At 42.3% G+C, this 121,896-nt stretch overlaps 4 protein-coding genes across 8 annotated transcripts; 1 reads left to right on the top strand and 3 right to left on the bottom strand.

Annotated features, from left to right (window-relative positions):
* Positions 1-3,629: 3,629 nt before the first annotated feature.
* On the bottom strand, positions 3,630-25,790 carry tnfaip8l3 (tumor necrosis factor, alpha-induced protein 8-like 3). The gene is made up of 3 exons (XM_068731056.1): positions 25,722-25,790; positions 24,069-24,203; positions 3,630-4,781 (listed from the first exon to the last, which is right to left on the bottom strand). The coding sequence occupies exons 2-3, from the start codon at positions 24,112-24,114 to the stop codon at positions 4,219-4,221; spliced, it is 609 nt and encodes a 202-aa protein (XP_068587157.1). The 5' UTR covers positions 24,115-24,203; positions 25,722-25,790; the 3' UTR covers positions 3,630-4,218.
* A 1,361-nt stretch (positions 25,791-27,151) lies between these two features.
* Positions 27,152-35,477, bottom strand: cyp19a1a (cytochrome P450, family 19, subfamily A, polypeptide 1a). Its single transcript, XM_068730205.1, has 10 exons — positions 35,282-35,477; positions 35,009-35,159; positions 34,755-34,909; positions 34,478-34,642; positions 34,247-34,361; positions 34,045-34,156; positions 33,713-33,875; positions 33,358-33,599; positions 32,599-32,834; positions 27,152-27,277 (listed from the first exon to the last, which is right to left on the bottom strand). The coding sequence occupies exons 1-10, from the start codon at positions 35,475-35,477 to the stop codon at positions 27,244-27,246; spliced, it is 1,569 nt and encodes a 522-aa protein (XP_068586306.1). The 3' UTR covers positions 27,152-27,243.
* A 3,568-nt stretch (positions 35,478-39,045) lies between these two features.
* On the top strand, positions 39,046-43,679 carry gldn (gliomedin). Its single transcript, XM_068730204.1, has 10 exons — positions 39,046-39,800; positions 40,365-40,416; positions 40,592-40,609; positions 40,746-40,844; positions 41,342-41,434; positions 41,633-41,740; positions 42,097-42,180; positions 42,263-42,388; positions 42,486-42,633; positions 42,711-43,679. The coding sequence occupies exons 1-10, from the start codon at positions 39,258-39,260 to the stop codon at positions 43,174-43,176; spliced, it is 1,737 nt and encodes a 578-aa protein (XP_068586305.1). The 5' UTR covers positions 39,046-39,257; the 3' UTR covers positions 43,177-43,679.
* A 93-nt stretch (positions 43,680-43,772) lies between these two features.
* Positions 43,773-84,682, bottom strand: dmxl2 (Dmx-like 2). 5 transcript variants are annotated; one of them, XM_068730203.1, is made up of 56 exons: positions 84,303-84,682; positions 77,921-78,046; positions 77,592-77,663; positions 77,386-77,464; positions 77,045-77,183; positions 74,463-74,529; positions 74,134-74,306; positions 73,387-73,567; positions 73,080-73,260; positions 72,421-72,639; positions 72,037-72,308; positions 71,080-71,343; positions 70,690-70,919; positions 70,339-70,544; positions 69,865-69,986; positions 69,211-69,300; positions 68,965-69,073; positions 68,759-68,878; positions 68,375-68,602; positions 67,890-68,176; positions 67,089-67,261; positions 66,337-66,988; positions 65,849-66,175; positions 65,640-65,759; positions 65,317-65,452; positions 64,093-64,203; positions 63,770-63,939; positions 63,377-63,474; positions 63,093-63,258; positions 62,326-62,590; positions 62,037-62,221; positions 61,487-61,867; positions 60,688-60,870; positions 60,254-60,550; positions 59,958-60,149; positions 59,752-59,828; positions 59,257-59,387; positions 58,473-58,718; positions 57,995-58,177; positions 57,603-57,686; positions 56,072-56,259; positions 55,803-55,936; positions 55,634-55,719; positions 55,308-55,509; positions 54,422-54,539; positions 52,699-52,764; positions 51,623-51,709; positions 51,226-51,347; positions 50,315-50,453; positions 48,982-49,042; positions 47,945-48,072; positions 47,752-47,829; positions 47,545-47,636; positions 47,411-47,463; positions 46,786-47,003; positions 43,773-45,857 (listed from the first exon to the last, which is right to left on the bottom strand). In XM_068730203.1, the coding sequence occupies exons 1-56, from the start codon at positions 84,387-84,389 to the stop codon at positions 45,648-45,650; spliced, it is 9,411 nt and encodes a 3,136-aa protein (XP_068586304.1). In that variant the 5' UTR covers positions 84,390-84,682; the 3' UTR covers positions 43,773-45,647. The 5 variants fall into 5 exon arrangements, with proteins under 5 accessions (XP_068586304.1, XP_068586300.1, XP_068586301.1 ...); XM_068730199.1 differs by lacking the exons at positions 57,603-57,686; positions 57,995-58,177 and having other exon boundaries at positions 70,339-70,547; XM_068730200.1 differs by lacking the exons at positions 57,603-57,686; positions 57,995-58,177.
* Between the last annotated feature and the right edge of the window lie 37,214 nt (positions 84,683-121,896).

Below are 121,896 nucleotides of genomic sequence, written 5' to 3'. Positions count from 1 at the left end.
ACTTTTGGGAAGGTCTAAACAGAGGATGTCTTCAGAGAACAAGGCAGCAATGAAAGGACATGAATTTCCTTTTCATATCGGACTCAAGGGAAAATTGTTTGTAGGACTTCAAAGACCGAAGCGGTGACTTTTTGGAGTGGAGAAGCTTTTGCTTTGTCATCTATTTGCAGAGTTTTTCAAACGCTATGCAGACGACGATTTATTTGTTCAGTGTTTTCCAAGAAATCCTGTTATTTGGAACAAACAGTCCTTATATATTCAGATTGCTATCTGTGGTCACCAGGTTTGTGTAAATAGGTCCCATTTGAATTGTGTTCTTTGTTCCATTGGAAGAGCAGTTTTGACTGAGATAAACGACCGTATAATAAAATCTATTCGATAAACCTCGATATTATATAATTTATAATTGGTTATATTTTTTTTGTGAAGTTACTGGCGTATTAATCTAGAGGTCTAAGCTTTCCTCTGAAACACAGTGAGATCAAAGAGAAGAGAAGAGTCAGAAAAGGGGAGTGAGGCTCAAACGTACAAAACAAGCACAAATCTTAACCATCATCTTATATGTTTTCATGCACTTTGGTTTAATGAAACCTAGTTATGGTTAAAATTACTCTCCACATCTGTCACACAGGTTTGTAATTATAAATATTTCCAGTTTTAGTATTAGTAGGTGTACTATTTATTTGCACCAACCTCAGGCAGGTTACAGTGAATGGGCCAGTATTTCTGTGTTCCTCAAGGTAATTTAGAAAGGTCACATGTCCTACTGTGGGGATCAAACATGTGACCTGCCAGCAGTGTTATCAACAATCGCGCCTCTCTTTCACCAGCTGACATTAAGTGATGATGCTGATCCTTTCTCGTCCTCTGATCCTTTTGGTCTCTGCATTTCCTCAAGCCTTTCCGTGGGTTTTCTGTGTGTCTATCTACGTGTCTATCTATGTGTCTATCTATGTGTCTATCTACGTGTCTCTATCTATGTGTCTATCTATGTGTCTATCTACGTGTCTCTATCTATGTGTCTATCTATGTGTCTATCTACGTGTCTCTATCTACGTGTCTCCCTGTGTCTCTATCTACGTGTCTCTATCTACGTGTCTCCCTGTGTGTCTGTCTACATGTCTCCCTGTGTGTCAGTCTACATGTCTCCCTGTGTGTCTGTCTACATGTCTCCCTGTGTGTCTATCTACATGTCTCCCTGTGTGTGTCTATGTGTCTCCCTGTGTGTCTATCTACATGTCTCCCTGTGTGTGTCTATGTGTCTCCCTGTGTGTCTATCTACATGTCTCCCTGTGTGTGTCTATGTGTCTCCCTGTGTGTCTATCTACATGTCTCCCTGTGTGTGTCTACGTGTTTCCCTGTGTGTCTGTCTACATGTCTCCTTGTGTGTCTATCTGCGTGTCTCCCTGTGTGTCTATCTACATGTCTCCCTGTGTGTGTCTACGTGTCTCCCTGTGTTTTTTGTCTCTGAGTTTAAACTAATTGTCCATGCCACAGGACAGCTGCAATCGACCCGCCAACCCTGCGGTTACCAGAGGACCTTCTCTACTCACTGGGCCACGGTCGCCCTAGGTTGCTCCTCTAAAGGACTTAAAATGTATCATTCTTGATTCTACTTTGTACTCTTTTAAAAAAGACTGCATTATGTTTGATGTAACAAAAAAAGTTAGCTAAATTGAGATCCAGAATTACAGAGTTTGAATGTAAAAGTACACATTAATATAAAACTAATATGATTTACCTTAAAATTACAAAGAAAATCGTTAAATTGTTAGTATGGACATACGCCTTTATATAATGAGCTAGATATTTAACTACAGGTAGTTGGGTTGTTAATTTACAGATAATGCCTGTAATTTTACAGAGTTTTGTATATAATTTTCGGAGTTATTTTCCATAAAATTAGGATTTTTTTTTTTACAGTGTGTGCTAAAATGAATCTCTACATGTTTGCCTGTCTGCCGTCCTGGATTCGCCTCCTGCCTGCTCACTCTCAGCCGTCAAACCCAGCCACTCCTTCCTGTCATTTCAGCCTCTAGACCAGCCCCAAGAACGTTCACCCTCTGCCTGTAGTCCACCTAACATTGTCTCCATTCTGAAAATGAGTTTGCAATAACATTTTTAACCTGCATTCAGAGTCTTTTGTGCTGCGTTCTGGGTTCACTCAATACTGATTGACCAACAGGTGGTTTTAGTCCAGCGATGCTCCTCTATGTTGAGGAGATACGTGTGTTTTTCCTTTTGTTTGTGGTCTTGTTTCATTGCACTTCTGACAAGAAGTTTGAGTTTAACATCTTTATAGTAAGAACACATTTAATGTAGAAGAATTCCACGGATTTTACACATGAAAGGTCATTGAGTCGTGAGTACCCAGCCTGTGAAGACAGTTGTGTTATGTCATCATTAGGGGTCATTTTTTTCAAGTCTGAGAAAATGACCCCTAATTATGTCTCAAGTTATTTTTACTTGGGCTTTGGAGACAGTGTTACAAACTTGGGGCATTGGGAATGAAAGATGTGGATTTACCAGGCAGTGGGGTTTAAGGAAAATATGCATTGTGGGAATTGTATCTAACATTTTCAGAGCTTTAAAAAAAATAGATAGATAGATATCAATTGAATGCTGACTCTCTTTTGACCATTCTTTTTAAATCTTTAAGAATAAGGTGTAGTTAGAGTTAAAAGAAAAGTTCAACACTTTGGAAAGAGAGCTAGTTGAGATTAACCGACCAAAACCACATACGTGACTGATTGCTACTACTTAATTCACTTGTGTTGAGTTTGCCTGGAGGCTTTTGGATGGACGATAAAGAGACAACCCAGAACAACATCAAAAGATAAATATGCATGCGTCGCCTTCTCTTCTTGTAACAGCTCTCTAGTCAGAACTTATCTCCTTTATGAATTATGTGTTTGACACATTTTATCTCTCAAGCTGGATATTTTGTCCAACGACAGCAGGAGACATAAAGAACAAAGGCCAACAGAAGTAAATGAAGTACATTTATACATCTCTCTTGGTGTCCAATAACATTTAAATGTATAGAATAACTAGATAACTAACTTGAAGTGTGAGTTTAAATGGAGGCTTAAATTGTGGGTGGTCTGTCTGTTTTGTGTTTCCACGAGGAGACAGAGACATAAAACTGGACTTCTCCTGTTCTGGCTGCCAAAGTAATTCAACTGGAGTCACACCAAGCCACCAGTAATATGTTTTCCTGGACCGGAGAGCAGAATAGACCAGAGGGCATCTAATGAACCAGAAATGACAAATCAGTGATTTTCCTGCTCATTTCAAAATGATCGTTTGAAAATGTATGCCTGGCGTGCGTGTGGGTGAAATGGACGGGAAAGTAGTAGCTTAATGCACCATTTGTGGTTTATCTTCCAGAGCTGATCCACCCGTGCATTTTCTGTCATGGCGGCTGTTTCCGTAAAAAAAAAAAAAAAAAAGGGCAGCAAAACCTTTAGTTATTTTAGTTTTAGTAAATTTGAAGCATTATTCTGAAAGTAACTGGCCAGCAGGCAAATCATTGTTTTCCTTCACACGTTGCCAAATAAATGAGTCATGAGAGAAAATTATCATCATGACTGCCAACACAAAGTTTTGTTGTCAGAAGAACGGCAAAATAATGTTTACAAGAAATCTTTAATAAAAGACAAGTGTTACACCCTTGTAGAGAAGATTGACACAGATACATAATACACACACCATTGGTCTTATGTACAAACACATAATTCAAGCAAATCCCATACAAGCACATGTGCACACACACACACACACACACACACACACACACACACACACACACACACACACACACACACACACACACACACAAAGAGAGAGAGAGAGACTGATACTACTGATTATCTTCCATATCCAACTATACCTAATGTATGTTTTTTGGCCATTGGTACAGTACACTTTTGCACACAAAGAGGGTGACTGGTAATGCTATAAAGCATACAACATGACACAGGCTGTCCCAGTGTGCAGCAATGATCCGCTGAGTGGAAAGACAGTCTAAAAAAAAAAAAAAAATCCTCTCAAATGAACCAAAGTAGCAGGATGTTACAGCCAGCTTCATGGAAATGCGTGAAGAAGAAACAGGAAGACGAGAGCGAAAAGAAGGAGGAGGATGTGAGCGGTCGGGGGGGGGGGGCAGGAGACCAGCAGGAGAGAGAGCTAGAGGTGAAGGAGGTCAGGTGTGTAAGGTTAAAGCGTTCCTTCGTCCAGCAGTTTGTTGATGCCATTGCAGATCTTCCTCAGGGAGAGTCTGTACTCCTCTCTGTCCCCGTACAGCTCGGCCAGGAACTCCCCGTGGGCAAAATGGTTGAAAACATGGTCGATGCGTGCGTGCGAGCGCGCCGTCAGGTGCTGCTCGACCAAGTTGTGAAGCATGTCCCTGCACTCCAGCAGGAGCTCTGACAGAATATTCCTGTCAAAGGTGTACTCCACTTCGTAGAACGACACCGCCGTCATGGCCGCCTGGTTCATCTTCTTCTTGAAGCGCTCCACCGTGTCAAGCTCGTCGGGGCTGAACTGGTGGTTGCGGTACAAGATGCCGATCTTCAGGGCGATCTTGATGACGTCCTTTATGATCTTGTGGGCCTCCTTCTTGCTCTTGGTGAACTCCCGGCTTGTCTTGTAGAGCTCGTCCAAAATCTCGCTGCTGGTGTCGTCCGTCAGCATGTTGGCCACCACCATGGTCGCCATCTTGCTCAGGATCTTCTTCTGGGCCTGCAGGGCCAGGGAGCGGGAGTTAAAGCTCTCCTGTCCTGAAGGGAGAGAAAAGAAGTTTGGGGTTAGTCCTAAAAGTCAGAGATCCCCACTCCAACGTAACCTTTTTAAAGAAACAGCTGGACGGAAATAACAAAACAGTAAAATAATGATCCTGCTGAAGTAGCTTGTCATGCACTGATTGTTTTGGACAGTTGGTGGCAGCAGAACAAGCTGGAAACACAACACTGACATATTATCACCTCATGAAGTTGTTATGGTAAAGCAGAATTGTTGCCTTTCACATATCAAGCAGAAACTGAGCAAGATTAGCATTCATTTGAAGTCTTGTTTGTTTCCTATGAATATTAATCTAAAACTCATTCAACTTTTTGCTCTGTTTTGGTTTCCACCAACTCCTGAGGAAAACATGTAGCTCTTTAGCAGCTAAACGCTCCACTTTGTTCACCAGCTTGTCGCTAATTGGGTCCATTTATTGCCGATGCAAAACAAAACTTGAATTCTGACTGAAAGCATGTTTGTAAATCTGGTACTTTTGAAAGAACATTAGGTAAATTAACAGATTGAGACACGTCGTGTGATGTGGCTTTAAGAGAAACTGAATCGATAAAGTCAGGTTTTTGTTTTAGAAATACAGAAAACCAGCAGTGTTACTCAAATCACGGCCTGCAGGGTTGCTGTGTGGCCCTCCAGTCATTTTATAAGTCACAATGAAAATAAATTGATTCACGAAAGGTTTGTTTTGTACTTTTAATAAGGTGCCAATAAAAAAACATAAAGTCCATCAAATTAATTTGAAAATAAATCATTTCAAAAAAAGAAGATGATTGCAAAAATATTTCCCAGGCAAAGAAAGTTGAGTATCCCTGAGTACTGGAAAAAGATAAGAGCACTTTTGCAGTAGATCTTGGTACATGTTATTAATATAGTCTTTAACCACCACTCTAAAACTTCAGTATGTTTACATGTAACAGCTGACTTCCATCTGGACAAACAGGAAACTCTGTTGACCCATTGTAATACAAATATGGGTCCTTCCCTTCTCTTGTTTTCATTTACATTACTTGTCCTTGCATAAAGTATCTGTAAAAGAAGAAGTCCGGTCTTATGTACAGATTTATTCAGAAGATTCAGAAGACACTGACTTTTCCCTGTCTTCATTACACAACTTGCTGTTGTGTAACAAAATAATTGGTAGCGGTATTTAATGTGATCTCAGTGAATATGAAAGCACAGCACTGGCGTAAACGGCTCTTGGATGATTCAGGTTTTTCTTGGCATGAACAAAGACTCATCCTCGAATCTTTTCCAAACCTGGATATAAAGAACTGCAGCTAACTTAAAGTTTATTTGTCAAAAAAACTAAATTGTACTTTGATTTGAAAGAAGTTACAGAAGTCTGCAGAACACAGTCTGAACAAGAGAGAGCTGAAGAGTTGATGAAGCCACATTCAGCGCGGGGCGGCGTCCTTACTGGAGCTGCCAGTGGTGCGGTCGGCTGACTATGGGAGGAATGATTATCTGCTCTGGATAACATCAAACAGCTGCAACACCGATAAAAACCTCTTTGCGTACTGTCTCTCCTCAGACTGGTCACAGTTTTATGCCGTGTCCCACTGCAGCCGTGATTTATCATAGAGGAGAACATCAAAGGCTGCCTGTGTCATCATGCAGCGATCCCAGCAGCTTAACATGTGTCTGTGTGAATGTGAGGAGTGGGAGGACGGAGAGGGGTTTTATTTAGGTGCCACCCAGCTACGAATTACACACCAGATAACTCCCATTATGATTAAAGCCCAGGAAAGAGGCCTCGCTTTTGTCCCCGTGTTCCCCAGCCACTGTCAGCCTCGTCCTCCTCCACATGTATGTCCAGAAAGAAAGAGAGAGCTTGTTCCCTGTTGGTATTGTTCCAGCCAACGTTGACTTAGGATTAGTTAGTTTATTGTATTGATTTTAATACTTTTCGACGTATAAATATGCGTTTGGAAATATGTACAGTGTTACGTCAAGCCATTTTAATTGAATTGAGATAGAGACACACACAGAGAGAGAGAGAGACAGACAGAGACAGGCAGAGAGACAGAGACGGGGTTAGAGAGATAGAGAGAGATAGAGACACAGTTAGAGAGAGAGAGAGGGAGACAGACAGAGAGAGATAGAGATAGAGAGAGACAGAGTTAGAGAGAGAAAGACAGAGAGACAGAGACAGAAACAGAGCTAGAGAGAGAGAGAGAGAGAGAGAGAGAGAGAGAGAGAGACAGAGACACAGTTAGAGAGAGAGAGAGGGAGACAGACAGAGAGAGATAGAGATAGAGAGAGACAGAGTTAGAGAGAGAAAGACAGAGAGACAGAGACAGAAACAGAGCTAGAGAGAGAGAGAGAGAGAGAGAGAGAGAGAGAGAGAGAGAGAGAGAGAGACAGAGACACAGTTAGAGAGAGAGAGAGGGAGACAGACAGAGAGAGATAGAGATAGAGAGAGACAGAGTTAGAGAGAGAAAGACAGAGAGACAGAGACAGAAACAGAGCTAGAGAGAGAGAGAGAGAGAGAGAGAGAGAGAGAGACAGAGACAGGCAGAGAGACAGAGACGGGGTTAGAGAGATAGAGAGAGACAGAGACACAGTTAGAGAGCGAGAGAGAGACAGAGTGGACGGGGGCGTCAGTGAGTTCAGCACAGAACAGCAGATGAGCCCAAATTCAAGGACACCTGCTTTGTTGTCATTATAATTTGATCAAAACAGACAGCATGCAGAATTCCCATCATCACCTCATCTTCTGCGTGTGTGTCTATATACCGTATGTGTGTTATTTAAACACACACACACACACACACACACACACACACACACACACACACACACACACACACACACACACACAAGACGTTGAACGCTCCACAACAATTAGGAGAAATCCTATCCGTGGCATTTCATGTGCGATTGTACAGAAGTGACATTTCATGTGTTGGTCTGAAGCTAAATGACATTTCACGTACATATAATATGCCCACTTTGACATTTACAACTAATGAGGCCAATGTCTTTGTCTACAGTCATTACAAATACATAATATTTGATGTACTGCTCCTTTGTGCCGCTTCATGAGAGTGGGGGTGTGACAAAGAAGAGTCAGTATGAAGATTTCAAACCTACAGAAAAAAAGTTTCATCAAAGTCTTTGTTTTACGAGGAAAACAAGTTAAAAAGCAAAATAAAACTGAAGACACTCCTGAAGGAACAAACGGCATCATTTATTTTTTTCAAAATTGTATTTGATGTGTTTTCAAGGGTTTGTTTTTTTTCTGGTGACCTGGCGATAAGAAGTCTTCTCTTCTTCTAGCTCGGTTTTGGTCTCAACCAACCAATATCTGTCTCTTAAGCTACTAAATGCTTCACTTTATTCGCTAGCTAGTTGTCTGTCTGCCTTTTGGTTCTGGGCAGGGAGCTAAATGTAGGGTTCATCCAAGATTTTTCCTGTGAAAACAGCTGCTTGCAGCGGATGGAAACTGAGACTGAACCAAAACCTTATGTTGAGGCCACAAAATCCCAAAATATAAACAACAAGGTGAAAGATGCTGACACTTTTTGTGGAGCTTAAAGAAATTGCAAAGTTAGAGGATGTGTTTCTCACAATGAGTGACTCCTCTCATATTTCTCGTAGTCATTTGATCCATTGGTGATATGATAATATTGATATGTGTAGCTTAAAGTGAATTAGAATGACTGATGAGAAATTAATCAAAAAGTACATGTACAGTAAACCAGGAGTGGACTGTTTGTACATTACACTCCGTGCTTTTTCATGTGGAAGGGTACATTTTGCATTTAAGAAGGATGTGATAATATAATGTGACCACAATATACAGCACTAAGAATAGTCGTCAATGACTCCATACAAATCCTATATAATGGTTTGTGTCCACTCCCCGCAGGCCGCTGTCCACAGACTGCTTTTAAAATACCAAATGTAAATGACCTCAGGTGTCAAATAGATAACATGCATGCAGGCGTCACATCGGCAATGCGGTGGTTTCCATGATATTTGAATGGCAACAGCGGGACATATAACTGTGGCTCTCATTAGGCAGATCTGTGCCTCTCATCAACAGGCCCTCTTTGTCACTGTTATTTCCTGTTTCTCTGAAGCAGCTCTTTGTTCCAGCGAGCCTCTGATATTCACAAACCCAACTGGATAGATTTCTGAAACCCTGGCACACTCATAAAGGTGACAGCTTGCTCCATAAAGCCGGCCTTGTCAGACCAATGGTCGTTCAGACTATTTGGATTTGGTGAATTTCTCTTCTGCGCAACTTAGTAACCAAGATCTGTGATGCTCAATGCAGAGATCAGTTCAACTTATAACTTAAATGAGTGCTGCATGAGAGGAAGTGATTGGATCTTTTCTGTTTTTTGGCGCAGAGCTAAAAGTAGACTAATTATTCTCCCGTCACCCCCCGACACACAGCCTGGAGCCTGTTTATGAGGACCAGCAGGTGGCCATCGACTCAGTTGTCTTGACCCTGTCTCAAGTTTGTTTGCACATCCCTGAGTGGTGAAGAATGTAAGCAAAAATGAATACGTGTGTGTGTACCGTGAAGAATGGACACGAGGCTGCTTGAGGTGTGAGTCAGAGTGCTGGGGGAGGCGGTGGGTGATTCAGAGTCTGGCTGGAGATTTTAGCACATACAGAAAGTGAGGCTAGATGATTATAAAGAGTGCACATGGAGACGCTGAGACGTCCACTCACATACAGTATAGCCTGTCACCCAGAAAGCTGAGATGAGTGACATGCATGAGCCAGAGTGTCAGAACGAGTTTGAGAACAGCCCTATACTGTCAGCTGAGAGACGGTCAGAAAACTGTCTCCCCTTGTTGCTTATCTCTCTCCTGCTCTCACAACTCTCTCTCCTGCCTGCTCATTATTTTCTCACTTGTCCTGATGTGTTCAATTTTCACCAAATAACGCAAGTATTCTGTGCAGCATGTGAGAAGGAGTTACTGAAAACGAACCGGGAGCAGGAGTTGTCCACAGATGCGGGGCCAGAGCGCCTTTGGGGAGTTGGTAAAGTTTGCTTTTAACATCAGGATTAGTAAGGTGCTCGCTGCTCTCTGACCGTGGCTGTTGACTAGACAGCCTGCCTTTGTTTCGCCTGATGTTTTTAGAGCGCTGAGTCAACAGTTTCTGCTGCGCTGCATCAGAACATACATACAGTGTGGAACATGGAGACCGGCCAAACCTGCCCTGCTGTAGGTGGTACCCTGCAAAAAAAAGAGTCCATATGGGCAGATTTATGTTCATTTCAGTCAGACACTTATGTCAATGAAGAGGCCATTCACAGCAAATGGCTCAACAGTACAGCCCCCAACATCGTGTTTGGGCTTAAAATAAGTCTGTAAACTGAATAGAATACATAAACACATCACGAACGATACTTCACAACAACGACACAAACATAGGTCTCCTTGTTGAAAGTCCTGTGTGAGAGAATCCCCATCCAACGCGATCTCAAAGAAATACATGAAATGAACAGGACCACAGAAGCAATACCAATGGAATGTCAATTACGATCATTTGTCGTATCCATGCATTCACGTGAATACAGATGCAACGCTCAAAGCTAATGAAGTAGTATCAACAGAGGGAGCGACTAATTATGGCGAGCGGGAGAGGAGGGAGTACGGGTCAAACAAACACAGGACTTTCAAACAGGAGACCGATGTCCGTGGTGCTAAGTGTTGTTAAGTTTTGTTTTTAAAAGACATGTTTTACGTCTTTATCATAAGCCCAACCACGGTGAGATCCTGTTGGACTAGAAACAGGGAGGCAGCTAGCCTAGCTCTGTCTGAAGGTAAAAATAAGAAGCTATCTTTGGAGGTTAAGTAACTGACGCTGGACACTTAGCGATAAAACACAACACTAAATGAAGTTACTTGCTAATCTGGACATTTTCAGCAGCGTGCTGGGCAGCTGGGCTGCGAGACGGTGTCCTGAGGCTCGCGTTGGTCTCGTTCCAGAGAAACCAGAGGAATGAGTCGCCGCCAGGACCAGCAGCTCCCACTGACGAGGCCCGACTGGCCTTTACTGAGTCAACGCTTGAGGCACTTGTGGGCTTATCAGCTAGAACGCTGCGGAACACACCCGTCTGACTGAGGCATGTGAAGTGTTGTGTGTGAATATGTGTGTTGTGTGTCTTTCAGTGGCTGTTTTTTTGTGTTCTGTTTCATGTCGCAACAGCAGAGAAACAACTTTAAAATGAATAGAATACAGTCAGTCATCATCACAATTTAGGTTAGATTCCCGGGCTGGACAGCACTTCTGTGTGGATTTAGCATGTTCTCCCCGTGTCAGCGTGGGTTCTCATGCAGCTCAGGTTAATTGATTAATCTAAATTGCTGAGCGTGAATTGTTGTCTGTCTCTATGTGTCTGCCCTACGATAGTTTGCCGATCTGTGAGTTAAAAAAAAGTTAGTTAGCGAGTTAATTGGTTAATTACAGAAATCTGTACATAAGAGTTCTTTATGAACAGATTTTTTTTTATAAAAAATATAATATATATAATATGTTATACGTATGTATAATATAATATAACAGCATGAACATATCTGCACCTATAGTTATTGGAAAATCTAAATGAAACTTCTAAAACAAGAAACTGAAATTGAAACAAAATGAATTAACCCTCAGACCCTTCAGAGCAGGAAACACAATGCTCGATCAGTGCTTCCCTGTTTGGGGTTGCTAACAAAGAGGTTGCTAATGACAACATGCTCCTGTTTCGTATTGGACAAAACCAGGTCACACTCCCTGCAGGTGCATGGGTGTTGGTTTTTTTTTGCCAGATAGACACAAAAACATATGTTCACCACACCTGCTCGTGCTCACACAAACAGGTGTTCATACACAGTCATTCTATTAATGTTGGATATTAGCACACGATGAACACATGGCGTTTGATAAGAGAAAAGGACTGTTACTGTTTCCTCGAAACATTATTACAGCCAAACATTAAATGTTGCTGAGAGACGACTTGGCTCAGAGATGCAGAAAGGTAAGAGAGGTTTGGAGTGTTTTTGGTGAGTGACAAACAAAAAATCTTTTGTGCGTAAAGTTTCCTTGTATCGCCGCTGTGCTTTACTGCCCATGTGCAAGCTATTACTTTAATGTATGTTATAACTGAATGGCCAATACATGCCTCTCTGAAATGAACGGTTGCCAGGCCATTGGCTGCACCCTGTAAATGCTAAAATGGCAATACCTTTCCTTTTCAGATGTTTTCTTTTATAAGTGGAACAGCAGTCCACTTCTAATCCCCTTTCGCCTCATACTGTATGTACTGGCCTTCTGCAGTAGTCGCATGCAGTCATATTTCACATACAGGAGACAGACTTTAAAATGCCAGCTTGTGTGCTCACACTCTGCCAAAAAGTCCTGGAGAAGCCCTCCGTAATAAAATGTGTCATCCATCAACACCGGACTGCCATTTCACAGAGCACAACCACAACACGAAGAATGTATCAATAGAAAGAAAATGTCAGGGAAAAGAGATGCTGGAGACACAAACAAGGGTGACAGCTTGACTTCCTCTTCTTTTGCCTTGGCCTACTTGCTTTCTTTTTGCTTTTCCAATGAGGAGTCGCTGCAGTCTCTCTCTGGCTGCATTTACACCGCTTGAGGAAAACAATGGAGCAGGTCATTCAGCAGAAGTAAAGAGGTTTTAATAGCCTGCAGGGTTGGTGTTAAGCAAGCCTGAGAGGCCAGTGGACTGGAGTGGGGAAGAGAGGGAGTGTGTTGTGCCAGCTGGTGCCAGAGCTCGACCAGCGGTGGTGGAAGATATATTTAGATATTTTTTTCTAAAAGTTAACGCAACGAACTTTCATTTTGTGTTGATTTTGGCGGTCCCTGTGGACAAAAGTGGTATAGTTTCAGAGCACCAGACTCTTTAGAGCACCGGATTCCTTTTAGAAAACCTCTAATTTGACTACAGCAGGGGTCTAACAGTCTGCGCTGCTCAGTCCTGGTTCTGGTTCTGGTTCTCCCATGCCTCTCTTCCCTCTAGCGGGCCCACAATACCGCCTGCATGGGTCTTCAGCAGCAGGGTGTTGGCTCTAAGTGGGGTCTGGCGAAGCAGCGAGGAGAGCATCAACATCAAAGTATTAGCAACAAAAAGTACTAACAAAACTGTCAGATTAATGAAATGTAGTAAAATGCACAGAATTTATACTCCTTGTAGTGGAGTAGAAGTATAAAGTAGCTTAAAATGGAAAGACTTAAGTACAAGTACAAATTGTATGTATGTGGAAAGTACTAGAGTAAATGTACTTAGTTACTTTCCACAACTCTAGACTAGTGGATCTAAAGATGAGATGTATTTATTCTACAGTGCCATTCTCTGGGCTGCAGACTTTGTGTTGGTCAGTTTACTTCCCCACACAAACAAACACACAGACATACACAGACACACACACACGCACACACACACACACACACACACACGCACACACACACACACACACACACACACACACACACACACACAGACAGATATTAAAAAGAGTGTGTAAAGTTACATCACGGCCTTCATACACGAGAGAAAAGCTGCTGAAGTATTCAGGCAGTTTAGTCTTTTCATGTCAATCCTCCACTTACTCTTACCGGCAAAGTCTCCATTCTGGTGGTATTTTTTTACTCCCACTGCTCTATTTAAAAGATGACTCAAACACACCACCCCTGCTCACTGTCTGTTGTAACGCATGTGTGTGTGTGTGTGTGTGTGTGTGTGTGTTTTTGTATTAGATTCAGCTTTAAGGGATAGATACAAGGAATTGGATTTTTTTGCTCAAGATGTATTTATACATAAATAGAAATAACAGCTAGGAACAAAGACAACTAAGCTGGACAAATATAGGTAAATAATATAGGAAAAAAATATAGGCAAAGAATAAATATACTATATAAATATATGCACCAAGTAATTACCGACATGAGAATTAAAATAAAACAAGTCAAGTGTACAACTCATGTGTTCTGTAAGCTGCAAACAAGACAAATAGTACAAAGAAACAAATACTGAATGTCTACACATGGACTGTATGATTATGTGTGTGCATGTTTACATGTCTAGATGCTGTATATACTGCGTGTATGATTTATATTGACTGTGAAAATTCTAATCTATAACGGTAGTAGTGGATATTTAAGAGGGCTCTAGAGGTAAGTAACTGTGGATGATAAAGATTGAGAAAGACACTGTTTCCACTGAGAGAAAGAGAGTGGGACGCAGTGCATTAATGTGCATTATTCATGACATGTAAAATCTGACTCTGAGCCAGTTTTCAAAGGGCACTCTTGTGCTGCAAGAGGTCAGTCACCGTACTTTAACAGCTGCTCAGGATGTAGAGGAGCATTCACACCTTTCGGGTTAACAACTAACTCCCTTTTAAAACCTTAATGACTTTCATTTATGTGAAGTAGCCACAGAGTATAAAGTTCATTTCCTTTTGTAGATGTGGATAATTTAGTGTTTCTTTCTGACTGGAACTGGAATGCACAGATTACAGCTAACTCGTGCTTTACTGGAAGAAAGTGTGATAGCAGGAAATACAGATTTTTCCTCTTCACAGATCCCAGAGGCTTGTAAAAGGCGGCTAACATTTTGTAGAATATATGACAAATGGATGTTATGATTTTTTTTTTTGTGCTGTTAATGGTTTTCGCAGGTGTTACCTGCATCAGCTTGAACCTAGTTTTTATTTGTCCCCAATGGGGAACGTGGCTGAGGTGAGGCAGAAAAGAAGCCGCATCGTCTCAGAAAAACATATGAGAAACATAAAGTTACAGGAAATATATACAAGTGCAAAACCATCTAAGAAAGCAAACACATGGATGTGTAAGATCCAGGTTAAAGCCTTGACCTATGAGGAAGCCTCACCGCGAGCGCAGGAATTGAACACAACATTATACTTGACCTAATAAATGCTGATACATGAGCTAATATTAGCTCATAGCAGATATATTGGTATTTATTTATTTTTATTTTTATTTTTTTTATTTATTATATTTTTGTCAAAACTGTTTAAGTTACAAAATATCGGCTGATATCAGATCTTTTAAAAGCTCCCACATATTGGCCTCCATTTAAAAGAGCTAGTTATACACGTGTTAATTGTCATGTTGTATTAATGTTATATTGCATGTTGTGATGACACGATCTGGCAATGGTCCCACTTCACACAGGTCAGGTGTGAAGAGTTGTCAAAGTAGGATTTGCACTTCCCTCTCTCTGTTTAAAAGAAAACCACAGCAGGCTTTCCACACAATCTTCCACTGGGACAGTTCACAACAGCTACACACACATTTGCCTTCAGGTGTGTTTTACGAAGAGATAGTCTGCTAGGTGTGGAGGTTAACAGTGAAATTGACGGTGTAGCAGAAAAACTAAATCAAGTTGGCAACTGACTGCAGGTGCTCCGTGTACACAGGCTGAGTCCTTACCGCAGAGGCTGTGGTTTGAATCATAATTTCAATTAAATTTGATTTGTGTTGCCCAATATCACAAATCACAAATTTGCCTTAGGGGGCTTTACAATCTCTCCAACATACAACATCCACTGTCCTCACGTCAGATATGGAAAAACTCCCCAATGCAATAGATGTCATGAACATAATACAATTACAACATAACTTTCCTGTCGATTATCTGTCGATCCAAGAAAGGCAAAAGCCCAAAAGAAAGATGGATTTATTTGAATGGAGCAGTCAAAACAAAGCCAGTCTAAATAAAGGTGGAATACGCTGACTCAGCCAGTTGGGTGTATTGGTCAGAATATATGGCAATGGGCAGCTAAATAAGGTGTGACTCGATCATTACCGGCAAATGCATAATGGATGAAAATCACATACGCAAACCTGTTGGGAGTGTTTTTCAATAAAAGCGAGTTGATGTACGTTAATTTGACTGTAATGAGGAAGTCTGATATACACTACGAGACTGAACCTACAAGTGTGTTTATCCTGGGACTGGTCTAAGTGTCTCCAGTGTGACTAACAGTCCGGGGAAAAGCACTTAAGAGCCACTCTGAGGGACACAAGAACAGCCTTGTTTAATGCTCCATCCCACATCTCTCTGTCTCTTGGGTTTAATGGCCATGTCCCTGTGGAGCTGGACCAGTGAGATGAGGCGAAATGAAGCAGTGGCAGGAAATGTCTGATTCATTAATGTGCCGCTGGCTTGATCGCCTGTCACACGGATTGGGGGGGGGGGGGTGATGATGAGAGAGACAGATATCAGTGATTTGACCTCCACCTTTAGCTGTGTGCTTGGCTTTCTTCAAAGTCGCTCCTCGCTATGAAGACCGGAGGAGCCGCCGGTGCGCAGAGGATGAGAAGTGGTATCCAGGACATCCTGTCAGGGCCCTGTGAGATCCCTGGCCTTTGATCTCTCCTCTGCTGTAAAGCTAATGTCTTCACCAGCTGCGGTTCGATGACGTCTGCCATTGTTTAGCTAGTAAAGAGCCAGGCCACAGTGAGCTGGTTAGCCGGGCATGGGAACTAGCTGGAGGCTGTCTCCCCTCTCTGCTTCCCTCCTCAGGGAGCTTCTCTGGAAAACTACTCCAACGATCCTTAGCTTTTCAGGGGGGCGTGAATAAATACATGTCCACTGGTCATTTCTCAATGTGACACAACATGTACAGCCCTACACTGCCAGTGTTAGTAAGGTAAGTCTCTGGAACTGTCTTGGCTCACAGGAAGTGATGCTTTTTACATTTTTGTCAGAGACAAAAGCAGTTTGTTCTGAAGACACTGAAGGGACCACGGGGACTGCAAACAAAGACAACTACAGCCGACCTTCACTGTGTAAATGTGAGACAGCACAAAAGAAATGAGATTGCTTGTTTAATGCAGCCGAGCACAAAAAAAAAATCCTGTAGATAACCACCTCAAAAAACAAATTTGATTCATAGAACACTCTATTTATAGAAAGTCGGGTACAAATGTGTGGGTGTGTGTGTTTTTGTGTGAGCCATAATGATAGACTGTGAGACTGAGGCCTAATAAAAAACAGAGGAGGATAAAATATTCAGGCTTTCCTTACTTTATCTGGCCAGGAAACCAGACAGAAGGTTCCCTTGACTCTTTCCATCTGAAATATAGAAACTAAGCTATTTACAGAGAAAGGAGGAAGGCAAGAGAAAGAAGGGAGGGAGAGGGGAGGGGGCAATATGTACATTTTCATTTCACACCATTCAGTCACTACTAATAGAAGTGAGCAGGAAAATGTAGAAAATGAGAGGAAGTAGGATATGTTTGCTTGAAAAAGGCACCGGAGAAGAAAACAAAAATAAACATACCATCACAGCCATTCTGAAAGCCTGCAAATGTGTCTAAACCCAGCGTGGAGGAGTGAAAGAAAGAAGGACGGAGGAGGTGTTAAAGAAAGAGAGGTGAAATCATATGTCCATATTATGATTGTCAACATGCCTTTACGTCAGACACACACAACATCAAAAAAACATCTTCTCAGCCTCAATTCGCTTTAAATCATCTGCAGCTGTATGAAGAAGCGGATGTGGCGTCAGTCTTTGTCTTACATTCATGAAGTCTCGCGTCTCTTTTTTGTTTATCTCTTCCTCTCTCTCTGTTCATTTCTCATCAGATCTACACTGAGCCGAGCGTGAGTGGCAAGGAAGTAAGTGTTTTCCGGCTCTGGGTGAGTCGATCCTCTCATAGACCCCAGCCAAGTCTCAGCATGCCGTGGCATCGTTTACAAAGAGACACACACACACACACGTGCACGCACACACACACACACACACAACACACATGCACAATCACCCAGGTCTTGCCAGCTTTCCCCATAACTTTGGCCTCCTGGTTTGTTTACCAGTTCACCCACTATAACGGAGTAAAAGTGAGGCACTGGGAAAGCTTCAAATCACTAGAGGCCCATGTCTGCCGTTGCCCTTATATAGAGCTGAAGCCCCGCCCCCTGCCCTAGCTACCCTCTCTCACGCTTGCATCCACAACTCAGTGCTTTTTCTGTCCTTATCCTTTTTCCTCACCTGTCTCAGTGTCAGGTCACTAAATATTTCAACTGCCCAATTTTTTTGTCTGCCACTTCTTAAAGTTAGGCAGAACCTAGAATTGTAAACACAGAGTCAGTGGAACCAGACAGTAGAAAGGTAGAATGTATCATGATCGCTGACTTTTTTATAACTTAAAAAAATATATGCGTAACACTACGTAAGCACAAAAGTATGAAAGCACAAAGAAGCTCGGATTACAGCACACACAGAGGGACGCCACTACGCCACTTAACCTTCACACAGGAAAAAGCTGCTCAGAATTTTCAATTTTGCACCTTTAAGAAAGACAAAATAACAATTTTGTTGGCAGACTACAACTACAGTTCTCATGATAGCGTTTTAATGCTTCCGGGGTGACGTTTCACGGAAAAAAACAGAGGTGGAAGAAGTTTTCGAATCCTCAAGTAACGTACAAGTACATCATATTTGTATCTAAGTACGGAACTTGAGTGAATGTACTTGGTGTTTTATTTCGAAATTCGAATTTTAGCCAGTACAGAAGACATCTTTTTAAGAATACAGACGAGATAAACTTTCAGTGAGAAAACAACATGCAGTTATAAATGTTAGGGGAGCAAAGGTTAGCCAGGAGAAGGGGCGGGGCTTCAGATGTCCATGCTGCCTCAATTAAAAGGTTGCTCTCGCTTTGATTGAAGTAATAAAATTGGATACACTTTGAGCTTTGGCCTTGAAGGCCCTCACTGTGCATGACACGCTTTAGTGTAAAGCCAAAGTGCTGCTGCTCTCTTGGCTGCCAACCCACCACTAACTAATGACCAGGAAATAACTGTGGTTCAGACACACACTCACATCAACACACACACACACACACACACACACACACACACACACACACACACACACACACACACACACACACACACACACACATTTGTAGATTTGTTTGTGACTTTTAGTGACTGCATTCCTTCTTTCAACCTAACCCTCTGCCCTACCAGCCGAAGCTGAATCCTTCCATGGGTTAGTTCAAATCATTCAAGCCTTAAAGGATAACGCAGTGTGGAAGTATAGTTGTTTCTCCCTGTTGCCATTATTGCCCATGAAATGTCTAAACCCACAGATTTTATTATCACATTTGCTACCTCTGTCTGTTCTGCTGCCTTCTACTCCCAGAGGCAAACTGCTTTAAATGTACTCTAAAAGCAGCTTATTGTGATGTACTGCTACACTAACTGTTGAGATATACTGTGCATGGGTATTACATCTTTTCCTACCATTATCTCCTAATGCTATGTATAATCAGCACAGTTACTTCAGTTGTGCCAAAGTGTAAAAAGCTTTGTGTGTAATTGCCTCCCACTCTGCCTCGTTTTCTGTTGCCTGTTTGCTGCCTTAATAGTTACGTGGGAGAGGAAGAGTCTCCATTTAACTCAATATAATCTGCATGTTGAGGTAAACAACAAATAAGCAAATAACCTTCCTCAAAATGTCCTGCCAATAACAGTGAATAGTGAACAAGTGAAGAAATTATACAGATACAAGTTCCTGCAACAACAGACTGCATATAAGAAGTGGGCATAGTCACTGTGGAGTCACTCCGTGGTTATTGGACTGTCGTTTAGAAGCCTCGAGATTGCCATCTTGGTTTTTTGGCCGTCGTCATCTTATTTTTCTGCAACAGGGCGTGACATGAGAGAGGGGAGCTAAGTACAACCTCACACCGACCTGTTAGGCGACCTGTTGAAATGAATTTATTAATGCTGTGGTAGCGATCTGTCAATCACAGGGTCGCCACGCCCAAAAGCATACCCGGCTTATATGGTCTATTTTACTCTAAATGGGACCATAATTAACTTTGTGACACTCATGCCTGCCTGCATCACAGCTCCTATATGCACCAAAGATCTAGATACCTGTAGCGGCTCACTGCTCCACCGACGCCACTCCAGCCTTCCCTTAATACACACGGGCCTCCCTCAAATAGCTCGCCTCTCACACCAGGCGCCAGCAGTGACTGTTTGCTTTGCTTCGACCGGCCCTTCAGTGAAGCCACAGCCTTCTCCTCCTCCTGAGTGTGTGTCTATGAGGCCTTGTCAAAATGCCTCAGCAGTCTAATTTCATGTTTCAGTAATGGCTCCGCCGGGGGAAACAATTCTCTCTCTCCAAATGCCCCACAAACACTATGAAATGCCACAGTATTATTGAGTAAATGCATGCATGTGCATAAGGGAAAATGCCCACCGGTAAAAGACCTGGGAGTTGCAGGGAATTTTAGGGTTGGTCTTTCGCTGCCTCCAGAGGAAATAAAAAAAAACAACTTTCTCCTGAGTCGTCTTTTCCACTTACGGCTTCACTCCTGTTTTCTTTTCTTTTTTTTCTCAGTTCATGTTACAATTTTCCAGAACCAGCTCCCGGTGTTTCGAGTGAGTGTGTGTATGTGTGTGTGTGTTGAGGGCCGGGTTGCAGTAAGCACTCTCCATCTGTGGGCCAGATTAAAGGCGGAGGGGAAAAAAGAAAAAAAAAATCAGGGATGCATGTGTTTGGAGACCAAGGGAATGAGCGAGAAGAGTGCGGGCAATTTTTCAGTGTGTGTGTGTGTGTGTGTGTGTGTGTGTGTGTGTGTTACAGTGTACGCAGGGCTGGCCCACTCTGCCTGTCTCTCATGTGCAAAGCATGTGGCCCGTCTGCCAACATGGCAATCATGAGGCAGAAGCTCTCTGATTGCTGGGTGCTAATGCAGCACTGATCTTTGAAGTGTTTGTGGAAGTGTGGATTAGTGACATTCAACACGACCAATACCGTTATAGTGTTTGTTAGTATGTGACTGTGTGAATGCTGATGGGGATCACCTGGCAGAGGATTCAATTTCAACTTTGTCATCAAACATCTGCAGCTTTTCTTTTTTTGTTTACACAAACCACAGCAACAGCCCTCATGCCCTTATGCATCCCACAGCTGTTATTACAACAGCCAAACAGCTTCTCTTCTCAACAACTCTGCTTTCTGTAGAGAATTTAAAGTAAACACAAATGGCTGGAAATATCTCTTGGGACGGCAGATTGGGTGTTAGAGTGATTTGCATCGCCATGATGATTCAGCCAAAAGTCGACCGTGGGCTGAATATTCAGCAACATAATGTGAGAATAGTGTGATAACTAAAAACATTCAATCCAGAATCCAGAATTGTTTAGTTAAATGCAAATGTCTCTGTTGTGCGCCCATTGTGCGATGCGGACAACAGTCCTCCAGCAGAACAGGTGTGTTGACAGCCAGACACCCTTTGACTCATAACAAGGTGTGGTCATCTCCACTGCAGCGCAGGAAGGAAGGACAGGACTGCTGGATGAATCAGTTTGTGGGTATTGGTATGGTCAGTGGATGCTCATTGCATGACTGTAGAATTATGGGAAATCTGTGAGCCTTTGTGTGTGTGTGTGTGTGTGTGTGTGTGTGTGTGTGTGTGTGTTTTAAGGTCTAAAGAGTATTTCTAGAGTAGCTACAGCTGAGCTCTGCATGTGGCTTACCTTTGTGCTTCAACACAACAAAAGGTACAGAGAACAACAAAGACAGAACAACACAATGAAGAAAACAGATGATTGCTCTGTCTCTCCCCAGAGTCCACATCCTGACTCTCAAAAGTGAATTATAATGCACAAGTCCCCCCTGAAACAATGATTCTTTTGTGATTTTTTTTCTTTCAGCAGGCTCATCAGCGTCAAGGGTCTGGTGTTGGCCTATAATAATCCAAGTGCAAGGACCTTTTTTTTGTACAACAACCTACATTAACCTGAGAGAAATCCCCTTAGGAAGAGGAACAGATAACAACTTTCCCACCAACAGAACCTGTTTAACACGCTGCTCTTTGCTTCCCAGACGCACTCAGTGTTGTTGCTTTATCTAACTCCATATGAAGAGTTTAAGTGGATTTTACTCATCAACGCTGTTCGTATCTATACCTATGAAAATGAATAATTCCTATTTATAACCCATGTAATCAATTTGTATGTAATCAATGTAATGGTAAACCAGAACAGAGCGACAAAGTCCTCATAGGGAACGTGTCCTTATTTCACACGTAACATACCGTAATCTTTACCTAAACACTGCAAGCACACTGGTCGCTCGTGTTACTCCACATCTTTCTATCTATTTCAGTTACCTAGCAACAATATTCTCATAATTTAAATCACTCGAGTGCCAACCATTATATATATTCTTGACTTCCCATGTTGAAAACACAACCTCACAAGTTTCACTTGGAGGCAGCGTAACCTGCGGCTGAATGGACCAAGGTCAGGCGTGTTCTCTGGGGCATTGTGGGAAATGGAGAACTGAAAAAAAATACTTGATAGGTTGTGGGAACGTTGGCTTTGCCGAATATCACTAAAGACAGCGTCTGAAGCTGACTTCAAGGGAACATTTCAGGGACATGTCAGTCTCACTCTCTACACTAAAAGCCACCAACAGCTCGAGGGCAAAAGAGAAGGCCGCCTGAAACAAATTACCCTCAATATTTACACAGACATTTTGCGCCAGAATACATTTTAAAGGCATAGATCAATCGCGCATCCCTCATCCACGTATGCATAAGGGTCTAATAAGGGTCATGTTTGTGTACAGAAACACTTTCAAAATAATCCTGTTTTCAAAATACATTTGCTCAGGTTTCACTGGGACATTTGACCTTATAAAGTGAGCCATACCAGTTTAAAAAAAAAAAAAACTGCAGCACAGCCACAAAACACGAGGCATTTTGAGTATGAGTCAGTTTCTTTCTTTCTGTCGACCGGAAAAGAATGTCATTCTGCTTTTGCTCCCATGTCACCTCTCCCTTTCAACATGCGTAATATTGCTTTTAGTCCAAAAAGACTACGATAATTAAATCCTACTGTATTACATAGACTCACTTTAGCGGATCACAGCATCTTTAGGAGAAAAACGACCATGAAAGTGAAATGGATAAAGCTTCTGTTTTAACTTTGAACGGTCTGCGTAAAATCAGCGGACGATACAGATATGTCATCAGCTACTTTCTGGCTCTCATATTAAGGTTCCTCTCTCTTTGCAGACAGACACACCGACAATGAGCCAGATGGACAGACAGATGGTCGGAGTTCAACAGAGCATCATCAACATACAAAGCTCTTCGTCGTCAAATAAAGAGGCAAACAGCCACGCCGTCATCAAAATCATCACACCATCGCTAACAGGGGCAACAACATGCCCTGAATTATACGTCCTTTACTATAGCAGATCTGCTATTTAAAGCCTCAATCTGATTCCTTACAAGGTATACATAAAAAAAAAGCAAAGAGAAAAAGTATTTCCCTGTTCCTGCATACTGCTTGGCGTTATGAAAACCTGCTGGAGACACATTTGATTCTTGATCTTTGAACTCATCTCTAGAAGGCAGATTCATTTCCTGGCTTGAACAGCCACCCACTCACTTGGAATGGTTTAAAAAATCAAGACACTAAACTTCAAAGATAAATACATCTTTGCTGTGCTTTCCTTCACTCTGACACCATGAAACAACTTCCAGGAAACCGCAAATCTAAACATTTTGATTCTCCCTGCTGGTGATGAGATGCACCACAGAGAAGAAGAAGAAGAAGAAGAAGAAGAAGAAGAAGAAGAAGAAGAAGAAGAAGAAGAAGAAGAAGAACAAGAAGAAGAAGAAGAATAACAAGAACAAGAAGAACAAGAAGAACAAGAAGAAGAAGAAGAAGAATAACAAGAACAAGAAGAACAAGAATAACAAGAAGAAGGGTCCGAGAGGCTGTGCTCTCTCTGTAGCTGGATGTGTTGATGAGCAGACTGGCTGCACGTGTTGGAGCTTGCCTGTTCCTGGTGGTGACTGAGCCGGCTTTCATCCACACCCTCAACGAGGCTCGGGCCAGTCACCAGCGTCACACCAGAGCTCACAGGCGGCTTGACATTGATGCATCTCAGCAACGAGCAACAGATAATGGATTTAAGTGACTCTTAAAAGTTGAAAATTGTGTTTGATTCTTGAATTTTGGGAGGCATTAAAGAAGTATTCAGATGTGTAGACAAAGTGATCAGTGTAAGGATGGCTGCATTGTGAGAGGTAGTACAGAGTTCCTGGTGACAAAATGTGTGTATGTTGAGGGTCCAGTACCTGATAAAAAAATGCTGAAAAAACCATGCAGGAAGAACTCACTGACCCTCTGGATAAACTCATGCAGTACTATGTAAAAGTCTGGTTACCACAACATATGAGTCAACTGATGTTATAGCTGCAGTAGAGGTTTCGAGGCTTACCTGGAGACAGGTCTCCGTCACTCTGCTCTCCGGAGTCTGAATCCATTTTCCCCTGCAGGACACTGGGAGGCTGCAGAAGCTCTCTGATTCCTCTTTCTACTTGTTCCCTTCCCTCTCAAGGGATTCTTCTGATTTCTTTACCCAGAGAGAGAAAAAAAAAAGACTTAAAAAAAAATGCAATTTCTGGTTGTTGGTTTTTTTGCTTTCTTCTCCTGGTGAGTTAAACTCCCCCTCCCAGCCTGGATCACTGCAGCTGTGAGAGGAATGCTTTTGGCTTGATTTGCTGAGCTGTCCTCCTTTTTCTTTTTGCTCTCCTCTCTACTTCTGACTCCCTCAGTTTCCCTCTTTCCTTCTCCTTCTCATCTACTTTCCCTGTGTCTGATGCTCCCTCCCCTCTCTCACTCTCGATCCGTCCCCCTCTCGGTTTCTCCCTCCCTTGTTCCTGCCACTTGGTCCCTCCTCCTCCTCCTCCTCCTCCTCTCAATCGCTGCTGTCACACTCAGCCTCTTCACGCTTTCTCCACTCAAACTCTTTCTCTACCTCTTTCTGTATGCTGTAAGTGCCGTCTCTTCCTCTCTCTCTCTGCCTCTCTCCCTCCCTCTCTCTGTCTCTGGGTAAGAGTGCTGCCTGTGTTTGAGCAGAGCAATGGGAGAGACTCATTCATGGCAACTTGAAATTCATCTCCAGCAGGAAAAATCCCATGAACCCCTTGTTACTGGCTGTTATAAAATCAGTCACTTACTGTCTGTGGCGGTCAAGTCAGGCCAGGTTACTGTTTTACTTTCTACAGTAATCACTGGATGGAGCTGACATGTTTTGGGGTCATTTAAATGGGATAGGAAAGTATTTTTTCAGCTATTTTAGATGATTTAGAGAGACAAATCCAACCTGGTTATATATATTTAGGGTATATATTCAACCTAAATATATATATATTTAGATTGCTGTTCTTTCCCACGCAAATATATTTGTTTCCATTCATTGCAGAGACTTGCTACTAGTTTTTAATAGATGTGGATGCTCCAGCATTTCATATTCGGTCGACAAACAGCAACGTTTAGTTCTTCTGATTACTTAGCTTATGAGTTTTCAGAACATTTGCTGCTTTTAAAGGCAATTCCTTTCAACACATATATAACTTGATTGACTTTACGAGACTGGACATTTATCAGATTTAAGTCTTAAGAATGGAAGACAATGGTTAGAGGCCCAATCTAGAAACGTTTCTTCTTTCCATCGTAAATTATTCACAATGAGCATACAGAACTGAAAAGAGAGGAAATATTGGAGCTACAGTACAGTACATTCATAGGTTGGCCAGAGACACGACTTCAAATTAAGACAAACAAAGCGCACACAAAGTGTCTCTAGGTATTTCTAGCACAGCTGCATTTGATATTAAGCAATCAATGTCAGGTTTTGGCAACTCAAACGACAACAGATTCTTTGTTGACTCACCATTTTACACATTCAACAACCACGCAGAGAGGTATTTATTGTAGGAGACGATATAACAGTTTCTCCACCCACCAAAGAGCAGCGAGGCGCTTGTGTTTTGAGTTAATGTTTCACTGGAACTCTCACTAGTAAAAAACTCTCTCTCTCTCTCTCTCTCTCTCTCTGTCTCTCTCTCTCTTTATCAACTTGAATTACCTTTTGCCTGCAGTCTGTTGGACAGCATTAAGCTGTAGTGTGGGGGCAGGTGGGCGTGCAGTCGGTGGTCCAACAACAGTTCCAGGCGACACCATCCCAGGTGTGGAGCTGACTGTTGCACAGCTTGAACACTGGGCACCAGATGGCATTAGCCTGCCTGCCCACTGCCCGAGGCTCACTTATCTTTGACACTGTGCATATTCACATGTGTACTCTCTTCTGCAATATTGCAGTGACAAAATGGATATGCCCGTAATCACACAACAAGCTGAGCTGCTTTGATTGTAGCAGTAAAAGACGTTTATTTCCCATACCGTGCATGAAAGTGAATCAAAAGTTACGAGAACTCAAATATGATTTTAAAACTGAATATTGTTCTTGAGCGCAGGGCAATGCATGTAAGCCTTTGAGTTTTGTCTGAGCCTCAGTAATTCAGTTACTGACATAATCACCATCATCAGGGTCTCAATAAATGTGCCCTTTGTGATGTGATGTTTAGTTTGTGCGTCATTTGCTTGTATAACTACAAGTTACTGTCAAATCTACTGTGTACCGCTGCGTGATAGGACAAAAAGCAACCACACTACACTAATAGGAGACAATGACCACTGCTCCAAGAAGTCACATCCAGCAGCACAATGTAAAAATACTCAAAATCATACATAAAGTATAGGTACATAAGTATTATCAGTAAAATACTTCAACATCAAAAGTAGTAGTTGTTAGCCAGAATGGCCCCAGTTAGCGTGTTATAATAACAATAATAACAATAGTATTAACAACAATAATACAATAATAATACTTATAATTATTATATAATAATAAGAAGAACATGAATATGAATATGAAATGACAGTGGGAAGAAACAGAGTTCCATTTAGTTTAATCTATTACATATTCAATAAACGTATTAGTCTCCTTTTCCAGTAAGTATGAATACTAAATAGATGGTGGAATAAAAATATAGTATTTCCCTCTGAAATGGTCCGTGCACGAAGTAGAAGTGTAGAAGTAGTAGAAAGTAGTAACATGCAGTGTGGTATGGCTGTACTTTTATTAGTAGAGCCTGGGGGAGGAGACAAAGTTCTTTGTTTGCAATGTAATGTTATAGTTGATAAGTTATAAGTTATTTAATGTCAAATGTTTCAGCACAGCATTTCTATTGTTGGTGTCTTAACTCGGTGTGGGCTGAGCGCGTACTAAACAACTCAACTATAAAGTAGTAAAAGTCAAGAAGAAGTATAAAAGTAATAGAAGTGTAGAAGTAGAATCAAATGTAAAAATAATGTCTTTTAATTGTAAAGTAAAGCCTTTTGTAATGGACATTTGGAAATGTTTTTAATTCCAGTCAAACACAAACTGTTACGAACAGACAAATGGATGGGCAGAGAAAAGAGCAACAACAGCACAGATGTAAAGACTCACATCTGTGCAAAGGCTTAGCGGCCTCGAACCCAAACATTTAGGCTGGCTTATGTTGAAAGCAGAAAAGGAGGACTAAAAGAAGAAGAAGCACTTCCTGTCACGATGAGAGCCTCCGCTCCCCTCTGATGTTCAATGAGAAACAAATGAGCTGACTTTGCAAAGCGGGCTGTGAAGTGAGAGTTTCCCTGTGATCCAGTGCCTTTAATGGCACAGAGCCCTCCAGTCTGGGCTTCTTCGGCCTGATGAGGGAGATTCACTTCCTGTTTCCATTATCATGATTCGATTATTATGACTATTGGAAGCTCTGAAAACATGCAGTTTATATGAGCGTAAACAGAAAACATTAAAACTAGCAAATGTCCCGCAGCATCACGGAAAACAGCGACTCCGCTACCTGTAGGAGGTATCGACGATGTACCGAGAGATGAGCGCATTGCTGGTAGATGTTTCCATGGCAACCAAGGCTCTCTTTTGATGAAGCAGTAATCCAGCCGGGGACTGAAACAGAGAGACAATATGGCCACTGGCATTTGAGAATTTTAGCACAACATAGTGTGTGTGTGTGTGTGTGTGTGCAGTAAACAGCATGTAATCAATCAGATTGTCAATCAGAGCACGGAACAGGACAGTCTAAACTTTTTGCTGCGAGGCTCTTACGTCTCGGTTATTTTAAAAGCTGTCTGGCATCTTGGCTCAATAAATCTGTCATGGAGGAATAGAAATAAATGGAACGAGAAGGAAAATGTACGTCATGTGACGAACAAAAAGCCACAAATAAAGAACCGTGGACTTTCTCAAGAGGAGGAACAGATTGGATATGTCGAAGAAGTTCATCAGATTCTGCGAGGCAAGCTGTTATGATACTGTAAAACCGTGCAGTGACGTCCCTTGCTGGTCCAATTAAAATGCAGTTCTGTTTTGTAGATTTGCAATATTAAAATTTGCAATATTTTAAAACTTTCAAAGACACTGGCATGATGAAACTGAACTCGCTGTGACAGACACACAGGAGATCTTTCTGCCAGAAGCAGGCAATGCTGACACAGTTTGAAACCACAAGTATTATTCAATTCCCTTTTTAAAATATTTCCGAAACTGACACACACACACACACACACACACACACACACACAGACACAGACACAGACACATGCACACACACCACAGTCCCCAGTGGTAGACTTGAAGTGAAAGTTACCACAGATCTATGTAGCAGATGCCCGACATCCCACAATTTGGAGGCCGAGGAATCATATTAACCCTGAATGTAGCCTAATCTGTATCCTGGAGCTCTGCTAAATGTCTCCACTATGCAGCTGAAGCTGCCTGAATTTTCTTTTTTTTCTTCAAATTAATACATTTAAATAACTGCAAAACTAAAGACGTTCTCTACAGCCTTTGTGTTTAGTGCCAATTAGCATGCTAACACGCTAAACTAAGATGGTGAACATGGTAAAGATTGTACCTGCTAAACATCCACCTGTTAGCATGCTAGCATTAGCATGTAGATAGATAGCTAGATAGATAGATAGAAAGAAAATAGATAGCTAGACAGACAGACAGACAGACAGATAGATATTGATGGTGATTGAAATCGACAGTATTTGGCCGGTACATGAGGAAGTGATAATTAAGGCATCTTTTCACCCTGAAGCTACTGTACACTAGTAAGTGTTAACAAATGTGACAGATGTTATTGGAAGTGTCACTTTCAAACTCAAACTGATACATGGTGCTTCTTCTATGAACTTGAACCACCACTTGTTTGGCTCTCAACAGTATCAAGCTTAAGAGATGATGAAGATCATTCTGAAGATGATTGTTTTTCCTGGTAAATTTACAAGATGCATCTGACAGTCAGAGCCGTGTGCATGAGATGATTTGCATCCTGATGGAACGAGACTGAGGTTAATGAGAACATATAGTGATTAATTCGCTTTATCCCAGGACACCTGCAAGGAACAGCCTGTGACACACACACACACACACACACACACACACACACACACACACAGATGACATTTAAAAATATGACCAAGCTTCTCAATACAGTGTGCACACACACCCACACACGCTCTCTCTTATAGTTCACACACACACATACAGCAGGTAAACTTTAATGAGTAATATAATAAAATGGTGTGTTACTGTTGCAGATGTTGGTTAGCATACCAAGCACTTACCAAGCACTTACCACACTGTGTGTGTGTGTGTGTGTGTGTGTGTGTGTGTGTGTGTGTGTGTGTGTCTGACATATTCTCCTCATCTCACTGTAATCAGCACACGCAGCTCCCAGGAGATGTTTCACTCTCTTGCATCACTGACAGCTGATGGTTGACATCTCTGGAGGAACAGTTGAATAAACTTATCTACAGTACATGTATATTTTCTCCTATAGTTTCTTCCTCCATCTCTGTTTCTCTTCACACAATCAAACTAACACGTTTGCATGTGTGAGTGTTGCTGGTGTTCAGAGAGTGGAACCAAAACAAATTGAAACATCTGTCTGTGAAATGTATTGCCGCGTTTGCCCAGAGGCAGAGCAATTGAACACAATTAATAAATCGGTTGCTTTATTTAGGCTGGGGCGCATTTAGATAGTCGTGTTATGTCTTATAGCGCCCTCTCCTGATAAATATGTGCAAATACAAAAAGAAAAGAAAATGAGAGCGATGGATGCAGTTTACTTTTAATGTACACAATTCTTTTCAGAATCAGAATCAGATTTATTTGCCCGGTCAGGAAATTTGGCTTTGTGTTTTTCATCTCTTTTAATGTACTTACACAGAATAACAGCCAAGAACAAGGACAACAAACAAAGAAAGACAAAGAAAGAGTAGTGAAGAAAAGAAAAGGTTTTCATAAATAGGCCTATATATAAAGAGCATCAATGACCAACAATAGAATAAAACATAAAACATCTAAATACAAGTCAAGTATTCTGTACAGTGCAAAAAAGAGAAATTAATACTTAACATGGTATATATGGACTGGATGATTATTTGCAGTATGTGCATGTAAAGATGTCTGTATACTATATGTACAGCGTGTATGATTTATATTGTGCATATATATGTATATATTTATACAATTGTTGTATAACCATGTTCCTCTGTTTGTCCTGTCTGTCTCAACAGGACAGTAGTTTGGGGGAGGCAGTAAGAATAACCTGATCACATGACGCTTGATCTACATCATTCCAGTTATTGTAAACCACAGATGACCAATCACAGACAAGACCCCAAACATCTATATACTAGTTTAGTGTTTAGTTTAACGCTAGTTCCTGTGGCAAGCTCAGCTGCCACGACTTGTCACTGTTTTGGGAAAAGGTGCAAAGGTCCATAATTCTTTAATTTAAAAGATTCAGAGAACTAAATAATAAAATAATGTTGAGGTTCACAATACAGCACTGTTGCTGCCCCGTTTGATCTTGAATCACCCAGAGAACCTGATATGTAGAGGGCAGAAAGGAGCACCGACAGCTAGTGAAAAGTGTCCGTGCTCAAGTAAGAAGTCACTTTACGCCAAAGAGTAAAATGTACAAATGGTACTGCGTTCTGGAAAGTACCGGCCCACTTCAAGCTATGTCAGTGATTCACATTTAGAAAGAAAAGATGTTAAAGTAGTTTACAACTGTCTGTTAATTATTAAATGACAGCTAAATAATTACCAGTGAATAATGTTTACTATAAAAATATTCATACACCTGTTAGGTATGATGGTCACCTGTTTGTCATTATTGTTTATCTGGTCTTCCTCCACATAGAGGAGCTTGACTTTGGTGAGAAGAAGGAGTGTGTCATAGAGGGCTTTCGCTGTGGGTATGTCAGTAGCCATGGCTACCTGTGAATCAGCAGTTCTCTTCACGGTGGCTCCAAACGCCATCGGCAGGCCCTTTCCCGTGACCAGCTTCCAGGAAACTCCAGTTTACGGCGGTAAATCCCATCTGGAAAGGAATGGTGCTCAAGAGACAGAAGTTCTTCTTTCCTCTATATTGCATGGTCGGCCCATCGCTGATGAAGAAGAGCTTTTGGATCCTCGGATTGTTCTCCTTCAGGAACTGAAGAACTGGTTCAAGCTGAGCCCAAATGGCAGCAGGATCATGCTTCATGGAAGGTGACAAGGCACAGCATGTCAGTGTGCAATCTGTGGCGTACACAACAGCATTGTACAGTGTAGTCTGCCTGTGGGATGCTCCAAAATGGACTTGCTGCACCTCCTTTGCATGTTTGCACTGACATTTTTCTGCACAGTCAATGTGAAGAATAGCTTCGTCTTCTTTCAGAGATCTGTGCAGGAATAGTAGCTGTGTGTACTGGTGATGGATGTTGAGGCTTTCATTTCTCTCTCAAAATTTCAGATAGAAATCAGCATTATCTACACGTTTACCATTTAGTCCACACAACACATTTATTTCAAAATGATGGGATTGAACTACTCACCATTCCATTTTGTCACTACCGAAACTTTACCATATGTTTCGGTAGTGACTGTTTCGGTAGTGACAATTCTAGCTAACTTTGAGCATAACTAAAGAATGCTAGCAAATGGTTGGCTAGCATACCCGTCGCGTAAAACCCCAAAAAGTTTACTTAATTGAAGAGAATATGTGTTCGGTAGTGACAACTCTAAAGGTTACACACCAATTTTCAGACTTTGGAACACATTTATATCAAAAGTATGGGATTTAGCTACTTACCATTCAGTCGTGAGGAACCAGGGATGCAGGTTCGCTGCCTGCTCAAAAATCAGGGGTGTGGCTAAAAACCAGGCTCAGCCAATGGACTAAAACTCTTGTGTTTCGGTAGTGACATGAAAACTGGGGACATGATTTTTTGGGGATAGTTTTTTAATTTTAAAATTAAACCCACAATAAATCTAAATTTTACAACTTCTGTTTGAACTTAATCATAAAGATCTTTGAAATTACACCATTGAACAAAATTTAAAAAGTGTTATTTACAGAAATTGAAATTTAGATGTCAGGGTTAGGGACAGCTACTTCCCAATAGAAAGTACCCGATAAATGATGATTTTGTATATATTTAGCTTATCACTATCTAATTTAATGCCTTGGGTTTAAATAGACCATAACATATTCTTAGTAAATATTTATGTCTGAATACTTAATTGTTTTGTTAAATAGTTTTTCTTGTTGGGGGACCACACTTTGAATGAATTCGGTAGAATGCCCCATATATAAAAAAAACATTAAAAAAAGACAACATCACATAATAATGGCACAATAATTTACATTTACTTCAGTATTAGCATAGATCACAACATACATAAAAATTCAAGTAGAAATACAATTTTGAATACATACCATATATATATACCAAATATATAGCATAGCTCTGTACAGTCATAATATAAATGTTATGGAGATCATATTTAAATGTGTGGGTACAACTAAAGGTCCGAGTCTCAGAGTGTTTTCCAGCTTCCTCTCTGTCTGGGTAAGAATCTCATGCTGAGGTGTTCGGCCTCCTGCTGATGCTCAACAGGCTGCTGGGAGAGGTTGTTGGTCTGTGGGAGGCAGTCCAGGGTCAAGCCCTCATGGGGGCAAACAGAGTACTGGGAGAGCAGCGTCACCAGGATGGATTTCATCATCACCATGGCGATGTGCTTGCCAACACAGGCGCGAGGGCCCGAACCGAACGGCTGGAAGTACCGGCGGGGAGCCTGAAGGAGGACAGATGAGCGAGGCAGTTAAAACACCTGAACGCTTGGTTTCCAATCAAAGTATATGTCAATAACATACATATTTATGACCTAAAGAAGAAAACAACCTTTAGAATTATTCATAAAAAGTTTGACTCTTGAAACCCATTGGGACTTTGGGTGTGGATGCGGTTTGATCTGATTTATCTGACAGTGGTAATACAAACAAACAAGCCGCAAATGTTGTCAGATTCTGATTCTGATTGGTGCACAGAAGTACGGGACATAAGAATTTTCCTCCCACCTCAAACCACTGAAATAAGAAAAGAAGAAAAAAGAAATGCATAAATCAAAAATATTAAATATCCAAAACAAATTTAAACTTGGGCAGATAATTGTCTGTACATATTGCTCATAATAATAAGCTGAATGGCAAAACAGGCTTTCAGGGTCTTTAAGATATGATTTATTCACTTAAAGTTATCTTATCTGACTGTTTTGACTCCCAGAGTTGCAAATAAAACCTCAACTTGGCCCTACTTACATTTTTCTCAAAGTTTTCCAGACTGAATTCATTGGGTTTGACGAAAAACTCGGTCCTGTGCATGCGGCCGGTGTTCAGGATGATATTTGTGCCCTTCGGTACCCTGTAGCCTTCTATGACGTCGTCAGCCAGGGCTCGGCGCATGGTGAAGTCCACCACAGGGTGGAAGCGCAAGCCTTCGTTGATGAAGCTCTCCAGCACCTGTAGCCTCTGAAGGTCTCCGTTCTGGAGCGGTCTCTCACCTGTAGGGAAACAACGGAAGCGAGATGTCGTCACGCTTAAACGCATACTACATCTAGCACTGGCAGACGGCTCCCAATCCCTACAATATTTAACCAGTCTCCCAGCTCCTTACCCACAACAGTGTCTATCTCATGGAGCAGCTTAAACTCCACATCTGGATTCTGTTTGAGGAGCAGCAGCATGAAGAAGAGGCTGATGGACAGCGTGTCTGGTGCTGCGATCACCATCTCCAACACACACTGCTTCACGTTCTCCGCAGACAGTTCGCCATGGTTCTGAACAAACACAAGGACATGTCAATACTTTACCCCAAACATTTCCCCATTGCAGGACTTCTGACATATAGGTTGGTGGAAGTGCTGAATGTTTGACAAAAGGGAGGTAGACTTTCCTTTTTAAATGGAAAAACACTAAATGGCAACGAATCAATTTTTTCAGACTGACCTGTGCAAATATGAGCTCTGCGGTGAAGTTGATGTTGTCCAGTTTATCCGCCTGCTCCACATCTCTCCTCTTCTGCTCCACGAGGCTCTCTATGGTGTCTTGCAGCTCCTGGCTGTGAAACGACAGACGTAAAACAATATGAAAAATGAAGTCAAACGAAGAAGCGCGCTCAAATGAATTACAGAGTGACGGAGTGACTCACGCTGCTGCCTTGTGCCTTTGGTGAATCCAGTCAAATTTGAAGTAAACATCTGGTTTGATCAGCACGGTCTGCCACGTGTCAAAATATTTCTGAATCTTCAGCAGCAGCTCTTTTTCTGGACACAAAGGAATCAAAAACACTCAATCTTAACTGACCCAGGTCGAGAAATTTCTGAATTTTGTTAACTTGCATGATAACATTAATCAGTGAGATGAATGAATGCCTACTGACCGTTGACAGGGACGCCCAGAAAGAGTCTGTTGGAGATGTCGACCACGGTGCAGCGCAGTAAACTGAGAACATCCACATGACCCAAACCGTCCAGGTTGTCCAGGTGAGTCTGCGTGGAGGAGACGCTAACCTCCACCGTCTGCTGCAAGCCCGGACCTGTCAGGGCTGATACGGAAAATCAAAGATTCTGTGACTGAGGTTAAATCAAATATTTTGCATCTGGAATCACTGTACCAATCAGTTAGTCTGCAGGGCTGATTAAAGGTTAGAACAATACCTTTGGTGTAGTAGGTGCGTATCTTTTTCCACAGAGTCACGTTGTTGTTAAATATGATGCCTCTCTCATTCATGCCGATACAGCTGAGTCCTTGCTTGCTCCCAAACCGTGAAGTATAATGTCCATTCTTCAGTACATGGTGCACCGCTGATGACCTACAAAAATAAAAATAAAACAGAAACAGATTGTCAGTTTACACTCGGATTGATTGTGAGGAAACTTTATTCATCAGCATAAACAGAGATAAAACCAACCTGCTGATTATGATTGTCTCCTCTCCGTTGATCCAGACTCTGACAATGTCTCCGTACTTGTTGTTGTAGTAGTTGCTGGCTGTGCCTATACCAGTCCAGATGAATCTCACATATGACAGAAGTGGGCCCAAGCCCAGACAGAAACAAGGACCTATAAATGACAATATCTGCATTTTCAGCTTATATGAAACTCAGTGATGAGTTTGCAAAAGTAACAGAATTGGCACCAGCACATAGAAAATAAATTGCAAAGTGTCAAACCATTGAACCTACCTGGTACAGCTTTCTTGTCTGTGTGGTTCCATGCAGCCAGCAGCAGACAGACAAGTAGGATTAAGGTTCTGGTTGCCACAGAGATGCCCGGCGATCCCACCGCGGTGGCGTTCGGGGACATGGAGACCAGGTCTGCCACTATGGCGTCCAAACCTACAGGAGTCATCGTCCGTTCACAGGCAGAGATCAGATCCATAAAAAGGCTGGTTTACATAAAACAAGTGCGACTGCACAAATCCAACGTTTGGCCCGAGTGATGAGAACTGCTTCAATAATCTTAGGCTTCCTCTTTATATGCAGTCTGAGCTGGTTACGAGCCAGGTCAGGGTAATGCAAAAGCCACAACAGTGGAGGAAAATTGTAAACAATACACTCGTATCCTTGAGGCGTTGGATTTGTGCCTGTGTCCTTGAGCGAACGGGACGCGGTTTGGTGGGTACATGTTGTGGAGTCCAATCCAGCGGGTTCATGGGTCGTATTTGACATTTTGGTGATAAGAAACAAGTTTTGGTCCCCCTTTGAAGATCAAAAGAATCTGACTGGAGATCCTACAAAACAGCCCCTGGCCTGAGATCAAGTGAGAATCTGTGTTATTGTTGATGTTATTATTACAGCTTTATCTGTTTTGCAAAAATGTAATTATCTGCTTTTTAGATAAACGTACATACTTCAGTTTTCTTTCATTTCTTCTATAAAAGGAAGAAGGAGAATATTTTTATATTCAGTGATGTTTTAAAGCCTATATACTGGAGCTTTTCATTATAGTCCCTTCAATTTACAGTATTTGTGATTGCTCTCAGATTCCTCCATCAGACCACCAGTAGATGGAGAAGCAGAGCTGTGAGGCATCAAACCGGCTCTTTAGATTCACTGCAACATGATGAAGTTATGAAAACAAAATCTATACACTGACTATTATGAGATGACCATGATCAGAACACTAGTTATGTAGGGGGGGGACTTAAAACTCAGTTGATTTTTCTATAATTAAAGGCAGTTATTATATTATTTTAGACCAAAGACCATTAAATATGACTTTTTTTTGGCTCAGATTTATGCTATTAGTATTTTTTTAAATATTATCTAATGTGCTGACACCACTACATATTATCTTTATTATGACTATTATTTGTGTAGAACTCATCTGTGCCTTTCTTAACATATCTTATACTGTCAACACAACATGTTTGAACTTATACAATTTAATGTATTAAAGAGACTAGATGACGTGTTTTTAAAAAAGACATTTAAAGAATACTTTATATATATATATATATATATATATATATATATATATATATATATATATATATATATATATATATATATTATATATGCAGTTTATTAAAAGTCTTCATTTACTAAATTTTTTTTATTGCTTTCTATGAACTATGAACTCTGTGAACCATGTTTACAAACCTCTATTTCATTTTCAGCAAGTGGCGGTGTATTTTATTTTATTTCATTTCGCAATTTGTAACCAAAGCCAAATTCTGTTTGGCTTCTGCCTTTGTTCCATGTTCTCATTCTGTATAAAGGACTCTGTGAATTCACTCACCGCCCACATTCAAGTCCAAGAATGCGAATCGTTCAAATGACCGACTGTGTGCTCAGGCCCTGCCTCGATAACGATGGCCTGTATGATGGCTTGGACCTAGATTGTTCTGCATGATTAAGCAGAGGCAACCCCATGTTTCTCCCGAAAACAGAAGTTAATGTAACCTTGTCTCTGTGCTCTGTGTTGTGGTCAAGCACATCTTTGTCTCCACCACATGTGTAGGGAGTTGTTCAGAAGTGAACAAACGAGATTGACAGAAAGATGAAGGAAAGTGGTTAAATGTCACAACATGTATGATGTCTGAATGTAATTATTCCTCTTTGAGGTACGACAAAAGCGTGTGGATGTGAACTCAGACTATTAGCTTTGTAGCACGTGACCTGTCTGAACACCAGTGAAGAACTGATCTCACGATTCAGATTTAAAGGGGCATTGCAAAGTTGAAGATGAACCACCTGTCTCTCAAGACACTGGTGTTCAATATAAACGTTCAAGCTTTACTCATTGTCTTTCTTTGATTTTTTTTTTAATGTGCCACTTTACTGATTTAATATAAATTAATCTGTTCTATTATTCACAGTGATAAAAGTGTTAAGAAAAAACAAAAAAAGATTCCAAGTTTCTTGGACGGAGAAAAGAGGTGGGTGGGAGGATAAAGCTTGAAGGAAGACACGTCTGTCCTTGGCCTACATCAGCGGGACGGACATGGACCTCTCAGCCTGCTGCTAAGAAGAGAGATAAGGCCGCCTCATCCAGCAGCTGCTCCTCAGGAAGGAGGAGACACAACCACAAAAGATCAATGAGAGGCAGAATCTGTGGGCATGCCGACATATTTACACCTCAGGGTTCTTTTAAATAGAACCACACTTTATCTCAATCATTTCATTACAGTGTTCGAATATAAAATATTCATGATGCAGATATCCATGCAAGAAGCGGTTGTGTTCCTCTTCCTTTTTGTTCCCAGTCTCAACTAACTGGTCGAGCACGGGCTGCCGTGAACAAGAGGCAACAAAGGAACAACCTCAGTTCTCTTAAGATTGTGTGTGCGTGCACGTCTACACATCTGCTGGAGCGATACAAGCTGTCCAACAACTGGCTGTCAGTGACCTACAGCCTCAGGCAGGAGTTTACACGCTACAGACCCGGTCAGCTCAGGACCTGAATCTAACAGTAATGTTGCATGTCTACTCTCTCTCTCTTCCTGTGTGTGTGTGTGTGTGTGTGTGTGCGCGTGTGCGTGTAACATAAGGCATAATATGGCTGCAAAATCAAGTAGGTCAGCTATATATCTGGCACTGCTCCGTGTCAGCAGACAGGCATATTAACTGACATATTATTACAAACTGTCATTACTGAGGTGATTACAGAAAAGTTACGCTTACACTGAAGTCAAAAGAGGCAGAACCAGCTCCCTTTCACAGTGAAGAGTCCTTCAAATGCCTAGAGTGGATTCCCCCCCCCCCCCCCCCCCCCCCCCCCCCTCAGTGAAATGTCACTTTTCTGGCCGAGTTCAAAGCAATGGAAATGGGTCATTGTTGCAGTTGGTGGATGGAAGCTGTGAGGATGTGACAAGGACCATCGCCGGGGGAGAAATGAAGGGAGGATACAGGAGTCGGGGAGGAGAGGACATGAGCCAACTCAATGGAAACTATAATGATGTTAATGCAGTTTGAAGTCCATTTTTTTTTTCATTCCATTTGATTGGTTCTGGTGTAATAATAATACTATTATTAATAATAATAATAATAATAATAATGTGTAAATGTATGTAAACATAAATGACCAGTCAGTTTGTCTGGTGTAATGCATGCTTTCATGTGTTATGTATGTGAGTGCTTTTGTGCGTATATGCACGTGTGTGTGTGTGTGTGTGTGTGTGTGTGTGTGTGTGTGTGTGTGTGTGTGTGTGTGTGTATGATGTCAGTCTGCCCACGGCGCTGCAGTAGAATGGGTTGTCCTGAATATAAATCAGGTGACTGAACAGGCGGGGGTTTCTTCCCAGACAAGCCCAGAAGATTGTGTAATGCCTACTCCTACTTACTGGTTTGCATGTACACACACACACACACACACACACACACACACACACACACACACACACACACACACACACACACACACACACACACACACACACACACACAACCCCTTCTCCACTTGGCGAACAACACAACAAGCACTTTACCAGTCTGCCCTCAGATAGATCACCCGGTTGCACACTGAAGCTGACTGGACTCTATTTTGGAGCTTTCAAATAATCTGGACAGGACCTTGAATTTCAGCAAAGGACTTCCTTCCTGTTGGATTGGTTTGGCTTTAGTTGGATTTGATTTTTGGTGGCAGGACCTTTTTCTGTCCTGTTTGACTCTTGTTCTTTTACATTCACTGCTGTGCTGGAATTTCATCTCGCTGTGAATGCTGAAGTTGGCGGGCGACCCTCAGAAAACAGGAGGTGAAGTGGTAACCATGTGGATCCCGACCCCCAGCATGACTCTCCCTCAGCGTTTGGTGCTCTATGGGACGTGTGTTGTGGCGTTGATGAACTCTGTGGGCCTTCTGGTGCTCTTGATCCAGCAGAATCAGCAACGCGCCTTGCTGGAGCAGACGGGGGCAAAGCTGACGGAGGTAGAGCAGAGCTCGGTGGTGGAGTTCCTCCAGGAGGTGCCGAGAGGAGCGGCGGGGCTGAGGGCGAGTGCTGGGGAACACCAGCAAAACCAGTATCAGTACCAGTACTCCAGGAACAAGAGAAGTGAAGCGCTGGAGAAGGAGATACAGCAGGAGATGCACCAGGAGGAGGGACAGGAGGTCCATCCGCAGGAGGCCAGCCAGGAGGTGGGAGAGGAAGCGGAGAAAAAGATGAAGAATGAGATGAAGCACAAGCACCGACACGGCCAGAGTCACCACAAAGCACATGTGCAGGATGACATGATGATGATGATGACTTACTCCATGGTCCCGGTGAGATGAGATACCTGCTGGTGGATATTTATATGACGGAGAAGGAGTGAGAGAGAGCAGGAAAATAGATTTATAAATAAACAGTAACATTATTTTGTCATTGCTGACTAAATGCTGCATCACCAAAATGGGTCCCGGGCCCTGAGACCATCAGGGAGTCCTAAGGTTCCAAGTCCAGCTTGTGGCAATTTGATTAATTGCTAATTTGCATACGCTGTACGCACCACTCTCAAACAATAGGGGCCTTAAGTCTACACCTGCATTACTACGTAATCTCAAGTACATTATTAAGATCCTTACTGTACCTGAGTGTTTCATGCCTTTAAGCCTTCATGCTCCTACTCCAGTACATTTCAGAGACAACATTTGTTTGACAGCTATAGTTACTAGTTACTTTGCAGATCGAGACGCTACATAGAAGACAGTTTATGAAATATGACAGCATTTCAAGTAGCAGGACCAACTATAACAATACAATGATTCTTAATATACTGTAGTTGGTTAATCTGTTGCTTACATTTATTAATTGACAATATTTGAATCACATTTTCTCTTTCTCTTCAGATCAAATTGTTGATCGACATTTGCAACAGCACCAAAGGAGTCTGTATTGCTGGTATGTGTTACTCATACACTTTGAACTATTTTGGACTCATGTCCAAAATATCACCTTTTTTTTTGTCACAGTTCACAAAATGCACAATATAAGCAGAGTTCAAACAAGGATAAACACAACCACCCAATTCATGACCCTTTTTATTCTCTAACATCTCAAAAACCTTCTGTTGCAGGACCACCAGGACCGCCTGGTAAGTGAATTCTTCATTCTGGATCCAAATTTATAATCCATACTGTCTGTCTCCTTTGTGGTGAAGTGACCCGTATTCCTGCTGAATATGTTTTCCATTCATACCCATGGTGAGGACTGTTTTTGTGTTACCGTAGGCTTGCCCGGTGTGGACGGTCTTCCCGGCCACAATGGGACTGATGGCATCCCCGGACTGAATGGACTGCCCGGGGCTGATGGGAAAAGAGGAAAGAAAGGTAAGGAATAATTGAGACTCTATTCTGTTTTGACTCACCATCCATTTTTGTCAATGCCTCGAGCAACGCTGGCCATTTTAGTGAAGAACTACGGGTACAATGCAGCAGTCAAAGGGTTGAGTATAACCTGGGGTTAAAGTTACCAAAATACCAAGCCACTTAAAATCATGTACACACACACACACACACACACACACACACACACACACTCAGTTTCCTGATCCGTCCATGTGTCATAATGACATCAGATTTGATTCACAGACTTTTCTCTCACATTCTCAGCTAATATTATTCATCTCTGTGGATTTGGGCCTCCGCTAATTGAACCGGAAAACTCCTACCCAGTATTCTCCCACTTCATTTCACTGTTCTCCTCCACAGCGGATGGCACGGCTCTAGGAAGACAATGGAATTATTCATGGTTTTAACAATAGGGCAAAGTGTTTTGAGTTCATGAATGTAATTTTGGAGCTATTTTGCACGATTTCCTCCGTCAGGTGAGAAAGGAGATCCGGGTGAAAAAGGAGAGCGAGGAGAGGCTGGTCTGCCCGGAGAGAAGGGACAACCGTCCAATGACGTCATCATTGAGGGCAAGTCGAGCTTTACACTCATGGCTTTGTGTCAGTTGAACCATTTTGCATCCCTAACTTTTGAATAAAAATGTACAGATTTGCAAAAATATCTTTCAAAATGAAAGAAAAATAAAAGACCTGGGACACCACTCAGAATTCATCTACTTTTCTTTTACATGCAGAGGGTTTAGATGTCGTCCTCTTCTCTTTGTACAGGTCCTTCTGGCCCTCCAGGTCCTCCTGGGCCCCCAGGACCTCCTGGCCCTCAGGGGCCTCCCAGAACTAGGCACCACAGAGCCAACCTTCAGGCTGCTCATACCCTGGGTAGGAGGCCTCTGTTGAGTTCATTCTTGACCTTGGAACTAGTTAATCTCACCGTGTATTCGTTGTTCTGGAGCTTTTGAACGCATCACACAATCTACCAGTTTGCCAATTTGTCAAACAAGTGTGTTTCTTTTTTTGACTTCTCATCCAAGTCCTGAAAGTGCTCTAAATTGAAATTTTTTTTTAATCTGAACGTCTAACTACATATCCATAAAAACTGTGTGGCTCCACCTGGTGTGAGATGATCAAAAGCTCCAGAACAGCTAATAAATGCTCCTTGTGGTGAGAGTGTTGTGTCAAGCACACACCCTATGTGAACACTGTTAGTGATGTAACATACATTTTTTTTCCAACAGGGCTCTTACACGCAATTCCAAATGATGAAACCTCATCTGCAAAGGAGGCTGTGAAACTCCACGAGAATCCTGCTAAGAATAACGGTGCGTGTTCAGAGACGTGTGTACAGTGTGTGTGTCAGAGATGTAAGTGTCTGAGCTCCGTGTCATTTTGTTTCCCCTTTAGAGTGCCTGATTAAGTCTCTGATCAACCCCAGGAATGTGACGAAGATGGAGAGCACATTCGGCACGTGGATGAAAGACACCGCTCGGCTGAACGATGAGAGAATTTGGGTGGCGGAACACTTTTCTGGTAATGTTGGATGTTGGACTACAAGAGCTGTAACAAGCTCTTCATTACCGTTTTTTTTAGCAGTTAACGGTGAACATTTTTGCTCGCTCTTCCCCAGGTCGTGTGGTGAAGGAGTATCAAAGCATTGCCTCGTTCCACAACAGCAGCAGCGACTTGGATGTTAGAAAGTTCTACCAAGGCTGCGGCCACATGGTTCACAACGGTTCCCTCTATTATCACATCGCCGGTACTTCCAGCATTGCCAGGTGAGCCTGAAAGACGGCGTGAAGCCGAGTTGGATTGTTTCCATTCCCTCCGTTTAACAACTCTTGTTTGTTCACAGATTTGACTTCCTCACCAAGAGGCTTCACACTCTCACCATAGACAACGCTCTGCACCACAACCTGGCCTACCTGCTCCACAACTCCAAAACCTACTTCAAACTGGCGGTAGACGAGAACGGCTTATGGCTGATCTTCGCCTCCAGTGAGGATGAGAGCATCACGGTGGCCCAGCTGGACCAGAAAACCTTCTCCGTCACCTCCTACATAAACACCACCTACCCCCGCACCAAGGCCGGCAACGCCTTCATCGCCTGCGGGGTCCTGTACGTCACCGACACCAAGGACGCCAGAGTCACTTTTGCTTTCGACCTGCTGAAGGGGAAGCCGGTCAACGTGACCTTTGACCTGAGGTCTCCAGGTGGCGTGCTGGCGATGCTCTCCTACAGCCCGAAGGACAGACACCTGTATGTGTGGGACCACGGCTACGTCAGGCTCTACGTGGTCCACTTCACCTCCGACGAGTGACGGACGTAACGTCTGATCATGGCAGGCAACATGCAGACATGACTGTTAAATGGTGAGAACTGGTGCTGACCAGTGGGCTACCAACTATTCAATCCATCTTTGGGAACTGGTCATATTTAGAATTTCAAGAGAAATATACACTTCAGTCTCAGCTTTATCTTCCTGTAGAGCCTTCCCGTCAGATATCGGTTGCTAAAGATCAGTATCCCCGAAGGAGTGTTTGGTCAATAATTATTGTCACATTGTTAAAATTAAATACTGCTGTATTTATATCCTATTGTACATGTGAGATTTTGGAGTTACTAACAGAGTGTAAACTTTTTTTTATCATTTTGTATCCAACGGTTCATAATTTATACATATTGAACTTCTAAACTTTACGTTTGTGGCCGTCTGTGTTGTAAGTTGTTACATTATTTAGTGTATTTGCATGACATTATCTTTTATGTATTTTCATATTGACGCATACGTTGTCCCCCTCTGATATTCTGTACATATAGACAGTCCACCTGTCGTCGTAATGAAGCAGCATGGTCCCTGCTGGCCGCTCATTCCTTCTCGACAGAGAATTACAAAAAACAACAGCGCCAAATCAGCCTGATGAAATAAAAAGAATTTATTGACTTTACAAAGGTAAAACTCTGACCATGACCTGTTCTCTCACACACCTCCAGGCTCAAGTGCCCTAGTAAGCGTCTACCCATGATATTGGCTTCTTTTGCATTATTTCATGCACACACACATACACACACACCAGACACCAGTAGGACCATTGTAAAACACTTAAGCTACATACAGTACACATAGTGGGCCGAAAGTGGGAGAGAAACACAAATCTCTTTAATAAATACCATACACACACACTTAACAAAAGATACAACTAATCCAGCTGGTATGATACAAACCAAAAATAAAGAAATGCTTTCATGTTTGTACAAGCTGTTGTGGTATTTCATATATATATATTTATATATAATTTATATATTAAAACTATTTCAAACGTTGTACTACTAGGCCAAATAAAGCCAGACATTCATTTGTATACAACAGTTTCTTCTTCGATATCCTATTTATTTGAAATAAACTTTTAGTGTCTCCAGAATTTGAGTGCAAATATCTATTTCTTGTGGATGAAACGGTAAAAACAACTAGCGAGGTAACACATACACACACACACACACACACACACACACTTACATACAGTAGACTGTGTTGCACATCTCCCAGTCGGATACAGTAAAACCCCTCACATTCCTAAAATAAAAGGCAATAAGTTAAATAGGAATGGTCAACCAAAAATAAAACACAAACATGTAAATAATTTAAATAATACAATTAAATTAATTTAAAAACAAATTCAAGAACATCGTTGTGCAAAACCAGAAGTGAACCTTTGTGTTTCTGCTCTGAATGGGGGGGGGGGGGGGGGGGGGTTGGTGGGCATTCAGGTTTGGACCAGACGGATGGAAACATTGAAATCACAGTCACAGGAGTAAAACACATCATCTTCCAAACAGGAATGTTCTAGCAGGGGAGTCGGCCGCACAAACAGGCATTTGAGGGCAGGTGGGCGTACAGATGGCAGACACAGCAGAGTGAACACACACACACACACACACACACACACACACACACACACACACACACACACACACACACACACACACACACACACACACACACACACACACACACACACACACACACACACACACACACACTTGAGGGGACCGAACCGAGCCGGATCAAGCCCAAACCAGGAGAGGGCCAGAGTGAGTGACGGGCAGCCAGTGAAGGGGGGTAAGGGGGGTGGGGGGGGGGGGAGCAACGCAGCATCAACTCCTCCGTAAGGTCTGAGAAAAGCTGGGCAAAAAGTCAGGGGGGGTGGGGTGGGGGGGCAAAACCATTGAAACAAAATGCAGATTCCAACAACTCGATTCACACCGGAAACCACTGACTTAATAACAAACCACAGTGCTGGTTACAGTAGATGCTAAGAGATTTCAGCTGTGGGCACAAAATGACGACAGTTACACACTTTTAAAATTTTTGCTTGAGCACTTTTACAGAGCACTATCAATAGACCTGTGATTGCACCGCGGAACGAGAACAGGACATGCATAGCTTCCCTATGGACGCACTCTAAGAGTAGAGATTCTTCAATAAAATTACAATAAATATAGCTTTAAAATCAAGTATGATACCTTTTGCTTGTGACTTTGCCTTCAACCTTTAGGGGAAAAAGAAAAAAAATGTTTGCAGCTCCGTTTTTTCCCCATTGTGGATTTGATTTACATCAACAGTAAACCCATGAACACCGCACACTCTGAAAGGTGCCAAAAAGCCTGGTGCGCTTTTTGACTAACTCTTCCCCCATCAATTATACTATTAATTCCTAGCAAGTGTAAGCTTTTTGTGTTTTTTCCTTTCTGTCTCTTTCCTCTTTGGAGCCTCAGAAGTGGAAGTAGGCGTTACAGGATGTCGACCAAGCTGCTGGGGATATTATAGCGGTCCGGGAGGACCCTCATCTTCAGGGTGCCGTCCGCTCCGCAGGTGAAGATGCGGTTCCCGGGCCGCGTTTCCACCTGCATGACACCGGCACCGATGTTGCGGAAGATGGACTGCTTGGCATGCTCGGTGCTAAAAGAGTGCATGAGCCCGTGGCCGGTTAACTTCCACACCTGGAGACAGGACGGAACAGGTGTTAAGTTTCTATTTTTCAAACCAGCATACTGTTCTTTATCATTATTTTATTATGCAAAGCCACTGCGATTGTCAAGTGCTAAATTCAATGAGCATTAGGAGGCCAGGAGAAGGCTTACCCTGTGTCTAGGCGGCAAGTGTATCAGACGCTTTTTAAAAAAAAGAAATATATGCGTAAACGCAATGTTGATGGCCAATAAAACACTACTACAACTTCCTACATTGTTAGGCTTTTATCATTAATTCATCATTTGAATTATTAAAAAGCGTCTTGAAAGGTGGTATAGCCTACTTTCTTTAGACGTTCGCCGTCAGGTTATTATCAATGAATCATACGCACCAGTGTTGATGGAAAAATAGATCAAAAACAGTCACATTTCACAGGAAAAGGTCACACCGAAGAAGCAAAGGAGCAGCCAAGCTTTCTGCTGACGATTTGAAATTTGCAGACAAGACGGAACCGGTAAAGACAGTTGCTTCAGTGTCGCGTTCACGCTGTTGTTGGGGCGAGCTCAGCACTGACGTGGCGATTGCGATCTGGACATGGGGTAAGCCCTCCCAAAATGCTTAAAGGTATTTTGGTGGAAAATATGTTGCCACTTGTTTTTATCAATAATGGCAAACTTGCAGCAAAAGCCCAATCAAAACACTCTAAAACCAGTAGCTATTGTATCAGAAACACCAGAAATAACATTTCATTTGGTTAAAGCGCATTGGTGAATCAGTCTGCATTCATCTAGAAACGAATATGATGGATTAAAAGCAGGTCTGAGAGAGGATTTTCAGATTGTATCAAGTAGGCCTGAACCTAGAATAACCCATTAATCCTCAGAGCACAATCAAAGTATGGCTGTGAATGTGTTATGGCAGGTCAGTGAGCGAGTGAGTGACGGAGCAACGCGTCACCTTCATGTTGCCCTCTGCAGAGCCAGTGACGAAGAAGTCCTCGAAGGCATCCAGTGCGAGGGCCTTGATGGCTGAGTCGTGGGCCTGGAAAGTGTGGAGCAGCTGCCTCTGGCGGATGTCAAACACGCACACAAAGCCCTTCCTGCCTCCGGTGATGAGCAGCTGCTGTTTGGAAGCGTACTGCAGCACAGTGGCCCCGTTCTCGTGGCAGGGGAACGCTGAAGGGGTGGGCGGGAAGAAAGGAGGAATTAGATCACAACTCGATGTACAGGGAAAAATCATTAAACGCCGCTCGTTTGACGCGTTTGGGACTTCTTTTTAGTTGATTAATATTATTCTGTTATTCTATTCACTGTGTATATAGTGTGCATATAGTGTGCATTTTTTATATAACATCTTTACTCTATTATAATTGTATATATTGTGTATTGTGACATGTGTATTTTTCTTCTTTTTTTTTATATATAATATTAAGATTTTTATACCTGTGACCTATTGCTGCTCTGGAACCTATTGCTGCTTGTAACAAAATAATTTCCCCTCGTGGGATCAATAAAGTTAGTATCTATCTATCTATCTATCTATCTATCTATCTATCTATCTATCTATCTATCTATCTTCTTACCGTGGACCATGGTATTGCTTGGTGAAACCAGAGTGTCCCACAGGCAAACATTTCTGGAGACAAAGTCAACGATAAAGGATAACATTAGAGAGTGGATACCAGCAGAGAACGATTCGTGTTGGTTTGATGCTGACCTGTTATCATTGGACTGTCCGGCTGTGGCGATGAGGCTGGAGGAGGTGATGAAGGCGAAATCACCGCAGGTCTTAGTGTGGCACTGCCAACTCTGTAGGACAACGAACAGAACATTAGCAATTTTAATGATTCATAGTTCATTGTTTAGTTTTGTCTAAAGGTGTGTGTGTGTGTGTGGTGATGAAGGAGGTGGGAGGAGACCTCACCAGGTAGGGTTTGGGGTTGGATGATGTCTGGTTGACTTGCCAGAGACTGAGGAAGCCCTCTCCATCAGCAACTCCACACTGTAGGAAGAGCACAGAGCAATCAGAACAATCACACCAAATAGACAAAAAGTTGCTGTGTGTGTGTGTGTGTGTGTGTGTGTGTGTGTGTGTGTGTGTGTGTGTGTGTACGTACCTTATTGCCCTGGGAGTTGAAATAGAGCCGGGTGACTCTAGCATTGCCTGCTTGTCTGAAGCAAATGAGCTGTTGAGGTCTGTTCCATTCAAACATTCTCACACTGCCGTCCTGAGCCCCTGTCATGTCTGATGCATGCACACACACACACACACACACACACACACACACACACACACACACACACACACACACACACACACACACACACACACACACACACACACACACACACACACACACACACACACAGAAGAGAGGGACAAAGACAGGGAGAGAGATGGAGGCAGACAGAAGGGGGAGAGAGATAAAAAGTAAGGAAGTTAGAAGTTAATCAAAATGGTTTACGTGTGTGGTGGAGTAAGACCGTTGGTGCTATATACTGACCATAACCCCCTAACCTTTCTCCACTCACTCCAAAACCAAAACCAAAGCCTTATGCGTTGGTGTCTTTTCCTTCAGCCATATCATTTAGATATACGTCATGTAAAAGGCACGGAAAATACAGTGGCTGATGCCATGTCCCGAGCTGTAACTGCTAAAGTTAACTTGTGTTCTTTTACTCCCTGCAGTGTCTCTCTCTGTCTGCTCTGGTTTTCTCGCCTCTTAAATTGCTTCTCAGGTACCAAAGCTGCAGAGGGGAGGATACTGGATGGTCATGTTTGAGATTGCCTGCAGTGAGGACCCCAATCTTAAGGGAGGGGGTGTGTGACGACCCTCCCACTCTGCTGGCTGTGGTCCTGCTGTGTGATGGTTTCCTGGTGGGAGGAGCTGGGACAGTCACCTGCTGATACCAGCCCATCTGATTGGAGCCTCCAGGAAGGCATAAAAGACAGAACTTCTGGGAGTCTCTCTCTCTCTCTCTCTCTCTCTCTCTCTCTCTCAGCAGGGCCTGCTGCACCAGCCTCATCCTTGTTTCATTATGCTGAAGTTGTGGAGCTTAAATAAACTGTTTTGGGTTAGATATCTGTGTGTGGCCTCCCTTTTTGTTGCCAGCCTTGAGCCAGGTGGTAACACTCCGTTGTGTAAACACTTACAATACTGATATATGGGATGGGATGTCATTCTCTTCACATTGTTTAGATTCCTCTTCATAATCTGAAAAAAACAACAATAAAAAGATAAAGTTATATTATGTAACGGATAATGTTACATAAACCAGACGATAACTTTGAGTTTTTTAGGTTGAAAAAACCCCCCAAAACCTTCATGATTGTTCTGTTCAGTTTGTTAATAAATGCTAACTGATGATTTTGGTAAATTAAAATGCCAATAAGACAGAGGTTTGTCTTGTTTTAAAAGAAAAACAAGAACACGGGCGAAAAAACAAAACTACAGGACCATAAACATCTGAATATTAATATGCTAAATTAAACTCAACATCAATTAAACTTTGACTGATTTTCACACTATTTCACAGACATAGAGAGCCTGTTCACAGCGTTTATGCCAGCATGAACTTACTTAATTATTTGATTACTTAAATCAATATTCCTGTTATCCCGACCATATTTTTAACATTAAGTTGTTATTACACTGTATATTTATCAGGAGTGTTGGACGATGTCTTACTGAGGTGGTTCTTTACTGCTGAGCAATACAACGCTACAGACTCAAAGGCCATTAAATAGCTGGGATCCTAAATAACCAGGCCCCACCACACACTTAAGAAAGCCTCTTCGGTGATCCACTGAACCTGCATGACACACTCTGTCCCGTCTTGCTTTGTGTATCACACACTACTACCGACATTTATCAACATGGCTGGGACATGGAGAACCCTGGCTGCGTGTAAGAGTGACGCAAATCTGTACCTTGGGTTACCGGCTGTGAGAGCTGCTGCTATCTGTGTTTATGTACGTCCATCTCCGCCATACAAACACACACACACACACACACACACACACACACACACACACACACACACACACACACACACACACACACACACACACACACACACACACACGCACACACACCTCTCTGTATCAGCCTCCATAGACTCAGCAGGCCAGCTGTTTAGTCGGCTCAGTTTGGCTCGATATTGATAAGAGTTAAAAATACAAACCTCTCCTGAAAATGTGCAGGGGGCCACAGGCTGCAGAACTAAATCCAAATAGTCAAGTGCCTTTTAAATTCTAAATCAGAAGTTTTTCTCATGGTTAAATTTGCATTAATAGGAGCTGAAGCTTTACTTATGCATCTAATGCATGTTATGAACAGAAAGACTGCAGAGTTCTTTGAGGTCGACAGGCTTCAAAACAGAGCTTAGTTTCCCCCTGCTGGCTATCACAGAGAACTGCACACCCATCACTGCCCAGTTTCGGCTGCGTTTGTGTATATCTGTGTTCCAAGTGCATAAACTCGTACCACACTGGCTCCCATGCTGGTCTGCCCACTGCCGAGCCACGGCATGGATGCAGAGACCGGTATCTGTGGTGGTGCAAAGGGGGCGGAGCTAGCCTGGGCAATGTTGGTATGAGAAGAACGATGGTCTACGTCGTCAGAGCTGCAAAACGAAACACAACCATTACCCATCACTGAGAATGCTTTGTAGAGATGTTGAAAACACGTACGACGCACAAAGACTCAGTCACATACAAAACATTTCAGTCACCAAGTTACTGACAGGGTGTCTGCAGGGGTTCAGCAAGTTAAATTCACGACTTTTAAAGATCTTTTTAATACCACATAGATGCAATTTAATACCTAATTTACAATCATATTGGCCAAATTATTAAAGTATGATGGAAAACCAGAAGGGACAATGTGGCCTAGAATTAATCTTCACTGAATCACATTTTTCCATTACTTCTTGGCAGCATAGAAAAGTAATTCCCAGTGATATAATCAGTTAAATTAATGTGACTTTGATCCAAAAAAGCAGCAGAAACTGCAAAGATGGATTAATCAATCAAAAATGATTAATTCACTTAAATTAAGTTCAGTTTTTGCAGGTACCCATTGTTAAAGTGCATCTGCCGATACCAAGTACTATCCGATAATTATATGTATTTAATAGGCTATAGTTCTGCAGATACCGATTTATTTAAATATATGGATCGGCCTCAACACTGACTCTTAGGATCGGTTCGGTTATTATTGGTGTTTTTCTTTTGGTTTTCAATGTTTGGAAGCAGAACACGCTACATTTTTGATGTTTAACTTAAAGCATCATGACAAATATTGATCCGTAAATAAATGCTAACTAACTAATTATGATTGAAATCGTTTCTTTGAGGACAGACAAATGCCACCTACGATTCTGCCCTGAATCTCACCTGCGGGACTCCTTATCAAAGTCGTCCCCTATCCAGGTGTAGGGCTGGACAGCCACCAGAGTAGACACGTCCACTTCCTGGACATCATGAGTGGAGGCTAATACGATCTCGTTGGAGTTAGACTGGAAAAAGGGGGGAAGCCAGGAAGAGAGGGACAGGGAGAGAGGAAACGACAAGATTAAAATGTGGGCTTGGCAGTCAGTAACTATGTGTATTTGTACATTCAGAGGAAGGTTCCTGGAAAGGATTATGTGATCTGGTTCTGTCTCAGAACCTTGTCTCTATCTACCCTTTACTTAGTGCAAAATGACATTGTTCTTTCCAGGAAATGCAATAATTAGGAAATTATAGACTCATAAAATAAAGTCCTTCACAATATTTTTCATCACATCCTTACCTTATTGATGGCAAATGCCATGATTATATCAGACTCCTTATGAATGATTTTAGCCTTTCCTCCAGGGTAGCCCAGATCTGCCTCCACCTGGAAAAGAAAAGCGAAACATCAAGGTTCAAACGTTAAAGCTACAGTAGCGGGCTTCAGGGCCAACGATTAAAAAAAAATCTAAAACAAAAAAATAGTTTAGAAGCCTAATCTTCATAAATACTGTTTATGTTAACAACATTTCCTTCTATGCCAAAACTCGCTCCAAAAAAAAATCCCACTTCACGTGTAGATGGTGCAATTCAACTTTCATAGGTGGAGAGGAGTAATCACATGTGAAGGTACACAATCAAATATTGACAATTCTAACTATTGATTTTGGGATTTCTTGGTGACAACACCCTCCATGATTAGCAAGCCTTTCACAGCTCTGACAGTGAGCATGCAAGTTAGTACATCTATTACATGTGCCAACTCTATTAAGAGGAGATTTCTTTTTTTTTTTTTTTCGCTTTTGGGGCCAGCAGAATCAGTCCAGCTAGAGAGGAGAAAGGAGTGAGAAACACAGGGAGACGTGTTATCGGTAGGGATCGGATGTGAGGTTATGTGAGCGGATGCCACAGGTGTCCCAGTGAGACGGAAAGATAAGACGTTAGATCTAAGCCTGAAAGCCTGATTTTATGCCAGAAATATTGCCAGAGCAGTCGCTATCAGGCCAAGCTGACGAGGAGACATGAAAAGTAATAATTTGGGTTGTATGAGGTGGCGAGGTGTCTCGAGTATGGCAGTACATTGCTTAGCTTCATGCAGGTATCTGTTTCTCCAAACTGGCGGCGTAGTCAACCGCCATCTACTGTGGAGGTAATACACCGAGTATGGATAAGTATCTCATACAACTCCACTAAAAAGATCTAACGATCGCTTCGAGAGCTTCCCCCAGTTTGCTACTTCAAACCACCTCATGTACACCGGGTGCATTCGGTGCACAGGATTTCTTTTTTTATGCTCCTTTAAGCTTGGCTTTCCAGTGACTCTTCCAAACAGACAGACAGAGCCGGGGCCTCGGCTGGTACAGTAAATGATACTACCTTATATGGACCGCTAGCTCCTGCTATGCAGTTTGGGTTTATACGGTCCATGTGGTTCTCTACAGACTTCACAACACACACAAAGGCAATATAGACACAGAACACACCAACACGGCACGACACAAAACACATGCACAAACACACAAAAATAAAACATGAAATGAAAAGAAAATGTAAAAAGGGTTGACAAGATCTTCGATGTATACTTGGTGATAAAATGCAAACAACTCTAAACACAGTCGGCCTCATGAGCATGGAGCTACAGTCGTGAAGCAGGATGAATGAAGATATGAAGTATGGATCTGAGCACCACAGTTGAATTTGAAGTTATCTGGTTACGCCAGTAAGCAAATTAAAAGTTGTAATAATAAGAAACTAAGCATCTGGGACCAACAATCCCTGGGACTTTTGTCTGATTTTGGACTGGCAGCTACAGTAGCAGTCTGTCATGAAAGTACATAATAATGAATAGTTCCAGACATGGCAGAGGGCAGCGAGTTGTCCCGTACGTGATTTAAGACGTCTAAGGAGGCAAAGCAATGATAATGACTACAACAGAAAAATCAACACCACAGATAAATGCTCAGTGAGCACTTCTCTGTGTATTACAACAAAGTGATGGATTTAGATACATGGGTAGGACCTGGGTATCACAGCACAGTCAGACAGTCATCTATTGAGCAAAGTGTTTAAGGCCTCTGATAAAGACAGAAAAACAAAGCACTGGAACTCACAGATAAAGGGTCTTTTTTTGTTTGTTTATAACTGAAATGCACACAATAAGCAAGAACATACCCTTTATCAGTGAGTGCTGGTGCTTTGTTTCTTCTGTCCTTGCCACTGCTGTGCACCCGACACTGTTCATGATTTGGAGCTGTGCTTGCTGCCACTTTCTGTTATTTATCTGATAAACGCCTCCATAAATCATCCTCTCCAATCTTAGGTGACTTGGAAAGCAAAAAGGCTATGTGGGAAGTGTGTACATTCTGTTTTCCATGCATACGGGGCAACCCTCTGCACACATGCTGTGCAAAAATAAAATATAATAAGAGTGAAATTAAAATATATACTGAATTGGCCCATATATATATACAGTATATTATGTCCGTGGCTAAAAAAATAGCCCCCTTTATCACCTGTAACATTTAAATTCAAACAGGAAATGTACATTCTTGTTTAGGTATTTCAATAAATAACACCTTTAATAATACACATCACTTTGTTCTATGTTTTTATACTTTTCATAGAAGCAGGAATATTTTCTCTGACTGCTTTTTTCAGGCTTCTGTTGTCTTCTAACATCCTGACACTCCATTTCTTGGCTGCGTGTTAGTGGTTTGATGACCGTTACGAGTCTCATCAATCACTATCATCATGGTTGTCATGTGGTTATTATGGGCCGCTTTTCTTAACACAGTGACAGTGTCTCTTAATCTGCTGATCCTTGCACTTTAGAGTGTAGTGACCCGAGCCAGTCAAAACGGTCTGTAATTTACAGATCACTTTTAAACCTCTCTTAGCTAAATGTGAGACAAAGGAGAATATAGTATCATATTTGGGCCAATACAATTCAAACATTGTGGTGTAAATACGAACAAACATGATTTAAATAAGTAATAATAATTAATTAAGTTAAATAAAACAATTGTGGGTCTAATTATCATAGCTAATGAACACTGAAATTAAGAAAAAACTATTTCTATGCATGTGGGCTGCTGCTGACCTCACTCTGCTTCCTTTTCTTGGTAAAGATGTAACGGATCAAAGTCTCCTGAAGAACTTCCTGTTTGACCAGGAAATGCCAAAGACGTCGGGCTGGAAAGGACTGATGGTTCTTTGTCCTGAGAGAAGAATGTATGGAGAAAAATAAGTTGGTCACATAGGAGTGCATCCACTAACGGGGTCTTATGTTCAACACCATGATATAGGATATGATCTGCTACGACATGAGTGACTGAAATTTGTTCTGTGTTGTGTGAAACGCATAATAAGCAATATTGATATAGAAAGGGAAAATAAAGACAAAATGGTTTGATTATTATATAGTTTCTCTGTATTTTTAATTGTATTTTCTCTGTATTATCAAATATTTAAATATGTAATTTAAACTATGTGGACTTTTGTGGGCTGTAGTGGACTTAAATACATTTTGACAGCAGGTCGGTATACCAATATGAAATGAAACATTTAAAAAATAAAATACATACGTAATTAATTAAACATATAATATATGTTGCCAGACATTGCATTTCTTTTTTAGTTTTTTAATTAAAAAACGTATCTGGAGATTTGTTGCTGTTGGCGCTTGTCAAGAGAAGACTCGTATTTCTCAAAGTAAAACATTTGCTAGAGTGAAATATTCTTTTAGGAGCAGTGCACTTTAGAAAAGGTCTGTTGGGCTCCTGAGCTATGACTTCAGTTTGTGTTAGTGTCAGCATTGCAGTAGTAGTATGTCTTCCATTTGTTGTCAATTACTCTTAAGTAGTGTTGAGTCGTTAAGGGTTAATGTTCAGCCTGATCAATTCTGAAGTAAAAAAAAAAAATGGAGAAGTTGTTGTAAAAAGTGTGTGAGAGTGTCTCTACATTTTTGCATATGATTCAAAACTCACTTGAAGGGTGTGTTGTCTGGCTCCAGCATGGCCTTGTGTCTGAGTATGGCTGGGCCACCTCCTGCGCTGAGGTCAGTGGGGTAAGTGTTGATGTAGTTGGGAGGCGGGCCGTCAAACTTGTTCATTCTCTCCAGCAGAAGCTGCTCCCAGTTCTCTAAAGTCTTCAGCACAGCGTTGCTGAGAGGGGAGACGACTGGCAGGTCTGTGACACAAACACATGTACAGTAAATACTGTGTACAGGCAGCAGCACCAGTGAAAAGTTTATTCATATATATTCAAACAAATGATTTTCAGTGTACTAAAACTCTGTGAGGTGAGTGTGTACCTGCGAAGTCAAGGCCAGTGATAGGGAGGAAGTTCTTGACGTTGTGATGAGCCAGTTTCACCATCACCAGGCGGATCAGAGCCCAACTACGCACCACACACAGACAGACATTAATCTCTGAAACAAAGACATCGACTTAGAAACACAAACAAGCGAGGGTGAGCCCTACCTGTAGGAGTTGGGGTCAGAGTGCTCCGTTATCTGTGTGTCAGAAAGGAAGGCGTCGTCGTCATCTTCATCGTCCTCTGCGCCGCTCTCGTCTGAGTCACACAGAGCGTTGCTGTCTGACAGCGGCAGGAAGGGCTGAGAGGGAGGAAATAAGGATGGAGGAGAAAAAAAGCAAAGGAATAAGGCAGATAGAGAGAGATAACTTTATAAATGACCTGAAGACACAGATCTCATTAGTCGATTCAACATGTGTGGAATTGAATGCCTTACTTTGGCCACGAAGTAGTCCCACATGCTCAGCTCTGGGGGAATGAACTTCTCCCTGTATGCGGGTCTCTCTGTGGGCACAGGAGGCGGGGTGGCTGGCGTCTCCTTCACAGGGCGTCCAGGAACGAGCATCCTCATGTTGAACCTGCGTCTGTATCGGTCCACATCCTCCGCTGGGGGCTGAGGGGGCGCTAATGGGGGGGAGGGGGGGAGAACAACGAAGAGATGGTTATCTTTCAAACACAATGAACTCTGATAAGGTCAGTTTGCAGCAGACTGCAGTGTGCTGCAGTTTTGTATGAAGGACGAGGATGGAATCACATTAAAGCCAAAAGAAGGTCAAGAAATAGATAGGGAAAAAGGGAATTGCACCCACACCCTACAAGAATCCTACATCCTTGATGAAGCTGAATTATAAACTTTGAACATTAACCGTAATCCTGCATGAAATTTGGTTCCCATCTACAAAATATCTTTGAGTTCTAAGACCTTGATGACTCATAGCACACAAAAGAAGATCAATACACTTGGAAAAGAGACACAAATGCGCACACACACACACACACACACACACACACACACACACACACACACACACACACACACACACACACACACACACACACAAACGTTTAGGATGGAAGCACTGGGCAAGACACACTAGGCTGTGCACAAACCTGCACCATTATCCTGGGTGACTATCTCTGGCATTGCACCAGACAAAACAAGACAAGACACAAACCAGAGTAGACAGTGCAGTTAGACACACGGATACTACACAGACCATTACATAACTTAATCAGTGTATATTTGATGTAGCGCGTGGCACAGAGTACACACAGAAAACACATCAAACAACGACGGCAAACTTAGTAGAGCAGTCATGTGCTAAGCGTTTTCTTGTATCCACAGCAGTTGAGGGAGGCAAACACGATGAGATTGGTGACTGCAACATGTTCATTTTTGTTTTTGAATGAGCGTTAAATCGGAACATGATCAATGTGTAACATGTGTGTATGGTTGTGTTGTTGAGACATGCATGTGATTTTGCAGGGGCACTCCAAAGGGCAGAGTTTTAACATTTGGCGTAGTGAGTCCTATAAACCCGGCTGGCATTTAAGATCCCCCTAACCAGCTCTTCAAAAGGGCTGTTGGCTTTGCTGAGAGCTATCTCAGACTCTACGGGGATATTGAGTCTAAATGCCAGCCCGTATCTTCCTCCCCCGCAAACACAATGTGAGCACAGATTACTTTGGCCTAATGAATATGAATGAACAGTCAAGTTCAGTCATCAGACTTAAACAGATAGAGCTACTCAGGAAATGGCTCAATTTCTACAAATCTAAAAAGAAGTCGGATGCAGACAAACACACAAGAGCTATCTATGATGTACTACAAACTACTGATATACAGTAACTCTGGTCCATTCACATTATTTCTTAAACAGCTACAAAAGGGACAAAACAGGACTAGACGTGGAGCTCCAGCTCTACAGTCGTTTTTTTTCATTGTCTAACGAGCTCTCAAGGTGTACCTGGTTTAGTCTCAGATTCAGATTTAGTCTGAGAGCGCTGCTCAGCCTTGGCCTCTGAACACTCCTTGCTAGGCCCAGCTGTTGCTTCGGTGGCACAATAGGAATGACACAATGAGATGAGCATAGAGGACGTCACAACATGTACATGCAATGCAGTACACACACACGTACACACTCTCACACACACACTTGGCTTATCATAACACTGAACACAGATGACAATGTCTTCATAGCACTAGTGAGCTTTGTTGTTTGTTATGGGCATTCAGTAGCTGAGCGCGCGAGAGAGAGAGAGGGGAAAGTCAAGCATCTGCAACAATGCAAACCTGTACAGTTACCATGCACTGCAATCCTGCAAACCAGCACTGCAATCCACCAGCCCAGTTACTCACAGCCGGTCTTAGTTGCTGGTGCCACAGTGCCCAACCCCTCTCCCCTTGAAACGGGAGGAGGGGGTTGTTTGGGGCACTGGGTTTCTGTGGGGATGCGAGTGGGGTTTGGGGTGAGGCTGCTCTGCTCAGGTCTTCCTGCCTCTTGAGAGTCCTCTGGCCTGGCTGCCTCAAAATCAGCTGGCACTGGGACACAGGGCAGAGGGCACACTCACACAAGACACCACACAGCAGCAGCAGCATCTTAGGAGCATCAACTGGACAGGACTAAGTGGTATGTCTATGTCAATATGTAGACAGGCCTGAGGGATGGAAGCATTGCCTCAGACCAGAGTTAAGTCAGGATGTGGAAAGAGGACAACGACAAGAAGAGAGTATAGGGACAGGGATAGATTATGAAGACGAAAGACAACAATGACGGTGACGATAGAGATAAAAGGTATTAGTAATGAACAAAATAGTAACAAACTAATAATCCTACCTGGTGGGGCCTCAAGCCTCTTTGGCTTAATAATGAGTTTGGCCCCTCCCCCAAAGACAGCGGCCCACATGCGGTTGTTGAGGGGGTGTGCTGCCAGGCGGAAGAGTTCATTGCTGCTGTGGGTGCCCAGGCCGTGAATGAGCAGCGCAAGATAAACAGCCATGACCCCTTCACACAGCAGCACGTTGAGCCTCGGCTGGTCCTCCTCTCGGGCAGACGTCAACAGAGAAATCAGGGACGACACACCTGCGGAGAGAGGACACACACGCACACACCACATGGCATTTGCGTGAAAAGATTAACCTGTAAAAAATAAACACAAAAAAACCCTTCCACAGCAGGATAAAACACTATCTCTGCACAATGCAGAACCCATTTATGAAACATTTGCATGATGGCGTGATCAGTCTGTCTTTCTATTTCCTTCCCAGAGGCCATGAAGCTCCTATTATAGAACACCATCTGCCTCTCTGCATAAACACAGACTGCCGGCTTTGCTCTGCTCTTCCTCTCCCGCTGCTTTTCATATTCTCTCTGAATGCTGTCTTTGATGCTCACACATATGCCGTCTATGCATTCTGCGAGGATTCTGGAATATGATCTAACTTCGCTTCAGTCTCATTAAAACAATTTTTGAGAGTATTAAAACGTTAATGAAGAGCAATCCCCTGATAGCAAAGTTGTCCTTTTAGAAAAGAAAAAGAAAAATCGTTCTAATTTTCTGCCTTTAAGACTCTAACTCAATCGGAACCCCAGGTGGTTGGTAAAGCAAGGACTTTGTTACCTGGCCACTGTGCGGGAGCGGAGTTGGGAGTTACATGTTCTTCAATGCTTTCTGTGCGAAGCCGCTTTCTCTCACTGAGCAGCAGGCCCTGGTACACCATCCCTGTAAACTGGTTGGCCTCTGTCTGGCTGCTGCAAAGCCAACAACAGAGAGGTAACCATACAAGACATGTACAGTATGTTCAACATTTTGGGAATCGTGGTCACTGGCTGTCTTTCCTACAATGAAATAAGAAGATACATTTCAATATATTGATTGTGTCTCCTGTCTGACCTAAAGTCAGTGTGTGGTTAGCTAAGCTGACTATCAAGAGCAAATTACCCAACATGTTTATCGACTAATCTAGTTTACAATGATGCTGTTTTGGAGGGAAAAAACAAGCAATGAGAGTGAAACAAACACTCCTACAGCACCTATTGCTCTGCAAAGACTTTGTTTTCTTTCTTGAAGACAAATCCAAATCTTGCAGAGACCGTTGGGTCAAGGCACAGTTACCTGTAGCTGTGGCTGTCACACAGTGCTTGATAGACGCAAGCAGACAGAGATGCTGCTAGTGTGTGCAGAGCATTCACCTGAGAGTGGAAGACAGACACATTTAACTTATTAAACATCAAAATGTACGACTGCAGATGACTGAAATAGGCTGCTGCACACTCTATATTAAATCCATATAAAGTCTGGATTCTTATTTGAGTTCTGACCCGATCATCCAAGATTTCAGGATGCGGCGTGGTCTCCATGAGGGTGACGGTGTGGAGGATGTCGTGAATGTGGTTGCTGAGGTGGAGAACTGGATTGGCTATGACCGTCTTGGTGGTGGCAATGCACGCTGATAGCAGAGGCAGCGTAGTGGGCAGAGGCAGAGGAGACTGCAGCTGCTTAACCGTGGTCTCCTACGGAGTGACAAAGGAAGATGTACGAGTGCTTTTGCTGAAAAGAGGATTGTTTCGCATTAATCCAGCGGAAAGTCTGTGTGTTTATGAGTGTCTATGTGTACCTGCTGGCTCTCCTGCAGAAGGAACAGAAGCTCCATGCGAACAGAGGTGACTCCTCCTCCTTTGGCTCCATGGAGGCTGCAGTAGGACAGAAACACCCTCAGCAGGGCCTGGTTCTTCCTCAGCCACGCCTTGCGCCTCTCAGAGTGCTGCTGCTTGGCCTGAAGACGACGTCGCTCCATCTGGTGACGCTCGTAGGCCCCGGCGTCTGTGCGCTCCAGGGCGTCGTCTGATATGTCCACTGATGCTGTGCGCTCTCTCCAGCGCTCCACCTCTGAATCTTCATCCTTCCCCTCCACCTTTGTGTTAACAAAATGTATGTCAAATAACCATGGTCAACCAGAAAGGGAAAAAAAACCAACTTTCCTCATATCTAGTAATGCACAAGCGATTATAGGAGGTTGTATAGACTACATCAAATATGATCAAAGTGTACCTTGTAGTTGCAGATCGTATGCATGGCTGCTATCTCCTTCTCCAGCCAACTGTAGAGCTGAAAGCGGAGCTTCCCTCCGTCCACCTCGAAGCCCGTGGCCAGCGTACGCAGCTCTGTCATCAGGATCTTCAGACAGGCACGGAACTTCAGCTGCTCCGCTATCACGTCCACCTCTGACTCACTCTGAAATATACGAGAGCGAGTTATAGGAATAGGACAGCACTTGTGCAGATTCGCTGACTTTACGGGAGCATTCCTGTCAAATTTGCGATTTGCAGTCTGCACTTTCTACAGGCTTCCATGAATCAGTTTTGGGTGCGGACTTCACCAAAATATATCTATTTTTTTAACATAGTGAGGCTTTATTTTTCAAATTACTAATGTGGATTTAATTTGGAACCTTCCAGAAAAAAACTTTAAGATGGATGCAAGTCTCATCTCCCCTTTTGGCCGAGTGTCACGCCAGTTCAGCTACTTTAGTCTGATATGTTAAACCCAAATGAGTTTCATTTGAATGCAAAATGTCTGGTTGTGAATAAGATAATGCCCCTATTATTACATATCCCAGTAAAGTCAGCAGAGAAACTGTTCTAGGCCAATAATTGTCTTTACATGACATCAAAATTACTGTTCTGGCTAAGGAAACACAGATTCAAGTTTATAAATCAAAACTAAACAATAACTTTGCAATAACTTAGATACAACACAATGAAGTATTATTTAAAATAGACAACTGTTTAATGTTTCAAGTATGTAAAATCATCCTATACTAGAACCATTCCAGATGTATTACTCCTACCTGTGAGTCCTCTCTCTGCAGTTTGGGGCCTCCGTCTGCTTTGGTATTAGCCTCTGGTTTCTTCATGGTCAGACCATCGTCATCGTCCTCATCCTCATCATCTTCCTTGTCCTGTTCCCAGTCCAGCTTCAGCTCGTCTTCCTCCGTCTTGACCAGAGGCTGGCTCCAGTCCAACCCGCCCACACTATCGTTTCCTCCCCAGGCATGCACAGGGGCTGCGGGGGAGCCCCATTCCACGCCTCCCTGGGTGCCATTTTCCAGGGGTTGGGTCAAGTTTACGTTGCCTTTGGATGATGCTTTGCTGAGAGGTGAGGAACCAGATTTCTTGGTAACTTTGGGAATCTTGGAGAGCACTTCCAAAGCCAGAACTGGGCAGCCCACCTACAGAAGATTCAAGCACTTATTATATAATGTTTGCATATTTACTTTTGTGATAAACGTTGTATCGGTCTGTAAAACAACTGTAGCAGGAGAGGTCGATAGAGAAAAAACAACTTTATCAGTGGAACTGGATTGAAGTGAGCGGCCATATTATTATTGATGAGCCCACCTTGAAGTGTGCATTGGCAGTGGTGAAGAACAGTTTGCGCTCTATGAGGTTGATCTCATCTACGCTGCCCACAATTGTCGCTGTGCCCTCTGGATTTGCAAAGTGGCGACGGATGATCAAAGGGTGTGTCCTCAGGTAGTTATAGAAACTAAACACCACAGGGTTGCAGGCTTTCACCGCCACGTCTAATACAGAGAGAGGAGAAAGAAAAGGAGAAAGGAAAAAGCCTGTGAGCATAGGTTTTAGGGGATCATGCTGTGTAATACCAACATGTCTGCAACCAACTGACCAGGGTTTTCATCATCCTCTTTGGGGATCCGTTCCAACAGTGTGTCCAGAGCTCGTGTGTAATCCTTCATGATCCAGTAGGCTATGCTGCGGAGGAACGGGTCGGGGTGAAGTCTGGAACAGTGGTAACCACTCCCGTCCCTGTTACAGCCCAGGACCTTCTCAGAAAGGAGGCCTTGGCAGGTGGATGAATTCTCAAAGTCAGCCTCATACAGCCTTGCTACTATCATGGCCAACTGGACATCCTCCATCTTCTCCATCAACACCTACACATGTGGAACAGCAGAGGAGAGGTGGGAGTCAGTCAAAACGGCAGTTTACTAAGACAATTCAAGTAAGCAAGCATAAAGCAGAAAATTAAGGAATTTTGTGGCTGTAATTTCCACTGCAATCAATACATGGCGCTGAACAATACAAAGCTCATGCTTCTGTTTTGGCTATCTGTATATTTTGACTATGCGGTATGAAAACCCTGGCCAAGGAAAAGCATGCAGGCTTTTTCATGCATCTTATCAGCGTAATTTAGACTCCTCTCATGTGATTAAAAGGCTGCAGAATGTACAACTCTCCAAGCAACAGATATCTGCTATACTAGCGATGTATTGATTTGACTCTCATTCAAACACACCTTCACACTCTATATTGTATTTCCATTAAACAAGGCTATGTCAAGTTTCCACTGTGAGGGAAATGACAATGGAGTGTTGGAGCAGACACAAAAGTAAAAAAAAAAAAGCTGTGTCTGTGTATCGTGTGTGCTGTTCACACCTCAATGGCGTCTTTGAGCGATCCGGCCAGTAGGAAAAAGGCAGCGGACTGCTCAAAGCGCTGCTTTCCCAGCAGGGAGAAAGCGTTTTTCAGAGCTGCCTTTCGCCAGCGGTCTTCACTGAAGTTGTTCTTGAAGAACTGAGTCATCTTGTCATCATGCTGAGACCTGAGAGAATAAAACCACACAGCTTAGTATCCCTTTAAGGTTTTGTGAGAAACGCAACTGAAATTAAAACAGTAACTCAATTTAAAATCGTTTTTTGTGCTCAGAAACAATGTCCCACCTGAAGAGCCCCCACAGGACAGCTTTCTTCTTCATGGCCAAGTAGAACAGGGCAGCATCTAAAGGGTCGTTGTGCCTCTGGAAAGCAGCTTTACCTAACTGATTACACACAAACGTCACGGTTATTGAATCAATAATTCAAGTCTTTCAAGTCACTTCTTTTGCTGGAGTGATGTCAAGTACACTTCAAAGACAACACAGGAATCAAAATATCACACATTTCAGTACAAATGTCGACGAACATTCTCCCAATACAGAACATTCTGTAAGAGGTCTAAAATATCATAGTTAGCTATGATATCCTGTGGAGCCCATATTTCCTTTTCTAGTTAATAGTTTGCATCACTGTCCTAAAGTTAGAAACTGTCGAGTCTGTCTGAATTTGTCCGAGTACCTTCTCCACCATTTTCCGCAGAGTGTTGATGTTGCGAACCCACCAACCCACTCCGACAGCTTTGAGCTCAGACCACTGTAGGTCTCCTCTCTGCATGGCTGGGATCATGTTAAGCAGCTCCTCCTCGGCCTCCGAGTGGAAGGCCCATGCAAAGTGGCATGTTGACAGGCCTGCCACAGAGAGAGAGATACATCTGAGGTTCATTCCCAAGATCAAACGCACTGGAAATAGACATCTCATGACCACAAAATCTGTCAGTATAGGGGTATTTTTGTCACACAAAACAACATTTCCTATACGTTTCACAGCAGCAGGATAATTACCCTGGTGGAGCAGCTGCATGCGGTAGAGGGGGGGCAGAGAGGTGAGCAGGCAGGTGTGAAGACGCATGGCCAGCAGGTACCTTAGTCCACACTCATCGAGGGCCTCGCCACCTACACAGACACAGCGCCAGGGGGCTGTCAGCTTCGCCATCATTATTCCACCGACCACTTTACTAAAATGGCAGCCACAGAGCAAAGCCCTTTAAAACTCCAGTATCACTTGAGTTCACGCGATCTTGTCAGAGACTGCGTCTCTTGTCCCTGAACCTTCGTACCCTCTCTGTGCTTACTTATCCCTGGAACAACCTGCTGATGTCTTCCCCTCAAAAGACTAAATAAAAAGGATGGAAAATTGGTGCAGTGTCTGTATACAAACAGTTAACGAGGAACAGTATAAGCACTTGTTGTTTATGTTAATAAAGATTTGATGGCTGGAGATTAACTATATCCATGAACACACAATCAAGAGAAATGATGCCTAGCGTTTATGTCTGTAACCTTTAGTCAACTTTAATACAATCTCTTACCAAGGGTAACGGGTTATGGACTGGTAGACATTAAGGCCAACACGCCGAATTACAAGACAAGTCCGTTCTGCAGGCATGAGTGCATCCTGTGTCTTATATAAAAAGTACGAAATAAGGCAATACTTCATTCATCCGCAAAGGAAATACTCTTTTGTCACTTGTCTTCCCCCTGGCAGATCAGAGCGCTGGGACAGCTACAGAATCAAGACCCTGGAGGTGGAAGTTAAGGACTAAAGGACACTTCAATGGGGAGGATTCTTGGACATGAAAGAACTCCTGAACATAAGAGCTTGGATTGCCACCGGTGACTGTCACATGTATGAGAGTATGAAAGTCAACACTTGAAAACAACAAAATAGCTAAAAAATGAAATAATTATTTAGCAACCAGTTGTGTGCACAGTACAGAAAAGGAGAAGACGCCATTTAACGACGACCTTTTGTTGGATCACTACACAAAAATACTGAGAGTAAGAACTATTTTTAAAAAGGCGCATAACAAAGATACAAGTGTGAGGAGAAGTAACCAAAAGATACTGTGGATGGTTAAACCTATTTGAGTGTTACAATATAAGGCAGGAGTATTTATTGTGGTTTGACCCAGCAGTCCCTAACCCCAGTAACCCTCGGTGCAGTAGGTTATATTTACAGGTTATAAATCTACTGTGTCACCTATATGCACAAACATATATGCTGACCTGTGCACTTCTGATCAGTGGAGCTGGTGACCTCAGCACTGGTGGTTGCAACAGTATCGGCCAAGGCCACCAAGAACATCTGCTCTAGTCGGGTCAGTCCTGGTAGGCTTGAGTGCATGAGGTGACTGGACAAAACCTGGACGCATGAGGAAGACAGAGAGCATTATTATTGTTCTATTTCCTCCCTTTTATTCCCCTCTTTCTTAACAAGGATTTAAAACATTATTCATTTTTGGATGTTACCATAAATAGCCTAAATTAATAGTGCAATTTCACTTTTTTTTGTAAATGCAATACCCTCCTAAAAAGAAGAACAGCAATACCTGAGCATGCTCCGGGCCAAAGTAGGTCGGTCCATATTGAGAGAGGTTGATAACTCGAGACTTCTTCTCTGGTTTGTCGGCGGCAAAGTTCAGAAAATCATCTGTGGTAACGGTTTGGACCTGTCAACACAGGAGGAGACGAGCCAAACGTATTAGTGGACTACACCTTCAACAAAAAAAAAAATCTGAGCTCTCTTAACTCTTCGTACCTGGAAGAGGTCAGAATACTGGTCCTCTGCTGACTTGTGGGATCCATCGCCATCACCCTTAGCTCCCTTAGCGGACTCTTCCGCTCCCTTGTACGAGGTGTCTAGGTCAGCCAACATGAGGGAATAGAGGGGCAAGGGAGGGATGGAGTTGATCTCTGTGTAGTCCCTGCCCCCGTCTCGGCCGGCCACAATGGTGTCTTTTGCTGTGCTGCCAGTCACGCTGATAGTACGGGACAGATGTCTCCTGGCTCCGCCCTCACCTGCCTCCACATCCCTCACCACAGCGACTTCCCCGGCAATGCACTTCACCAGGTGAGCCAGTATGGCCTGATCGACAGAAGAGCAGCGGGTTAAAAAGCGCATTCAACAATGAGGATCAGGTGTGCCAGATCACCACATATCCCTGTTTCTATAGAGTAAACAGTGTCTCTTGGCATCCGTCTTTTTGGTTAGTCGAAACCAAAATGGTTGGGCAGAAACAAACTCACCTTGGCACGGCGAACCTTGCCCAGGTCCATGAGTTCCAGCAACTGGGTGGGATGGTACTGGGGTAGAGTCGGAGACAGAGAGTGAGCTGCTTCAAACAGTCCCCCTTCCTGAAGTCCCGCCGGGGCACGAAGGGCCTCATCCACCGCAACACTTGCTTCAAACACACTCTTAGACCTGGTTCTGCCTTCAAAAACCGAGGAGGAACCTGCAGTTTGGCCTCCAGCAATGTCTGCGCATGATAGGTTGCCCTCCTCTCCCTCTCCAGGCTTCTTGTCCTGATGCCACTGGGCATACACGTGCATTTCACAGTCCATGCCCACCACCAGGATGCCATCCCTCACCCAGGACAGGGAGACTGGCAGAGACGGCGTGCCGTCCACGGAGGACAGGAGGTCCACGGACCGAAGCAGGATCCAGCGTGAGCGGATGCCCTGTTTGATACTGCCCCCTAGAGGAAGGGTGATGACAGCCACCCCGTCCTTGCTGCTAGTCGGCTCATTGACCACGCCAGAGATACGGCCGTACATGAGGATGTTGGATCCCACTCCCACTGTGAGGATGTGAGATCCGTCCTCCTTCGACAGCCAGTCCAAGTGAACGTAGTGCTTAATGTTGGGGGAGCTGTGGTCTCTGCTCATGTACAGGTCAGACCTGGCATGGAGAAAATGATTAACTTGTGAGACACCCACACTGGTAAACATAAAGTGGTCGACGGAATACGATACAAACACACAAGCAGTGCCCTCCTGACCTGCTGTACACAAAGAGGTTGGAGTCCACACTGACTCTTGGATCCAGGGTTGACGAGGGTCTGGTGAAGTCGTCCAGGTGGAGAGTTTGCTCTAAAACCCACTCTGAGCCACCGGTGGATTCACACTCATAGATGGACACATGCATGGAGAAGTCTTCTCCAGAACCCTGCAGCTGAGGACAAGAAAAACATTGGATTTCTTATCAAATAATACGTCAAATCTGAAGACACTGTGAACCAGTCAACTAGGCATTCTGTAAATACAATACAAGACAAAGTGATGGGCTCATAAAAATACCTCATCGGTTCCCACACAGACCTCTATCCTGTATCACATCCTGAAGTACACTGAAAACCCAGGCTCATAACCCAGACTGCTGTTAATAATAATAAACCTTGACTCAGTTTCAGTTCCATGACATCCAGCTCCACATACTTCAAATAGAGAGTAGAGACAGGATATGGAATTAGATGCTCAGATAGTCGGGTTTTATTGCTTCCTTTTCACTAATGGCTGAGGACAGTTAGCACAACCTGCAGTGTATAATGTGCTTAACCTTATCTACTTCCTCCATTACTGCTCTCCGTTTTACATAAATACATATTCACGTGCTAATATATGGAATTGTTATCTATTTTTGGAGGATCCAGGCTATGCCGCCAAATTGTGTTTGTTTGCTGCATTTACATTTTTATTGCAATAGTCCAACTCAGGATGATTGCAACAGCTAAATTGAATAGGTTGTTGGTACAATACACCGAAAAAAAAAAAAAAAGAGAAGCCAAATTCTAATTTCCTACCTGCCCTTGCCGCGGCTTTTTAAAGGCCATGGCCAGCCTGCCGATGTAGGAGCAGGACACCGCAACAGGCCGTCCGGACACACACACAGCACTGTTGTTGTCTTCCTCCTCATTCATCAGGGCCCAGGGCTCCCAGCGGTAAGAGCGGTTGTCCCGGTCGCCCTCGCTATGCCCGTCATCACCCTCCACAGCACAGCGCCAGAACCGCACGCGAGAGTCAGAGCAGGTAGTGACAATCAGGTACGGAGCCAGGCACACGGGGTAGATAGACGAGGAACTCAGATGACCTGGCCGGAAGAGGGAAAGAGGAAAAACAGAGACAATTTTGCATTTTCTTGCTTTAACCTGCTTATTTGGTTTCTACAGAACATATGGTAAATTGATTTTCAACATTAAGAAAAAATGGGGTTTAAACCATTCCTTTTAATTTGGCAACAACAAGATGGTGTGAGTCACATGTGTGACAACTGTGTGCACATCCCTACCTGCAGAGGGGGTGGCCCTGGTAACCTCCACACCGTGGGGCAGGTCGAGCCGCTTGCTGTACACCAGCTTGGAGCTGAGGATGAGTTTGCTGGCTGATTGCAAGTTGGCTGTAGAGGCTGAGCGAGGCAGGGGCCTGATAGGTGAGGTCTCTGGAGATGAGTCAGCATTCGCGACTTGATTGGGAACCATCAGCTGGCTCTGGAAGCCAATATCTGGACTCTGCTCATCTGGAGACAGAGATGTAGGAATATTAAAGCTGGCCTACGCCTCAGTAAAGGAAGTTTAAGGGAGGTTTAAAAAAAAAAAAAAAAAAAGGTAGGCTTCAAACATTCATGCTTAAAAATATCCAGCAAACTGCTCAGCTGTGTGGACCCAACACTTACCGACACATGCCTGCACAGATTTTAGGTGCAGGTGCCACATCTGCAGGACAGAGTTCCTGTTGAGATCCTTTTCAATCACCACCAGGAAGAACTTCTCAGAGAACGGGGCAGGTTGGTAATCTGGATAAAGTAAAATTACATTATTGTCTTCCAAAGACAAAGCATCAGGAAGCAGAGCTACACAAAAATGGGACGGTGTGCTATACCTTCGCCACATGGAAAGGCCGGTGTGTATGCTTCTGGTTCTGTCTGAGGCTTGTAACCTAGAATGAAGTCCTCTTGGAAGACATGCAGCAGCTGGGTGTTGGCGCCACACTGGGTGCACATGGAAAAAAAGCATCAAGCAACAGGTCAGTTTGTCTATTGATCAGAAGGTTTCAGGATTCCAGGCGCTGAACTCCTGTACACCACTGATCTGAGGTGGGTGTGAAAAACACAGAGCAGCTGCTAACCTGATTTGTAATGACGTCCAACTCTATGATACATCCAGGTCTGGCAGTGGACTGCTGGCTGACAATGTTGAACACCTCGCCCACCAGTTTCTAAACAGAGACACACACACACACACACACACACACACACACACACACACACACACACACACACACACACACACACACACACACACACACACACACACACACACACACACGGAAATTGGTAAACTATCCATTCAGTGTACTGCATTTGAAACCATTAATGTGATGGAAATATATTGCACATAAGGATTTGAAGTAGAGGGTAGGCTGGTGGTTGTTATGAAGCAAGAGATAGAAAAATTAGATTTATGAAGAACATAGATCTGTGTTCCTGATGTAGAGTATTGTTGTTTTGCTTGCATTTTGGTAACACATAAATAAAGTCAGCATCAAAAGGAAATGAAAAGCTGGCCTAAAAAAAGAATCTAATATCTGTGAATGAAGTGGTTACATCATATTTGTGATGTTTGTGTGACCCACAATCCTGCTTTGGACTCGATTCTCGGTCCTTAGTGACAAAAACTGTCACGGTTTGAACAGAGACTCGAAACAGAGACGATCACATCCCAATGAGCAATAACATTATTGTATTTGTGTGCCGTGACGAGCGAGAGCGTGTCCACTCACAGACGTGTCAGGGTCTGACAGCTCATCCAGTAGCTTTCTGGCATCCACCACGGCTTGATAGAGACGCAGGTTTTTACCATCTGATGCCACGAAGCAGGCGCTGGCGCTGTTACAGTAAGTTCCTGAGAGAGGCAACACAAAGTCAGTTGGAAAGTCCTGCGATGAGACTGGAAAAGGCCTATTGTTGCTTTTAAGGGACAGTCACAAATATATGTTCATATCTTGGCAGGCAATAAGAAGGTACGGAAGAAATGTTTGGGGTAAATCTGACATGAAAACTGGCTTAGCTTGACTAATGCATAGCAATAGAGGTATGCACTTTAATAACCTGAATGACATTATACTGAAAGCAGAAGTTCAGATGATTCAGCAACAATGAAACTTCCACTTTTACATTTAAGTTCTTAGTAATTATTTACTCATAACAACAAACACTGGGGTTAAAAAAAACAAAAAACGCATTGGTGTGTTTACCCAGTACAGAGCTGGGCACTAGAGTAGGTAGCCAAGCAACATTGCTGAAGGCTGAGGTGTGCAGAGAGTTGATACGGGCCAGCTCGGAGACCCCTCCAGTGCAGGACAGGGGTCCAATGTGGTCCACCCTCCACAGGATAAGTTCGCTGTAGATGGCGTTGGGGTCATGGAAGGTCCTTGTAGCTGCATTACGCAGCTGCTTCCTGCTACTGATAATGAAATGCATCGTTAGAACCTTTTTCACGCAGGGGAAAACAGGAACATCAGTTATGAAAGCTTGTCATTTATGACAGTGCTGCAATAAGCAGCATCTATGGCATTTCAACCTCTGCCTCCCCTATCGTGCTATACCTGCGAGGTCCCCTTGGTAGTGAAAAGGTAGGGGGCTGCTCTCCTTCCAGGCTGCCAGGAGCCGAGGGAGGGGTGAGCAGAGCGTTGTGGTGAGAGGAGGTCAGCAGCAGTGGCAGCACTGTGTGGCAGGCTTGGTCGTTCAGATGGAAGCGGTGGCCGCAGTACCGGAACTTGTGTGATACGGTCATTACGTTGGAGAAGGCCGAGCGCTCAGCAAATGTCACTGCCCACTGCAGACAGAGGGAAGCCGAAAACAATTAGAGAGTGCTGGGAGGGATGAATACACACAAACTGAATGAACTGACTGTGTCGGTGTGGAATTTTAGAAAGGTTTTAAGAGAAAAACGGTGCATCCCGAGCTCTAAATTTTTTTCCGTAACAGTCTTTTACCTGGTTGAGAGATCCGTCGACATGCTTGGAGACCATCATGACGGCAGGACTGATGCCAGGGCGAGGGTTTAGAGAGGCGGCCAGTGCGGGTGAACCAAGGCCGGCCGAGGCTGAAGCAGAGCGGGAGACGCGCTGAACCATCCTCCCCTGCTCCCCGGCACCCTCACCCTCGGTCAAAGTGCAGGCGTACATCAGGATGTTTTTACTCAGTGAGTTGGCGTCACCTGTAGGAAATGCCACCGGAATACGCGAGGAGAAGGACACCTAATGGGAGAGATGGAGGGGGAAAATGAACCATTAGGACCGCAGGCACATATTCTTCACAGTCCTTCAGCCCTATAGAGACCTAGTTAGCAATTTATACCAACATGACGTCTCTACCACTTCCTACAATATGAACTTCATATGTGTACATAGCATTATAAAGCTCTTATAAAGTGTTCTCTGATTATGAACATAAAGACCCATAGCTATGTGTCCGCACTCTGCATAGTGTATCATGAGCAACTTCCAATTCCAATTCCAGATTCACTGAACTCCAACGCTAATGAATCTGTCATCTCACTCTTTCTCTTTAGCAAATAGCACAACATGTAAAGAACATTCAGGTAGTAGCTTCATTTTGAAGTCAATTGGATTATTGTAGATTAATTAAGCTAATTGTTAATTATACACATTATACTTCCAAATATAAAATAAATATTACTCAGGAAAGATGGTTTTATGAATCATGACAAGGTTTTATTAGCCCACATGCACAGGGGGAAAAAAAGGAATATGTAGGAGTCTCACATAAGGATGGAGGCGTGCTGAGTCACCTTAGATTTGAGACAAAGTTTAAGTACAACTTCACTGCTGCCAGCCACTATGTGTGTATGAGTGAGTGAATGAGCAAGTGATTCACTATTGAATTTAAAGCCGCAGAGTTATTAATATGGGAAAAAATGTTCCGCTCACCTGAACCTGTCTGAAGATTCCCTGGTTGAATTCGTCCAAATACTTCACATGCCAAACCAGGAAAGATCCATCAGTAGGGTGGATGGTGAACAACATGTCTGGGCTCTTGTTCCACTCTGTGATCAGAGTCTCCATCTTCCTCTCCAGCAGCATGGAGGGCAAAGGCATGCTGGAATTGGATCCCGGGGAGGACGCCTTAGTGCTTCCCTGCTCCCCCGGCTCCCCCTCTTCACCTTGCTCAGAGGACGCTTTGTCAGATCCCTCGTCCAGATCTAGAACCCAGAAAAAACGATATGCTTTTACAAAATTAGGTGGCTTTTTTTACGCTAATGAATGCTAATGAACGCCAATGTTTGAAGGAATGGCCTGGTTGTGGTGTCATACCAAAGTCAAACTTCATAGGGGATCCTTCGGGGTCCAGCGGGTCCTCGCTGGTCTGGTCCAGCTGCTGTTCAGAGAATTTACGGAGCTGCAGCATAAAGAGGTCCATGGAGGAAGTGAAGCTGAGGTCCTTGTTGTTGAGCCAGTGAACGACGAAGCCTCCACCACCGGTGCCATCGTCTGGGTTGAACACTGCAGAGTCAGCCAGCACTGACGGGATGTCTGACCGAGGAAGAGGGAGGTAGAAGGAGGAAGGGATATATGGATAAAAGTAGTACAAAGGGAAAAGGCTGAATAAAATATTACACAAGCTTCGACTAAAGGTTCACAGCTGCATTAAATGTGTTGCATTATGTCACAGAAGTTATTTCTGCTATATCATATGCAAAACAAATTGCACTTTAATGTTTTGCAATAAAGCCATGTATTTAATCAATTAAGTTTTACAACAAACAAAATTGTAAGGGTTAGGGTTATTATTATTATTATTATTGTCAAATGAATCTCCAAATGATCAACATACTTCTTCAATTAAGTAATGCAGCAACTTAAATATAATGTGCTTTTTAAATGGATTCACTAATACAGAGGAAGGAGACCTGAACATTATAGGACATGGCCAATAGTGCAATATGTTTGGATCTACTGTAAAGACACCCTACCTGTGTTGGGGTTAATACTGGCGGAGATATGGAAGTGACACAGGGCATTGGCGTGATGAGCGATGTGGCGGTGAGTGTGTGCGTCCTGCGTGCCAAGCTGAGAGGGCAGCAGCTCACTGTGTGCCACCAAAGCAGAGGATCGTCGCCGGCCTCGGCGCAGATGCTTCAGGTGATGGATTGACTGATCAAGCAAAGCACAGGAATAAAACACAGAGAACAGGTGTATGTTAAAAAGAAATCATACGCATTTTATATTTTCTTTTAGCAATTAATTCCGATCAGAGCTGACTGAGTAAAGCAAGTGCACCTCCAAAGCATGCTGGATCTTGTCCTTATTTCCGGCCAGTCCTGGCAGGCTGGAGCTGAAGGAGTGGGTGTTCTCAGAGATCTGTCCTCCGAGCAGGCTGTCTTCCGGTAGCAGGGTCTCCGACCACAACCTACACACGCCATCCTCGCAGGACGTCAGCAACACATTGCACACCGAACCCCTGGAAAACAACCAGATGATGCAACTCTTACGCAATCAGTAATGACTCTCGAAGGAAAGGCTCAAGTGACATATAAGGAGAGACCCCGTTAAATTGATGAAATCACTGATTCACTCGGTGGAACAGCAAAACAGAGAGCTCCCTCTGACTGGCTGCTTCCACCACCAATTCACCGTGTTTAATATGCACGCATCGAACATGTGGACACACAGCAGCTTGTGGTGATGGTCAGGAAAAGTAGAGCTAGGTATTTCAATACTGGGAATAATGAGGGTTACCTGTTTGTATCAGTCTATGTCTGCCCTAACAGATAAAGAATTGTAGAACAGACAGGATACAAAAACATTGCAATTATTATTAGCATTGTATACAATAAAGAATTTTACTCTCCTGTCCATTAGCAAAGACAAATCTATTTTTTGAGCCAAGAAATGATTTAGAAGACAACAAGCAAGACAAACATGTCACTGGCCACCCTGACCATGTGATTGTGTGTGTGTGTGTGTGTGTGTGTGTGTGTGTGTGTGTGTGTGTGTGTGTGTGTGTGTGTGTGTGTGCTTTCTTACTTGGGCATGTACTTGCTGGTCTTCCTCCAGGACATACCGGTGACAGAGCGAGGATGGGCCAGGTAAACAAAGGAGAAGTGAACAGGAGGAGGCCTTTTATCGGAGGGGTCGTGGACCACCACTGCAGAACGCCAGCCCGTGGTGGGATACCACACCTTAAGTAAACAGTCATCCTGCGTATGCGCACACACACACACACACACACACACACACACACACACACACACACACACATGAATTACATAAACACCTCAGCGAGGACCGCACAATCAGAAAAAAACCTGTTCAACAATCTGCTGTTTTGCAATGTGTTTACGTGAATCGCATACCTTCCCAACTGTTGCAAAGTACTCTCCATCAGTAGACCACTTGGCAACGTGAACAGAAGCTGCAGTCCTAGATAGAAACACACGCATAAACAGTGATATCAGCTATATTCACTTCTCCATGGGAGACTCACCACAGAAATAACAAACAAGCGCTTCTCCTGTCAGCTGTCAATGAGTAAGTGTGGTTACTTTGTGCATGATCTCCATTGCTGGTAATTTCAGAGCGTCTATTTCTCTGTTTTAGTGGCTTTCCTGGGCCTGCACATGTGTCATCAGATAACAATTACTTGCATTGCATTATATTTCTGTTTACACAGCTTCAAACACAGGCCACAGACTCAAAGGAGTAGGGGTGGGGAAAAATGGATTCACCTATATATATTGCGATTTTTTTAAAACAACTTTAAATGCCTGAATAGATATAATTTACAGATTTCTTTCATTTGAGTCTATGCAGAGGTATAATGATTATCATGAGGTATAATACATCATTATAATAAAAGACTTTTTATGCTATTTAAATAATTTCTTTGATTTTTTTTTAAAATAAATTTGGTTTGATTTCAGTTACTATCTTAGCCATAAACCCAATATTCAGAGCAGTCTGCTCTTCTTCTTATAGCTTTTGCAGCCCTCAGGGCCCGCTGTGACAGGAAGTGTAACGTTAATTGGCATAGATATAGAGTGACAACAGAATTGACCAACCGAAATTTGATTTTTGACCATTAAGCTAGCAGGCCCCCGGATGATGTCATTAAAATCAACCAATAAGCGGAGGTATTTCTTCATACCCGTGAGGCAGGTAACAACCAGCGAAGTCGATTGACATCCTGGCGGATTCACGTCAGATTCCATTTTTGCAGGCGATTTTTTTCAAGATAAAATTGGGATATCTGAACGAGACCAAAGCCGAATCTCGTTGAGCTCACGCAGGCATGCAAGGGCTTCACTAGGCACTTAACCGACGCGTATTGACTATGAGCTGAATAAGCTAACAGCTAAAGTGCCGGAAAAAAAAATATTTTCCTGCAACAAACACCAGAGCTCACCGGTAGCTACTTTATTTGTTGTTAGAATATGATGCCGACCTCGTGGCCGTTTTCATTTGGCCACGAGAGCAGATACGCAAAAAAAAAACAAGTATGTTGCAATCATAATCATAATCATAGAGAATGCGGATATCAGCAATGCTGCACAGTGTCACTCGTACTCGGGTTTGTAAACGATAAAGGTGTCGATGAGAAGATGGACCTTCAGCTTCGGGTTAGTGGGGTATGTGAGGGGAAAATAAAGTTCTGGTGAACTTGATGAGCTGGTGGTTTGAGAGCATGAATTAATTAGTTGTAATGGAATTAGTGACGTCGTATTGTTTCGATTTCAGTGGCGCTTGCAAAGGACGAGGTGCTGGCGAGTTTGCGTGGGTCATCGATCTGACCATTGAAGGCCCAGTGCAGCTACTACGAGATGTTAACAAAGGGTGTAAACAAAATACATGGATAGAAATACGTTTAATTGGGTTATATTAACCAGAAGTATAAAACATGTTACCTGTGTCCCTTATAAATTAAAATTCCACTAAATTGTGAGGCAATTTTGTCATTTTTTTTTTTTTTTTCAATTTCTGGGTTGCTGGAGAGACAGATCCTGTTAAAGACTGGTAGATTTGACTTCAGGACATCTCTGACCACATACTTGCTGAAAGTCTTTTTACTTTATCAATTTAGAGATTTTTCATAGAAGTGCATGATTCAACTTTTCCTATGGTCCAGTGATACAAAACTAAACAAATTGCAATAAATCCCAATATCAAATCACAATACCTGTGGAATCGACTTACTTAAAAATAGTAATAGATATTGAATAGGCTTGTGTCGAACTGGGACCATATCGTCTCAGAGTGGCTTACAATAGTGCATACACACCTTCATGTGAGGCTGTGTCAGACGAGTTTGGATAATAAGTAACTTCCTGTACGTTTTTATTTGTAAAAATTCTGTAATTTCACAACCCTCAAGAGGAAAAATTAAAGTTAATATTTTGTCTGTACAGGGCAAGGATGAACTCTTTTAATGCATGTCTGAATAAAAACTACAGACAGAAAAAGACATTATGCTCATGTTTTACCTTCAACCAGCAAAAGTAAAAAACTAATATTCGATTGTTCCCTCAGTGCTCCAAATAAAAAAAAAAAGTTTTAGAGTTTGATGAGCAAACTTACAATTACTTGAGACAGTTTGGCTTAAGAAAGCTTTTACTGACTTAAAAACTCATGCTCACTTATGTCACTAAGTGAGCATGAGTTGAGAGGAGAAAAGGAATGAAGACACACAGGTCTGCTTGACGGGAATCTATTTACTCGTTAGTTGGCTATCAGGATATTCGCCTCATCGAAACAGCACCACAAGACCATTGTCTTGTAAAGCAACTGTATGACTGTACTTGGCTCTATACCAAATTATCTTTGGATTGTGAATCTGCTGTTGACCTAACGCACATAACCTGGAAGCAGAACGTTTTTTTGTTTTTTTTCCAATCATATCAGATGCCTTTTAAGTTACGTGCAAAAGCACAAAGAAACCTACTTGCACTGCCAGACACAGTTCCAGTCATTGAGGACGGGGTGGGGCTTGTCCTCAGTCAGCTCCTCCTCCTCTATCAGGGCGTAGGCCAGCGGAGGAGCCCAAAGCTGGAGCCGCTCAGTCGCTGCTAGGATACGGTTCCCTGTGGACACAAGAGCCCTGTGTTACACACCTTATCCCACGCTGACGACTACAGTACACAGAGCCACATGCGCACTGTCACTCTTATATAACACGTCGCCCCAGACAAACCACAGGGGGCTGTAATGGGAGCTCTGCGTGTTGTGGATTAATTCAGTCAGACAGTCAGTGAATCGGTTAAACACAGAAAGCATTTTGCGTACCTTGTGGGTCCCAGGCCAGGTTGTAGGTGATGGCATCGAGGAAGAACTGTCCTGTCTTTTGCCACTGATAGTTAAGCTGCTGTTAGTGATAGGAGAGCGACACACACACCATGCAATGTTATTGGCAGACGAGTGTGATTTTAAAGCTCACTCGATATTCGATTTAAACCACTATACGTGTCTGAAATCCAGACAGTCGTGCTCACCTTGTGGCGTTTGTTTGGGTTGGTAGAAAGAGGTTCAAAGATGCAGACTGTGTTTCCGTAGGATGCAGCGATCTAAAAATAAAGAGCTGCGTTCATCATCACAACATTACTCACCCCATCAGTGCTTCTGCACAGCCATTCCCACGGGAGAGGGGTAGGTGGGGAGTGGTGCGGGACAGCAGAATAGCAGGGAGAGGACAGCATGGGCAGTACAGGACGGGAGCAAAACGCAGGGCTAAATGCACTTCTTTTTGCTCAGCACAATGGATACACGGAGAAACTAAAAACCTGCGTGTGGGAGTGTGTCTGAGTGTGCAGTCAACACTTACCCTGCCAAGCTGGTGGGAGCACTCCACACAGCCCACCTGTATGTTTCCATTCTGAGCTCCCGGAATAATCTGAACACAGTCGAAGTCACTGGCCAAGATCACAACATCACAACCTGAGCCATAGGCCTGAAAAATAATGTGCAACGGAAGAGGAATCAGATCGCGCCACAATAAAACAAATGGCAAATAGATTACTGCAAAATGCATGAAGGCTTTGAATAATATGGAAAACAATGAGTCACATCTATTAATACACTTGTATTTCTTATAGTTTACTGCTTTGCAGCTCCATCCAGTATGTTTCTTATTGCTTTGAATTTCCACACAAATACATTTAAATAAAATATACAATAAATGTCATAAATGACTAAAAGCAGACCATCATAGCACTCGATGGCACCAATATGAATTTTGCATTAGCAGGGAGATTTTACATTAGCACAGAATGGCAGTTACCATAAACAACCACCCTAGCATTGGCAGGATAAAACCAGCAGAGCAACCACATAACAGAACAGTACAACTGCCATGAGAGGCTGGTTCACGTGAAAGAATGAACACCTACTCGTGTGCAATAAGTAGACAAACACAGCTAACACAATTGCCCACGTTAAATGGGCAAAACCCGTGCTAAGATTTGGATCACGGGCAGCAAGGTAAACTGAGACAATGGTGTTCGCTGGCGTTTGGCAACCGTGTGCAGAGTGGCAGCAACAGCAGCAGCACCTGGGAGACAGGCAAGCCGGCCCCAAAGCAGCAGTACAGTCAGGATGACGGCTTGTGCCTTTCATTATTCAGGAGAACAGGAGGAGAGGCCGGGAACCACTGGGTCACACAGCGGGACAACGTTACAGCAAGTTGTATAACAGCCGAGGACAAAGTCATAGAGACGATTGTAAGATCTGATCGTACTTTACATGCCATGATAAGTGAAACAGGTAAAGAGAGACGTGAGGGACGTCCGTGCTGCGCTTTACTATTCCTGCAGCATTTGCTCCCGCACATTACGGCTGGAATTAAAAGCGGTCATCGTCACGCACCGTCTAAGACTGCTTTGTACCTCGTCTCTCACACACACACACACACACACACACACACACACACACACACACACACACACACACACACACACACACACACACACACACACACACACACACAGACACGTAAGATAATATGCGAGTCCCTTCCACACTATTTGTCAGCAAGGTAATTTGGACCTGGTGGGTAGGACCTTGCGCCAGGTTGGCACTGTAAGCGCGAGTGTGTCTGGCTTTAACAGGATGACCTATCATCACCGCTTTGTTCTTTTAGTTTTGGGCTTTTGTGCGTCCTGTATTTCTTTCAACATCCACAAATCTACATGCACACACACACACACACACACACACACACACACACAACAACAACAAGCACTGAGGGATGGCATTACAAAGTTGGATGATTCACTAATGCAGCATAATACATCATGGCGTCGTGGTAAACATTGATAACATTTATTACAGATAGAAGATTTAACAGCATAAGCAGTTTGGACTAAAAAGTCGTTTGTGTCTTCATCAACTGAGAAATCAGTTTATAGATCTGTTGTTTTATGTTTTTTTGGGGTCTTTTAACAGGGAATGAGATACTCAACAGTCATTATTAGAGAATTACATCTCCCATTTTAATGATAATGGTACGATTTGGTCTTTTAATAAACACTAGAATTTAGGAGATCTGTCTGCATGAATCTACTGAGGGGTAATAGTATTGGAGAGCCAGTCTGACAGATCTTTAAAGTAAGTCAACTAAGAGATTAGAACTCTGACTATTATTCAACAAAGAATTTATTTCAATCAAAGGCAAATAAAATGAAGACACCAACGCCTGCTGGATGCCCATTTTAATAAATGTAATGTGTAGCTAGCTGTCAGGATATTTACTTGATTGTGCGAACAGACAGCATTCAGAAGCCACTGATTCTGTCTCTGAATGTATACTTAGATCTACTACACACAAGAATCTGTAGCTCATACATCTGCCGACTTAATGAGTACAACCCTGAAGCAGCTAGGCTTCTCTCCTGTCACTCATGTACGCTGCATACATCAAGAACGTCGCTGCCTTTGGATAAATATTACCTCTCTGTCACACATTAACGTTGACAAAGCAGGGAAACAACCGCAATGCAATTGTTGTGCGAGTGAACTGTACTAATTGAACCACTGTCAAGTGGAGCCAGGTGACAGTTTGCTTGAATGACTTTTTACTTTTGTTGGGAGGGATGCTTCTACTGTAAAGCGCTTCATGGGTTTACTGATGTGAGAAAAAGGACATTACTGTTTGAAACCCCTGTATTATTCTTTAAAGAGATCAGTGTAAACTATTTATTCTTTTGTAACCCAGCACTGTCAACCACATGCCACATTAATATTACTGATGAGCTCTACAGAAATCGATCTTGCTAGAGCATCTTAAATACTATTTGAATAATGGAAACCACCGCGAGGCGTGGATTTCGAGGCTTTTTGGGGTAAATGTAATTTAGAAGAAAAAAAAGAGCGAATGCAGTCATGTGCTGTGATAATGAAAGTAAATAGGAGGAAGAGAGAGAATACCACTTCTGCCTTTCCACCTAATGCCACTCATTCCCTCTGTCTTATGTAATCATGTGAGCATGGTCCACAGCTGCGACCATGTGTACCATTGTCATGTTTTAGCTAGCTATAGTCAAAAGCCTGAGCTGCAAATATTTAAAAACATGAATTGATCCCTTCTGGCCTCTAGTGACCTGGTGTCTCTGTAGTAATGCAAAGCCCACAGCACAGACCTGTACTTTGGTCCCACAGTCTATGGTCCTGTCATATAGTATGGGCCTTGTTATTCTCTGTAGCATGGCTGAAGCAGTGGGCATTAAAAAGGCCAAACAACACCAAGTCCAGCTTCCATTCATCTGCATTCTGCCTGTAGGTCATAACACATCCAACTTAATCAACGTATCCAGCTGGACTGGAGGCAATTGCAGCAACTTAATGGATCTCAAAACACAGGCGAGGGAGATTATGTTCCGTTTGTCTATATATGGTCAGCAGGATATAAAAAAAACAACAACTACAAAACAGATTTCTATGAAAACATCAATATCCTGTCATCATCTAAATTCTGTAACAGTAAGACACGGAAGTCTTTAATATAAGTCCTTGGTTTGGTAGCTGCTCCCATTTCTGCCAGATGTTCTGTTATTTTGAACTTTGTTATTATTCATGGTCATTTGTGTTTTGATATAAGACAGATGCAATATCTCCCTGCAGCAATCCAACAAAATTCTTGCACATTACGCAGAAACTAGAAAACTCCCAGACAGGAAATAAGAAAATCACGTCAGCCTTCAGCCAGTCGGCATCACTGTCTTACATTATGTGACGATGTTTGTATTCTGATGTAAAAGATCGAGATGCAGATTGAAATTTTTGCATCAGTAGCATATCATTCGGAGGAATATGGAGCCTCGGTGGCTCTCTGTCTCTCTCTCTGTCTGTGAGTGTGTCTCTGTGTCTCTCTCTCTCTCTCTCTCTCTCTCTCTCTCTCTCTCTCTCTCTCTCTCTCTCTCTCTCTCTCTCTCTCTTTACACGTGCCGTTCTATTTTTAGTGGATCACACATCTGCAGCTCTGCATATCAAACCCACTAGGCTGTTTGAACATTTACAACATCAACCACAGGTCAAAAAGCACTGTAATAGACACAAAAATATTCCTTCCTAAACCATGATTTTGACCACCTTTCAAGATCATAATCTAATCTAGTCTGGAGTATTCAAGTTCCACAATGTAATCAACAGACACAAATCATACTAAATACACAAAAATTATTTGTTTAACGTTGTCAAAAATGACATTTTTGTCATATATGTCGTTCAATAGAATAACTATGTCAAACATTTGAAATAGCAATTTATGTATTGGCTCATACTGAAAATCAATTCAGATCAGATTCAATCAAATTTCTTAAATGATCAAATCTCTTCTTACTTCTTGCCATCTTGTTCCTTCATATTCCTACTCATTGTTCTAACTATACTAACAGTGGGTTCTCAACACAGAACCATATCCACCATCTATTGGCCCACTGTACTGGCAGCAGCAGGGCACATGTGTTTCACTGTCATTCAAACTCTGTTTAAACGTGTCTTTCAATTTCTGTCCAAATGCAACAAAGTTGAGCATGCAACATTGTAAAGGCAATCATGGATGCTCTACCTTCATGCTTGCTCATTTGAGCTGGTGCCTGCATGGCTGCTGTAGTTTAGGGGTGTGTGTGTGTGTGTGTGTGTGTGTGTGTGTGTGTGTGTGTGTGTGTGTGTGTGTGTGTGTGTGTGTGTGTGTGTCAGGGTCTGGCCTATGAGCCCTAGGGGTCAATGTGAGTGTAACTGCATTGGACATGATGTGTAGTGTTCTTCAAATACCCTCTCAGACACAGAAAGAAAACACCAGGCACAGAGAATGGCACCCTGTGGCAACCTGCAAGGCTGGAGCTTCACAACCACTTGTGTCTTGTGTTGTTGAGCAGATACAGTATGACCCTCGGTACAAAGCCGCTTGTTTACATTCATACAGTCTCGATCTGGGGTCGGGGTCAGGAGAGATAGGAACAACTTCTCTCTATAGTTTAACAGAATGAACTGCTGCGCCATAAGTCTGGGGAACTGAGGGATTCGGAGAGCAGTGAGGAGAGGGTGTCTGTATTTCAGAAAAAAAATTAATAAAACCACCTCAAACCAACACTTGACTAATAGGCAGCAGGAACATTCCAAGCCAAGATTTGGCAGTCATTAGGCAGACTCACAATGTCCTCAGCATGAGGGAATGGTGGCGTGCAACATGGCTGCTCAAGAATTTACTGAGAGCATGGATTGGCAGAATTTAGCTAATGCATTCACATTACTTTTGGTATGAACTTGAGTTATAACGACTAAATGAATCTGTTCCCTTTGATTGACATGACGGCTAGTACCTAGTCATCAACAAGGCAAATATCATGTTAGAACTGTTTCCATATTGAACCAGTCTCAAAACTGAAAGGCAATCCCGTCTGATTTCAATCATACAATGACACATTCCAAAGTAAAAACATATTTTATCTCCTTTTTAATGTTTGTGGACAACAACAACAACAGCTTCAGTTGTAATGCATCTCCGTTGTACATATTTATGGATTTTGAGGGGTTTGCTTCATTGGATGTTGTGAACAATCATCCAGCTATCAATAAAGTCATCATCATTCATCTTCTGCTCTCAATACAAGAGCTGACTCAGGATGCTACAGTTTTGCTTTCTACTGCACTCTACTCCTGCCTTTTTAATTCAACTGAATCATTTCAAGAAAAAAAAGAGCCACAACATTTGTTGGGGTTGTGAACTATTCTGCACTTATTTTTTTCCCAATTTGCCATCGCAGAAGAGGATGTCATTTTATAGCTTCTTCCCACGTCTCGTGGCAACCTCAGACAAACAAAAGAAAATGTGCAGCACAAAGAAGTCAATAAATAAGTCACAGGATTTGGTTCAAAGGTAAAAGGTGTCTGATCAGCACACAAATGACCTATGACACAAGCTGATGACGGTCCAACAAACATCAGTGATAAACATGTCGGTGTACTCTAAGTCAAAAATGATGACGGATGGCACCACGTTTTGGAATACGTTACTTTCAACTCCCACGACACTCAGCCATTCACCCCTCCAGCTCATGTGTCCATATATGGCTCTCTACGTCACGGCTGGCGCAGCTGATGCTAGGATGACAGCGAGCTAATGATCCGTGAGGAGGATTTAACGCCAAATGGTAGCGAGCTTAGCGTAGTCCTGCAACCAGACAAAACACAGCATCTTCTTTCTTGTTCATGCGCAATTTTTGCCAAACCATAGAATCACCTAAAATGTGCACTGCGAAATGTCGTGGGAGCGCGTCCCCATTGCATGTATTTGCCAATAATGTTATGGCTGCGCAAAGGGATTCCCTTGCAGTAATTCTAATGTAACGAGATGTAGCTAAAGGTCATTTGAGTGGCTAGCAGTAACTACCTTGGATCGATAAATAAACACAACGTTGCCCTAAAAGAATACATTACAGTTGATCATCTACTTGGGGATGTTAGCTTGTCAACGTCTGACTGACTGTCAAGATAAATGAAAGAGGAGGAGCAGGAGGGTTGTGATAAAGATGCCCCGAGTAGTCTCGACTCACTATTTGTGAATCTGACTGTGCGGCAGCTTGGCTAGCACGCTACCGGCTAACCAGCCCCGTTTACAACCAATGTGACGCTAGCTAGCTAGCTAGCTAGTCAGCCGTTAGCTCCAATGGGTGTCATCTCGAGCAAATAATATCAAAATAAAACCTCACCGTGAAAGGAATGTCATTCACGCTTCCCACCGAATAGCAGCAATCTCCAGGGTTTACAGCTCCCGTCAGCACCTGATGCAGATGCATTTTCCTTTTTTATTTTAGCAGCAGATGGAGTTTTTTTTTTAATTATTAATAACGAGTCCACCCTTTCTGTTTCTCCATCTAGCAACGACTGGGAATTCCATCAGTAACGTTTAAACGTTGTCCTCGGTCTGGCAGCGTCGTCTGTCTTCCGCAAACGGTCCGGTTGCGGTGAATGTTGCGTGCGATCCCTACACATGTAATTTCAGCTGGTCCCGTCATGTATTTTAAACGCGTAAAACTGGCCGCCCGTCGCCTCGCGCTGTCAACACCAGCCCCTACGATTAATCGTGAGAGCCGAGGCAGCGGGATCTCTGCAGCGAACCTGACATGCGCGTTCCCGACGTTGTCCAGGCACGACTGAATGCTCATAGAAATACGCCAACTAGATTGTGAATATCAACTCCTGGTTTACACTTAGTGCTTCAGTGGGCTTATTGTTTTAATAAAACACACCTGTAATTACGTCATCGTATATATTCCCTCAAATTGACTTAACAACATGTTGTAATGATTCACCGTGATTCTTTCTGGGGCGCTGTACAGCTGCTCTAGCACTGCGTTTCTATATTTACGGCGCATCAGTTTTGTGGAGCACCCCTCTGTCGGCGATTTGAGTTCATTGATCATAAATTTAGGGGCTGGGGTGAAACCATTTTATCAGTGACTGAAAATAAGTTACCGAATGAAAGAGAACGGTTGACATAAAACAGCGTTAAAATACAACCATAGCAGAGCAGCCATACGTTTAACAGAAACAACAAATGTATGGAGCTGTAGTGTTTTCTTTTATGGGATAGCGGCCTTCTTCTCCGTTTCAAGTCTAATAAGGTCACATATAAATTGTTATTTTTATGATGCATATATAACAGTGCATAAGCAAAACTACAGCTGCTTATACAGAATTTAAATTATTTTCATTTTGAAATAATTTACTACATTGTGTCTTTGCCAAATGCCATAGTGCAAGCTTCTCTGATGTAATGCTTTGCTGCTTTTTATTGTCTTACATTACAGTAAATGAATGGGAGATCATGATAGGCATGTTTCTAATGTCATGGGAAGCAGCTGGTGTCACGACAACAACATACAATATGAAATGCTGTGGCAATGACGTCCACAAAGGAGATCAGAGCATGACTGAACTAGACCAGACTGAGGTTCATTGTAGCCGCAACTGTCCCTCGGCTCCTTATCTGCCCTCATGCATCTCACTGATGAGATTTAATGGTGCATATTACCATACTGCTGTTTATCCCTTTTCCCTTTTGGACCCCTTTTACATATTCATTGTCACTCTCTCCTTCATTGTCTCTAGATAAATGAGAAGAGGACTGACTGTGATACACAAACGACCATCATGGCATTGTCCTAGTTATTTAAGCCACACTGACATCATCATGCAGGGCCTGCCTGCCAGCCACCATGACACACGGGACAGCAGAACAGAAAATTGCGAGGCAGTAGCCCAGAGAGAATGTGACACATACGCATAGAGAGTGTCAACAACAATGATGGGGCACACTCATCCTGTAGTATGTGTAATACTGTGTCTGTCCATTTAGCGTTTGGTGACTACCATACTTTTTTTGAACTGCGAGTGTCAGACTTTACAGCTGTTCTGGGCCTTACTTATGACTGATGCTAAGCAAAAGGTCTAGTATAGGACAGTACTAGCTGTGCTGCTTTTGAAGCAGTGAAATGGATAGACTTGAGATCGCTCAAGATATTGTTTTTAATATTTTAGTAATTAAGATCACAGGATAACTTAAAGACCAGTGTAATATTTAGCCTCTACAACCAGCTCTTTATAAGCCATTATCATATGGTGTAATCAGCAACAAATTCCCAGGATGACGAGCGTTATGTAACCCAGATAACCAGTCAATTGAAAGTCAGTAAAATCTTGCTATAAATCTGCCTCTTTCAGCTCCTTTTGGCTTTGAATAATTTTAAAGGCCAGACCGCTGTCAGGGCATGTGACTAAAAGACTGTGAGTGCATCTCTCCCAACTGAAGTTGTTACCTTAAAGCACCTCTCTCTGACTGAAAAAATAATCTGGCTGAGATATCTCGAATGCCTTTAAAGCAGTTTCTACTCCTCACCCCTTTCATCAACCTGAACAAATATAGATGGCATGCCTATTTATGTGTGCCTGTGATTATTCTCGCAATGACGGAGGGTATCCACTTTAGATGATTAAGAAACAGGGGATTCATCTCTTAAGTAGCAGCGGTATTGTGCAGTTGGCCAAGAGTGCTGAGATCACTGCAGAGAAAACAGAGCCAACAAAGACGTATTTAAGGATATTCTATTGCTACAGTGTGAGGACAAGAGTGTATTCAGAGCAGGAAATGAGTGTGTGCACTGTAAGTGTGTGCACTGTAAGTGTGTGTGTGTGTGTGTGTGTGTGTGTGAGACAAAGACAGTGACGGTGGACACTGTGAGTAACAGCCACTGTGTGTCTGGATATTGCAGTATAGGGCTTGACGAAGGTTGATGCAGTGTTTGTAGTCCCCCCGGTGCCGTTGGGAGACACAGCCTTGATCTACAGAGAGCAGAATTAAATGCATTATAGATTTTCTCATTTCATGGATGGCTGCTTGCTTGGAGGGAGCTCCAGTCTAGCCCTGGGGTGCAAGACATTCTGCTCCCCAGGACCAAAAAATGGAATGGAGCATCTTCAGAATCTTAAATAATTAAATAGGTGCATATTGTTTAAATGTTACTGTCATGAAGTTATCAATATTTGCAGTGTAAGTGTCTTAGCTTTCTGCCAAAGCAGCATACATTAACATTAACAGCTTGAACAAAATGGTATCTTGTGTGTTCACAGTAAATGAGGAAAAGCGAATCTGACATTTCATTAAAACGCAATAATCAGTTTAAATATATGAGCAGTCTTTTTTTTTTGCAATCTCATTTTACGGCCAATAGAAACACCATTTATAGTTTTGGCTATTTGTGATTACTGGTGTGTGTACTTTTTCAAAAGAAATGGACCATAGCCAGCAGGGAGCAAAGAATAACCAACACAATTATTCACTGTGAAGATTTGGTAGTTTTGAATGATGTTTTGTTAGAAATGATGAAATAAACACATTGTGATGTTTGCAAATGATGCCATCGGGGCCCAGGAGAGCAACACGGGATCTATTATGTTGATTTGTGCTTTGAAATGTTGAAGTAATATGAAAAGAGCATGGGGGAACAGAAGATTGAAGATAGTTTTCAGACCTGCTACTAAATTACCCTATTAGCTCTACAAAAAGACACACTGGTGGCTGCTATGAGTTAGAATAACGACATAAAAATATTTCAAGTGTCTTCTCTGGTGATCTGATCAGGTTATCTTTTGTTCATTAAAACAAAAAAATTGAAGCTCAAGAACCACTAACATGATTGACCTGTACACTGGATGTGATGTGATGTGATGCATGAAGGACTACACTTAATCTTCTAAAAATGTTGCATTATAAGTGTGTTCATTCAGTTCATGATGTGATTTGAAAGGAGATGAAATGTGTTATGTTAATGGGAAAAAAAAAGCCATGCTGCATTCTAAAGAATACGACTCTTGTACACGATTGAGCACAAATCTCATCCATCCGCTCATGAGGAGCTGTCAAGGGCCCTGAATGAGGCAGAACAAGTGAGGGATTTGGAAGCAGGCTTAAAACAGGCCACTGAAGTGTTCTTCAGTCCACCCTGTTCATGAACAGATGTGTAGTGCATGCCTCCAGTCTCAGACCACGCTGCATGCAGCCTCTGTGTCTCTAGCTTTATCGTCTTCCGCCTAACATTTCACAGAGCTGAACTATAACAACTGATGCCAATGAAATACCATTCGTGAATAATTTAATAAGGCACAATCCACGAATCTGCAAAGAAGCACCAAAGAAGATTGAAAACGCAGGATTGGAAGCAGCTTCCACTAACATGACTGAGTGACTTGTCTTCCTATGCATCTATTATATGGACCAACCCTATAACTAGTAAGTTATTACATTTGTTACAGGAGTAAAACAGGTCATGTTTTTCAACTATAAGCAGTTGAATAATAAACACAATTACTATTATTCATCTTTTTTGAATCTTTAAGTCAAACTATTCTATTGAATCTGTGTTTTGCCTTTAAAACAACAAGCTTACGTACGAGCACAGCGAAGTCAAACATTTCATAATAAGCCTGTAATGACACTTTACCACTTTGCGCAGTTTGTGGAAAGCAGACTGAAAGCTGTGGGCAGGAGCAAGGTCTACGCCGGATGGCCATTTTTTAACCGTGTTAGCTTGTTGTGTCCGTGTGGAAGAGTAGGAAAGTTGCAGTGTCAGCATACTTAGATGTGCACATTTTGAGTCACATGGTAAGAGTAACGCACTTTGGTCCTTTGGCATAATATGTCAAACCATACTCACAAACCACAGTGCATTGATTTTACCTTTATTATTATGATGATGATCTATTTCAGGAATACCTGACGCTTGAAATGTTAGAAGTAGTCAAATTTGGTTGTTGTAACTAAAGCTGTCCCAAATATCTTCACTTTTTTCTTCTTTACTACTGCTATAATGTAATGTTTGTAACACTAAGCTGCATTTGCATTTCCTCCTACTGCAGAATGCTGCTGAGACAATTTAAACTCTAGCATGGTATCCGACTCACATTGCTCCAGTGCTTTGCTACCCTACATTACTTCCCCACAGAGAGCAGAACTGGGTTTAATGACCTCTTAAACTCAAGGCAACCATCTCTGGTCCCTGCTCGAAAATATGCCCAAAATGAATGGATTATATCTTTGTATATATGCTGCAGAGGTGTAAACATCAGTATGTTACTGGGTATGTGTAAATAAATGGAACGCAGCTAAATTCATTTATTTATTTCCTCCCAACAAAACTACACTTTTAGAGTGAATATCCCTCTTGGAATGATGCAGTTTCAAATAAAAACCTCTAACAAATATCACATCATCTGACATCACCTGTGCACTGACTGGTGCTAACAAAAAGAAGCAGAGCATAGAGGTTTTAGTAGAGGCCTGTTGAAGCAGAATATTCAAATTGGCCATTCGGGTATACATTTGGGTACCATTTTTGCCATTTTACATTTTTCTCAGGCAACTTTAAACTCATTTAATTTAATTTACATGTCACTCACCTTGTTTTGAAATTCCAATCAATCAGACTTCTATGCATGTTTCCATTCAAAGAAAACTATAACCCATTGGTCTATTTGACAAGCTCAGGCCTGTATTTAAGGAAATTGTGCTTCATTTAAGTAAGCTATCATGAGCTTTTAGCCGAGCTTCTTGCCGTCATGTGGGTGTGCAGGATGTAGATTTGCTACATGTTTAAAATGTGCTCCATGGTATTTAATGCATGTGTGCAGCTGCTCGGGTTCAAGATTGAACGTTATTTTGTTCAAATCTAAAGCACTGCCGATTCGAGCATGTGCCTCAGAGCAGAAATGTCCCTTTTCTTCAGCCAGTTCCAAAGCATCCTGTGATTGCTTTTTAGGACTAAAGGAGGCCATCATGTTCTTCTATTGTTGTTTCCAAACTCTGGCAAAATCTGTCATTACAAATTCAACTAGAGGCATAATGTCCAAAGTTCGATTCTCAGCTGGGGGACGTTTGTTGCGTGTCATAGCACTTTCACTCCCTATGTTACCTCTTTATCACTACAAAGACAAAGTAAAGGCACAAACATGCTGCTGTTCTTCTGGTGAAAGCAGGTACATTATAATGTTTAATAATACCTGTGTGCAGTTAAATGAATAAGGCCCCCTTTTATTAGATGTGTCCTTTATTGAAACATCTGCTGTAATATCTATATTTAACTCCTGCTTTGTATCGCACATTGTAACTATTGTCTTGAAAGTGAACATCAATCATAAAATTAGACTATTTTTTTATTGTTTATGGTGTTAATTGAACTGGTTCATGTGACCGCGTTTTGGAGAGAGGGCTGATGAATAATTTATATATTAATTAATACTTCGGAAATGTTAATCCTGTCTGTATCCTCTTCAATTTCAGATCTAGAGGGCAGCCAGGGCCTCTGCATGGAAGGATGCTGCTGTTTATTTTCTCTTGCTGCTCACAAGTTGTGCTTCTCATAGCAGGTTCATTTGTTGTTTTATCAGTCGGCGTTTTCTTACAATGGCTGAGTGTAATTACCTCTCCTCATCCCTGCGCGCTCAGTAATTTCTTCCTCCACATCACAGTATTTGATTTTGCTGTGAATGCGTTTTAACCTCATACACCTGCTTTCACTACTCTACAGTTAGTCTCGTGTGTTACTTTCTCTCTCCTGGCCATCCTCTCTCTCTGTCTGGCACACACAGGAACTGCTGCTCCGACTCTCACAGATTTCTGTGTCTGCAGAGATACTGAAGATTGATGGCAGCTATTCCAGAGCATCGTCTCCGTCTTTGACACCGCCCTTTCTTTTCCATCGCTCTCTCCACACTCTTGTCGCTTTCCCCTCCTCTTCCCGCTCTGAGGAAGGTCAGCCTCTCTTACTGTGGTTAAACTAGTCCATCTGTCTCCCCTGCTTTCCTGTCCAGCCAGCCTTGGGCTCACTGATGAATCTCTCACACCTGCAGTTGTTTCAGGGATGATTCACCGCCACTGCTGATGTGCGTGTGTGAATTATTTCCTCTCCTATTCACAGGTTCAGAATCCTATTCAGGTCTGTCCCTGTGATCCATGATGCAATCTAAATGTGTGTGGGGGGGTTCGCTCACATGAGAGGATTTGTGTTGCGAGATTTCCTTTGCCCCTTTTGTTCCGTAACGGGATTACCTGTTTTTTAATCTCCACGTAATTGAGCTTTATTGTGTTGCTCTGTCTCATTCACATTTGGACCACATCCTAACCCATTCTATTTTTGGCCGCAGGTGTGTGTGTGTGTGTGTGTGTGTGTGTGTGTGTGTGTGTGTGTGTGTGTGCGTGTGTCTATTTTTCAAGCACCTTTGCATATGAGTGATATACTAGTGTATATAATTTGTCAGACACAAATACAAGTTCTTCTATAGAGAGTACAGTATATGATAGAGGAGCAGATGGTGGGCGTGAGCAGATTTCTGAGGTGGCTCTGAAGTGTGAAGAGAAGATCAAAGGCTTGGCATACAAGTATACACACACACACACACACACACACACACACACACACACACACACGCACAGACCCTTCCAAAGCCCATAATCCCAGCTGAGTTGCAACAGGTTTCTGAAGCTCTGTGACAGAACTCCTGAAAGAAAAGAGAAGAGAACTCATGTTAGAGAAAGCAAAACAGCTGGATGGTCATTTGGTTTATATATAATGCATTGGCTTTATATACATACATCAACTTCAGGTGATTTTGGCATTCGCTGGTGCACACAAATCTGCAAATTTGCATGTCAATGTATTTCTTTGCAAATTCAGACATTTGCATAGAAAGACGTTATTCTATATATGCGTCATGGGGCTTCAGCTTACTGTGTTATCCTAGCCCATGTTCTCTAATGGAGAATACTGCTCATTTTATTGTATCAATATTGTAGTTTAGGGAAAAACCCAGAGTAGATAAGTAGGTCATTTTTTGTATTGCAGGTGCTACAGTGTTTTCAGAGCGGACATGCATCTGTAGACTGTTGAATAATAGACAGAGTGACTGTGACATCACTATTCAGTCAGGGTTTGCATATCAAGGTCATCGGTCGGAGCAGGTGGAGTCAGGCTGAAGCCGCTGTAGAAAAGGTTGGCTACCTGCTCTGACACAGGAGCTGCTGTCATTGAACTGTGCACACACAATGCTCTGAGCACTGGAGTTCATGAAGATATCCTCTAACAAAAAACAATGTTCTGAAATACCAAGGAGCAACAACATTATGGAAACATTACTGAGACCGTAATCTCTTAAAAGATAAATGTTGGCTGTATTTGTGCACAGAAGAGTGGCCTGGGTTTGACCGAGGTTGCAGTACTTTGAAGGAGAGGGATCTCTTCTGCAGTCAACCACCAGTGATCAACAGAAGGATCATCACTTTCATTTTAGCATCAGAAGTAATGGTCAGTCAGACAGAATACACAAACGGAGATTAACCATAATTGTAACAACTTCTGTATCGTACTGTTTTCTTTTTTCTGGGAGTCAATACAAATATCTGACAGATCTTAGAGAGTCAAACATATCAGCTGCAATATCCGAGTTTGAATCTGACGTGAGACCTTTTGTCCAGTGCCATTTCTCTCGATATTTCCTCAAGATCAAGTTTCACTTCATTGTCCCACACTGTAGGAAATTTTGGATTGGGCTTCCACCCATGCAGCGTCATAACACACATTCCCCACACAGAAAAGACAAAGGTTAAACAGCAACAACAGGAAACAAGAAAGATATACAAGAACATAATAATAAAACATACATGGATATAAATAGGTACAAAAAAACTATAAAAATCACTGCTGCTGGCTTTGTTGGTTTCCATCTCTCTGCCAACACTTGGAACGGACATGAATATCTCCCCTATTCTGAATTGACCAAACATTTCACAATGTTCCCAACATTATATGCTCAGCAAATTTGTAATGTTTGCTGCCATTTCCTGAATTCCTGTAATGGTAAATCACATATAAAGCAACTATTTGGAGCAGACATCAAACCCGATTACAAGGCTCTGTATCTATAATTCAAATAAATTCAAATAGTTTTAAATAATATTTAGTTTGGACTTTTCCTTGATGACAGAGAGGTTTAGGTGTAGTGATGTAAACCCTCTCACTGAACCGATTTCCTCAAGTCACTCTGGACAATAGTGGTGACGTCTTCTCAAGACGTGTGTTGACTGTGGGACAGTTTTCCATTTAAGGTGCAGATGTCAAAAGTAGACGAGACTAATTACACACTGCATTTACAAAAATCAGGACAAACAACCCTTTTGGTTGGATTGTGGTGTGTCTTACATCGGCTGTAAGTTTGGTTCCTCGGTTTTGGTCCTTAAGTGTAGCCAAACATTTATTCTAGGTCTCTGTGACTATGACTCTGGTATATCACGGTATCACCTGATGGTGTTTGGTGCTCCATTAGCAACGAGTGTTTTTTTGATGATAAAAGAGACTATACATTTTACAACCTGTTTTGAGACACAGCCACCATAAATATTGCATTTCAATGTCTTATATCTAGTTTTAGTATTTGATTATATGGCTATATGATGGTGTCAAGGGTGTGTGACATTTATGGAAGCAATTTCAGCTTGTTGCTAAAACTTGCTGCAACTGAAAATGGTTTGGTGCAATCCAATATCTGTGCCAGAAGAGGGCACTGTGGACTGATGACTGCTCACCTGTTTTAGCACAGATACTGTATGAGCGAATAAATAAGATGCAGACTTTGCTCTGTGTGGTTTTGGAGGAGGAATAAACTACACAGAGGATGTGTGTTATTTCCTTACTGTGATTTGTGGGTGTTGGCAATAGACCATTGCAGGAGTAGTAGTTGTGGTAGATGAAATATGTCTGTGTCTACACTTGTAAAATGTATTCTTGCTGTTAAATGTTTATAAGTGATTTTACTGTGTGTGTGAGTCTGAGTGCAGCTGGTTGTGTGTATTTTTCTTGCATGCACATATGCAGTATACATTTACGCGCGTGTCTTGCATAGGCAGACGGGTTAACCCCAGGAATGTAGTGGCCTATAGAGCAGGAGGAAATTATTATACCACATGGTGCCACTGCTGCTGCTGGGCAGCTTTGGCTCTCCCTCACCTTCAGTTTACATCCGGCTCTGTTGGCTCAATAACCTACAGGGAGATTATCAGGAATATATCATGACCATTAAAGAAAAAACATCAGATGGTGCGATTTGGAAAGCAAGCCCACAAAGACAAGTGTTTGCTCATTAGCTAAGAAGTAAAAAAGGTAACAAATATACCTCCATGTACTGCATTCAACTTCAGAGTTTCTGTTTGTGTCAGAGTTGGCTAAGTGATTCAGTAAGAGGGAACATGGCACTGATTTAGTCCTTTTAACACCTGCTTCTTAGTTCTTTTATAGTCCACATTGTGTGCTCAACAGTATTTAACAGAAGCACATTTAGTTAGCAATGGTATTCAGGTTTGAAAAGGTGTTTTTTTTTAAATGGAGATTAGATTCAAGAGAAAATGACTGCAATAATAAATGGTGGTTTTTTTTCAATAGAGCCTGATTTGAAAGTGGACTGTTGTAAATGGTTCTGTCTGTACGTGTCTTTGTAGTCTGGCTGGTCATTAATCTGAACTATCAGGGCTGATAAGATGCTTCTAAAGAGAGAGGCGAGTAAAAGATCACTCTCAGGCTGATAGGTGCGGCGTGTCAGTGAGGGAAAGAGAGCGTGTCAGGCCAGAGCACTTGAAAAGACCTTGAGTTTGATGATGGCCATGCTGCAGCCCTTGTAAATTGTAAAGGAAGCTCATAATAGACTTCTTATCTTAGCTGAGGAGACAATGAAGCCTGTGAAGAGAGAGGAACAAATAAAAGAAACAGGTCTATGAGGTGGGGGAAAAAAAAGGGTGAAGACTATTCCATACCTGTTCAAACAAGAGCCATTAAGGCTCTGGCAGGGAGACGAGACAGTTGCAGTGAGATGAGATTCAATCCCAGGTGAAAAGAGATGCAGAGATCACTTTCAGCACTTTTAACCTGCACGGTACTTTCTAATAAGTTTTTTTAAAATTGACTTAAAATAGTCAAAACGGTTAATTGTAGTCGATTAAAAGTTTGGTTGAGTTACAAATGACTTGCTTGCCAGTGCTCTCTTTTAACAAACATATTGTCCAACGTTGTACCGCTTACTCTGAAGAAGGCATGTCTTTTGTTGCTTTTAATTTAAATGTAAACACACAAAGCCCCCCAAAAAATAACAAAAATATGCTGTGTGTAATTTTACTGGTATGTGTCAGTGAAAAAAGAGATGTGCTTTCAGTGTTTATGGAATGGAGTGTACTTTGTAAGATGACACACTGTGGCAAACAAAACTTAATCACGCTGCAATAAAGCAATTAATGTTTTGATCAGAGCCGGAGAGAAAGGCAATCAGGCTGAAGGTGAACAGTGATAAATGTCATTATCTAGTTTAAAAAAAACACAGTTCTGTCTGTGTCAGTCATCCTTCATTATCCCTTTATTCATTTTGCATGACACTTAGTGATTGGTGGGACTGATAAGTTGAAAACACCAGCCTTAGTCTGATGATTTCCCTCGACAGTAGGTGATGTGAAATGAGGGCACTGAGCAGGCGCAGTGTTGCAGCCCGTGCCATCCAGCTGACTCAGATGTGTCACATTCACGTGTTAAGAAAAAGGTCCTCACTTCTCTTTGTATTATGCCAGCACTGCATTTTGCCAAACTTTGTGTGACTGCTTTTAAATAGCAAATCGTAATAATAATATTCCATTCTGGGTTAACCTTTCCAACTGTAATCAGAATGTGTCTCTTTACAATCACTAGGGGGCAGTAGAGGCCAGGAAAAAAGGCTCAATTACAATCGACTGGCGTGCCATTTTAGGGTTCGCTAATAATTCTTATACCTGAGATTTCTGTAAAATCATTGATGTCATTAATGGAGAAAATAACAACATTCAGCACTTTTGAGGATACGAACTCTTGAGTATTTTTTCATTTCAGTCGCACGGAGATCAGCTCATAAAAAGACAACCAAAGATGGAGAGAATAAAATAGTGACCTCAGACAGAAGCATACAGAAGCAGACAGGCTGTGTGTGAGAAAGAAGGTTGGCATCTCATTCAGCTTTGTTTTTATGTCCTCCTCAAGTGGACGGAATGACACTGTTATGATTGTCTGTAATGGATTTTGCCAGTGATATAAGGGAGGGATTCAGCTGCCCCAGACTTTTCTCCACTTGGCCTAATATCACTCCTAACCTCTGAATGGCTGCTGTCAGAGATGTTCTCGTGTGTGTGTGTATATATTTTGTTTACATCATAATAGTTTCTGCATGTGTGTTTTTGATGTGTATGTGATTCCAGATGTTAACAAGAGCAAGCATTGCCCTCTCAGAGGCTGCCAGTCGTTTGTTTCTGTGATTAGACTGTGCTCTAATGTGATTCCTTCCATAATCGCCTCATAAAGCCCTCCCGCCCTCCACCAAGTCGCCCCCTTCCTCCAGCTCCCCCCCCCCCCCTTTTGGTCCGCCGCATCTCTTTCCTTTCCTATCGCGGCACCCACTTGCCTCTTGTCTCTTAATGTAGTGCATCCTCTCGACCTCCCGCCCCCAGTATGGAATGCGAATGCACCTGGCCTATAAGAATGAGCAATGAGTGAGAGGAAACGGTGGAGCGTGTAGTGGCTCAGGGCACACGGTAGCCATTATGGGGCTAAAGCACCGCCAGCGTGCTTGATGAGGGGGAACAACGGAGCCTCGCCCTGGGACACTCCATTAAACTCCCCCTCTTTGTCTTTCTGTCTCTACTTTATACGAACACACACCGAAACACACATACAATTCCGTATGGGTCTCCGGTGTGTTCCTGTAAATGACCAAAAGCCATGTCTTTCATCTCCTTTTATAGGATAACCCATCACCCGGACAATGGTGTCAGCAGCACCTGCATTGCTCCTTCCTCGCTGCTCTTTCCTCACCCCAATATGTTTTCTCATAAGCACCTCTCAAGAGGCAATACTTTTTAAAGCCGTTCTAATATGCAACAGGGGAAGAAACAGCCTTGAGCTATTTGGGGTTATTGAGGATCAAATCTAACAAAAGTGCCAGGTCTGTATTTCAAAGACAGACTGAAACGCAAAGAAACATTTAGGGGGCTTTTTGCAGGGTATGGCACTCAACTATACTTATAAACCTCCGACAAAAGACAAAATAAAAATCAATTGAGCTTCTGAGAGAGGCTTGGAGGATCACCTTTCTCAGCTGTGGATATTGATCATGAATAATGCTTGTTTGCAAACAGTAAAGTAGGGATTGCTTAATGCGGCTCCTTCATTACGCTGACAATATCATTTTTCAGCAGCGAGTTGAACATGTTTCCCCGAAATTTTCCTAAATAAGAAATGGGCCATGAAAATATGTCTTAACTATTCAAAAGACATTCCTTCCTTGCAACTGAAATGACCAGGTGGGCTGAACACTCATCTCCTCATGCGTTTTGTTATTCGACTGGAGTTATTAGCATGCTAATGGGTTAATAAAAGTCTTCTGGCCCCACGTTGCCTTTGGAGTTGAAATATGACAAAGCTCTTTTTAATGAGGATGTGCTTGTGTTATTGCTTTTTATTGGACTCATCTTTCATTGTAAAACTTCTATTGAAAAACTTTTTTTTTCTCTTTTTGAGTCAAATAATTGAATTCGACCAAAGAGTAATCATAGATTTAAATTACACTTTGAGGGAAAACCTAAAGAAAGACAGCGAGGCAGCATCCTTTCAGCAGATTCTCAATAAAGAATTAGAAGGCGGGAGTTTGACTGAACGGCGGTGTAATTTAGCATTCATTTTTTAATTACTGAGGTTCTACAAAATGTTACACCATGAGACCTACGGCATATAATGAATTGATATTCGGATGCAACCCGGACAGCCACAGCCCTGCTACACCATTGGTTTTCCTAGTTATTATGGCGGTCCAAATATACCTGCATACTCATCAGGAGTTGAACCTAGAGCAGATTGAGGAGGACTTAGCGGTGCACGGCTCACAGAATGAGGTTCAGACGGAGGTAGCCTTTTGTGAGTGTGTGCGCTACACGGAGTGCAGGCTCTTTTCACTTCAACGTGTGTGTGTGTGTGTGTGTGTGTGTGTGTTTGTGGGCCGTAGTAGCTGCTGTGTGCATCCTACAGTATGTTGTGTACGTCTCTGTGTTGGTTGGCTTGGTGATTCGGTGACAGGCTATTTAATCTATGTAGCTCAGTAATGCTTGTTGCAGCTGACGTAGTATCGTTAGATATTTTTATTTTGTGCCTCTTTTCTGGTAAGTTCTGGTGATGATACACTGAGAAAGACAGTTGTGTGTTCATAATTGTTTAATCTGTTGCACACACAGGCTGCACATGTTCGTCTATAGAGAATGAATTTATTAAGCTGTTGGTTTTGGTTTGGACATAAGGGCTTGGTGGTGCCGTTCACACGGCGTGGCGTTGATCTAGTCTGTGCGTTGACATAATGCACTTCATTTTATAGCCTGTTTGTTAATTTAATGGTTCTGCTTTATAACATTCTCATCATCAAAATGCAGTAACGTTTAATCAGATTAGATTTTAATTGACCTAGTTTTTACGTTTAGCATTTTCTTTAAAGTAACAGTACTTTCGCTTGAGTAAACTATTGTTGTACTGTTTCTCTCCCTGGCTGAACTCCAGAAATGTTTGGTTCGGCAGTTACACTAACGCTTTCACATTACACAGTCATTTGATTCAATGAAAACATTTAAACGTTTTCTAACAACGCTGAAATGTTTTGCCATCAAAATGATCAGTCAGGCACTTCCGCTTGGTTATTTGAGCAACACCAGCCAGTAAAAGCGTTTCTGTCTGAGTGAAGCTTTTGGTCCCCACTGGCTGAGTACATTACAGATGAGCTAGAAGTAAAAACCCAAACACCTGTCAGCTCTCATGAGGAATCACCTGCACACACTGTAAGCACAGTTTGTGCACTGTGTCTCATCTGCAAAGGCCTCAAGGTCATGAAAATAATGAATATCTGATCATTTTGCTGCAAGAGAAGGCACGAGAAGACAAACTACTGAAGCTGAGAGTTCTGCATTTCTAAAGTGAAGTAAAGTGAATGCAGAATACGCTGAACTTACCACAGTGGCACAAAACACTGCGTGGCCTTTACGATCCATAGTTTGTGAGCCAAAATGATGTTACAGATACTCACAATTTAAAAATCACACCAAGCTATACCGGCTTCAGTTGTCAACACAAAACATTTCCAGTACTCACAGACCGTCATGAAACGACTTCACACAAGGATTTTATGTTTACTTTCATCAAGTCACGTCATACACTCAATGTATTTTCCATATTCTTTGTGTGTACTGGCTGTGGAATACAAAAAAATGTAGGAAAAACTTTATGATGTTTCAGTACAGGGTAACAGAGGTTCCAGTGAGAAAAAAAAAGAGAAGATCTCCTTCCTTTCAGCACGGAAAGGCCTCTAAAATGTAAATTGCATTGACTCATATTCAAATGCATCTCTGCAAACCACAAAACAGATGAGACTTGAAGGCTGAAACAAATTCTCAATTCAATATGCTGGATGGCTCACATTTCTCTCGAGGTGACATCCTCGATATGATACTCGTACATCTGTGATCCTAACAGCATTTGGCACACAGAAATGACTTTTCATGAAAATCTGTGAGGTCTGTGTGGACTAGAAAGTAACGTATCCTGAACAAAATAGAGCCAAGCGAGCAGAAATGTGTGCTTTCTTTGTGCTGTTAATCATCATCGGATGGGCTTATTGATTTGATGTTGGAACAGTGTTTGGTGTGTTTGAGTGGTCCAGCGTGCGCGCGTGTGTGTGTGTGTGTGTGTATATAAGCTTATATGCCTGTGCTTACATTGGGGCTGTGCTCTAATTGTGTGAGATAAGGAGATATACTCCTGTTCTGGGAGAGCTGTGAGAACGTAGAGGACATCAGAGGACATCAGTGTGTCTTCGCAGGCCTTATCGTCACACTATGTTTCATTCTAAACCAACAATGCAAACCGGAATGAACAAAATTGCGACCATCTACAAACACAAGCTGTTTCTCTCATCATAAATAATAATAAAAAAAAGCGAGCTGATTGTCGATAAACCAGCCAGCTTTAAGTTGCCGGGTCTGCACTGGATTGTATAAAACATGAGAAATATGTGTAGCAGAACAGGCCAAAGGCTAAATGTTCTTCCTTTGACACTCGCTGAACTTTATGTAAAATCGTTATGCTCCAGAGAAAAGGCGTGATGCAATAGCTGAACATAACTCAGCAATATAACCACAATTAAAAGCAGAACAACCATCATAGTTCCTCGTCCCTCTGATACACGTTCACTGACGTTCCTTTTCTATTCACATCTGAATTATTCTCTGTCATGAGTCCACCTGAGTGAAGATGGGTTGCTTCGGGAGCGCCCAGATTGACTCAGAGTTTCTCCGCTCATGAAATATTAACTCCAGGTTAAGAGCTGCGGAACCGTTGATCCTGACCACGGCTTTGAGAGTGCAGCATTTAAAGCAGCTCTGCTGGAAAGCGTGACATGACAGGCATGTTAGCAAGGTTCCACATAAAGGGACATCATTTGCATCGTAAAGTGCTGATAGTGGTTCTCTCTTCCAAATAAAGGGGAATCAATCTGGGTTTGGCATATCAAACTGACACTGCCCTAGGTGAGGCACGCAAATTCCTGTACAGTGTGTGTGTGTGTGTGTGTGTGTGTGTGTGTGCGTGTGTGTTGAGGGGAGATGGGCCAGAGAGTTGCCCCCTCAGCATCTACTGGCCACTCAGGCCTCTAATGAGGGTTTCCACCACAGAGCTCCCTTCACACCCATGTTAAAGACTAACACATTTGGTGGAATGGCTGCTTGCTGTATTGTTTCTGCCATGACTTTGTCTTTGATGTAGTATATGTGTGTGTGTGTGTGTGTGTGTGTGTGTGTGTGTGTGGAAACAAATTCCTTGTTAAAGCCGTGATTACAACAGACAGATTGTGTGGGTACCCTGATGTAAGACAAACTCAAACAGTTTGGATTTGAGGATTGCCTGGCTAATTGGGATCTTGTAGCATGACAGCCTCAAGGGCTTGTCATGCTACCTTCCTTTCAAAGGACCCGAGTTTGACCCGAGTTTCCTTTTGCTTGTGAAGCTTCTTCCCTTTGTTTGGCAGTTCATATTATCTCCACTATGACCTGTAAATTCCCTCGACTGAACACTAAATGAGTGGGCAATGTGACCAGTAAAACATACAGTATGTGTCTTAAGATGAGTTAATCATTTAGTAGCCCCACAGCGGGGACGTTAGCAGAATTACTGCATCAAAGGGAATAAGACAATAATAAGAGGCATCAGTACAAAACAAAACAAGTATAGAAAATATAAGTAAGTAAACAGGAGAGGTATAATAAATAAGTAAACAGTAAAGAGCTAAATATATTAATATAATCGTAGACAGACTGAATGGTTGAGTTCACTTTATTGCACATATGAAATGAGAAATTGTAATATTGCACAGCCTATTGATATTGCACACTGGTATACATTGATATTGGTATTGCACATGAATAAGTGAATAAATGAGAGAATAATTTGTCATTTTTGGTGTGTGCCGTCTATTGGAAGCAGTGTTAGTGAGAAAGAGGACTGCAAAGCATAAAGGAGATATAAGAATCTTTGGGCTTATTATTCTAATTCTAATAATTTCAGAGGGTCCTCCCTTTTGGCAAGAAATATTTATATGAATTTAAACTAATTTGCATTGTTCAAGCTGTTGTATAGAAGTATGCTTTTGTCAAAAGTAATGAAAAACATCATGTTATTTTCTGCATTGCTCCATTTCAACTGTTTTCCCTTCATATAAACTCACCCACAACTTGTAAATTGTACATGAAATGAGTGGTGAGTCAATTGGAATAAAAGTCACCATAGCTTGTTCCTTATCTTTTTGCCTCATTAGCCAAGAATTCACTGCAGGTTAATGATTGTGAGGCTGTTTATCTTTTCTCGGGACTGTTTAACTTTAAAGTTGGACTCATTAACTGAGTCTGTCGTCTGCCATTGCATGTGGAGCAGGTTCTTGTCTGTGATTGATAACTTATCCTGTGCCTTCCTTCTAGTCTCAAACGTTTTATTAGCCTCAAGCTACTGTGGCCCCTCAAGGATAAAACACCAAGAGCGAAAACACACATCCAGCATATATGTTCAAAAGGCTGTGAATACTAAAATACATACAACACAACATCAAAATAGATATAAATATTCACTATTAATTCATTTATATTTGAACAAAAAAACTATTATTCTTGACTTGAATGTTCTTGATTTGTTTTAAATAAAACTAAGCAGTAAGACCTGACAGGCTGTGGTTTACAGTGATTTTAGAGCAGCTTATGGAGTTTTAGGCACTTGGTGTGAATCAAAGCCTCAGGTGGCTTATTGCTTTTATAAAATGGTGAATACATATTATGTTTCATGAAATAAACACTCAGCAACAAAAAAATGATTGATAATAACTAATCATTCTTCCGCTAAGCAATGTTGTTCTTCAGCGACATTAGCAAAACAGTTGCCAAGCAACACAGATGAAGCGGCACACAGACTTAAAGGTCGGGGTGATTATTAACATTTGTCTGGATATCGTCATTGATTGGTTAAGTAGTGTTCAATCACGGTAGCGCTCCTCTTTGCTGGTACAGGGCTGTCTGGACAAAAAGAAAGAAGCATGTAAGGGTGGGCGATATCACCTAAAATTATATCACAGTATTTTTGAACTGTTTTGAACTGTTGTTTATTTAATTTTTTTACATACTTATTGTTGTCTTATTATTTACATTTTAACTACAGCCCCAACCAATTTCTTTATGTTTGAAAAAATAGAAAGCTGACATTTTACATCTTAACCCACATTAAGAAAGCGTATGAAAATACGCAGCAGATGCTGTTGGACCGGTACTGTAGAAGAGACACATGGACCGTGAGCAGCGCGGCCCGGCTGCAGTCCTCAAATGATCTGTTGAGGTCTGGTAGAAGCAGCATCCCAACAGCAATCTGTGTGGACACCACAGGCGAGACAAGACAAATCTGAAATGTCAGGACAAAACCTGACATTTTAAAACTGAAGTGACTGCAGTTCTTGCCGTAATACCAAAGTAATGCGGTCACAGCTCTGTGTTTATAAAGTATTTTACAACAACTTTGAACGCTGCTCAGCCAATCATAATCAAGGACCGGAACTATTGGTTTTATAATAGCTGGATTCAAGCAAATCTCTTTTTTTTATGCCCTAACAGACACAATCCATTGTCATCCTCTTGATCTAATCTCTGTGGTGACTGATAGAATATCATCCTGAGTTGAGCAGTTTTATTTTGTTTATTATTGATCAGCATCCTTAAGTAAGAGAGCAACTTTGAGCTCTTATAGCAACGTTTATATGTCAGTAATGAGGTCAAATGAGGCTTGCCATCATAACATTAATGGTGAATTTCTCTCTGAATATTTCTGTACTGAATTTTGGGTAAATAATAGTCCAATAACTTTGAATCCCACACTTCTTGGACTGTTAATTTAGTGTTTGTGAATGTAAGACGAGTTTGTTGGTATAACCCAGAGACGAGATCCCTCCCAGTGTTTCCTCTTTGTCTTCTATCTGAACACAACCACACTCACTAGTGTGTACACATGCACACAAGTGTGACACACACTCACCTTACAGAGAGGGGTACCCGCCAAATCTGGACAAAAGTGTTCCATTGTGTTTTTCTCCCTAATCTAAACCACCTGGTGATTGTAAAGACGTCTGCTGGATCCGGAGCAGAGTGGCTTGTAGAGAATTTACAACTTTGTGCTTTAGACATGGTTAAACACACACACGAGTGTAGTCGTGAGCTGCAGCCCGCCGGATAAATAATGACTGCAGGCTATTCTTAGATAGGTTAGGAAACAGTCATTTTTTTGGCAGTTGTGCCTTAGCTGCAGAAACAGAGTATGTCGGGGTCACAGGGCCCCAATTTCACCCTTTAAGTCAAACTCTAGGAATCAGAACCAAACGTTACAGAAGAGGCATCAGAGGTGAAATAGTTTGGAGACTGTTAATAGAATCAGCACATGTTGTCCCGACATTTTAATACAGCAATTTCCTAAGGTTATAAATTGCTCTAGTTGTGTAGCCTATTCATTTACCACAGCTATTTCTATTACATTTTGAACCTTATCTTAAGGCAGCATTAATAGACTGGAAAATGAACTCTGCATGTGAGATGGCATTTGAATGTACAGTATGGGTGATTTAGCACCTACCAATTAAATGGACGACATTATTTTCATTATTATTATTAGTACCATTAGCAGCAGTGGTGTATGTCTCAAACTGGTATTGCCATTACAGTATGGCACAGTAGAGATTTGATCTCATAAATAATTTCACTCTAGAATTGCGTGTGTGTAGAGTTAATTGTTTTTAGTCTGGATTTATTAAAGAACATGGATGTTTTTTTAAATGTATTATTTTTTAATTTATTGATAAATACAAATTAACAATACACAAATCAGGGTGAAACATATAAGCTGATCCACACATGACAGAAGAGGTGCTTGTTTAATGTAAACTGTGTTATACTGTGTTATACTGTGGCTTCTTGCAGAATTAAATGCAACAACAGCAAGTCAAGTCTGTATTTTTCTGTAAAAACAAAAACGATTGGTCTCAATTAAGTGACAACTAAACATGAGTTCAAATGTGTTTTGTCTACATCGGGTGTTTGTAATAAGTTGAGTAAAACAAACTTACCTTTACACTTACAATCGGATATGAATATTTCAAAAAGCTAACTTTTTACAAAACATTTCAAGAATATTGTGTCAAATTCACTTTTCTTGTAGAGTAAATTATAAACTGGAAGAGGTCGCTACCCTTCCATCTCTCCAGGTCAAGGGTCATATCATTGATAGGAATTTATCTTAAGTGGACCAAGGTGTGGGAAGCGGCAGTTTATTGTGATGAAACAGCTTTTGGTTTAATCAAATGATCTGCTCAGTGACAAAACACAGAATAAAACTCCGCCTACCTTCACCTCTCTCACCTCAATTATTTTCCCTGCTAACCTCCCGAGTGTGTTGGCTCCCAACACACACACACACACACACACACACACACACACACACACACACACACACACACACACACACACACACACACACACGTGCACACACACTCCAATTAGTTCCTCCAACACATTTTCTAGTGCCCCTTGACCCCTTTCCGTCCTCCCTAATAAGAACGACGCGACCCAGCAGAGGTATAAAATCTGATGTAATCAGAAGTTAGAGAGCAAAACGGTCTGGTGTGTGCGTGAGGAGTTTTACAGAGAGCAGCGAGAACTATTTAATCAGCAAAACTAAAATGAGGCTGAGAGAATACGGAATGAAATATCTACAGAGCCCCATTTCATTTCTCATGATGCGGTGGACCCACTTTGCAAAAGATGAGCTTTGCAAGATTTCTTTCTTGTATTCACACTTAGCAAACTTAAATCAAAATGTTTAAACCCCAAATATTACACTGCATTTGCAGTTTTTGCCTGATTTAAGAACTTTCACTTATTTCATCACAGCCCGACTTGAAAAAAACCCCAAAACTGGCGCATCTGCAAAGCCAGAAAACAGTTATTTTTTTTGCTCAAGAGATTTTCACTTGTTTTGGATATAAATCCCTTAAAATACAAGGGCAAGTAATGAGACAGAGACTTGTTTTGAGGCAGTGGCACAGTCAATTTTCTGTTTAGTTAGACTGTTTTATTCTTTGTTATCTTAGACTGCAACAGTTGCATGGCTCTTCACTTTGTAGCCTGGAGATCACCCTCAATTCTGCTGAGATTCACTCCCAGCTGTGTACTAACAGGCCAAGTGCACAGACAAACAGCTAAAAGGTGTTTTCCCTCCAGATGCACTGTGGAGGAAAGTTGCAAATTACGCTCCTTCATTCTTTGCTTCTGTCTCTATGCAGCTGCCCAAGTGGAAAATAGGAGTCATCCTCGTAAAATATTCATAACTGTAAAACCATACACACTGCTGGGGTCAGCCCTTTTGAGCATACAAACATCGTACGAGAGGTCTTTCCCGCGTTGATGCACGCAAACATTCTCTGATAGCATGTCTACACCATAAAACATGCTGACATGGTAAAACTAAGAAAGGCACAGGTAATGTGTGCAAGTGTGGTCAGTAGAACACGACTAATGCCTTCATTTGATATTAAGAATAACAAATGTAAAGGCGTAAGCAGCAAACTCACTTATTTATCGACCTGAATGCCTTGAAAATGGAGTTGATGAGACAGATGTTTAATTTTAGCTCACTATAATTTGCTGTGTAAATGGGAGGTTTCCAAACAGCCAAACCTCATTAGGAAACGCCACCGTGACTCAGTGTGGAAAGAGAGACAGAGAGAGAGCGCCACAGAGACAGAGAAGGAAACATAAATTGGTGCTATACTATAATTTTACTGGTGTACCTGCTGCTGCATAGAAACGATTAATGGCACCCTTCGAGGGGCGAATTAAAATTTTATTTCAACAGCTTTCCTTAACAATGTGCTCCTGCGAGGGGAGCTATCACACTTTGATGGTCATCAAGATGTACCTTCAGGCACTGAGACACTGTGAACAGCAGCGGGGAAGCATAGTAACACTAATAACAATACTGTCATTAAGTGATACAGTACATGGGAAATTTATATAACAGTAACTGCTTTATTCAATTAAAGCTAATAGGTCAATTAGCTGCGATAGATCAATGATTGACGGTCGATAATGGTCAGTCGACAGTGACTGGACATTGTGGCGCTCTGCAGGAGCGTAGCATGAAATATAAGCTCTGTGCATTATGCTGCTTTCAGGAGGCCTGTTTGTGTCCCGTGTGAAACCAGAAGTCAACGTTGGCTTATTTTAATTTACATCCGTAACTTAAATACCCTAACAAACTTATTTTAAACCAAACTTAATGTTTTTTTTTTTATTTTATAAAGATCAACAATTCATTTTGTTGCTTTGTTTTGTTACAATTTCCAATGTTAACCACTTGTTTTAAAACCGGGACTATTACGTGGTAGAAAATATGTTTCCCTCGAAATGTAATTGAGAATACAATTTAGTTGTATAGGAATGTAATTTTGGAGGAGACAGGGTTGTTTTTTGTCCAGCCCATTTGGACTATCCCATGTGCACCTTGCAGAAGGTCCAATTTATCCTATTATAGTTTGGCTGTTTTTTTAACCAACAAAAACAATATACTTTAGACTCTAATAATGTTAAATGCAGATAGAAACAAACTTAATTTAAAACTTCCTGAGGGCTCTCCCCATGCAGGGACCGTGGTCTAGTCTAATATATGAGTTTGATTATAAAAGAGCACACGGGGAACTGTGAAGTGTATTTTCTCCTCCATTTGGACAATATCCTCACAACAGCATTGGGCTGTACGGTGAATTTCACATTGACCACAGTCTGGCCCAGAAACACATTTTATCATATACATTCATTATTTTCTGAGCATCGCATGCATTAAAAAAATAATGCTTTATTTACTACAACTATTAGTTAACAGTTTTTAAAAGCCACCAATAATCAGTGTGTTCATACAAACCAATATGTAGGCAGGCAGCCAGGTTCAGCCAGAGAAAGACGCTAATGGGAATCCATTATGGGCCAAGACAGCAATATCCATTGGTATGAATGGGGCGCCATCTTGGAAGACCTCATCCAAATCTCATATTACATCCATTATTTGGAAAGTAGTTAAGAATAGATACTTCCTGGAGGATATTAAATTATGGAGTAACTGACTCACTGTTGTCATTGGCTGGTGCTTCATCACGCCATTATAGCTTGGAGAAAGTTGACGACTGCCAGCTTGGATTTATAGTGTTACATCTCCCTGAGCAACCTTGTGTTGTGTGCATGCATGCAATGTAGGTGCACATCCAAGAATAATTAATTACCCTCCAAGTCAAGAGAATGTGTTTTCTGTACAGAGGATCTCTGTGAACATGGGAAGTATTAGATGAATGTCTCACAGCCAACAAGTGTTCATACCTAGAAGACTAAACCGGTTGTTAATGAAATCCAAAGCAACCCATAAACCTGATCCAAAAAAAGGCTGAAACGAGCAGGATTTTAGCCAGGTAGCATGGTTCTAGGAATTGCAAATGTCGACATGCTAGTTATTCAGTCTGTCTGTCGGTTGGTCAGTCAGTCCTCCACTTTAGCTCAGAAATATTTAAACTACTTTAGGATGGATTGCCATGACATTTTGCACAGACGTTCACGATCCACAGATGATGGATCCCAACGACCTGCCCTTTCACCTAGTACCACCAGCGGGTCAAATATGTCATGTGTCTAATTCAATTTGTCTACGGTGAAATACTTTTTATGACATTCCCGACATCCTCAGGTGAACTTTGTGTTTTGTGCTATTTAGCACGTTAGCAGCCTCACAGCATGGCTGTAGACTTTCCCGCTACCTCTGCGGTTCATTTTTGGCATTGAATAGCCACTCATTTAAGGTTGCAAATGGGTCGCAAACTGCAGTCTCCGCCTGGTACACCAAATCATCCGGCCAGATCTCCTCCCTTACACTGGTTGTGGTGGTATCAACATCATGATACTTTCACTTCTTCTGCTTAAACAATGCAGTCATTATTTCCTCGACAAAAGGTCACTTCTCATGAAAATTTAAACAAAAATCATTTCAAGCTGTTAAACAAACCACCAAAGCTGGCGTTTTTTTTCCCTCACAGCATTGGCTGTTACGCTATCATGTTGTTTCATCACCAAACGGTAACAATTAATGAGAAGAATGGGGCTTAGCTTTCTGCCAGGTTCCCAACAGATGACATTGTGAGCACAGTGAGTCATTGGTGACTATGGCTGATCCGTTGCTCTTGAGGCTCCTCTCTACTCAAAAGGAAAGAAAGAAATACATTTTATGTTCCCAGTGGTGCACACCAGCACGCTCACATCCATTGTGCCCACACATGTGTGAAATTAAAGCTATCACGACCTCACATCTGACTGAGAATGCTATTTCTCTTGATAAAACATTTCGGTTGCAGAAGTATCGGTGAAGACGTATTTTCTTGCATTGATGGTCCGCAAGTCACAAGGGTAATAGCAACAAGATGCATCTACATGTACTGTAGGTGGTGTCAACAGATAGAAATGGAGGGTGAGCAAATGTGAGTGTGTGTGTATGCTCATGTACACCAGCTCGCGTATGTGTGTATGTGTATCCATATTCATTAGAAGTGCGGAGGAGAATCCAATAACGATTGTGTCAGTTGAGATTAAAGAGATTGACCTTTGGTGACTTCAAGTGGAGCCGGTGTGTGTGTGTGTGTGTGTGCGTGTGTGTGTGTGAGAGGGAATCTGACAATGACGTAGGGTAGGAAAGAAAAAGGAAGGAGGCAAGGAGGGGAAATGGGACACAGGAATGTCACTGGCAGAGATAGACTTTGCCTCTCATCCAGCGTGGCGTATCCCAGGTAACACTGGTTTGTTTTGTGTCAGCAGGTGCAATGCAAGCTGTTCTGTTGACAACCTGTGGAAAACACTGGGAATTGACGGAACGTAATCATATTTATTCTGAGGTGGAGTGTCAAAATAACAGAGAAAATTAACAAAAGGAACTCAAAAAGAGCAAACGAAAGCAAGTGAAAGCAAACGTTATGTGCTTTTCAAGCAGGAAACATTTAAAGCTGCATTAATTGATTGTTTCTGGCCACCTGGGGGCTTTGGAACAAGCTGTAAACACAACATTGTTATCACCTCATAAAGTTGTGATGGAGAAAGTGTGTGTGCTTTACGCATTCAACAGACGTGAAGCATTATTAGCATTCATTTTGAGTCGTGTTTCTGTCCACCTGATTGATCTGCGTCCAATATTGACTTTACTTAAAGCTCTGTTCTGACCTCAAACAGCTCTTTAGGGAAATACCTGAGTCTTCAGTCGCTCTTTTATGTTTACCAGCTTGTCGCTAACTTTGTCAGTCTGGCATACAGCGGCTTTATCAGTGCTTTTTCACTCAATATAGCTGCCCGCTGCTGCGAAAAATGAAGTTGATGAGAGAGGTGTCTGAAAACAAAACAATGAGCTGAAAGATGTCGAAAAACACTCCGACGATTAACTACAGAGTTGGGTAGTAATTGGGATCATTATGGAGAGCAACCACTTTCACATCGCCTGATTAGTTCAGCCTTAAACAAATTAAATGCTAAACCTTTTCATAATTTCTAAAGACATTCTATATCACTGAGTTTGCTTCTTTTAAAGGTAGATATTCTCTCTAGCACCGTTTGTGCACATCTGTTCTGTTTACACTGGTCAACATTATCACTATTCTTTAACTATTTATCTATTCATTCATCATCGTTTACAATATAACAACTTTGTAAATTCCCACTGCAGCTGAAACATTGATTTTCAAACTCTTCCATTCTGCTCCATAAACACAGCCGGACACGGCGAAAGCGGGTACTATTCTGGGAACAGTTAATGCAGTTTCAGCTTAGATCACACACAGAGAGAATGTCGGAATGACATTTCTATTCCACCAGAGAGAAAATACTTTTGAGCACTGTGCCGAGGCCCGAATTGGCACTCAGGTAATCAAGTGGTATCTGTGTTTGTCTGAGTCAGTTAAGAGGGTGGAACAGGGTGGTCATTATTTTGTGGTTGCAGAAAGAGAGGGGGCAGAGTGAAAGAGAGACAGAAACTAATGGGGAAGCTGCTTCTTTGCAGGACGATTTTAGTGAGGTACTGTAGTAACTGTGCTGTAAACACTCCCCTTGGTGCTCCTGTGAGCTCTAGCACACATGCACACAAATACACACACACACATGAGGACAGACCTTGAGAGCGCAATAAGATCTTATGTCTGCTTGTGAGATGATTTGCAGAGTGTCTGTTTCATTATATTCATGCCATGGATGGCCTTTGTTGCCACGCATAAACACAGTATCTGTGATGTGTATTGAGCTGGAGCTGACTCTCCTGTGACCTTTACCTGCCCTGCTCCACTATTGCAGAGCGAAAGTGACTGGGGAGAATCAATGGTCTCCTCTCATCAGTCACACACACACAGAGAGAAACCGACACGCACTCTCACTGCCGCGACCATCATGCTGATGTAGGTGGGGACATGAAGTCAGCGCTTGTCCCTTGGCGTCCCTCCAGCAGCCGGTGTGTCCTCTGTCAGACAGCCTGACATTCAGCACCGCGGTAACTCATCGATCCACATACAGAGAGAGAGAGAGAGAGAGAGAGAGAGAGAGAGAGAGAGAGACGTGGAGGAGGGAGAAGATCCGCTGCAGGGCTGATGGCATGATAGCTAGCTGGAGCAATAGATAGGATCAGAGGGTTGATAGAGAGCTATCAGGAAGAAAGTGGGGGCGAAGAGGCACGCTGTAAAGCTGACTGAGTGATAGACTGGTGAAAGTGGGATAGCCTGCCACTGGGCTGACAGGAACGCTGTCAGCTCTGAACAAAGTACCTTGCTGTTTTGATCAGAGCTGCCGGGTACTCTGAAATGTTTAGGGCTTTTTTTAAAACCTCTGTGATGCCTTCTGTCTGTGGTCTGCACTGTGTGTAAGCATGCCAGGCATCTAAATCTCTGATGCCTTGTGTAGGTTACGTTGGGTTCAACTTCAATCTAAGAGGTTCCCTCTGTAGTTGCCTTGTAAACAAACTCAAGTATGCTTAAAGGCAGTGTTTCTCAGCCAAAGGAACTGTAACCACTGAATGTCTTGAATGCATTTTTTCGCTAATACATTTTTTAATTAAAGGTGCTTAATTTAAAATTCATTGCATTAGCATAGCAGAAAACAGCTATTTGCTATCTAAAGATATAGTGGAGTAATGGCGTCCTGAGCAGAGAATGAAGACACACTTCTCTGTGCTTTGTTTAAGGAGACAGTCCGGCCCCACTGGCTAGCTAATGGACGCCGCTCTGCACTGCCCTCATATGGCGGTTTCCGTTGATAACACCATCCCAATTCACACTGTTATGTCTGAAGCATAATGACCACCCTCCAGCTCCCCCTCAATTAAACACCGTTAACCCTGTCGGCACTGTTGCCGTTGTTTGTACTGTTTGCGCTGTTTCCTGCTAGATGCTGGCTCAGCCGTCGCCATGTTGAGAGCCGTATGGAGGCAATCCCTTAATCCCTCAATGGATGAGAATATGCAAAGATTTTCGATGTTTTGAAACTTCCACTGTTTATGTTCATGAGTATATTGGTTACAAGTCTTCTTCAGTCGGTGGGAATGTGTTTACTGTGTCACACATATTCTCATGCGCTTTGTGTGTGTGTTCCTATACAAATGCTAGTAATGGGGCACAGGATACAAACAAAAACATTATGTACATAGTGCCACTTGAAGTCAAAACCTCCACGGGGTACCTGTAAGTACACACAATGGTGATGTAGAACAAGGTCTAAATTGTATTTTGTGCCACTATACCAAACATTTTGACATTTATATAATACACACTACATAAAAGATGGTAAACAGATATTCATTATATCTTATCAGTCTGGCTCTCAGTGTGTACATGCATCAATTTGCCTAAAACTGGCTACTCAGTGATGGTGCGGTCATGTGGCGGTGACTACCTGTGAGAGCAGCCAGCAGTGAGACAAAGCAATGACACTTTCCAACTGGCAGTCGCACTTAGTCTGCATTAAGTATTGTCCTCATAGCTTATACTGTATATCTATGTCAATCTCCTCTCTTTCTAACTCTTATCTTTCTCCCTCACGCACACACGACTTCAACTGCATCACCACACTCACACCTCCTATGGTTTTCCCTCCCAGTATTAGGACTGTTTTGTTTTATTTCCCTTGATATTTTATACATCTCAGTATTTTTTATCATGCTGGTTTCTGTTACAATCCAGACAGCGTTATCCACGCAGTCGTGTCTTTGCTTGTCGCCTTGATCTTTTATGTTGTTGTTTTGTCTGTTCGTTGTTTGCTGCAAGATGTTTTTAGACGCTCTTTGGGTTTTTGTCTCCCACACACTTATTATTGATTACATCTCTCCCCTCAACGGTTTTTACCATCATGATATAGCACTCTTTTTCTGCTACATGTCATTTCTCACTGTGCAGCTATGCAACACCATTACAGAAGATGCATTACAGAAGTTTTCTTTTTACACCATGCTTCCATTTCATCAATTAACAAATAACTGTTACATGACAAAACATGTAGAATGTACTGCTATGGATGGTCATTTCAAAACACAATTGTGTCTTTTTAAATCTGCTCATCAGACTGCATATCTTTCCATTTGATCTGGAGCAAAAACTTGTTCTTGTCACCCTTTCTAGGTTTGGCTCCAGACAGAGAGAGCTGCTAATGACTGCTGCAGGTTCCATTCACAATCATCCTGGATTATTAGGACTGTGACCTTTAGCAGAGCCTGATAATTCAGAGCTTAGTGATTTTTATCCCTCTCTAAATTCTGACAGAGAGAGATGGAGAGAAAGAGAGGGGCGTGTTGGGGCTTATCAGAAAGGAAGAGGGAGCAGATCAGAGAAACAAAGTGTAGAGGAGAGGATGAGGAGAGAAACAAAGAGGAAGAGGGTGTGGAGGCACAGACAAAAGGGGGGAGGATCACACTGCGCCACTCACCCTCGAGGCACTGACATTATCTAGGAGAGACCGGCACCGGGGAGAGGGAAGGCGATGAAAGGAGGGGAAGGAGAGTAAAATGTAGCTTCTGACGGTCTTTAAAAACACCTGACATTTACCTGTTTGTCATGTGTTCGGGCCAGACAATTGGAGTCCAGTAAAGGCCACAAGTCTCTCTTTCTGCTGCAGGAATGTCGCCTGTCTGCTGGGTTCCCTCCACTTTAATCAGCGCTGAAAACAGCCTTTACAATATACTGAGCAGATCAATCATCGACCAGGATGGAAGAATGTGTTGTTTGTCAGGCCCAGAGGAATCAATTCCTAACGCTAACAATTTTTGTTAATTAATGTAAAGTGTTGTGGGATTTAGATTAGCTGTAGACCAGAAGGGTCTCATTATTTCATGAACGAGAACAGGACTAGTGCCGATGAAGGTGTCGCTTCAGTAAGTGTGATATGCAACTTCCTGTTGGAATTGGTTGCACAAAACTGACATGTGACTTTTCAAGGTTTTATAATTGCAAAAGAAACAACATTTGAAAAGGAATCTATAGAATCAAAAAAAGTCAGTATTGTGTGGCGTCCTCTTAAGTGTGCTTCATGAACCTGAAATAAGATGAATTTACCAAAATACATTGAGGCTTAGTGCATAAGCTTGCTTTGTGGAATACCCCCCCCCCCCAATCATTATCATGTTTTCAAGCCTTTGCTAATCCAGCTGCTCATGTGGAAAACCTGTTGGCTTTGCAGTAATTTTTACCTGTCCATTATAGTAAATTGCATCATTACAAACCACACGCGAGCAGCAAAGATACCACAACTCCTGCAAAGGTACATCATTAATTGCATGGTTAAGTTGAGAGACAGCCACCCGCTGACCTTTCAAATCAGTGGCAATACAGCTCAAATTCAAATAACCCTTTATCATAAACAGCCGCCGTCTATCCCCTAATTAACCGTCCAGGTCTGCTGAATAAGCACTCTGGATGGCTCTGTGGAGGAGAGCAGCTTTACCTCAACTTGCTGGGGCAAACATCATTTCATCATGATTGAAAGTCAGTGGTTTGAGACCTTGTCAGATGCCACACAATTAGCCTATATGGCTAACTGCCAATCCCGCAGCATGTGTGTGTGTGTGTGTGTGTGTGTGTGTGTGTCTGGTTGGGCACATGTACAATTGTGCATGAATGTGTGTGTCTCCCATAAGGAGAGCCTGCACTCTCCAGATAAATGCTGATAATCAATCTCGGCTGTCGCTGAGACGAGCAAAATGTAGAAATGAGGGCAACTGGTGGGATGGAATCAAGAAATAAGAGGTGTTAAAGCACAGTTTTGCATATTCTATAACTACTGTACATGCATAGAGGAGCGGACCAGCTGTTCCCTGCAAAGTTAATGCAGTTAATTTCCCTTGCACCAGTGACATCTTGATATATAGACATATGGGAGAGTCATTTTGCATAAACCACAAGAGAAAGTTATGATCTATAGGCAACATGCATTTGCATTTTGTCTGAGAAAATAGTAAATATGGATAATGGAAATACATTCTGAAAGCAGAATACTGTTGATGGAATATATGAGTGCAGTGAGAAGACACCTGAAATTGGTGTAACTTAAATTGGTTCGTTGCACTCTAATATTATGGATCTTAACTTTGTTAACTATGTAGACAAAGCACAAACAAAAACACAACACCACAAAAATATAAATATTAAAGGGGGGAAAAGACAGCTTCAAGCATTTGAAATAAACATTTAAAGGGGCATAAAATACATGTGAGACTGATCGGCTTGTATTGGAAATCACAGGGAATTGAAACAACATCCATAACACTGTTCTGCTTTGATATAGCTCTCTTGCACAGGCCAAATCCCTCCAGTCCCCCTGAGTCACAGAGTCCTTTATTTGACACAAACAACAAAGTTACAGAGGAGAAAAGAGAGCGTGTTAATTGGAAAACACATTAAACATCAATGTCTTAGGAGAATTAAATATATTACAGTGCAAAATAGCAAAACTTTCCCTCGTTTGTCTTGAAAGTAAAATGCCTCATGAAATGCAGGCTGCTTGCTAATAACTGTGCTCTGTTCCGTTAGCGGACCCGTCTTCTCCATCTTCAATCTACTAAGTGTTGCAGTGTCTTTTAAGTGAATGTGGAATACTCAAATGTTTGGTCACATTCAACACACAGCTAAACTGCTCCTGAAATACTGACATGACTCAAAGTATGTACATAATACCATGTAAATAACTGGTTACCCACAAGAATAACTATACAACTGTCGCATAGCCATTTCATCTATTAAACGTGAAAGGGATATGATTTAATTTAGAGTTTTTTTACTCTTCACTCCATTGGAATGAACTGTGTGTTTGTGTGTGTGTGTGTGTGTGTGTGTGTGTGTGTGTGTGTGTGTGTGTGTGTGTGTGTGTGAGAGACCATGCTCTCTGTGTAAAAAACGACCTCAACAGCAAGTTCATTGTATTCTGGTGAGGTATGTTTCAAAAGAGAAGCCAGAGGAGATGAGAGTCAAATATCTGAGTTGACCTGTGAATGTGTGGGATCTGTCTCACGTCTGTGAGTGCTGGCACTCTGCCAGGTGTAGCAGCCCACACAGTGAAATCCTATGAACGCTGTGAGTCCCCGCGTGGATATCGCCATTTCAATAATGCATGGATTATACAGTCAAAATCAATCCCTATTGACCTGCCAGGTGCAGCAAAGTGAAGTCAGGGCAGAGAGAAATGATGTAATTCAACTTTAGAAACTACATTGTGGGAGAGAAGTTTTAGTTTGTGACTTTCTTTCTGAGCGAAGACTCCACTACTGCGCTGAATCCCTGTACCGCCTCAACTGTTCTCCATCCACCCCTTTTGAAATTGGATAGAGTTTTAAAGGGGTCAACTGGCACAAATTACAAAAGACACATTTTCTTATTTATCCCTTGTGGCATCTAGCCATGCAGAAAGTTAGTTACTTGTCCTGGTTTTAAAATACCTGCCTCCACAAGGAATGTAGTTTGAGGTGCTAAAATGCTATTTTAGCATTGGAAAAGTACATAAAAAATTCAAGAGTCCTTCCAGTAAAAATCTCTCGGCTCCTTGAGATCTTACCTTTCTACAAAACATTATGAGGGAAAAACACAAACAAAATTCCATGTATCCTCATTGTATTGGGGTGGCGGCAGAAATGTCAGGTAACTTTTAAGGGAAATAAAACCCAAACTATCTGGCTGTGGTAGAAGTAGAGGATGTAAGACAATGTGCTTTGTTTGTCATTTGGGTGAACTCACCCTTTCCGTGAGAAATGGAACAACACAAACGTTCCATAAAACCATCATTCTACTTTGACATATACTGTCATGACAGTTCAGCAAACAACACACTGAATATTTTGTTACTACATAAAAATAATGAACCCATCATCAGACCAATGCATTCTTGGGAGACGCCTGCTAAATTACCATAGTGAAATTAGAGCAGTCGTCCATATGTTGAATACTCTCATAAATGCTGGGAGGTACAACTGCTAATATAAACACTTTTTTATGTACATCTAAGAGCAACCTTATAGTCTGTGTGTGTGTGTGTGTGTGTGTGTGTGTGTGTGTGTGTGTGTGTGTGTGTGCACACATGGGATAGAGAGCGTAGAGATTGATGCAATTGACACCATTGGTATGGCTTTGTCTTGGATCCAGTGACATGTGGTTCATTAACCTCTGACACGTGATTGGTTAAAGATGTCCGTCTGCTAGTTCGTTACAACCAATTCTCCCCCAATCAGACGCTGTTAGCCTCCCTCCCAGCAACAAGTTAGCTGTCATGGTGAGTTCTCACCGCTCTCTGCTCTGATCCCAAACCTTCCCCATTACTGATAATTTGGACTATTAGTTAGGGAGTGCCATCTGGGTACTGTAATTATCCTCTTACGTTTCCCCAGCTTCTCTGTGCCATTCCATGTTCGTTCCTAGACTTCTTCTCCTCTCATTCTGTGCCGTCGTTTTAGGCAGAGGAGTGGATCTGACAAGAGATAAAAGTGCTGAAGATGAGAGACAGAGAGACATATTAAAAGTGATACAGGGCGGTAGTAGGAATCAGATTTGAGGAATTCCAAATGAGAAGATGAAACAGATCTTTTTTACTCTTTACCTTGTTTCCCCAGGCTGCCTGCTCTGTTTGCTTATAGCTTCTCAGATGATATCAAGGGAACCCACACATCAAACTACATGGTAAATAGAGAGCAGGCATTGTACATTACAACCTGTTTCATTAAATGAAAATGCTTTTAGTGTTATATTATGTTTTTTTTATCAAGAATTTGTTCCGGTGAATACAAACCTCTTTCTTATTTTTCAGTGATGCTTGAAAAATCACACACACAATCAAGCAAACAGACCAAATGAGCCTGTACCTCTCTCACAATGGCTTTGCAGACAGCTGACTGAATCATCATTAGAGATCATTATATGTTAATTATGAAACAAATTATAAGCAGTAATGATTTCAACAAAACATTTTAAGGGTGGTGATGTCAGGAAGTGTATGATACATGCAACATTTCAGATTTTCTGTTAAATTGCTTTAATTCAACAAGAGCGAATGCAATTAGATTAGTTCATCTCAGATGTATTGTGTACTAATGGGAATTTTAAATCATATATGTAAACTTTTGAAACCAGTTCTGCACCATAACGTCCGCCGTTGACCAACATGCTCAGTGTCCAGTCAACAATGCTTAAATACACTAGATGTTCAGCAGTACAGGCATACATTTATAGTGCTGATGACGATCTTTAAGTTCAGTCAAAATTGAATTCAGAGCTGAACACAAAGATTAGCACATTCTGTAAATAAGTCCAGCTTAAATTGATTTTTTGACCACTTGGAGGCAGCAGAAAAAACTGTAAACACCACACAGGAACTTTTTCACAGCAGACATTTTGACTGCTGTTAATAACACCAATAACAATGGCTCTGCTCTATTTAATTGTCCCAATAAGCCGTGACAGTGAGCTAATACCAGCATCCTCAAACTGAAGGAGCTAAATGGAATTCATCCAAGAATCATTTTCGTATTTACACCTGTGCTTCTCCTTCAGTGCAAATATGTATACGCATCATAGTCTTATAAATTTGATAAGGCGAACATACCAGCACAACAAAGTTGTCTATATCACACATCCGACAGGCACAAAGCAACATTAGCAATAATTTGGAATTTGCGTTTCGTCAGCCCATCTGACACGTGTGTTCAATATTAGCTCTGCTTTTAGCTGGCTAATGTTTGGCTCTCCAACAACTCTTGATGGAAATACTTGGCTCTATAGTAGCTAAGTTGTCTTGTCCATGTTCAACTGTTCGTTGTCTGACTTTGTCTGTATGCTTTTCGATGCTGGGGAGGAAATGTACTTTGAGGTAAATACAGCTTTTGTTGCTGTAAACCAGTGCCTGCTGCAGTTAAAAATGAGGCTTTTTAAGCTATTTGGGTGTGGTGGAGGCCTGTAGTAATAATAATGGTTCAAAATGATTAAAAATTGCACAGTTTTAATTTTAAAAACCTTCACATTTTCTTTGGGGCATTCTACCAAACCCAATATCTTCTATTGTGTTTTTTTTATACTGTAGAAATTCAGAATGTAGGCTGAAAATAACTGCCAGACAATACACATGCCAACATGTGAATAAGGGGAGTACCGGCACTTTTTTACACTTCTACCACTGGATTCAAAGAAAAATAACGGTTATAGTAATTCAAAATCAAGGTAACTAGTGTACCAGGGGTGTCAGCTTTCTTGACAAGCAGCTTGCCGTTTCTCTTTGTGCCCAATTGTCTTCTTCAAGCCAAATGGATTGGGTGGAGAGGAACACTGTTGGATCAATGTGCTGTCTCGGAGAAAAAGTGGGGAATGAAAGTGATAATGGTAAGAAGCGTACAAGACACACACACATACATACACACACTCACACACACACACACACACACACACACACACACACACACACACACACACACACACAGTCATTCTATCAGGCCACAGTCTCATATGCCTGACTGCAAGACTTGCTCTTCTTTTCAATCACCCACACGGCTTGTCATACCTACACACACACACACACTCACACACACAGACACACACACACACACACACACACACACACACACACACACACACACACACACACACACACAAACACACACACACACACACACACACACACACACACACACACACACACACTGTCAGTCTCTCACTACTGTTTTTTTACTCCAGTTTTATGCTGCCAAGAAGACAACAGTTTTTCTGCCATCCCTTTCATTCTCTCAGACAAACAGCTGTCTGTCAGACACATACACACACATGCACAGCCGTCAGAATACACTGATGAATTCCCTTGGTTGAATTATTGCATCTGCCAATCAAATTCCCCATTATTCTTGTGAGTTTTGCATCCTGCCACGAGAGGGTTTGTTTTGTGTGGGTGGATGAAGCAATAATGTTGCTATTTCTTCTCTTCCCTCTTTGTTTATTTTACTGATTTACTATAACCTCAACCCCTCTTATCTATACGTCTTCTTATCCTCTTCCTCTCTATGTCGAAGGTATAAGCTTCTTTCTTGAGCTTGCAACCCCGCAGGCAGTGAATATGAGGAGGGAACGCTTGCCTGTCTGCCCAGTGTGAAAGGGTCGTGTACATTTATGAATTCTGTTGTGCCCGAATGTCTCTTCTCACACCGCCGTCACATTGCACCTCTCAGTACTTTTGCTTTTCTGCATTGTGACACTGGTGACAGCCCCACAAGACCTTCCATGTCAGAGCTGCTTCTATCTCTGCAGATCATTACATTATTGAAGTTTTTTTTTATTTTCAAAGGAGCAGGCCATAACAGTTTAAACTTGCCCTTGGATCCTGAAAGCGTGACTGACAGTCACACACTCCTGCTCGCTCTTTATCTCTCGCACACATGCCCTCGGCGGCTCTGCTATATTATACAGGCAAAGGAGTGAGGCGAAGGGAGTATCGAGCAGGTAAAGAAGACAGAAAAGACAGTTCGGAGAGCAAAAGAGCAGCCTTGTTCACTGATCCACAAAGCAGGACAACACACAGAAATAGAGGAATGTCGTTGGCAAATAAAAGTGTGTGTGCGTCTGTTTTTTTATGGTTTGACGGCTTTAGAGCATCTCTGTGTACCTGCAGGACTCATCTACTCCCTCTGCTGGGATTGTTTTTACAGAATGTGACCACATGGCACTTCCATGGGGGGTTGGCTGCATTTGTTTATTTACACTGAGGTGGACAGGGGAGTGGACTGGCTGACTGGCTGATACTTGGGGCTTGATCAAAGAGGCCATGCTGTTTTTTTAGGATAACTATCCGCAAGGATTTGAGGCCGGTGGCTATTTCTATCCTGCACCGAGAGCCCTGGTAAGCTCCTGGGGCCATAATGGTGTGTAGGGTGAACGGGATTGAGAAGGAGGGGAGGAAGGGGGGAAGAGCGTTAAGACAACAGAGGTTTGGATGAGGTAAAGAGAGCGAACAAGCTTTCTGGATGACTTGTGTGGATGTGGGGTGGTGGTAGTGGGGGGGGGGGGTTGACTCGGTGAAGCTGCTGTGGTCGATTGCTTATAAAAATGGGGGTTGTGAACTAAGTGTGGTTGTGCAGACCAGGAGATAGAGCAATACCACAGGGTTCCAGCTTAAAGAGGCATGTTTCAATCATTGGCTCCATCGCACTGCCAAAATGCACAGCTGTTGGCATGTAGGTGTGTGGGAGATTGTGTGCCTTTGTGTATGCAACGCATCCGTGTGTGTGTGTTCTTGCGTTCTTGTTTTTTTTTTGTGTAAGTGTGACTGTCTGTATTTTTGGCAGCACGTGTATTTGGGTCTGGCAGACACATGTGGCTAACCATACGGTTATTGAGATTCAAAGCATCTCTTGAGCAGGGTCATGAAAACAAAGCTGCCAGTCTGAGGGCAGCGTTAAGAGACTGATTCTGTTTGTTTCCTGCAGTTCCATTGTTGTACAGTATCTGTAGCAGAAATGTAATCAGGGTTATGTGTGTCCTCTGGGGCTCTAAGTGAGGGATGTTGTCATTCTATACAGAGCC

This window comes from Cebidichthys violaceus, unplaced genomic scaffold (genome assembly GCF_023349555.1).
Source record: "Cebidichthys violaceus isolate CVI_PGR_0920_01 unplaced genomic scaffold, fCebVio1.0.p SCAF_5, whole genome shotgun sequence".
In the NCBI taxonomy this organism is placed as follows: domain Eukaryota; kingdom Metazoa; phylum Chordata; class Actinopteri; order Perciformes; family Stichaeidae; genus Cebidichthys; species Cebidichthys violaceus.
The sequence above is the reverse complement of the archived record's forward strand: the minus strand, read 5'-3'. Positions and strand labels throughout refer to the sequence as shown.

Bases quoted from the DNA above. Each gene is read 5' to 3' on its own strand.
- tnfaip8l3 (XM_068731056.1), bottom strand. From the start codon at position 24,114: ATGGATTCAGACTCCGGAGAGCAGAGTGACGGAGACCTGTCTCCAG. The intron at 4,782-24,068 runs GTAAGCCTCGAA...CTCTCCCTTCAG, and splicing joins TGACGGAGACCTGTCTCCAG to GACAGGAGAGCTTTAACTCC.
- dmxl2 (XM_068730203.1), bottom strand. From the start codon at position 84,389: ATGCATCTGCATCAGGTGCTGACGGGAGCTGTAAACCCTGGAGATTGC. The intron at 68,879-68,964 runs GTATAGCACACC...TACTTTATCCAG, and splicing joins GGCCTTTCCATGTGGCGAAG to ATTACCAACCTGCCCCGTTC. The intron at 47,637-47,751 runs GTGAGGTCTCCT...GTTGTCCTACAG, and splicing joins CCAACCCCAAACCCTACCTG to AGTTGGCAGTGCCACACTAA.
- gldn (XM_068730204.1), top strand. From the start codon at position 39,258: ATGCTGAAGTTGGCGGGCGACCCTCAGAAAACAGGAGGTGAAGTGGTA. The intron at 39,801-40,364 runs GTGAGATGAGAT...CTTTCTCTTCAG, and splicing joins TGACTTACTCCATGGTCCCG to ATCAAATTGTTGATCGACAT. The intron at 42,389-42,485 runs GTAATGTTGGAT...GCTCTTCCCCAG, and splicing joins GGTGGCGGAACACTTTTCTG to GTCGTGTGGTGAAGGAGTAT.
- cyp19a1a (XM_068730205.1), bottom strand. From the start codon at position 35,477: ATGGATCTGATCTCTGCCTGTGAACGGACGATGACTCCTGTAGGTTTG. The intron at 33,876-34,044 runs GTCAGTCTGAAA...GTGTTTGTTCAG, and splicing joins CAGAGCTCATATTTGCACAG to AACCATGGCGAACTGTCTGC. The intron at 32,835-33,357 runs GTAAGTAGGGCC...GTCCTCCTTCAG, and splicing joins TGGAAAACTTTGAGAAAAAT to GCTCCCCGCCGGTACTTCCA.